The sequence below is a fragment of the Numenius arquata genome, chromosome 1 (genome assembly GCF_964106895.1).
Source record: "Numenius arquata chromosome 1, bNumArq3.hap1.1, whole genome shotgun sequence".
NCBI classification, from domain to species: domain Eukaryota; kingdom Metazoa; phylum Chordata; class Aves; order Charadriiformes; family Scolopacidae; genus Numenius; species Numenius arquata.
This window is the reverse complement of record NC_133576.1, coordinates 44473596-44591882: the sequence shown is the minus strand read 5'-3', so window position 1 is coordinate 44591882 and position 118287 is coordinate 44473596. Positions and strand designations below refer to the sequence as shown.

At 41.9% G+C, this 118287-nt stretch overlaps 3 protein-coding genes across 5 annotated transcripts; 1 reads left to right on the top strand and 2 right to left on the bottom strand.

Annotated features, from left to right (window-relative positions):
* Nucleotides 1-18482: 18482 nt before the first annotated feature.
* Nucleotides 18483-62373, bottom strand: PKNOX1 (PBX/knotted 1 homeobox 1). Of its 2 annotated transcripts, XM_074157577.1 has the most exons (12): nucleotides 62280-62357; nucleotides 50881-50961; nucleotides 47223-47324; nucleotides 44380-44507; nucleotides 43071-43242; nucleotides 29729-29899; nucleotides 28171-28270; nucleotides 27009-27106; nucleotides 23299-23427; nucleotides 22207-22283; nucleotides 20410-20582; nucleotides 18483-19427 (listed from the first exon to the last, which is right to left on the bottom strand). In XM_074157577.1, exons 3-12 carry the CDS (start codon nucleotides 47271-47273, stop codon nucleotides 19216-19218), a joined length of 1311 nt encoding a protein of 436 aa, XP_074013678.1. In that variant the 5' UTR covers nucleotides 47274-47324; nucleotides 50881-50961; nucleotides 62280-62357; the 3' UTR covers nucleotides 18483-19215. The 2 variants fall into 2 exon arrangements, with proteins under 2 accessions (XP_074013678.1, XP_074013751.1); XM_074157650.1 differs by lacking the exon at nucleotides 50881-50961 and having other exon boundaries at nucleotides 62280-62373.
* An 18107-nt stretch (nucleotides 62374-80480) lies between these two features.
* NDUFV3 (NADH:ubiquinone oxidoreductase subunit V3) lies at nucleotides 80481-89127 on the bottom strand. Of its 2 annotated transcripts, XM_074168370.1 has the most exons (5): nucleotides 89043-89127; nucleotides 88688-88787; nucleotides 87826-87828; nucleotides 83703-84662; nucleotides 80481-80785 (listed from the first exon to the last, which is right to left on the bottom strand). In XM_074168370.1, the coding sequence occupies exons 1-5, from the start codon at nucleotides 89088-89090 to the stop codon at nucleotides 80619-80621; spliced, it is 1278 nt and encodes a 425-aa protein (XP_074024471.1). In that variant the 5' UTR covers nucleotides 89091-89127; the 3' UTR covers nucleotides 80481-80618. The 2 variants fall into 2 exon arrangements, with proteins under 2 accessions (XP_074024471.1, XP_074024479.1); XM_074168378.1 differs by lacking the exon at nucleotides 87826-87828.
* Nucleotides 89128-89205: 78 nt separating this feature from the next.
* On the top strand, nucleotides 89206-117068 carry WDR4 (WDR4 tRNA N7-guanosine methyltransferase non-catalytic subunit). Its single transcript, XM_074168358.1, has 11 exons — nucleotides 89206-89364; nucleotides 90540-90599; nucleotides 91323-91469; nucleotides 96011-96167; nucleotides 96784-96896; nucleotides 100019-100079; nucleotides 101423-101521; nucleotides 107138-107202; nucleotides 108731-108914; nucleotides 109806-109875; nucleotides 112448-117068. Exons 1-11 carry the CDS (start codon nucleotides 89240-89242, stop codon nucleotides 112627-112629), a joined length of 1263 nt encoding a protein of 420 aa, XP_074024459.1. The 5' UTR covers nucleotides 89206-89239; the 3' UTR covers nucleotides 112630-117068.
* Nucleotides 117069-118287: the final 1219 nt, after the last annotated feature.

Genomic DNA, 118287 nt, shown 5'->3' with positions numbered 1-118287 from the left:
AGAGGCAGAGCCCTGGAGGAGCGATGAGGAGGGGAGCAGGTGGGACTTGGCACCCTGGTACGTGAAAGGTGGGGAGACATGGGCAAGGAGGGTTGGGATGGGACAGCTGAGGGCTGTGACAGGCAGGGGGAACAGGGTGCTGGGCAGAGGGGAAACAATCACTCCTGTAGCAGCAACTGGCCTTTGGAAAGCACCTTCCTCACCTCTGGGAGAGCTGGTGGCACCAGGTGTCTCACACCCAGTCCCGCTAGAGTGGGCAATGAACAGAACCTGTTCAAGAAGTAAAGACTCATTCTCATGATACAGTAACTGGGAGAGTGGATATGTCTTATCCCTGTGTCCTGTAACAGTCATCTCATGAATATGAATCCTGAGAGCTCGTTATCGAGGGGTAGAGGGGGAAGCGAGGTTGATCTTAATTTTGCTGTCAGAGCATTTTATTCAAGGAACTGATAATGAAGGTCAGAAGAGCCATTTGCCATGGCTACAAAAAACATAAATGAAAGCAGATGTGAAAGGAGGGCTGTGGGACCAAACTCAAGCACTGTTGAAACCCAGTTTGGGGGACTTGCTCTCAAAAAATGCCAAGAGCTTTGCAATCTTTCCACACGTCCCGGGAGCTACTTGAAGGGGATAACAATCAATTTTGATTTTGGCTTGCTGCAAAGTGGCTAGTCCATACCTTCAATCTAATCTAGTTTGTACAAGACTTTTATTAAATTATAGAATGCTGAAGTATTTATATTTAGGAAGAGTGTCTCCACTGTCTTTTGTTTCCTGAGTGACACAAGCCTTATCAGATCTTCTGCAAGGTTTTGCTCGAGTAATAACCATATTGGTCCAGAAAAAGTAAAAACTGATTAGCTCAACTCAATGTATCGTTTTTTTTTCAGCAATTCTGTTGCAAACTAAAGGGTGTTAGTCCATGCTTGTATTCCAAACTCAAATGTATAAGTCTTAAAGTGCTCCGTAACTCCATGAAGCCCAGAACAGAGTCTGAATCTGGATCACTTTGAAGCCTGGGACTTACCAGAGCCTTCCTGATGCCCCTAACTGCAGTATGTCCTCCTGTGCAGCGGACTTGGCTGCAAGAGAAGGAGTGGAGATTCGCTTCCGCGAGACAACCAGGGGCATGTCTCTCTGCAGGGAGCTCCCCTTCGTTGGGAGTTGGGACCCTCCCCTCCGGCCCCCAGCTCCCCCACCTCCTATGTGAGTGCCCCAATGGGACAGCTCTTGTCCCAAAGGCAGCTCATGAGTTTTAAAGGTCAAGTGTGAGATGACTCCTTGGGCTGCTCCAGAGACATGGGCACCTTCAAGGGGGTGACCTGCCAGGGCCTGGAGACGGCTGCCACCATGCCCCAGAGACAGTTCCCTGCACATGGAAATAATTCCCCGCATGTTGGGCAGGTCTCTCCCCGGGGGTTAGGGAAGCTTTAGGGTGCCTGGATCACCCTGACAGCTTTACATCAGGAACGAGCGCTCCAGGCTGCCGCTGCGTGTGCGTGTGTGTGCAAACAGGAGGTTAAGATAGCTCCCCTTCTGGTCCAACAGTACCAAGGCTTTTGGGGGACAGGCCATGCTGATGGACGTATATTTATGGAAAAGGTGTTCCGTTACTGTGATTTTTGAGCAGAAAGGAATACGGCATTTGACGCGTTTGAACTGGAAGTTTGCTTGTAGAGCCGGTGCGCCGAGCGTGCAGCATGCGGGGGCCGTGTGCCTTGCACCGGGGCCTGCAAAACCTGGGCAGCTCTCAAAAAACAGCCAGCTGAAACACCAGGTGATGGGGTAACAGCTTCTGCCACCCTGAACCTCTTTGCAGCCCACACCGCCCCCGCATCTCAGCCCGAACCCCAGTGCTCCCAGCAGCGGCAGCGCCGTGGGGCAGCGGCACGTCAATGGAGGTGAAGTAACTGCTGCACAGTAACCGTCAATATTTATGGCAGCCTCTGTGTGTTACCCACCAGTGCGGGAACTAGGAAAGTTGTGAACAACCCCGGGATTGTTTCAGGATTTCTCCACCTGCCCCCAGCAGGCACACCCGACGGTGACATTGCCTCGGCCGCGGGCGCTGCTGTTACATCTGATGTCATTTGCCACAGATGGTGTCCCTGAGGATGCAAACGGGCCCTGCAGCACGCACCCAGGGCAGAGCTCTGCCCTGCGGGCACCCCGGGGTGCTGGGTTGGGCGCACGGGGTGATGAGAGGGACCAGCGTGCCGCTATCCTGCCTGCCAGGTCTCCGGGGTGGAAAAGGCCTTGGCAAGCAGGGGAGGAGGTTTCGTTTGCCTTGTCTGCAGAAAACCACGCAGGACCTGGAAACACGTTCCCACACACAGTGTCAGCGGCAGCAGCGGGGCCGAGAGCCCAGCATTGCGTCCGCCACCCACCGTCCCTTCTCCCCGCGTCCCCAGGGCTGCCCTCCGGTAGTGACAACCCCTTCCAGATAACTGGTCTTTCGAGTTATTTCCCTTCCTTGGCCACCGGAGCCTTATCAGTGTTCTCGTATCCGGTGAGAAGCGGCAGCCCGAGGGTGCTCACCATGCTCAGCGCAGCTCGGTGCTTTTGGGCTCTATGGGGCGCTGGGGTCCCACATATCTGCCAGAGGAATGGGGATTTTCAGGCTTTAGGAGCGGTGAGAGGGTGGGTGGGAGGAGGCTGCGGGCTGGGCAGCCCTGCCCCAGCGCACGGAGCATAGCGCCCATCTCTGGTGCAGGAGATGGACCCTGGTCCTGCAGCACCAACCCAGGGTCTCCTGCTCTGGCGGGTTCGCATGTGTGTGTGCATGGTGGGGTCTGCACTCCTGGAACCTTTGCTGCTCTCCACAGTCCCATCTGCTGCAAGGTGTCTCGGTTCTTCATCCCATCGCTCTGCAAGGTTGGGGGACACATTTCCAACGAGCTCATTAGGATGCTGGGCTAAGACGTTCTCACACCAGGGAACGAACGGCCCCATGGCAGCTTTGGCTGCCCACACTGGTGAGGGCACCCGTGTGATGCCCACACATGAAACCCATGCAAGCCTTCTCCACTGGGACACATGGCCTTGGCTCCCTGCAGCTTAAGCCAGAGGAAAACAGCCATGCAGGGCCTAATGTGCTTTAAACGGTGTGTGTCAAGTGTGCAGCATGAGAGGACTATCCTGCCTTGGGAAGCTGCAGGAGACAGGGATAAAACAGACACCCCATGAAGGTCCGTGCCCACCTCCAGCTCCTGAAGGGGAATGTCACAGCTCCAGAGCTGGATACCCTCCACCTGTGCTGCCTCGCTAGAGCTTTTAAATCATTTTGTTTTCCCTCTGGACACCGGCGTCTGTGCCACCGGCAGCCCACGAAGCACAGGGGGATGCTGGCTCTCCAGAAACACTGGCTGAAGTCTGCAAAGAGGGGTGTGGGGAGAGATGAGAGACCTGCAGATGGCTGGGAGATGCCGGATTAGCCTGTGGTCAGACAGACTAAACCAACACCACTAGCAAGATAAGCATCTTGCTGGCCCTGCCCAGCCACCTTTTGTGTTATGGAGCCTTCCCCGCCTCCTCCATCTCCCCCCCCCCACTGTTTCATCATGGGGCCACCACTAGCAGCGGCACATAAATAGAGGGCCCGGGCGAGCTGCGGGGCGAAGAACAGAGACACCGCTCAGGGTCCATCACCGCACCCCAGCACCCGTCCCTCCATCCCACCATCTACCCTGCAGGTAACCAAAGCCCCATGGCTGTGGCTGGGACCCACGGGGACCTGGTGTGGGGCAGGAGGGGAGAGCCTCAGCCAGCCCGCAGCCTACTTTGCCAAAACTAAGGGGGAGGTCAGACATTATCACCAAGAAATTCTGTCCCAGAGCGAGCAGGGGGCTGTTCCCGCTGAATGACAAGCTCCATATTGTGATTTTGCTGGAAATGGGCTCTGTTGAAGAAACCCTGTTTCTTTGCTAGGTGGGGTCAGAGGTTTTGGCGGTGAATGGGGCTGCCGGGGTTGGATAGAGGTTTGGGTGTGCAAAGCCCGTGACTTAATGACGGCGGTGCCCTGCTCTGTCTGTGTGTGAAGCTCGGAGGAACCGGGCGGCTGAGGCTGGGGGCAGCCAGGAGGGAGGTCTCAGCACGGGGCTGCGGAAGGGAGAGCCTCACCGAGCGGCAGCCTTTCCACTGGGAGCGGGTCTGGGCTCCATGCTGCTCGGCACAGCCACCAGTCTGCTGGGAACCATGATAAAATAACCGACAGGTTAAAATGTGTGAGCGAAACGAAGGGGCAGAACAGTGACTTACAGCAAGGATGAAGCAGAGTTAACAGTTACTTCAACAAGCCAGAGTTTGTTTTAAAAACAGGAAGGCTTCAAAGTTAATTACTTGGTCTGGTCTCTCTTTTTTTTCAAATTGAAGTCCGATGGAGTTGATGCTTTCAAGTTCTTTTCCATACAGTTATGCAATTGGGAATTTTTGTTGTTGTTGTTGTTGTTTAAGAAGTCATTTCAAGTAGCTGCATGCCAGCAAAGGTAAGACATTGGGGTTATCAAATTCACAGCATGATGGTAATCATATAATTGTAATCAAAGTTGGCATTGGGAAAACCGGAGAGGAGACCCAGACTGGAAGGACCTGGTGCAGGAGGGAAGCAAGCGTATTCCATACGGCATGACCTAAGGTCACTCAGGCAGGGGGAAGGGATCTGAAAGGCTGCGCTTAAAGAAATGAAGCGTCTTGAAAAGCTGGCAGTCCAAAAAAAGAATCCTCAGCCTTAAAATAGAGGAGGGAGACAGGATGAGCTGCCAGGCCGTGCTGTGCCTCCTGGGCGGTGTAAGTGGAGGAAGAGGAGGGAGCAGACACAGGGAAAAGATTTCATGCCCATGAATGACTCTCGGGTTGAAAAGAGACTGGCCAAAAAAGCCCAAGGGAGGCAAAGAGCAGAGTCACGCAGGAGTGCCCAATAGCTGAAAAATCTTCCTTACGAAGTGAAGGCTTCACAAATTGGAACAAGGGCGAGGTGACTCTCCTGGCTTCCCGTGGGGGAGTGAGGTGGCTGGAAAAGGCAGGCAGCGAGCTGCCAGCTGGCAAGTGGCACAGCGTGAGGGGCTGGGAGCTGGCGCCCAGACCTAGTCTGTGGGGAAGCAGGGTCTCAATCACAGTAGTGGCAGCAGGATGAGCTACCAAAGCAGACAGTGCTTCTCTGAGCTCTTCATCTGTCTGTGGCCGAATGCCTCCCAGGAACAATTAGTCAGTGAAACGTAAATTATTTGCATCAATAAAGGGGTGAACAAGTGTTGTTTGCTGGCCAGGGCAACTGTGCCAAAGCTCAGTGTGTGCTGAGCTAATGTGGACTTTGCTAACCCACTGCCCACGTTGCAGCCCTCTGGACACCTTGTGGGTGGAGGACACCTCGGTGAAGCCAGGATGAGCTCTCAGGCACAAGGTTCTACGCTTTACAGTGAACCACCCTGGTCCCAGCAAGCTGAAGATGACAAAAACTACAGCTAATGGGGATGCCAGGGAGAGGCGGCTGTGTCCCGCTTCAAACCTCGGGGGGGTTCCAGACCAGGGGGGGTTGCTATGCCCATGCCCAGCGTGATGCCTGCTCTGATCTCCCTGTCTCTCCCCAGCAGCATGGCTCTCACCGGCCCCCTTCGCCTCTGGCTCGCCTGCCTCCTGCTCTCTGGTGCGACCCCAAAACCCACCTGCAACCCCAGCGCCTGCCCCCCGTGCCCTGAGAGGGACATGGAGGAGCCGACCACCCCCACGGCGGGGGGCTGCTGCCCCCCCTGCCCTCCACCCTGCGCCTGCCCCCCTTACCTGGAGAGCGACTGTGAGATGCAAGGCTTCGCCAGCGGCCACGTCCCCGCCGGCCGCTCCTTCTACATCGACTTTGCCCGCAAGCTGTGCACTTGCCAGCCTAGTGGGGACATCACCTGCGCCCCGCTGTGCCCCCGCCTGCCCCACACCTGCCAGGCCGTGGGCAGCCCGGTGGCCGATGGCTGCCCACGCTGCGTCTGCTATGATGAAGAGGAGATGGCAGTCCCTGCCGGCACTGTCATCAGCCGGGGGACCCGGATTTGCACCTGCCCTCCCCAGGGGGGACAGCTGCAGTGCAGTGGGGGCGAAGGCAAGGAGTGAACCTCTCTTCTCGGCCGTGCTGGGGCAGGAGGACGGGGGAGACCCTCTGGCAGCAGAAGGCTTTCTGCAGCTTGGGGCGTCCTCGCTGAAAAGTGTTAAATGCTTCAAACTGTCCTAGAGGACTCGGCGATGAATACGGCCGTGGTACAGAGCGCTAGAGAGATGCTGCATTGTATGTCACTTATAAATGAGGGCAAAGCATCTGTAGCTGGTGAGCTTGCTTTGGTGTAAAGTTTGTTCCATGGCGGTGGGCTAGGAGAGCTTAAATTGCTGATAGCATGTAACTGGAACAAACAGAGTTATTTATTTATTTGTAAGATGTGCTTTTGTATCTGTTTCTGTTTATATAGTGTGTAGATAGCACAGCCTTAAGTCAACTTGCTGGACAAACTTCCTCCCTGGATACAGGTTTTTGCTTCCTGTAATTCCATCAAATTCAAAGTGGTGGGACCAAAATCAGAAGATTGACTGACGTCCCCCTCTCCAGGACTTTTTTTAAAGTTAGGAGTGGGTTAGCACGTGGCTATGTTCTTAGGAGGAGGCAAATGCCTCTCATGCCTCTATCCTCTGAAGCAGAGCCTAAAGGATGCTGGCAGTCAAGGGTCAGCCCTTCACAGCTGCCTCGATGAAGCGGTTACCCAGGGCTGACCCTGCTGTCAGTCCCTGCTGTGTCCTGGTTCAGCAGAAATACCCCAATTTGCATGTCAGTGAGTGTGTCCTCCCCAGTCTTGCTCTCCCCTTACTGCTGCTGGAGGCATAGCGTATGGCAGAACTGCATTTCTGAACGCTTTGACACATATAAATACACACACATATATATGTACAGGGAGACTATTAAAAAACATAGCTGCATCAGTCTGAGAAGTTAATAAGTGTTAATTGTGTTCTTTCAAGGTGTTAAATAAAATCAATTTTACCAATAAACTTTTGGAAGCTTTACTGATAAGCACACATTTACTTTCCTCATCCATTAGCTGGTGTTACTTGGGCCAGGCAAACCTTTCTCCAGCCACCTTGGCCCCAGGTCTACCTGGAAACATTAAACGTGTCTCCTGGCTTCTTTTCATATTCCTCTCTAATGCTCTGTCTGATGCTGGTCAACTGCAAAAAAAACAGTGAGTAGATGAAATTCAGGTGAAGGGGTAGAAAAAAGGTGGAGGGACCGGGCAAATTTGCTTCTCAAGACGAAACAAGGGTCCCAGTCAACTGGAACTGTTGGAGGCTGACCCTGCCCTGGGCTCTAGTGAGCCTTGGCCAGAAACGTGAGAGCTCAGCATGTCCAAAAAAGCTGCTGCACCTCAAAGCTGGACCTAGGGAATAAAGGCATTTGAGTGGCTGCACTGGTCTCCTCTGCACGGCCACCCCACCAGTGGCCCTTAGGTGGAAGCAGGCTGGGACACCCCAACATGGATTTTTCCCAAGGCTGTAGGGCTCTCAAGGACTAACTGGGCTGTGCTGGTCTGGGGCTTTGCACCAGGAAGTCTGAGAACACGTGAAGGGGATGTCCTGGTGACATAAGGGGACGTGCTGGTGACATAAGGGGATGTGTTTTGTGTGGAGCCGGGGGAGCCGGGATACCTCTTTGCCCCGGTCCTGCACCAGCTCCTGCAGGGATGGGGAAGCAAGGGAGCAGGAGAGGAGGATGCCTTTAACAGGGAAAATGACACTCCCAGGTGCTGGACCCGCACCTGGCAAGCTCCCTGTCCTGTCCCTGCTGGTGGGATGGCCCTTGTGGCCATTACTTGCCCCATCGACCCGAAGTGCTTGGCAATTTTGCCTCCTGCCTGTGTGATTTGCAGAAAACCGCAGTGAAGCTGAGGGCTGGTCTGGGTGAGGAAGAGTGCTCGCTGCAAACCCAGAGGTGACACGGCCTCGCAAAAGCCACCATGCACTCCTTCCCGCTCCACGTAGAAAACCACAGGTGGCACCAAGTTGAGTCATCTTGGGGCAGTCAGCAACTTCTGCAGTGTTTGCATTGCAGTTCAGGGTTGAGAAACGTGTCACTTGCAACGACCTCTTCCTTGTCCCTGGTTTCCTGAGGTAGAGAAGGCAAAAGGCAACTCCGGATGTAAACCGATGTCTAGCCTGCCATAGTGAACACTCAGCTCTTCCACCAGGGATTTTCCTGCAGCTGAGCTGTGGGGAGGGCATCAGAAATCGCTCTCCCTGAGCAGCCGAGGTGCCCGCGCCTCCGTGTGCTCCGTGCTCCTGGTCCAGCCGGCTGCCAGGGCTCCCCAGCTCCAGCACAAGCTTGAGCTGTGCCAGCCCCTGGCCTCCCACACGTGCCCGCCCTGCTCCCAGGGGACATGGTTCTGTGCTGGGAAGAGGGTTTTACCCAACGTCCCTTCCCCCTCTGCTCTTCTCCATTTGATTGAAAAAATCTCCTTGTTTTTAATAAGGTTAAAGCTCATTGACACCTTACAGACCAGACGCCAGACAGCCTGTGCCGCTGATGAAGCCAGCACCGCAAGAAATTTCACCCGTTACAGGTTTTAATTACATGCTGTCCAAGTATTTACAAATAGCTGAACAAATCAGGAAGAAATATTGCACTCAGAGGCTGGTAAGACACTGGAACAGGTTGCCCAGAGAAGCTGTAGGTGCCTTATCCCTGGAGATGTTCAAGGCCAGGCTGGATGGGGCTTTGAGCAACCTGCTCTAGTGGAGGTGTCCCTGCCCATGGCAGGGGGGTTGGAACTTGATGATCTTTAAGATCCCTTCCAACCCAAACTATTCTGTGATTCTAGGAATTCACATCCTGTACATGCTTGCAAGGTGTGAGTGCTTTAGTCCAGGGGGTTACCTCTCATTCCTGTTTGCCAAGCATGTAAGGAAATCATGGTGGGTTTGCAAGCGTAGCAATGGGTTCTGCAAGCGGGTAGCAATTGTTCGGAGGGAGTCACAGGTGATTTGGGCAGACTCCTTGTCGCCTGGGGAGGGTGGTGGTCTGCTGGGGTTGTTTACCCTTTGTCACACATCTTATCTGTCCCACCACTTCCCCCCGCCTTGCGTGACTGATAACCTTTGAACAATGGAGAATGACCAATAGATGACAATCCCTGAATGATACTGGGTTTGTGTGACTGCTCTATATACAGGGTAAGCACGGGAACAAGGAGGAGTTATTCTTCAAACATCTGTGCAAAAAGTGTTCCCGCTGGCTCCTCTGCAAGCCGCCCGTTGGAGGTGGTGAACACCACCTTCTCACTGCCACCATCTCCGATTTGAGAATAGCCCGCACCCATAGCCTCTGCCTGGAAGCCTCACAGGACCTCTGCCTGCATTTTGCGACACTGAAATAAGCATCCCCACGGTGTCACTTTTCCCCTGAACAGCTGCACCAGCACAGGGAGAAAGGAAAAAACCTGGTCAAAAACAACGCACCTTTCAGTTGTCAGAATTTATTCATCAAAGTTTAACGTCTTGGCTCTTAGCATGCTTTATCTGAACGGGTGTTGTCCTGGATTCTCCCGTATTAATCACCCGTGTGCTTCTATACATTTTGGACACGGTATTGCTGGTATTATCGGTTGTTTTTCCGGGTCAGATTTTCTCCATGGTCTGGACGACGGCGTAGCGTTGTGGTGGCCCATTCGCATGGTCACTGGAATTTTGCCTCACAGGTAGGCACGTGTTTGCAGGTAAGGAGCTGTACACGTTTCTTGAGTGCAAAGCAGCATATGGACCCTTGTGCATCCCTAAATTAGCCCTGAAAATTGAGTCAAAAGCTGAAAAATTTGCCACTCCTAAAAAGAACTCATTTTACATATGGCACAAAAAGTCTAGGGGGGTTGTTTGTGTTCTTCAGCGTCCCATAACTTTGTAAAAGATCATTACTGCTGCTTCGGAACTGCCAGGGCCTTTCTTCATTGTATTAATGATTTAATAATTGATATAACCAGAACCACATTTTGGGCATCACTCCTTTTAACATGCCCTCTCAGTTCCTGCCTCATGAGGCTGTAAAATATCAGGGTAAAATATCCGTGAGTGAAAGCCCATTAGGAGGTGTCCTTTTGGCACAACTACACCCAGCGCCAAGAAGTTACAGTGTCCGCCCGAGCCCTCCTGCCTTTCCTGACACCCTGCCAGAAGGCAATTCCTTCTGGGTGGGTGAGCAAAGAGCTTTAGCATCCCTGCTGCTCCGCTCTCCCAGCCTGTGTCTGTAAAGCCCTGCTTTAAGGGGGTGGCTGCCCGTCATTCTGTCTAGGTGTTATGCTCTTAAATTATCAAAAACACTGATACTGTGGCAGGTTCTGTACTCGGGACTTCCGAGCACCAGGAGAATATGACAGAGGTTTCCTAGAGGATCTCCCAATTTAACTAAACCGTACCCACGGTGTTGGTAACGGACTGACTACATCCCCCCAGAAATACGTTTTCATTAAAATGTAGAGCCGGGAAAGAGGTAAAATTTGACACTATCTTTTGAACGTGTTCCTTATAGGAAATGTTAAGTGTATACAGCTGCCCCGACGTGCCTGCTGGTGGGGCAACGATGCGAGGTACTAACCAGCAAACGGCACAAGGATGAGGACTAAACCTGCGCACACAAATGTGATTGGGTCGACATGAAAATCAAAACATTATGAAGTAAATAAAAGCTGACCTACACCAGGACATTGAGCCGAAGCAGATTTTTGAAACAAGACTTCTTCCCACATCCAGTATCACGGTGAAAAACCACAAAGGTATTTCAGAAGAAACTGCAAACAAATATTGCTGGGTAATAAGCGAAATCCCGAGTGTCAGATGTTCTCTGCCTTACAAATAACGGCCTTCCCTTCTTCCGTGTGGGTGGGCAGGGGGGAGCAAACATGTAGATTTGCCATTTAAAACAGACGTCCTCCGGGAAGAGAAGCGGAGCCGACACTTGGGTTATCATCTTAGTCAGAATTACGGAACAGCAAGCAAGGGGCTGCATAAGAAGAGGGACTTGCTGGTCAGGAGTTTCAGGGTAAACTCAAAATATGCACACTTAATGCCGTATATATTTTGCTTCTGAAATTTGAAGCAGAAATGGATTTTTTTCTGACCATTTATTAAGTGTAATTTCTTTAAATTAAGGATCTGCATGATCTAATAGGGAAGGTTTTTGCATGTTTCCCTAAGGTGTGCATATTTCGTGAAGCAGACTATTAAAATATTCATATTTCTATGCCTGAGACCTTTCACTGGGGCAAACACAAACATAAAAAAAAAAGCACGTCCGTGACATAAAAGATACACATTCACCGGGGAAGATAATGTACAAATTGTTTTAAGTCTAAAGTGATTTGGCTTTAATGTTGTTCCTCTATGGTAAAGGGCAGCTTATTTTTAATTATCATTCTGATACTGCATTCATAGCAGCATCCACAATTCAGTTCTGTAAAGTTACTGGGCTTTTTCCAGCAAAGCTGGCTTGGAATCATGGGAGTGATTTGCGGAGTCATTATTCAAGGCTATTCACCCATCCAAAAGCTCAAGAGACACAGGAAAAAGTCTAGGGTACCTAATCAAGGATTAATTGTTGCCAGCTTTCAAAGAAAAGAACAGGAATACTAAAACAGCTGTTTTAGTAGAAACAGGGAGAATGGAAGGATTCTGCAGAAAGCAGAATGGAGGATTTCAGAGGAAAATTATTATTTCTGTAGCTGCTTCAAGTGTTTACAAGTGTAGTGTTTCCCCAGCATCTGAAAAGGCAGGGCAGGTATTAGCTAACAAATGCCAACCCGGTTCCCCAGTATCTCTCAGTTTCATTTGATGATGCAAATTTTTCAAGAGCTTTCAGGCCTCAATGCAGCTATAGTACTGAGTCGAGAAAAGTTAATCACAATCAGCTGTGCAAAACAGTCCTTTTGTGTATCCAGAAAAAAAAAAACAAAAACAAAAAAAACAACACCCTCTTGTTCCCATATAAAAATACAGGGAGACACCAGTAACAAATATTTTCTCTCTGGTTTGTAGCTCACAGTGAAAGGCTGCAGGGCAGGGGCCCAGCAACGGTGGCATTCAAGTCACTCATTTTTCACGACTATTAAATAATCTAAGTTTAAAAATGCTTGGATCTTAACAAAAAATGTCTCTAAATGAAATTTTATTACCACATTCACATTTAGTGTATGCATCAGTCTGTATTTAGGATTCAGTGACCAACTTAACAAAAAGCGTGCTGGGAATACCGGCCAGGAGTAGGTCCATGGGCCTCATCTTCTGACTTGTGCTAATAGTGACACCAAAGTCCAAAGACAAACAGAGATGATAAATACCCACAGGAGTTTTTCGGCCCCGATTACTTCATAAACTCTAGATCACATTTTAGTTGCATCAGGAAGAGAGACCAAACCCGACCTACAAAGGTCAGATCACTTTCAGATTTTAGTAGGGTATCTAAATGGTGGCTTGTAATTTCTTTTTTTTTTTTTTCTTAAATACACCACAGGCTTAATCCTACATACCTCGCACACGCTGAACTTGCATGGATTTAAATATGGATTTTGAATAAATAATAAAGTGCCTAGTCGGCATCCCAGCTGTATCTGTTACTTCTTGCAGAATCCTCATTTGACATGGTGTCTGGAGTTTATTTTCCCTCCTTTTAGCATTGAGGATATTGCTCTGGTTTTCCATGAAGAGGGGTATTTAGAAACAGCCCTAAATTGCATACTGAAGGATTACTGCTTTGTAAACAGGCGCTCCACAAAAGCAAAACAGTCTCATCAGTTGCTTATGACTATGCTTCTAATTTCTGTAACGCCTCCTTGAAGGGGATTCGTCGGGGAATTTGAAACCAAGGGACCAGGCACACACTGTACTGGACATAATTTAGGTGAAAAAAAAAAAAAAAAATCTGCTTTGCGGGGGCTTTTTGTTTGGTTGGTTGTTTTTTTTTATTCTCATCAGAGTAAGGAAACAATTGCTCCCTGGCAGCAGTGGAGTTAAAACTACTTCCAGGAATTATTCTCAGGCACTCAATGTCAGCAAAGAAATGATCAAATACTCCTGTGTCTAGAACACATACTATTCAGTTAATCACAGATTAACCCTTTAAAGACAAAGTATGATTCAAAATCCTTAGGGACATGTTCTGGAGTAAGTAAAAAGCTGTACAAGTTTGGCAGGGCATCATGAGGCTGTAGCAGCTGTAGCCAACACAGTCCCACGCAGGATCCCTTCAGCCAGGTGCGCTGGGCTCAGGGCTGTAGCTTTTGGGGGATCACAGCTGCATGTCACCACCCCAGATGCTGGGGAAGCAAGAGTAGGAATAAATAATGCTTCCGCGCTACGCCGAAGCACGTTTTATCTTCAGAGCACCGTGTCTTTGCTGAGTAAGACTCATACACACCGGACGAAACGAGCTTGAGTTTCTTCCTAGAGAAGAATCGCTGCCTTGTAATAAAAAGGCTGAAGATTTCTGATCTAGTAGAACATGGCAATTTTACAAATGCATTACAATCCGTCTGGCTGGACAAGTTAACATATGGGACTTGCACAGGTGGAAATCTCTTCAAATAAGTCGCTACCGTATATGCTTGGAACCGCTATTGGAAGTTTGATGTCCATGCCATTTTAATTAATGATCTTGAAAGAACAACCAAAAACCCCAAAGTCACACACATTATGGACTATTTACCTGCTAATTCTTTCTTTCATGGAAGGCGCTCCTGCATTACAAAAGTGTAATAAAAATCCCCATACTTGTAAGAACTAGTAAACATTTCACTTCATTTGCATAAACAAGAAAACCCAAGCAAATAAAAAGGCCGAGGATTGTCCCTGGCCAAGAACTGGTTAACTAGTTTGAAACTACGCTCAAGATTTCTTGAAAACATATTTGTCTTTCAGCCAAACAATACTGTTAAAGTAGTGTGAATGCTTTGCTTTCAAAATGTGCTTTTTCAGTTCACAAAGAACAGTCATGTAAAGAACCGCATTCTGATTTTTAATTTTATCCCTTGAGAGATCAGTTGCTTCAAAATCCCTTAACAACCAAGGGGAAAAAAATAAAGTTGCAGGGTTTCACATTTTAAAGATTGTCGATTGTATAGACCAAATGCTGCTAACCCCTGGAAAGATTTACGGACCTGAGAACACTGGATTCTATTAACATGAAGTCAGTTATCTTTATAGTAGTCTACAAGGTCAATAAAGGCGTTTCACTGCTTTCTCGCACCTTCCTTTTCTCTAGCAAAACCAGCTGTGAGCACTCAGCAGGTCCTAAAGAACTAAGTCATAGAAAAGGAACAGATCTTATGTTTCCAGGTGACAAGAATTAACAAATAACATGATTTGGGCAATCACTTAAAAGCACATTAGTGCCAATTTCACCACACTTTACACTGGATGATCAAGTTACTTTAGGACTTCAAAAATTAAACAACCCCAAACCTATCTGAAAGGAGGTTAGCAAGGCAAGGGCGGGAGTGGGGAGGGAAGGAACCCACACTGAGTTTGAGTTTGGCAAAACCAACCTGCTTTACCATTCAGCTACACTGAACAGTAAAGAGCAAAGTGTACTCAGCACAAGGCTGATGATTTGCACGCTACAATTAAACCTGCATTTTCATGGATATGCTCTGGTTTTAGGAGGTGGTGAGAGTTTGAATTTATTATTAGGAAACCAAAACATTTCACTTAATTGTTTAACATGCGAGATTTTCATGAGGGAATGAAGGTTAGTTACATTTCCAACAGATTTCAAAACTACATTTTGCCTATTCAACTCTAAAAACTAAGCTGAATATAAGGCTGAAAGGTTTAAAAGACTAATCAAAGTAACAGAAGTCAGAAAGACAATAACAATACAGCACCTGAAAATGGGTAATTCACACATTTTTGACATTTATGTCTTGCATAGACAAATACTTATTCATTTTTTTTTCCCTTCCAAGACGACTCAGCTTCAGAAAATAAACCTTCAATCAACTTTAATTAAAATTAAATGCATGTGTTCCAATTTATCAAGATACCAGGGTGTTCTGGGTTTTTGCTTAAGTGCTACAAATGTAATGGTTTTAGGAAACTACCATCCCTAGGAAAGGCTTTGTTTCATCCTCCGGGCTGTCAACTTCATGAAGTCAGGAAGCTGAACTGCCTTCTTATTCTTTTTCCATGTGATTAGAGAAAATGAATAGATATATTATTCATGCATTGTCTTTGTGGCCCTACACCACTAGAATATTCATAAACCTGAAGCTACTTTCCAAGCACAGGAATAGGGAACGAATTCCTCAGTGTAGGTTTGCCTTCTGGCCATATTTTGAACATCAAAACCGTATGTGGTGCACACCAGGTCAACATGAATTCCTGCCATTATAACCCTTTGTCCATACCCTGGTTTCCACTGGAAGAAAACCTAGGTATGCAGCAAGATAAAGTTGGAGGGCTCTCCAAAAGGTTCCTAATAGTGATCAGGGACCAGAACAAGGAACCGATTCTCTTGCAGGTAAATGCAGCCCCACATGCAGCCTCACGGAGTTTCCCTGAGGTCAGCAGGACTCTACTTTGACCCAATATCCAGACCTAGGAAATTCTCTGCAGAGCCAGAGCCATGCCTGTCAATTCTGAATGTTTTCCAACATGATTATTTCTTTGGAACAGTCATTTAAAAATATATGCTGATCAATTTGGAATTGATTTATAAAATCACAATGTTTCTAAAGTTAAATAACAACAGGAAATTGCCTTGCCTGTTACAGAAATCTTGGAAAAACTGGACTGAGAACCCTGTTTTGGGTTAATGATCTAGATTACATTGAAAATATTTTAAAAGTTTCAATAATCGTAACTGCAGAAGAATTGCACTCATTTAAAAACCAAGTTAGTGCTATTGCATATGACCATGACTTTAATTGGGGTCGGGGAGGGGAATTATACATGAATTTAAAGATAGGTCCCCTATAAAGACTTTTTAACTAATGTAAACATGTACCTTTCCTGAATAGTGATGCTTTACTTAAACCAGCAATCTTTCTTACACAGCAAAAAAAGGAAGGACACTGGTTTTTTTATCTTTTTTTTTTTTTTTTAAATCGTGAAAAGAGCAAGCACTTCTGTGCAGTTCATACCCACTACAGAATTCTCATTGAGTTAAAAGACAAGGTTTGAGTTCCACGTATTAAGCAATACCTTTGAGTACACTGGTAAAGTCTTTTCAGTTTTAGGAATTCACATCCCTATGTTTCTAATTTGACATTAAAACTATTCCACATCCTCCCTTTCACAGTACTTCTGCTGCATATAAGGTGGGGGGAATAAAAAAAAAGCTAACCAGACAGCTGTTTCTTTCCGAAAAATAAGCTTTCAGAAGTGTGCAAACCCTGATGCCTGGTTGTTTCCAACTGAGTTCCAAATGGCACACGAACTACACATTCCTGAACCCTCTTCCAGTCAGCTGTATAGATATTCAATTGTTTTAATACCCTCTCTAAGATCCCAATTTTCATAGTTTTGAAGTGTGGGCAAAGGCCCATTGCCACATTATCTCCAAACCAAAGTTTTTTTGGCCATTTTGGTTTACCCTTCCCTTCACTGCTGGCTACTTGCTGCCCCAACAGATCTGCTGTCTCAGCTGTCTCAAAGCAGGCTGGGAAAGATCTGCTAGTACATCTGAGGCAGCAGCAACTGGTCAGGGAAGGAAAGGAGATAGTGAGAAATGACCTGTTTCTCTACCACAGGCTGATTTGGAAAAGCACATATTTGTCCATAGGCCTGTACACACTGAGAAGTAGACTATTCATCTGCCTACGTTCTAAAAGTACAGGAATTAACACACTATTAAATATGAACAAGGGTAGCTGAATAAAACCCCCAAACAAACCAACAAATACAACCTACTATATAATGGAAACTGTGGGGGTGATGAAGCGCTTATGGAGTTAAATAAAAAACAACTAAAAAGAAAAATACAGAATCTATTTCTCAGTTCTAGTCAGCTCAGGTGTCCTTTATAGGAGCAGTAGGTTGAATGTTTCCAAATGAGCATGATTTGTATATGGTAGCTGTCTTTTAAAACGTTTTGGGGTCAAACTGGATTTGACAGTAGCTTTTGAGATAGTTATGCTATGTCAAAGCTCTCCTAATTAAATCTTTCATCATTCATTTACTACGCTCTTTAACAAACATGGCACATTAGTGGCAAAGCAGAGAAGTTAGAAGAAAACATTCTTTAGAAATTACCACTCCAGCTGGAGTAGATCATTACAGTATTTGAACTAAGAAGCAAGATCCTCAGCCAGGAATAAGCAAAAGCCATAGCAGAAACACCACTTGTGTTGAGTAGAACTCAACACCAATTTTTCAAAATAGCTACTAGTCATTGGAAACTAGTATTATTCTCCACACATACCAATGTTACTGACATTTTGTTCCAAAGTTTTTCTTCAAACCAACTTATACTTACTTGCCTTGGAAGACAATCTTTAAAGATCACCTTCCAATCATTTAAGCATGTCAACAAGTACATTCTTTAATCCTACTGAAATCAATGGGACCTAAGCACATGCCTGAGTGTTTTGTAAAGCAGAAATTAAGTATTCAATTAAATACTTGCATCTGTCAAAGGGCTTTGTTCAAATACAGTGTCTAAAAACTCTAAAAGCTAACATCTTTTTCCCTGTCACATTAGAAATGCAACTGGATTTGCTCTAAATCAGGATGTTCTGGCTTCGATCTAACCCAACACTGACAAATGGACAGGGGGAAAAGAGAACATTGATCTCACCATGAGACTCTTGGAGTCTGTTACTTGTATTTAACAAGGGGAAATACAAAGTTCCAACAGTAAGTGTTCATGGATAGATAGACATAGACTCCAAACTTTGGGGGAAAAAAAAGAAATGAACTGTTACCACAAAAAAAAAAAAAAGTTTTCATCATTAGCTCTTTGTTTTTAAATGACACGCAAGGATTTTCTACTCTAATAAAGCCTGCTGTATATTCTGGTAGTAACCTTCAGATTTGAAGAAATTTTATATAAATCCATAAGTTATATTTTGTTTTGTATTAGGGGAAAATATTTCAAATGCAATAAAATAGCAGAGTGATAGCAGAATCAGGACTGTATAGTAAGCAACTTTTCATTTTTCAGATTCAGTTGTACAAACTATAAACTGTTAAATTTCTCTAATAACTGGAAAAGTTATGGGTATTTGAATTTACTTACCTGAATACTCATTTAGCAAATATCTTCAGATACAAGTCTAGATACAGAATTAATGTAATTTGAATATTGGTTTACACATAATATAAATCAATGTTTGACAATATCAAAATCCCATCAAACAGTGGGCCCTTCTTATGCTATTATCAAATATAGTATATCACTGTGGGATAGCTGAGAATCATAGAATGCTAGCGTAGGCTTGTTTATTAAATTTGGTCAGTTTTCAGACCTTCCAAATAGGAATACTAAACATTTATTTTTCCCCTCTGGAAATTCTTTTTTTTTTTTTTTTTCCTCCTCCTGCTTAATACAGTCGTCATCCCAATTCCTAGTGAATTTATAAAAATATTTTTTATCCAATAACCCCGGCAAGGTAAAAATAGGAGTTTTTATAGCAAATGATAAACAGGCTCATGGACTATGAGAGAAACTAAACTTATTTCAATTGCCATACATTCGCTACTGAATCACACATCAACGTTTTCTTTTTATGTGTGTTGCTGTCCACCTCAGACTAGCAGTTTTTAAGGTGCAGAAGCATCTTTCAAATATATGCATCTAACTTAATGATCAAGTTCCACACACTAGTGTCACATGCTTTAAATTTACATCACCTGCCCATCAAGAGCTGTGTTAAATAACAGCACTAATTGAAACTGCATAATTCTTTAGAAATTGCAGCACTTCCAATTCATAGAACAAAGGGGTGCTTATGTGGTTCTTTATATTACTAGATATAATTTTCTGAAATAAGAAAAGGAAATGAAATGAAAAAAAACACATTTGAAAGAAGTTGCTGCACCTGCAAAAACACTCTTTAAGCTTACTATGAAATACAAAAAAGTGCACCCTTCTATATCTACATATAAAACATATTAGAAATAAAACTTGTGTAAAATGTTTGCTGTGCAAACTATAAAAACAGTCAGTCAGTCCATTGTTTTTCCTAAACATTTTGTCACACTTGCTTCCTACTGCAGAGAATCGCTGTTATCCAAGACCAGCCCACTGATATTTGTTGTTGAGAGATCTCCTCCATCATCTTCACCGCTGTCTACAGACTCATCCTCACTTTGCCCTGCCATCATAACTTGCTGAACAGCCAAAGTAGCACCATCAGATGACAAAGATTGGAGACTGTCTACATTCATGTTGACTGGAGCTGTAATTGTTACAACAGCACCTGGAGAAGCACAATCATAGTACTTTAGCATCTTTCTTGGTTTCTAATTTAATAATAAAGTAATATATATTTATATATAACAGAGTTTGTTTTTAATCAACAGGAAGAAAACCAAAGGAACTAAATTAAAAGAAAAACTATACAGGTTGTCAAACACTTGAGTATCAGGAAGTGCCAGAATAAAGTTGGCCAGGAATCCTAAACTTAGCTGTGTTACGGACACCCATAACAGCAATTCTCCCATCAAGTCATCACAAGACCATTTCTGCAAAGTATTCCAACTAAATTCATTGCAAAAAAATGGGAACGTTTATAGAGATTCAAGGTGACTTAAATGGATAAAGTTGTTGTCAGATCCAGGGGAGGCTGAGGGAAAGGTTGCTACAAACTGGAAAGGAATAAAGCAGCAGGACAGAAAGGATGGTCCTGAGATTAAAAGTTATTTATATTTCTTAAATTGCTCTTATTTGTTTGATTCAATGCTAAGGAAGTTACTTCAGTCAAAGCCTTTGGAGGCTCTCTTACATTTCTCTGCCTCTCAATGTTCTACTTGAAACACACGAGGCATATATAGAATTGCAGATGCTTGGTCCCTCTAGCAACAGTGAAAGGAATGTGAACACGATGGGGAGTCATGAAACTGAAACTGCAGTCCAATACTGCTAATCAAACAGAGTGCTACTGACATGCAGGCACATACTGAGAGAACTTAGTTGCACACCTAACCTTGTTCTGTTGTTTCATAACTTTTGAAACAGAAGCAACCATCTCTCAACATAAATTCCAACAGAATACCACCCCAAAACACTGGAATTTTTAAGGAGGGAAAATCTGGCACATTTATGTTATGTTTTTCCAGATTAAAAACACGTTTATATTGACATATCAAGAAGTTCCCCTCCCCCCAAAAGCATGAAACCCTTCATTTCCCTGTTACAGGGGAATTAGCTTTATTATCTGTGGTTTAGGCAGTTCTCCTTACCATCTGACATTGTGAGCTCGTTAGATTGCTGCTGAGCAACTCCTGAAGCAATGGAGTCAGGCCAGAACCTCTGAACTGGTCGGTTCTGAGCTGTTTTCTTCTTTGTTTTGGGAGTTTCAGAACAACTGGAATCCAGCATTGGCTGAAGAATTCGCCTTCTAGCATTGATAAACCTAAACACAATCAAAGGCAAGAAGTACTTATCACCAGTTGGCTGTAAATTGTCTCTTTCTCTCAGATTCACAAAGTATACAGCGAGGAAAAAAAATCAGGAATATAAAATCTTCTCCCTACCAGCTTGCCTTGACATCCTTTTTAATGTGTAAAACTGCTTCTAGAACACTGTCATCCTTTGATTTTGGCAAACTAGCTAAGAAAGTACTTCTATCATTTTGTTGCTAGCAGCATTTTTTCCCCCACCTCAGAAGGGGAAATTCTCCAGACAGCATGACAGATGTACATTTCAAGATCTTACTAAAAACTAAGCACCAAAAAACTTGCTGACAGCATAGCTCTCAGAAAGCTGATACTCCTCTCATTACAGTGCACCTAAAATCTAGCCCCTGCCTAACCTAGTTTGCTTGGTCTGGTTCATTTACTTCTTTAAGCTCCTGCATTACTTATTTTATAGGCTCCCTGGCTTTACAAGGTCTGGTTCCTGATCCAGGAGACAACAGCAAACACATTTTTCAGATCTTTCCCAATTCCGTTTTATTCCCTGTTTTTCACTTGTTTACTTTAGCATGCTAGTTGCTGCCCTTCCCCTTTCTGCTAGTGAACAAGAAAACGCTTACACCACATCGCACTTAGCTACCAGCACTTAACCGACTCAATTTCAATGTAGCTAGCTATGGCAAGGAGTTGTGACTGAGAATAGCATCCCTTGCTGTATCTGACAAAACACATCCAGGACCCATCTTTACCTGCAACGGAAGGAAGGAGGGTGCAGCTGGCAGGCCCACATGGTGTAATGCAATGCTTTGCAGAGCCATTAGTTGGATCCCAGTACCACAGAGCCCCGTTACTACCTGTCACGCAGGTATAGTTACACTGTTCCACTTCTGGAACCAGTGTAGTGCTGCTGTCTGGAGTATTTCCCCACTGGACCCCTCTGCAGCCATGGAACCAGCATCATCTTTGACATCTGAGGAAAGTCCCTGTTGGACTGCAATAATCTTAGGAACCAATACCACAAGCAGAATAGGATGCATGTTGGCACCCTCGCTCCTCTCTTCTGCAGGGAGAGGTGTATTACCATAAAACTCTGGTGAAGATAAAATATGCTAAAACATGTTGAACCACAAACTAGAGTAGTTGAGGTACCAACACTCTCCATTCGGATATCACTGCTTGGAGGATAGCATCCTTTGATACAAGAGCAGAATAAGTATCTGTTGACAGTAACTTCTTAAACATTTGCAACCATGATTACCAGAGAACACTTTTCAGAGCTTCAGGTCACTAAAAGGCTTTCAACTTCAATTTCTTTACTTGCAGAAGAGACACGAGAGTACTTCCACCTCTTTCAGCAATAGACCAAATTTTAATTCCTTAATGTTGCAAAGTTTTCTGGAGTTCTTATATAATTTAAATGGCACAAGTATGATTATACCTTACTATAAAAAAAGAATATGCTTGTGTATCAGTGCATAATTCCTGTATTTTTATACGTGTTTTGTAACATAGGTGGAACAGTAAGTTCAACTCCAATTGTCCAAGTTATACTCTTAATGATTTCTCTATGTTGTAAGCATGTGGAGACAACAACAGACATTAAGTAAGAGTTTTTGCTCTTACCAGTTGTTAACCTGGAGTAGTGTCAGATTTGTTTGTGCTGCAATCTGTTTCTTCTCATCCTCTGTTGGGTATGGATGCTAGACAGGATAAAAAAGCAAACAAGGCATCAGCTTCTTTCATCTCCTCATCAAAAATAAGGACTCCTTTATTACAACTGATTCAAGCTGCTAGTTTAAGACCATCTGACTCGTTAAAAAACAAACTTTAGAAACCTCACAAACTTTTATAGATAAAAATCATTTAACAAATACTGCTTTACTATACAAAACTGATTTTATCCTTTAAAGTGTATATGATACCATTAAACTGCTGATGTGTAATTCAGAAGAAAAAGCTTCTCATGGTTGGCTGTCTTTATTAAACAGCGTGATCCCTGGGCAACACAGCATGTGATAAGATCTGATTAGTTATGCTGTCTAAAGGCAATGTCATATGAGAGTACTGACAAGCACTTTCTAGTTAAATAAAGCTACTCTGAACTCAATGGTTGAAGAGACTGTACGTAACACAAGCAGCATACACACAGTTTCCCTGTATCGTTTGCCTGTTGTAAAACAGTTATAACAGTTGTAAGGTATCAACCAGCTAAACATTGTGATATAACTTGAGACACATTTATCCTTTCAGGATAAGCATTTATGCAAAGGAAAGACATTCTATTGAAAGCACAAGTAAATAGTAACACACTTGGTACACATTAGAAGGATGCTGGAAAGGAGATAAAGCCAGAAAATCTGAAATTCTCCTCTACAAAAAAAACCCCCAAAACACAGATGGAAGGAACTATTTTGCCTTGTGCCATGAACCAGGGTGTAGAGAGCATTAAGCTCTCAACACAATGAAATGAAGAAAGATCCCTTTTAACAATGTTTATTGAGATCATGAGTACAAATGTAACATACTTATTAAAATAATAATAAAATCAACCGACATTAGATTGTGGAACTAGTCCAAATGACTTCGGGGAAAACTGAACTGAGATTACACAATTAACAACAGAATAAATTCCCCTTCTTTATGAAGCAAAATCGTAAGAGACCACATAAAAGAGTTACATAAAAACCTGTGACTCTGATCATGTTCAGTCCTTACCCCTATGTGCTGAAAAAGCCAAGATCTCATCACATTTGTAGCGTGCTTGGGAAGAACTCCTCTTTTATTTTTTGATGAGCCGTCATCTTGATGCAAGATGCCTAGATCTTGGTTTAATTGCAACTGAAGCTGCACATACAATTTTAGAAGAAATACGGCAGTTAACACAGTAATAGCAATATTCTGTATCAATGTATGAATAACTCATTTATAGAAGGAATGAAAAGAAATTAGGCTTGAGGCATGCTGATTATAAAAAGCTACTTTATTTCCTAGGGAAAACTTAAAAAAGCAGCTCTCCTACAATAGCATTCCAAAACATCTTTATCCAGGGAAAATGCTGTATCAGATTTCTATAGTTTTCACGTCATATAACTTCTGTTTTAAGAATTACAGCTGTTAATCAGGCTGTGTATGTGATCTTGTGACAATAGCCAAATACCAATTTACTATAATTTAGAATAAAATCCACCCATATTGCACATGTCAGGTTAATGATACTCTCTACTTATCTACACTACCCCAAGGATCTGATTGCCTTGTCACCCTATGTAGTCATTTGCACATGTGAAGAGCAACTGAAAAACACAATGCTGAACATACTCACTGTGCAAACATAAAGAACTATGGAAGCTGGAAGACTTAAAAGAAGGCCTTAAAGTCAAATTCATTTTTATGCTAGAATTACAAACAAAGATGCTAAAGGTTCTGCTAAATAAATGCATCTAAATCTCAAAGAGCAAGAAGATATGTATGGTAGAACCCTTAAATCACTTTATAAGACCCTTACTGTTTTCCTAAAGGTTCGTATTTCCTTCTCACTTTTGCTTTCTTTTCCACTTCCTACAGATACATCAAATCATTTGCACATCGCTTATCTGAACATTAGGGAATATGTTCTTAAATGCTTACGCAGAGCTGAGAAGAAACAGCATATAAATTGCTTATGAGACTCTATTTCAGACAATTATAACTGAAATTATTCTAAATCAGGTTTTTCAGACAACCCAGAGCAATTTCTTCAAGCCAGTCATTATGTCTATGCCCTGTATGAAACAAGTTTTAAACGAGGTTTAAGCTATAAACTTACAACAAAAATGTATTTGGAGCATACTTTTATTTCCAAAATAATGTTTTACATTCTAAATAATCTGCTCGTATATGGAGGCTTTATAATGAACTTTCAATAGCTCTCCCCAAGTATTTTTTCCCTATCTCCACAGCATTCTTAAACACTGAAAAAGAAGAATCTGAAGAAGGATTTCCCATGGGTGACAAGGAATACAGGTCCAAACCTATGTATAGGTGGATCTGGGAGATTCCTGCTAACATCAAGAGTAGCCACAGATAGAGAAGGTCAAGTCCTTTTTTTTTTTTTTAATTTTTTTTCCATCAGAGCCATAAAAAGCATTTTTCTTCAAAAACATTTCAGTCTAGGAGAGTAATTTTACATATTTCTTTCAGAAAGGTATCTGAGGACAGAACTGCATGCACTCTAGGGAAGAATATGGGCAAATACATACATTTTACTACCAATAAAAAGAAGATAAGAATAAGCATACTTTTTCAGTTGGAAGGTCAGAAGAAGGAAAAAGAAAAGACAGCGAGTCAGTGATTACAAACAGATTTTATGCTGTGGAGATGGTAGCTCCTCATTCACATTTTTAATTGACTCCGTATTCCTGGAATATTTGACTTAACCACTTTCTGCTTCAAGAGAAAGCTAGCAAAGTTTTCCATAACTGAAGACGGTCTAGTTTTTATGTTTCCTTTTCCTTAGTTGTTTCTTTGAGCTCTCCAGATCCAACTCTTTAAGAACCCCTCCCAAAAAGAGTGCTAGTTCTTATCTTATCCCAGGGTGTTCAGCCTCCTGGGCTGGAATGGAGAGCAAAACAACCCCCCCATAATCCAGGAGGAAGTAGTTAATGATTTGCTTATGCACCTGGACACGCATAAGTCCATGGGGCCAGATGGGATTCACCCAAGGGTACTCAGGGAGCTGGCGGGTGAGCTCACCGAGCCTCTTTCCATTATCTATCAACAATCCTGGTCAACAAGAGAGGTACCAGATGACTGGAGGGTGGCCAACGTTATGCCCATCTACAAGAAGGGCCAGAAGGAGGATCCGGGAAACTATAGGCCTGTCAGCCTGACCTCGGTACCGGGAAAGATCATGGAGAGGATCATCTTGAGTGAGCTCTCACGGCAAGTACAGGGCAGCCAAGGGCTCAGGGCCAGCCAGCATGGGTTTATGAAAGGGAGGTCCTGCTTAACCAACTTGATCTCTTTCTATGACCATGTGACCTGCCTTCTTGATGCGGGGAAGGCTGTGGTCGTTGTCTACCTGGACTTTGGTAAGGCCTTTGACACCGCCCCCACAGTGTTCTCCTGGAGAAGATGGCGAATCATGCCATAGACAAGTGTACTCTTGACCGAGTAAAAAACTGCCTGGATGGCCGTGCCCAGAGAGTTGTGATTAATGGGGTGAAATCCAGTTGGCGGCCAGTCACCAGTGGTGTCCCTCAGGGCTCAGTTTTGGGGCCAGTCTTGTTTAATATCTCATTTAGATAGGGACCTCATTGCCCTCTACAACTACCTGAAAGGAGGGTGTAGAGAGGTGGGTGTTGGCCTCTTCTCCCAAGGGAATAATGGCAGGACCAGAGGAAATGGTATGAAGTTGCGGCAGGGGAGGTTTAGATTAGATATCAGGAAGAATTACTTTACTGAGAGAGTGATCAGGCACTGGAACAGCCTGCCCAGAGAGGTGGTGGAGTCGCCATCCCTGGAGGTATTTAAGAAACGTGTAGACATGGCACTTCAGGGCATGCTCCACTGCCCGAGATTGTTGGTTTGTGTCTGTTTGTGGGTGGGTGTGGTGTGGGGGGTTTTTTTGTTGTTTTTTTTTTTTGTTTGTTTGGTTTGTTTTTTTTTTTATTTGTTTGTTTTTTTGTGGTTGGACTCTATGATCTCAAAGGTCCCTTCCAACCAAGAAGATTCTGTGATTCTGTGATCTTTTAGGGTGTGATATAATGAGCCCAATGTGAGGGTCTCCCATAGTCTCAACTGAGTATTTTAAAGGTTTTATGGCAAAATGTTTCTCAACATATACAAATTCTGAAATACATAGTTTCACAGTACTAGTGGTTGCCATCATGATAAAAAGTCAAATTTCTGACAACAGCAGTGTGGCCACCATAATGCAATACAGTAAATCTATCCAGCCATAAACCGAGTTCAACAATTAGAAAAGTTTTAATCATTAAAAAAGTGTCTATTTAATTCAGAAGGGGTTTTTGGTTTGGTGGGTTTGTTTTTGTTTGCTGGGTTTCGGGGTGACTTTTTTGGGGCAGGGATGGTGTTGGGTTTTTGTGGGGTTTTTTTTGGTTGGTTTTTTGGGGGGGGGGGGGTGTTGGTTTTGTTCTTTTAAAAAAAAATTCGTGTACCTATTCTTTTCCGTCATCGCTAAGAAAAGACATTTTACAGGTAGGAACTATAATGACCTGTCAAGGCAGCGGAGATCTGTCTAGGACCTTATGCCATGTTATGCAACTTGTAATTCCTATAACAGTGCTTGCATTAATTTTACATTTGTTACTATGTGTGTGTACACAGAGCTCATTCTGACTCTGTCAAATTTAAACCAAAATTCTTAAAATGACTGAGATTTATTTGAACTCAGAATACTATCTTGTGAACCCCATGAAACAAACCTGAGAGTTCTGGATCCGAATAGTCCCAGGCGACAATGCTTGTGTCACCACTTGACCTTGTGGAGTGACCACAGTGACTGGCTGATACACTGTGCCCCCTTAAAACAAAACAGCAACACAGATTACAGGTAAGTAAAAGCACTTCAAATATTATTCTTTTTAAACACAAACACATCAGCACTGCAAATAATATATTTTGATAATATATCAACTATTTTTTTCTAGTAAGCGTGTAAGATATGCTCTTTGCTACACTAAAATTTTTTCCATCCACAAAAATCTGTACTAAATTCAATTATGTTTCCCTGCATTTTAGGCATTCTAAATCTATTTTCAAAGGAAAATGCCATGACTATCAGACTATAAAACAGTTCATTGTTTTGTTTTAACTGAGCTAATTTTTCAGCCAACAAGGGTCACCACACCAGAACCACACCCATGTATGTCAACTAGTTAGGGCAGTCAGCTGGGTGACACCTAGATGTTCGGGTCAACTAAGGTGGTAGAATCTTGGTGAATGCATAGGGGGTCCTGGGCACCAAAGCCACAAAGCACATACTGTGTCTCAGGATAATGTCTTTGTAAGTATACGCTATAGAGGCAGACCGCATTGCTTTGTTGCATTTGAGTCAAGGCATTTTTTTCTGTTTGTTTGTTTTAAAATCTTGCTTAGAAGCAAGATAAAACATTTCACTTCCACTGTCATCTCCATACAATAGCAGAACAACTTGGACATCAAGGATTTCACAGACTTGGAGGTGTGTTTCCAAACTCCATAGATCATGAGACAGCTAAAAAGTGGAATATTTTAGGTAATGCATCTTTTTGTCAAACAGAACTATTTTTTTGAAGGGAGAAAAAAAAAGAAGAAAGTGTAAAACACCCCAGTCTCTGAAATGTTTTTTAACAAAAGCAGCATTGCACAGAAAGATCTCTTAATGTTATATATAAGTAACCTCCACTCACATATGCATACTTGGTACATATATAAATTAAATAAACATTCAGAAACCAGTGAGGCACTCGACTGTATTATAACAGCTCTTCAGGTATTAGTGTTAAAACATATTTTTAAAAGTATTTGTGTATTTTTTGTAACAATTATAACATAAACCAGAATGAAGAATAAGTAAGGTGCCAGTTTTTCTTTAGTGTGTCATACCTGCTACTGTTGCCATAGTTACATTTCCCTGCTGCAATGCTGATGCTGGCACCATAATCCCTTGGGGACTGAGTGTGCCTGCAATGGCACTTGGAATTTGCTAGAAAAATAAAACAATTAGTTGCTTGCATTTTTAAAAAGTTTTTTTTTTTTTTAAAGGAGATAAAGCATGCTTGTGCAATTTTGGCTCTAAAAATACATTTGGAGTTTAATCACAAGATTAACTTCAAAGAGACTTCATTAGACATTCATCATTACCCACATTAACTTTCTCATTATCAGCAACTATTACCTTTGAAAACCCTCATGAAAGCCACTGTTAGAAGAGATATAAAAATCTTGAGAAATTTCAGGAGAGAAAAGATTCTAGGTACACAAATACTAAGAGAAATCGTTTCTAAAGGCACAGAAGAAAAAGGACAGATGAAATGGACCCTTGATGCTCTTATTACAAGCATCAAAGCTTTAGAGTTTTAGTTATAACCTTAATTCCTTCAATTTCAAATTAATGTATTAAGTATTCAAAATGCCCAGTATGTTTTATTCTGCTCAGGATAGTTCTTACTCAACCCTGACCACATGAACTCTTACACGCTCCTTAATACGCATGAATAATCTCTGTTGTTACCAAATGCAAAATTCAGTCCCCACTGTCTCTACAGAAGAGCTGTAACAGACATACAAAACCCCCATCTTTTAACAGTTCTTTTTGTCTGATTTTAGACTCTCCTTTCCACACGTCCAGACACCAAAACCTAAGTAAGGAGTCCAGACAGCAAAGTTCAAAAGTCATTGAGGCTTTTCAGAATACATAGCTTCAAACACATCACTAAGTCAGAGACGGGCCATCCTCTAAGGTTAGCTATCTACTATGTACTTGGATTGCAGGACTCACTCTCCAGTACTTAACAGCAGAAGCATCAACCATAACATACTAACTGTTGTTAATTAACTGTTGTCAGTTTATTACAAAAAATGCAATTGGTTATTGCATTTAGGTAATGTCAACAACATATAAACTGAGGTTCACTTGTATAGAAATGGGCACTGTTTATAACTACACAGTCACCCTTGGGGACATGCAATGATATACATCTCAAATGGTGCAACTATAATCCATCAGACATTTTCTATTTGTTCTGGAATACAAATTGTGTATAAAAAGTATTAGCCATCTCAGTATTTTAATGAAGTAGACTAGACTAAGGAGACCTCCTTAATAAGGGACTTTTTTCTTCTCCTTTTATTCAGTTTCCTAGCCTCCCTCCACAAAACAGCAAACCCTGGCTACTCTGAATATCTCCATTTGCTGAATTGAGGGAAGACAGACAAGAAAAGTGACTCTATGTTCTGGCACATTTCAAGACATTTGTCCATCAGGCAGTGTCACACCAATATGCAGAAAAAAAATACAGCTCTTTCTACTCTTAATAACTGATTTTGAGAAAGTCAAAGAAACTGCAGAAATTCTGTTTGCAAACTAATAGCAATAGAAGTGTAATTATAACTTCCTAAGGGAATATAAGCAAAACCACACTTAATTGTATTTGAAACATACCTGAGATTGCACAGGTGAGTAAGGACTTCCAGGCTCTCCACTTAATAGAGTTTCACTATTCATTTTTGTCTTCAGGCAGGCAATGTAACGACTACAGAAATCCTTGCAGAGTTCATTAACCTTTTCTAGCTCAAGCAGATGGATACGTAGAACTTGGATTGCTTTTACCATCTAGGGAGAGAATTGGAAAAAAAGAAAAAAGAAACAAAATAACAGTTAATTTAAAAAATATTTAATGTGCAATTTAAGTAAAGACTACTTTCCAGTAACAAACCCCATCCAATTAAAGCAGAGTTACTAATTGCTAAGAGCTGACTGAAGTTCTCTAGCTCTGACCATTATGCTCCTGAAATGTGAAAGGAACATGTTTACATACAAAACCTATACCCTTCTACTGAATAAGTAAACTACCATACAGGGGAAACAAAACACAACAACATAATCGTGGTCTGTCACATGTGACACATTCGGAAGACAGAGCACAGTTAAGGTGTACATGGAGCACAGAATGAGCCTGCATGTCCATGTGATCTTTATCCCCATCATACAACCCTGGGTCATACACCACACAAGATCTAAAGTGAAGTAATCCTATCCACATGTATTATTTGGAAGGCATGGTTGGACCATGCTTAGTAAGCAACAGTCCTCTTGAGCTACATATCAGAAATATCAGGTTCAGTTCCACTTTACACGCTGACCCAAGAAAACCAAAAGCATACAGATGAATTTGAGATACACTGAGAAGCCCCTTCTGTGACTTAGCATAAATTTGTCCCACAGATTGGTAGGGAAGGCAAAAGGAACAGGAAACAGCTTGCCATCTCGCCTATAACAAAAACACAATAGCTTTTATTTTTCTATAGAATTACAATAAAGAGGTCCCAAAGCTTGTCACATTGTTCAACAAGGCTTAAAGTAATCAAACAGCTCTTCAGTCCGAGAGCTTTGAAGTTCCTCTGCAATTGTAAGACAAAGATTAAAAACTCTCAAGCAAAATCTTGTAAGCCCTTTCAGGTGAGGAGACCATTTCTGAAATATAAACCATTAAATACAGAGCACTAAACCCAGTAACAAATCCATGTTTAAATAAAAATTGAAGTAGAGAAGATACATTTGTGATGTGAGAATACTTAAACTTACCGCAAGAAAAAGACCCATAAGCTTGGACAGCTAATGGTACTACATACTGCATAAAAATAGCTTGGGTGATTGTAAGGGTCACGGGCAGCAGATCAAAAGCTAAAACCAAATCCAGATGGCCTAAATTTTTATGAAGCAGTAGGAAATCCAGGACATTCAAGTATGTACATAACACATTGGCAAGCGTAATTACTTTATTTTTTATTTAGCATGCCATCCCCAACATTTACTTGCTATGCTAGATCTCCAAGAAAAATATCCTTCCATTTTACGAAACTGAATTGATTATAATTTTGAAACATAGTGCACAGCTTGATTTTAGCATTATTTGGAAAAATTTGTCCTATATGAAGGGTCATTTACTTGGCCAGAGCACTGAATCCAATGACCAGAAATGATAGCTTACTAAGTAATCCACTTATTACTTTTAACTAAAGAAGCCAACTGGAAGCGGAAGTTGCCTTTGTTCAAAGCACCTGAAGGAGATCAAGGCAGGCAAACTTCTTTGTGTACTCTCCTCTCCACCATGACAGCTTTAGCTTTCATTGTGACAGGTCTTTTCCCTATTTTTTCAGTAGAAGGTATTCCAGTTGTATGACACTCACCCAGTGTAGACAACTGTATGTTTAAATAAAGAAGAGGGGAAAAAAAAAAAAAAAAAAAGAAATTGTAACAAAAAAGGAAATCTTATACCCTCTCAGGGCTAAAAAGAATAAAACCCAAGCATGTATCTTTAAAAGCACAGCTGCAGAAAAATCTGAGCTGAGACTTGAGGCAGTTGATCCAAATTAAAATCTGGTAACTCTTATAACCTATGACACCAAAAGCTTTTGAAAGAGTAAGTGCAATGGCCCAGCGCTGAGGTATGTAAGCCAGCAATCTCCTAAAACCACCCTTAGCACTGGTGGTTGTTTAAACTGTCTTTAAGTACCTTTAAATACAACCAAGTTAAAAATCTAGTTAAATTTCCATAGTTTAACACAAAATAAAGGTCATCTATGTTTAAATATACTCTGCTCCTTTCAGAATTAGAATCTGTAATACTACAATAGCCAAAGAGTTTCAGAGACAAAAAAGCTTAAACTACAGAGTTCTTGATGTGTGGCAGACCAACACAGAACATATATATTAATGAATGCCTTAAGCATTCAGCTAAAATGAGGTAACAAAAATACGCCTTTGGGCACATAATATTTGACTGTATTAGTGATTAGTTTTGCTCAGTCAGGAGTGTTTTTTTTTCTTAAACCATTACCCATATTTATATTACTTATTTAATCAGCATTTGTTTGGAGGCAAAATAAAAGTCCTTTCTTCAGCTTAGATTTAGTTTCAAATTGATGGTTGATACTTAAAGTAAGTAAAAATTGAATTAAAAGCCAAAATCAACCATAAATCAAGAACTAGTAACACTATCCAGGTTTTTGCAGAGCCACACACAGTCACACTACTCTTCCAGGAAGTTGTGCTACTGTGGTTAGGAAGGCAAACAAAACTTTGTAAATATGCCATGCCTGTCACCAGGACTTATTTACTCATTTACAACTACACTAATTGTGGCCATATTGTTCCTGCTCTCTTGCAGACTGGGTGGACCAAGCTTAAATTTGCTCGCAGAAGTTCACTTCTTCCTTGAAACTAAAAAAAAAAAAATAAAAATCAAGAACTACTAATAAAAATCACCCACATTGAACAAAGGTAATACAAAGAAATGTTTCTAGACAGATACAAGCAGTAGTAATATTTCATTCCTACGTTCATAAAAGGCACACCTTAGAATCTTCAACTACCATGTTTTTGTTATTTAGTGCTACTGAGTAGAATATGCCACAGAACAATGAATTTTTATAACCCAATTGATTCAGCCTTTTCAGCTGTAGAAATAAACCTGGAGCATCATTACAGAGAAATGCACAAAGGCAGAAGTAACCATGAGATGTGTATATTATTGAAACTACTGTAAATAAAGATAACGGTAAACTATTAAACAAAGAAAGAAAGATTATTGAAAAACTTCCACTTCTTGCTATCCAGATCATATTCACATATAAATATATCATATATTAACTCTGGAGACATCTTTAGCCCTAAAAATGCTTTAGACTGTGCCTGCATCCTGTCTTTTCAGTGCCTCAAGCACACATTGCAAAGGGCATAGAATACACTATGCACTACTTTAGTCATAATCCCCAGCTCATACCCACCATTTTTTATGGATTTCAGGGCACACAACATAAACATATAGCAAATATATATGGATAACATATATGAAAGAATGTCCATATACTGACAAGTAATCTCACTCCAATGATCTCTCATTTGCAAAAAAACAATTAAAGTATGTATATTCAGAGCTCACCTACTTTCCTGATCAAACATTTCTGGGGCGATTTAGGTCTTCAGAGGAAGAACACAAACTCTGGGAGAGGGGGTATTTTGTTTTCATTTCCTCTATTTTGAGACCTCAGCTACAAGACATAGCTAGGAAAGGTATGACTAGAGTTTTTTGAGACAGTTTTGCACATTACAATAGCAAGAAAACTTTTCAGAAATGCAAAAGCATGGCTAGTTCAGTCAAGACTATGCAAATGACATCAGCTGGCTTCACCACCACTACAACTTTTCCTGACACAACTAAAAATTCAATAGGATAGTCTTTGAGAAGAGGGTACTGAACCAAAAATCCTTACCCCAAATGAAACAAAAAACTCGGGGGTCCTCAAAAAAGCCAGTGTCCTGTTCAAATACAAAAGTGAGAGTATATTTAACACCCCTTGTTTTGTATTGTTTCTAGACTTGATAAAGCCGTATGTAACCTGCTCTGACATCACAGCTGACCCTACTTCATGCAGGAGGTTGGACTACAGACCTCTTGAACTTGTAATCCTACTTTTATTATCCTATGGTTCTATGTATATGGGGAAATTAAAAAAGCCACCCACACATGGCAAGAGTTTACTCTGAACAGAAGCTATACAAGAGACAGGAACCATTCTGGGACAACATGACGTTTCTGCAGTGGCTAGCTTACTATTAAGCAACAAAGAAATGTTAATTACTGAATGTCTTGAGACATCTGAAAGCTCTAAAAATTATCTGCAAACCCTCAAGCTGAACAAGTTCTTAGACATGGACAAACCTGTCCATATAAGTTCTAACCACAAAAGAATACTTGTGGAGAACAAAGAGAATTTGCTTCACTCCAAGATCTGTTTTATCTGTGAAAATGAGACAGATGTCAAAGGCTAAGAGGCAAAGGGTAAGGACCTCCAACAGATGATACTCCATGCTATGGGGATACAGCTGAGCACGCTTCCAGAAAGAAGCATGTGCACCTGGGAACCTCTAGTTAGCAATACAGACCATCAAGATCTGGTTCTTAACAGCAAACCCACCTCTTCTGGTACTGTTGCTTGATAAAAGGACTATAGTGGATGCAAAGTAACAATCCAAAAAGATATGGAGGAAGTTAAAGCTCTAGGAAAGAAAGTACACTACCAATTTAGTAAGTAGAACATAAGCAGAACCTTCAGCTTCCACTTCCTTCCCACAGGAATTAGGATTTGAAGAGGGGAGGTCTGCAGCACTTCTTGCAGCTAATCAGCACTTGGATCAAGTTCAGGGAAGATCAATGGAAACATGGACAGCATAAGTGACCAAGAATCAGAAAAGAGAATAAAATTGTTGAAAGCCAGGAGAAGCCTGTAGAAGAAACCTTGGAATGTCTTATTCCAAGACAGAGGATAATTCTGGCTCCAATAATATGCCGTGTTAGGCATATAAGAGCTAAATATTTACTGCAAAAAATCATGAACTTGTACCTTTTGCTTTTACCCCCCTTAACAGTCTAACCTCTTTGGTCAGAGTCAGTGAATTTGAAGGGAAAAGTTTCAAAGTTCTGTTTGTGGCCAAGAGTTCTTGAAGAGCAAACACCTAACTACCACAGAAAAGCCACTTTCTTCGTGTATTTATTAGGGATGGACTAGAGCTCCTGGAAGAATTTCAGTCCAAAACCAACCACCTCTTCTGACTGGAAGATGATTCTGTCTTGAAACCAAAGACATACCTAGAATGTCAAAACTTCTTACATCTCAGAGCAAGCTGATAAAATCTGTACAGGAGCTAGCACTGAAACATCTCCGTTTTCGTTAAACAGATCTTTGCGTTTTCCTGTGACACACTCTTCCTTGGGAGAAAGAGAGACATCTTACACACCTCTGAAACAAAAAGACAATAACTGAAACTTCACGCTTCAGGGAAGCCATAACACAGTTTTGTGGGTTTTTTAGTGCTGAAGGTTTTGAACACAAACCATTGCTGACTATTACATGAATGCACATATGAAAAAAGAATAGGAACATACCAGTAAATCAAACTAAAAATATGCTTAATCCGGTCATTTCATGGAGTACCTCAAAAATTCTTTTAAGGGAAAAAAAACCTTCCACAAGAAAGTACCATTTTTTCCATCTCTTTCCAAATTCTTACAATCTCTTCTGAGAAATTCGCTCTTCTAAACATGCTGAAGCCTAATACCAAAGTTCTGGGCCGATCCAGAACCCATCAATATTTATAGAAATGTTCTCATCCATTTCACTGCAAATACCCTATTTTGACCATGTGTCTGATAAAGTCAGACTTGCGAAAGACACTGCAAAAGGCTATTAACACCACCTCTGTGTTGACCGTAACCCTTTGGTATGATGCTTCAAGATCACCAACTGACAATGCTGGAGTGGTTAACTACAAAAAACCAGAATCCTTCCATCTAGATAATAAAAAAGGACTGAAATTTGGTTTACAGGCCAGGCTTAGCAATACATGGATATCCTTAACATTAAGTATCAGGTGGATGCTACCTGCATTTCCCAATGCAGAAATCCCTTATACTACTAATGCAGGAAAAGACCAGCTGATTTAGAATGGGAACCATAATACCAAAGTAGCAAGGTAATCTAGATCATAGCTTATTAAGAGCTACTCAAGTTAGAACAATCTTACAGTGTTCTTAATGAACTTCCTTTCTAGTCAAACTGATCTAATGCCTGGTCCATCCAGATTAACATTCTGTGGTCCTCTGGATTAAAACCAAACCTTTCCTTTGGAATACTCAAGGCATTTCAAGTGAGTGTGTAATGTGAAACATTGTAGGGCCTCCTACAATTCTGGCAATCAGTATCTGTGACCCTTCACAACTTCTGTAATCTAGTCAATTAGCCTGAAATGATATTCTGCTGTTTTGGTGCCATTAGTTTAAGCATTGTCACAAAAACTGTGTAGTTGAGTTCTTCATGCCACTTCCAAAAGAAGTAAAAGGAAAAAACCTGAAACAGCTGAATTAGTGACCAATTTCCTTACTATAAGCAGGCCTGTGACTCTTTTCAGATAGGACCTGAATTTGGCTCTTTATAGTACTATAACATTCAATTCATCTCAGTTTAGCTCTGGCTCTGAGTTGAATGATTGCTACCATGCAAGCATTTTCACTGTATTTGTTTGATTCTGCTGGGGTCAGATAAGAGTACAGGTGGAAAGCAAGCCGTTGTCTGGCCTACTTGCTCCACCCTTCTGGCTCGTTCCAATTAGCAGTCTTTAACTAGCTTCTCCTTTTGAGTGAACAGTTGATTTAACATCGGAGTTAAAAAGGAAGGCAGCAAGAACAGAATACATAACAAAAGTGCACAATATCAGAATCCCTCTCTACTAAAAAGAGATTTTAAATCTAGATAAGAATGTATACATTTACGTGACACAAGGCAGAGAAAACTGAGAAGCTACAGCCTTCTCTCTGCAAGCACCAGTATTTCAAGCTGAAAATACAGAAACTCTCCTGCTCATTGCCCCTTACAAAATGAACAGCCTGTCAGAATGTCAGCTGTTCAGTGCTCGGCCTTCAGGACAGAGGACAAGTTGCACTCAGATTTCATTTGGTATCTAGTAATGGAAAGTCATAGCTAACAATATGACTGCAGAACAGGAGCTCAATGCCAAAGATTTTGGATTTTGCAATGTGGTTCCCATTTAAGATAGTACTGACCTCAGCAGCCACAGAATACAAGACAAATAAATACTTCCTCATCCACCTTAAGCAAAATCAGCCGGATTTGTGCAGCCCATCAACAAAGGTGAGCACCACATAAACCAAGAGACTTTGTCACCACTAAAATCACAAACAGGTCAATCAGCAGGACGGACTAATTGAACACAGCAGACCCATGTACAACCAAAGCAAGCTATATCTGACAGAATGTTTGTGTACAGCCAGAAGCACATGAAGCAGGCTAAGGCATGCAGGATCTCTGGGAAACCTATTTTTGAAGGCTCACAGAAACCACAGAATAGTTGAGGTTGGAAGGGACCTCTGGAGATTGTTTAATCCAACCCTCCTGCTCAAAGCAAGGTCAACTGGGGCAGGTTGCTTAGGGCCACATCCAGTTGGGTTTTGACTATCTGCAAGGGTGGAGACCCCACAATCTCTCTGGGCAACCTGCTCCAGTATTCAATCACCCTTACAGTAAAAATGTTTTTTCTTATGTTTTAATGGAAATTCCCGTGTTTCAATTTATGTCCATTTCTTCTTGCCCTTTCACTGGGCACCACTGAGTAAAGTCAGAGAGTCTTGTCTTCTTTATCTCCCATTAGGTATTTAGATACATTGACAATATCCCCCCAAACCTTCACTGCTATAGACTGAACAGTCCCAGCTCACTGAGCCTCTCTTCATACGAGAAATTCTCTAGTCTCCTAATTATCTTTTTGGTTGTTTGCTGGACTCACATCAGTATGCCTATGCCTAGTAGTGGGGAGCCCAGAACCGTACCCAGCATTCCAGATGTATCCTACCAGTACCAAGTAGAGGGAAAGGATCACATCCCTTGACCTGCTGACAACGATCCTCCTAATACAGCCCCAGTATGTTGAATTTCTTTGCTGCAAAGATGCACTGCTGTCTCATACTTGGTTTGGTGTCCACCAGGACTGTCAGGTCTTTTTCCACAAAGCTGCTTTCCAGTTGGTTGGCCACCAGAGTGTACTGATGCATGGGGTTATTCCTCTCCAGGTACAGGACTTGTCTGAACCTTTGTTGAACCCCTTGAGATTCCTGTCTGCCTATTTCTCCAAAAGCAACAAAATACCTCTGAACAATGGCACAGCCATCTGTTCATCAGCCACTCCTCCCAGTTTTGCAACAGCTGCAAGCTTGTGGAGGGTACACTCTGTCCTATCAGCCAGGTCATGAAAGATGTTAAACAGTATTGGTTTCAGCATCAATCCCTGGAGTACAACACTAATGACCAGCCTTCAACTGGACTTCATGCTGCTGACCGAAATCCTTCGAGCCCAGCAGTTCACCCAGTTTTCAGTCTATCGCACTGCTCATTTATCTAATCCATATTTTATCAGTTTGTCTATGAGAACATTATAGGAGACAATGTCAAAAGCCTTACTAAAGTCAAGATAAAACATATCCATTGCTCTTTCCTCATCCACTAAGCCAGAACTACTACATTCCAACTATGAGACTTCAGATGTGCTTCTGAAAAGAAACTGAAATAAGAGAAATAAGGGAAAACAGTATATTTGTGTTGAATTCAGAGAGTTACAAATGAAGAAAATAACCTGAGGCTTAGCAAGTCAGCAGACCTGCTTTATGCAGAACAGAACTCTCTCATTTTTGAGTAAAGTATTGGAGGCGAGTACATTCAAAAAAGTCTTTGGAGAGTGAGCCATGGAAAATTTTGTGTCTTCAAATTCACAGCTGATGTGCAAGAAGCACTCCAGAGGGGTCACTAGCACTAACGAAACCCCATATTACAGAGTGAAAGAGATAAAGAAGTAATTCCAAAATTATAAGTGTTCCTGATAGTCAACTTTCAAGATACGTGGGTCAAACCACAAGATCCTGAAACTGGTATGTTATTTGAAGAATTCTGTGTGCAATTAATTCTTTAACAACCACAGGTCCCAGGAGATTTTGTACATGTGCAAATTAGCCTATGTGGTAAACTGCACTTTTTAGCCTGAATTTAGTCTTCCTCAGAAACTAACAGCTCTAAAGTATTTATCTCCTTCTCCCTCAATAATGCACTCCCCCCTCCCCCACCCCCAAATTTGCACCACTGCTGCTCACACTAAGGCACTAGGGCAGTAACTAAAGGAGAAAAATTATCGTTTCTTTCCCCTTACCTTTATTTTTCCTTCTTTTGTATTTTTAATTCCTACAGTGACAACAGTCATTCTGCTACAGGGTTTATTCATGGCACTGTTTTAGTAGTTAAGTCAATGCTTTTATTTCCTTAGAAAACTGAGTCACTGTCTGTACAAATAAATATTCTCAGGTGAGCTGCATCAAAATTTGCTCACAAAGTTCTAAGGATTAAGATATTAAACTGAAATTTTGGGGGTTCAGTTCTGTTCTAGTTGTAACTGTAGTCAAAGTGGACAATACCAGTTCTTCATTTATAAACTGAGAATATTTACACTAAGAGTATCATTATGTATCATATTATGTGTCTTCCTCTAGCTGCTTTCCCATCATTCTGAAAGGCATTGTTTTTGGTCACCTTTTAAAACCAAAACCTCATCTGAGCCCCAAAATGTTTCCAAACAGAAAATTAAAGCTTTTGTAAGACAAAGAGCTCCTCAGCCAAAGCTATAAGAGAACCTCTTGAAGGGACTCTTGCAGGTGGATTAGCACAAAGTGAACTTGATCCAACCTTGAAGAAGATTTAATCTAAGGTGACTGTATACTTACATAGACCAAGATCAATGATGCAATATATTAAGGTATTTCAAACCTGGGCACTGTAACCTACAATTAAAAGGATAGAACTAGAAGCTAAGAAGGTAACTTTCTATGTCTCTTTAGCTAGAGATGTAAAATCTTTCCTCGCTCTAAAACGTACTGTCTTCTGCCTTCTTTACTCTCACACTGGTCTAATTATACATAGAGACTCTTGTAGCTTTATTTTCCATGACACTATTTAAATACTATCTTCCCAGAACTTAAGTACACTAAATATTAGTCATAAAGTGCTTGGAAAGAAATCAAGTTATGCGAAATGTCTATTTAGGCTGTTTGCAAAAGCAGCCAAAATTGACCCCTTTTTTGTAACAATGTGTGCCCCTCCTAACATGCTGTTCACTGCAACACTCCTGCCAATCCTGAACAGCATCTCAGATTTATTTCTTGCTGAAGTCTTCGTTTTATTGAAGAGTTTTCTCCAGGTACCTTACCTTAGCCTCCCACACAGAATATTATTTGCCCACATAAATCTTTCTACGTATCAATTTTAAACCATTGCTATTTCTGTTGTTTACAATCTCCCATCAATTTAATTTTGTTTGAGAACATCAATATTTTAGGTACCCTCTTCTCCTATGAGGTTGCGTCGAGGATGAAGACTTGTGTTATTACACAGTCACCTTAGAGGAACAGGTTTTCAAAAATGAAACAATTGACTCCTATAATTCTAACACTCTTGAATATGATAAAATCTAGTTTCAACATCACTCTAAAGAGACAAACAGACACAGACAATTTAGAAACTAGAATGCCAACAGAGGTGTTCTCCAGAGATATGATTTGAGAGGGAGATTAAGGGACTGGGGAAGTCACAGCTTCATCACGGGAAAGACTTTCAGAAAGCCTAAAGGAGACAATGACATGAAGGAAAATATTTGTATATGTTAGAGTTTCTAAGTTCATCTTATAACAGCTCTTCTCCCACATTAACTGGACAAACCCTGATTTTAAAAAAAAAATAGCACCTGGAAAAAACTTACATTGATTACATGTTTTTGATAAATATCATAGAATCATAGAATGGTTACAGTTGGAAGGGACCTTAACGATCATCTGGTTCCAACCCCCCTGCCATGGGCAGGGACACCTCCACTAGAGCAGGTTGCTCAAAGCCCCATCCAGCCTGGCCTTGAACACTTCCAGGGATGGGGCATCCACAACTTCCCTGGGCAACCTGTTCCAGTGCCTCACCACCCTCACAGGAAATATTTTCCTCCTAATATCTAATCTAAATCTCCCCTCTTCCAATTTAAAACCATTACCCCTTGTCCTGTCACTACATCTCCTGACAAAGAGTCCCTCTCTGGCTCTCCTGCAGGCTCCCTGCAGATATTGGAAGGCTGCTATGAGGTCTCCCTGGAGCCTTCTCTTCTCCAGGCTGAACAACCCTAGCTCTCTCAGCCTATCTTCATAGGGGAGGTGCTCCATCCCTCTGATCATCTTCGTGGCCCTCCGCTGGACCCGTTCCAACAGACCCAACTTCCTGTGTTGGACTCCAAAGCTGGACACAGTATTCCAGGTGGGGTCTCACGAGCGCAGAGTAGAGGGGTAGAATCACCTCCCGCGACCTGCTGGCCACACTTCTCTTGATGCAGCCCAGGATGTGGTTGGCTTTCTGGGCTGCCAGTGCACACTGCCGGTTCATGTTGACCTTCTCATCCACCAACAGCCCCAAGTCCTTCTCCTCAGGGCTGCTCTCCAGCCATTCTCCACCGAACCTGTATTTGTGCCTGGGATTGCCACATCCCAGGTGCAGGACCCTGCACTTGGCCTGGCTGAACTTCATGCGATTTGCACGAGCCCACCTCTCAAGCCTGTCCAGGTCCCTCTGGATGGCATCCCTTCCCTCCAGCGTGTTGACCGTGCCACGGAGCTTGGTGTCGTCGGCAAACTTGCAGAGGGTGCACTCTATCCCACTGTCCATGTCTCCGACAAAGATGTTGAACAGCACTAGTCCCAGTACCGACCCCTGAGGAACTCCCCTCGTCACTGGCCGCCAATTGGACATTGAACCATTGACCACAACCCTGTGAGTGCAGCCATTCAGCCAGTTCCTTATCCACCGAGCGGTCCATCCACCAAATCCATGTTTTTCCAATTTTGAGACCAGGATGTCATGCGGGACAGTGTCAAACGCTTTGCATAAGTCCAGGTAGATGACGTCTGTTGCTCTGCCCTTGTCCACCAAGCCTGTGGCAGTATTGTAAAAGGCCACCAAATTTGTCAGGCACGATTTGCCCTTGGTGAAGCCATGCTGGCTGTCACCAATCACCTCCTTATTTTCCATGTGCCTTAGCAGAGATTCCAGGAGGATCTGCTCCATGATCTTGCCAGGCACAGAGGTGAGGCTGACTGGCCTATAGTTCCCTGGGTCTTCTTTTTTTCCTTTTTTGAATATCGGGGTTATGTTCCCCTTTTTCCAGTCAGCGGGAACTTCGCCAGATTGCCACGATTTCTCAAATATGATGGAAAGTGTCTTAGCAACTTCGTCTGCCAGCTCCCTCAGAACCCATGGGTGGATTTCATCAGGTCCCATGGACTTATGCACCTTCAGGTTCCTTAAGAGGTCTCGAACCTGATCTTCTCCTACTGTGGGCAGTTCTTCATTCCCAGAGCCCTTGTTTTTGCCTTCCATGACTTGGGCAGTGTGGTTACAGCCCTTGCCGGTGAAGACTGAGGCAAAAAAGTTGTTCAGCAGCTCAGCCTTATCCATATACTGGGAGGCCAGGTCTCACGTTTCCTTCCGGAGAGGGCCCACAACTTCCCTAGTCTTGCCTTTATCCCTGACATATCTATAGAAGTTTTTCTTATTGTCTTTGATGTCCCTGGTTAGATTTAGTTCTGCCTGGGCTTTTGCTTGCCTGATCTGGTTCCTGGCCACTCAGACAGTTTCTTTATATTCTGCCCATTCTACCCGTCCCTGCTTCCACCCAGTAAGGCCTCCTTTTTGGTCCTGAGCTTGTGCAGCAGTTCCTTGTTCATCCACACAGGCCTGTTGGCTATTTTGTCTGACTTCTTTTTTGGGATGCACCTCTCCTGAGCTTGGAGGAGGAGATCCTTGAATGCCATGTCTTGAATATATGTCTTGACACTCCAAAATTGATTTGCTGAGTCAACCTGGCTATGGCAAACATATGTTTCCATTTGTCTCCAACACACTGATCTCAGCCAGTTTAGAATGGGAAACAACTGTGAAGGTCCAATGTAGGTTTACAAGATGGAAGAAAGGGGTCAGAAGTAGTTTAAAAAAAAGCGTTTCTCAGCATTAAAATAAAGAAGAATCACTTGTAGAAGAAAAATGTGAAGTGAAACTATAAGCACCACTTGAGAAATTAGGAAGAAGAGGCAAATGCGATGATTGTTTCAGAAATAAATGAAACAGCTGATACTTACCAAATTATCAGTTTCTGGATCTTCACAGAAAAAGGGTTTTCCTTCTTTCTCCTGCTTCCTTACAAAATTTTCAATATCTACATCAAAACTAGCAGAAGTTGTACCTTCTGAGCCTTGTGTAGATTGTTCACATTTTTCAAATAATAGTGCTAACAAGGGAAATAGTGGGTGCCTAGAATAGAAGTTAAAATACATGAGGAAGTATTTTATCTTATATGTACACCAGTGAAAAATAAGACATCTAGCTCATGTAACCATCACTCATGCAAGAAACAAAGACAAGTTTTGGAAGAGACTGCATATAACACCACTGGCTATAGAGAAACATGCTGGTAAATTTAGTATTTTTTTCTTTTTGATTTACCACACACGCTAGAGGCATGTAAAGCAGTAGAATATATATATTTAAATAAAGAGAACAATCACAACCTAAAAAAGCTATGACATACTATTTTATTCACTGTAATTGAGTGGCAAGAGATACATTAATACAGTGCATTAGAAATTAGGATTAGGATTTACAAATAGGATGAATGCAGATTTAAAGTCTGACAAAATTAATTTCTTCTTCAATGTGGGCCTTATTTATACATCACAAATAACTTTACAGAACTGAGAATAGTATCCAGGCTGTACTCAGAGGCCTCCTGTGAAATCATGCTCAGAGCAGACGACGATTTTATTAGTACAAGCCTGCTTCAGGTTTGTTGGTTTGTTTTTTTTTTTGGTAGTTTTTTTTTTTAACTGCAAACTGGTAATAATTCTGTCTTTATAAAGCACTTACAGTCAAAGAACACTTAACCTCATCAAAACCGGGCATACTGCTTAGCACAGCATTTAACACTTGAAAATCTCAAATTAGTGTGTCTATACATCAACCTTTAATCCTGTTTGAGCTAATTACTGGGCAGTAGATTGTTATTCCTAAAGAAAAGGGAGTAAAAATCGACTTAGCTAAAAAAAAAATAAATTTTTACATTAAAGATAAAAACTACAGTTTAACAAATAGTGACCATAGTTCAACAGTCTGAGTAGCTTACTAAATTTCACTTGTGCTTTAAAGGCAGCCACCTTTAGAATACGCTTTAAAATTATACTAAAATTGAAGAATCCCACATTAAAGGGAAGGTTTTTTTTCTTGGCTGACAACTGACAGTGAAGTAATTTGATCTCACTCTTTCCCTGCAAACTATTGAGACAGTTATCCAAGAGATCATTTGATTTTAAGCTACTTACTATTAAATAAATAAATAAAAAAAATTCCTCTATTCTTTACCCTTCAAAAGACAGAACACGAGTCCATTACTACCTGTAAATGGCCTGCTTGTCTGCATCCATTGGAGTTTGAGATTCTACAGGCGCAGGACTCACCCCTTCGGCATCAGTTTCAGAGCAGTTGGGATCTTGTTCAGTTTTTAACTCTGTTACTACTTGCATCTGTAGAAAAAGAGTAAGTTATAAGAAAATCTGTATGCTTGACGTAAAATAAGTGTACTCTTTTCTAAGGAAATAGCAATGCACAAGGCTACTAAATTGCCAGAAGGTTGGTATGACTTGGCAGTTACACAAAAAGCCATAGCAGTAACAAAACCCCTCTTTTAATCCTTAACACTTTTTGATGGGTAGCGTAAAGGCCACTTCAAGTTTCCCATTTTAAAGCCGTGTTCTGAATGACAGATACTAGTAAATTGTTAAAGCATTTTGTTTCTGAAGTGGCTATTTTTGGAATAGGCTAGCAAAAAATAGGAAATTTTTTGCTCAAAAAGATTTATGGGGATGTCTACATAAAAAGCCTTCAGGATGAAAACAACAAAAAGGAAAGTTTCTACTCTTAAGTTTTCTTTCTTATTTCTTACTGTACATTATATCAAGATACTGAAGAAAAGAGTTTTTCTTGTCCATTAAAACACACATTTTCTTACAAACAACGTAAATATTCTGTGTCCCTCCAATCTTTCAATAATCAGGAGCATAACCTCCCCTGCCTGACCTTTACCACTCAAATTCACTTACTGTAGTAACAAATTATTTTAGGAATATCAAGCTCCTGGAGAAAAGAACAGTTAACTGCTTCTACAAATCCATTTAACACATAGTTACACAATCTGCCACTGCTGGAAAAACAACATAGAACCACAGCTACCACCGAGCACCTAAATTGCACTAGGTGGCTGGTAATGCTTCTGAGTGCTTTGGAGGTGTTGAAAGTGTTTTTCCCATCACCTCCAGCTAAGTTTCTTTCAGAGTAAAATGTCTTAAAGGAACCTGACCTCTGAAAGTCATAGTTTCCACTGCTCAACCCAAACTCCTTGGTTTTCTCCCCTTTGAACACTAGGAACATCTGTACAAAACCAAGAAATCACTGCAATCTTTTTTTTCTACTTTAACCTTAACAAGTTTTATCTTGAGTAGAGGACAGACACTGTTCCAGATAGCATCAGGCAGCCAGAATTGACACCTGCAGAAAGGAAGTGTACAGAATGCAATCCCTTGCCCTCTTTTCCCATGAGATGTACATATCACATCACTCACAAGAACTCTCTGAGAGGAGAGCTGGCCTCCAGAGACTACTAGAGAACCTGACTGACAGAATTTAATCTATTTCCACACAACATAAGCACAAGGAATTTATACTATTCTCAACAAGAAGTCTGGGAGAACCAAAAGGTTTGTGCTTTTACTACCCGTCAGGGCCAAGCCATCTCCTAGCAAAGTCAGAACCTGAGAAAATGCCAGCATATCCTACCCAACAGAGCAGCCTGCATTGCAGAAAGCTTCATCAGCAAGCAAAGATGATTTTTAGCCAGAATGCTTGCAGGAAAAGGTGCAATTAATGGATTAATTTCTTGGCTAATGACAAGGAGGAGCAAAATAAAAGGGGATGACTCAAACAAGTGATTATAGATGTTGAGCCATACATCTGCAGAGTCTGAAGGGAGAGAGTATGTTCAGTTAGGGCTCTCTTACACTAGGAGGAGGAAACAGCTCTCTTAAAACTGCAAGCTATTTTCTATGGGCCATGTCCAAACTACAAAAGCAGCAGGCATCCAAATTACTCGCCTATCTTGGTCACTGAGAGCTTAAAATACAAAACAAATAGAAAGAAAATGCTCTCTCCAAATACATTCTTTACAAAAACATGTACTACTTTCACTGATGTGTCACAGGATGGCAAGTATTTCCTGGAGGAATAAAGTAAAAGTAGTAAGGTAGGTGACAGGAACAAGAGAAATTAGAATTGCAATAAAAGAAGCAATCATCACCAAAAAAAAAAAATTAATAACCCCAGGCTGCATTCAGATAAACATAAGAGATGGAAAAAGTTGCTGGTTTTCTTCTGACTGTTCACCACTATTGCCATCTGCTGACAGAAGAACTTACATTTACCGCTTAGGGCTGACACATAGTAATGTAAAAATAGGTCTTCAGAGCACAGGCCACTGGCATGATTTGTGTCCATTTAACAGTATTGTAATTTAGCAATTCAAATTGTTGCAATATATAGCCTGTTGTACAAAAAACTGCATCGTGACCAGACATATGTGAGTATGTTTCATTATTCTAGCTGCTTTTTAACAGAAAGAAGAAACTGGAAGCCTACTGACCAGCTTTCTTATTAGCAGTTCTAATCAATAACCTCATTAAAATGAATTCAAGTATTTTACCAGTTTGCAGCCTGCAACATAATTACATCAATTTAAACGTAGTCAGAGCAGTAGTAACTCTAGATAACTAAATTTATCCTTCACTTGAACAAGACCAACAAGTCTATGACTGCATTGCGTAAATGTCATCTATCTGCAGACACATAAGAACACTGAAGTATCATATACACAAAATATTACGGATGCCCATTTGACTTTCCTAAAAACAGGAATGTTAGAGCCCACAAATCATCTAGCACAGATTCAGAAGAAAACCCCTTATCGAACCATTCTTCCAGAAGTTAAGCAAAGTCATGAAAAGATTAACTAAGCCTTCAATAATTATTCAAGTATTAAAAAATAGCAGCTTATCACTTTAAAGATTTTGTTTTACAAACCAGAACAGACACTTAAACAATGCCAAAGCAGGCATTAAGGAAAAAGTCACTACCTTTTTTCTCTTGCTAGCGGTATTTAGTTCATAGAGAAAAAAAAACACCACACCTACCTGTTGTCCATCTTGATAGTTGTCTATACTTAATGTCTGTGTTGCCATCATGGTTAATAAAATGTTAATTATGTCAAATCATCATAAGTATGAACAAATATTCTTTAAAAAAAGAAAAAAGTCAGTTACAAAAGTGACCACTTAGAATCCAGTTCTAAAAGATGAAAAAAGATTTATGCACACCTCCACCCCCAAAATCAGTGAGTTTATTTACAATGATAGCTATGTGCATTTCTCAAACAAACAAAAAACATACAAGTTGGAAAATGCAACACATTTAATCACCGAAAAGTTCACTGTATCATTTCATATTTTAACATAGATTTTTATTAAGAGGCTGAGGTTCTTTTACATTCACAAACTTCAAGTGAACTTTTTATTTCTGCACTACTTAACTAACTTATTCTAAGGGAATACATAAAAATCTACAAACAGGCAAAGACGGACGTTCCTGTGTTTTGAAAAACCTAACACCACATTGAGCATTACTGTAACTGAAATAACAATAGTCTACAACCAATGAACCAAATATAAGAAGTGTTAAGGAATACCCTATTTACTTATGAGTACAAATCTCACATCCTCAAGTCAGGGCCTGAAATTACTTGTGCAAACTGAAGTCTCAAATCACTTCTGACATCAGCAATCTACCATCCAAATTATTTAAGGCTCAACAAAGAATGGAACAATATCTAACAACTTTTAAGCAACTGGGCCTATGTGATTATATAGTTTGAAAAGCAACCTATGAATTCAGAAGTCTCATTTTCACAGACATTTGATAACTTGGGAAATATTAATTTTAATAAGATTTACAACAGAAATAAATTTATGTATGTTATTCTCTCTAAGGATTAGCTGGAGTCCATGTCCAGATGAGTTAAACATTTTTTTAAAGTTGGACATTCAGTAATTTTAAAAAAAAAACAAACCATTTAGCATAGCATCACCACCAGATCATTTATCCATCAAATTACTAATTTACATTTCATTTTCTTGTCAGATTAGCAGCCATTACAACTGAAACCACATAATTCATTAAGGTATTACCATTAAATATTACCATAGAACTCAATTTTCCTTGACACATAGGAGTCCTAATGTTTAGCTACTATGAAAAAATACTCATATTAAAAAAAGAAGACAGAGCTCAGGTCTTGAGAAAGATTACATCCAGGTATTAATTCCAGGTTTTCTGCTCTCTTCCACTTATGTCAGTATCAAAGTATGAGAATTTTCACCAGTTTAAGATCTGAAACAATACCTTTTTTCTTTGTAATGTGTTCAATAACTACAAATTTTTCAACTATTTTTAAATCTTTCCTTCACCATTGCATTCCACTAGGATGTATGACCCTCAAAATAAAAGCAGGATAGTTGAACAGATCAACAAAGAAAGAGCAAACACTATTCAGTGATTGTTTTAGAAGCTGAAGAAGTGCCTCACAAAATGCTGTTAGAGAAATTGGCTGGCTGTAGGACAAAGATCAAGTTCTTAGTCAGAAAGGAGGAGATAAGAAAAGGTAAAACAGTCATAGAGGAGGAAGATTGTCTTAGAGCTAAGTAAGGATGTGAGATCATATTAGTGACACAAAGAACAACATGGAGAGGGAAGCAACAAAGATAACCCTTGTAAACTGGTGAAGAAAACAGGACATGGCAAGAATTTCTGGAGAATCAGACAAGCTGGACCAACCCTTCCTTCCAGATTTCCATAAGGAAGAGACATTCCACATCTGGAAATCCCTCAGGCCATACGAAGGAAAAAAAGAGGTGCACAGCTTTGAGCTAGATCCATAGATTATTTCATCAAGAAGGACTTTTGCCTTATTGTCTCCTAGGGGAATGGCTGGAAAGAATTCTACATGGGTATATTCTTTATTTCCCATAACAGCTTCCCCTCTGACTTATAATTACATTAGAAGAAGATTAAGCTATTAGGCAAGATAGCAACTGATGAGATTTAGTGAAGACAACTACTGCAAATCAAGAAGAACAAATTGAGCTAATCACATACTTAAATTGAGGCAATTACTGAGGAATTACTTTGGTTCACTAAAGAGAAACATCTTCTCATTACCCAGTAGTGGTTGAGACAAACTATGTTAAACTTTAAGAAAAATAACCAAAAAGGTATTTACACATTCAGCTTTTATAACCTAATTTAGGATACAGCATCCAGTTCTACTTAGCAGATACACAGCCTAAGCAGATGTTCATTCTGCAAACAATGATGCTAGACAGAGCTGGTGTCGCTCCCAGATGTTCATCACTGCCACCCTGCCAGAGCTAATTACTTCCACAGCTCTACCACTGAGCCCACAGAACACGTGAATGATTTCTGATCCTTTTTACATAAAGTCAGCTAGGCTCGTTCAACCCGCTGTTAAAGGTGGCTATGATGTAAACCAGCTGACTTTTTCTGAAGCACATTGCTGTGCACTCATACAACCCCTGCTCTTGGCTGACCTATTAGTGTGGTAATTTCTGGCTCATGTGTGGCGATTATCAACTCACAGCAGGACCATCTTTTACCAGCACAGCTACACCAAATACTATATGGCCTAAGGTATCTGAAGTGGGCCTAAGAACACATGACTTCTGGACAACTTAGCTCTAAAAAAAACAGTTATTCTTTGTTAAATCATAGAAGAAGGAAAACTGTACATTTGTGTTATATTCAAAGAGTTATAAATAAAAAAAAAAATAAACCCGAGGCTGAGAGAGTCAGCCAGTCTGCTTCATGCAGAACAGAATTAACCCTCATGCTATTTATTTTGAAAACAAAGCATGAGGAAAACCCAAGGAAATGTTTAAGGTCATGTAAACTGGAAGCTGATGCGTGAACTGCAATCAGAAACTCCATTGATATCTGTGGCAAAAGGGAATTCATAAAACAATCATTGTGTTCTGCAAAACAAAGCGAAAGAAAAAAAAATTCAAGCCTTTAATAAAAATAAGTATGAAGGTAAAACATAGAGTAGAAAGGAAACTAAATTAAGAAGAGCAATTGTAATTAGAAATGTGGAGACTTTGTGCAAATTAGGGAGTATCTAAGAGAAGAGATTAAAGATGAGCTGAAACATGTACACAAAATGATCACTTAACACACATCACTCTTCACTTGCTCTACTTACTCCTTCGTAATTAAAAGCAAAGGGACCACCCAGTAATGTTAACATAAGGTGCAAGTAAGCTGTTGGAGTTCAGTAATATCATATTTAACATATACAAGCTACAACAGATGTTTGTAAGAGATATAAATAGTTATGCTTCGGGGTATAAACTAACCACTAACTGTCTTAGGGTTGTGAAGAAACTACCCAACAGACTTGTTAACAAGTAGTCGCTCCTTCTAATTTTCCCCTACACACGTTCTTTTGAAGTCTTTCAGAGAGAAATGGACGATTGGCAGATTCAGAATGGCGAGTTGTTCATTCTTATTTAACTTTAGTCCTGGCACTTGCTCTGTAACATAGACCCTTATATTCACATACAAAATTAAAAAGAAACAAAAATCAAAACAGCAAGCCTGTTCGACACATGAAAAGCATCTACAACTGGCTTCACTTTTCACCAAAATACATAATGGTATTTGCTTCCAGGGCACACTGCTTTCTAAATAAGATAAAATATTGGCCATGAGAAAGGTGCTCACCCCTTTCCTTCAATGGGTTGAAGGAGACATTATTTTTTTCCAGCAGAGGGAATCCCACTGATGTACAAAGAGGACAGAAACCTAAAAACCAATAGAGAAATATTCAGAAGGAGACAACAACATAGAACATACTTTGAGACAATGATTAAAGGAAATATTTACATTTATTATGTGGTTCCCTCCACAAGTTTAATTAAAGTGGATTTTTTTTTGCAGGTTTTGCAAAATTTTTGGGGCATTTTTAATAATCTGTAATCACACCCACTGTCCCATACTATTATTTGAACTTTCCCTCATCTTATTCCATTCATTCTCCATATTTATCTTTGTCTTTGCTGATACCTCTAACAGAAAGCTACATTTGGACTGCCAACTCGCTTGCTGTTCAGCCTTTATATTTTACACTCTGGCTCCATGCCTGTCTGCTTAGACTAGGCAAGACACATCCCCAAAATAAAACTACAAAATGCAAATAGGAATAACTCATCAGTGTTGTAAAAATTAAGCATGAAACTAAGAAAGGTGAAAGACTTTTTAAAAATTTAAATCTCCTTCATAATCATGCTTTCATTTTAACATGGAATTCTAACAATGGCTATGATCAAGTAATCTACTACATGATAAAAAATAACAGACTATAGGAAGAGGTGCAAACCATTATTAGGATCACGTGTTCTGTGAAGACAGCTTCTGCTACAGGATTATTCTGCAATTTTAAGAAGCTTTACAAAAATTAAATATAATTACAGTAATTTTAAGTGGTAATTTAATAGCACCTGTTTGATATATTAAAGCTACTTTTTAAAAAGTAGTAATAATTGTGAAGCAAAGTAGCAAAGGTTGTGAAAATGTATTTAGAAAACACAACTGCTGAAAAGCATTAAAAAAACCCTGCAAAACTATCCTGGGAGAAGTTCCAGACACTGATGTTGGACAAAGTCCATCTGAAATCATCTGATGGCTAAAACACACAGCTGAGATCTTGAATCAGATTATCTCACTTTCTCACATAAAGTTCCTGGGTTCCCAGTTTTGCCAATTGCATAAGAACTGGAATGAAAGCAACTCCAACATTTTTGAAAGTGAAATGAAGTCGGTATTTGGATTTGAAAACCAAAATTTATCCATGCGTAGTGTAAAAGTAATGTTTTTCAGACAAGTGCACAATAAAACAAAATGCTAGGAGACACTCAATATAGATGCCACCTCTGGTTCATGAAACCTAGCTCTAAACGAGCAAGGAAGACACTTTGAAGAGCTATAAGGCAGTATAAGTTTCAGTCATTGGTTAGAGATTAAATACTGAGTTAGAAGGAATTTCAGTCCAAATTGATACACCTAGTCCTGATGCCTCAAGGGGCAAACAACACATTAAAAGTTCTTACCACTTTCTCTTAAATTGTCAAAGAGCTATGTCCCCAAAGAATGGGCTTCTCTCATTTTTGCATCTTCTTAATTCTGCTCTGAGAAGACAGTGTACCCTCCTATTCCTTTCTTCACATGCTTTCTACCATCTATAATTTTGGTACACATTTTCACCCACCTCAACTTGCTGGGCTATTTTCAAATAGAGAACTTGTCACTATTCATAGCATCTTCTGAATGTAGGTCACTGCCAGATAAATTGGGATTATCTATTCCTTGTCTCTGCTCAGACATAAAGAACTGCTTCACCATTGCAAATCTGAAAAACCTGTTCCCTTCATTCAGAAACAACTGCAGCAAAGAAACAATAGTGCTACTGCTGTCAGATCTGGTCAGTCAAAAATATTTCATGTATGAAGAAGTAGCCCTTGCCTGCAAAGCCTTCAGCTGAAACTCTCAAAATAGTCAAGTTTCTAGACAGCATATCCAGATATTGAGAGCAGAAAGAAGTACTGAAGAAATGCAGGCTAAGGTGAACGACGCTGCAGATGAAAAGGTTTGGTGGAGAAGGAGCCAGAGGACATTGCAGTCATATTGCCTTCTTCCAAGAGACACCTGACAGCAATTAAGATTAGAGTCTAGCCTAAAACATATCAGACAAGAAAACAAGAGATCTGAACTTGCATGTTATGTCCTCTTGCATATCCCAGTGGGGGCAAGAACAGGGAGCAGATACACCTGTTAAAGGATGGAGACAATACCAAGGCACTGTGGAGCCTAAACTTGGAATTACTATTGCCAATTCCTTTTTTCCTTTATTACTCTTGGAGACAAGCTTTAAAGTCATGTTATCATAATAAAGAAGATATTTAACTATGAAACCAAACCCAAGACCAACTTGGTTTGTCACTTAAAAAGCGTATCATGATTGAACTTTTAACTACAACGCAAAATATGACTTTGTTCATTCAAGCGTAGAAGAACCCTCTGTTCGGTCATTCTCTCATTTTGTATGTCAGCTAGAAAGAAACAAAGACCTGTACATGCATTCACATATAAAAATATTAGCAGACATTAAGATCACAACACATTTATATTTTTATAGATCCAAATAATAATAATGAAGCAATATGTAGAGTATATATGTCAACATGCCATCAGGGATTCATTCTACCTTTGCTGCAGTGGTTGCCTACCTCCATCAACCTGCCTACAAAGAGACATTCAGTAAAATTAAGACAAACAAATCACTATGAAGTTGATGCATACAACTTTATTAAAACTGTGCTCAATGAGAATGTACTCCTCATTCAGCAGCAAGGTGGCTTCCATTTCCTTTACCTCATGTACTTACAAAGCATAGTCATTATTTAGAATATTATGCTTTTAGAAAGATGATGTTCCTGTTCAGGAACACAATACCAGCCTCAGGGAGTTGCACTACGCAGATACAGCTAAACAGTTATTACACAACAGTTATGCTGTCAATTTCCCTGGGAGAGAAGCCCTAAAAAGCCACAAAACCAATTTTTGGCTGCAGTAAAATAAGATTTACTTTGTGTCACATTTTTCCCTCTATTGTTTGGTGGTGCAATAATGTTATTTATATATTAATCTTGATGAATATGAGATTACATTTAAAAACTGAATGCATATTATACTTTAAGAAACTGAAAATTAAAAATAAATTACAAGCCATCACTAAGGTTAAATTTCTTCAGAAATACAGGCTACAATACAAGCTATCATCAACCTTTCTTTGTCTGTAGGACTTTGAACATATATACCATGTAACATTTTATTTAGCAAGACCTCTCCAACACTATATACACTGCTTTGTTGTCCCATTAATCTTTCACAGCATCCTCTTTTCATATATCCCATTTCAGAACTTAACAAGCCATACCAAGTATTTATATCACAGACTATCTTCCAAGCATCACCACACAATGTCACACAACATGACAAACAACACACCATCTCATGAAAAGATCTGTGTCCCTTTAGCAATTAACTCTTTGTGTAAACCCTGCTTTCAGTATTTTAAATGAATTCTGGAAATTCTCCTATTTGCAGGTACCAAATATGAATAAAAATATTGTAAAAAATGTGCCATTTTACAAGCTACAATTGCATATGCAGTAACCAATAAAATGGATATTAAGGATGCATAAGATAATATAAATTTCTCAAGGCACAACAACAAAAACAGAATTAAGGGCATCTAGGTCTTTTGGAGAACCTCAGCTCCTTAATTCTGCATACATCCCTTGTGTTTACACCAGCGTATTTCTTGGAAAACATGCATAATCATGTTCATGCAATGACCAATTTACCACGGTGCTTCTTAACAACAAGGAAGATGAGAAATCCTATCCAACCTAGTCATAAAATAATGTCATCTCAGTATGCTAGGTATCCTACCTACAAGTAGCTCTTAGCATTGCAGAAGGAAATCCTCAGGTTGCTCTCCTACTTCCTGCAAAATTAAAACCTCATTCTTCTAACTATTAAAAGATTGTCAAATTCAAGAAACTTACTGCAGCATCTCAGTTTCTCCTACCCATTTCACACCGTAATTTGATCCTGCTTTATTAGTTCCATAAAGTAATAGTAAGGAATTGGGGGGACTAAACAGAAATTTTGGTATAAAGAAAACAAAACTCGGTGGAAAGGAAACCCTTCCTTCTTTAATTGCTCCAAGACTTCTGAGGGATTAGGGTATGAGAGAGCACAAAAATATTTCCCATCACTCCCTCATTCATTCCCAATATTCACATAGTAAATAAAGATTCCTTTACGTTTTTTTATTCCTGTATTAACACCGCAAACTGAAGAAATTTTATGGTTCTTGCTTGTGAATCCTAGCATATACATCACGATTCCTCACACATGTCTACTTGCCACAGGACAGAGAAGTATTTTTTTTTGCTCTCAGTATTTACCCAGTGTGCTGTCATCGTAACATTTTAGACCCAAAATCAAGAAGATAGTGTAGTATCTGCCTTGCTGCTATCATGGTAAGAGGACTACATTAGAGAGACTACCAAAAACCTCTTATGTACCAGAGGGCACGTAGCAGCAATTCCACAGCTGGAAGTGACTCTGGTACAACTTTCCTACTTAAATGATATTTAATTACTTTTTGAAACATAATTTCATTATTTAAAAAAAACCACAAAACAAACAAACAACAACAAAAAAACAGGTTTGCGTATGTGCTAGGCACAATTCCGTTCCTCTGCCATTGAAGCCTTTGGAATACCCACACAACTGTATAGCAAATCTCTTTATTTCAGGAGATAATAATTTTATCATACCCTTCCAGGCAAACTAAACCAAAGCAATGGGAAATCCTATTTGAATCATGATTTGTATCAGCACCCAATAAACTACAACTAAAATTAATCTTGTTTTGTGTTTATACTTTGCGGTTTCATAAAGATGACACAGAATAACCACCAATCTCACTATGCCTTTATTGCTTTACATGCATTACTTTACAATGTAAGCATATGTAAGTTTTCCACCATTTTTATTATAAAACCATAAAAGTTTCTAATTATTCTTTCCATGAAAGATTTAATTCCTAATGCTACTGAAGAAAACTTAAAGGATGAAGAGTTTTATTTAATAACTGCATTTAAAATGGACTTAAGATGTTGAATGCATAAGAAAATCCTCTCTACACATTTTTCACATTTAAACACTTGATCAAAACTAAGATGTTCCATTGTCGATTATCTCATTTTTATGTCCTTTATGATTTCAGAAATAATGAGCCTGTCAATGAACCAAGCATTAACTGGGAATAGCTGTATAAACTGAAGGGACACAACATCCTGGTCCTGCAACTTGCTGTCAAATCCAGTTCCAATTGGTCAGTAACTTTTGCAGACCTTTCCCTCTTTTGACTCTAACATTTGGTCGAACATGAACAACTTTGTCTTGCTGCTAAGCATAGGCCCTAAAATGAACTGCTACTTTCTTTTCAAAATGGGGATTAAATAAAAATTCATTTCCTGCTCCACTTTGTCTACAACTCTTTAGTAATGGTGAACGAGAAACAATCAGTTCAAATAGTTTTTTCAAGGAAGACATGCTGTGTTCCAGCCTCTACTGTTCCTGCTGCCAACGCTCTTCATGCTCCCTTACTTTCCTATCCATGTTTTTTCTGCTCTTCAGCCTCACACTACCCTTCCACACCAACGTACAGCTTGTCATCTTTCTCACCTCTTGCTCTCTCTCATTTCCCCGATCTCTGACCATTTGTGATTTTGCTAGTACCATTCTTTTCCGGTTCCTGGGCCTACTCCATTTCCACCAAGCTTCAATCTCTGTTCCCCACCTCTCCCTGAGCACCAGCCTTCATCGCTCCATGAGTAAAACTGCTGCCTAAGTGTTCTGGGGTTGGGGGAGAAGCACAGATAAAGAAAGACTATTTAGGATTAAACTTACCCAGCACCTACTGCTGTGGGATGCATCATGCTTAACTACTTGGTCCAGATGATGACTGCACAGTCAGGTGACATGCAAGGACCAACAGACAGGAAGATACTCATGTTACATGGAATATTCAGATAGTTTAGTTAACAAATATTTGCTGAATAACATGCATGAACCAGGTTTTCTAGCGCTTATGATTTGTTGAAGTTTCTCGAGGAACACCCATACACTCCATGTGAATGTTTATGCTCTCTTCCCCTCTCTCCTCTGCAACACTCAATTCCAGAACTAAGTGTTGATACGCTCTTACATAAGCCAAAACAAGCATTCCTCCCCCCCCCCGCTTTAAATTAACAAATTTACTTTCTCTTAAAGTCATTTTCAGAATGCTCAGTCATTTTAGCTTAACGTTTCCCGAATAACCCTGCTCAAACATACTCATCATGGCAAATTTCAGTATGACTAAGAAATAAGCTACTGAAAACAACATCTCAAAAAAACCCCAACCCAAACCAGGTAACTTACTCTTGGCATTGCTACTATGGCCTAGAACACGCATAAATCATCTAGAACACATGTAAATTAAGCAATCATAGACTGATCTGTAAATTCAAATTCTTTAGTTATAAAATTAACAACATAGCACACATTTTCATTCCCATATTCTCTAGGTATGTTAAACATGTATAATGCTCCAATTTCTGTTTCATAATTGCCTCTGTTTCCTTTGAATATAAAAGACTTGGACTTTATTTTTCAGTAGTGAGCATTATAATATCCTTTTCCCTTTCTTTTGTTTGCTATGTAATTTGAAAAAACTAAGCAGGATGTGAAGTATAGCTACATTTCCTAGTTTCCTCTGTCCTCAAGAAAAAGCACAAGCCATTTGAAAACCTCACATATAAAATATAAACTGGAATTGGTGATTTAAAAAAAACCAGATCCCTCTTTTAGTAGACCAGCAGTAAGCTACCATATTCTGCTTTTTTACCTGAATGTACTGTCAGCTGTAGAAGACGACAGTTACAGACCATAGGTATAGCAGGCTAAGGGATAGTACATGATTATCACAACCACATAGCTCCCATTTTCAAAAATCACCTTTTGACTAAGTACTTAAATGGACTTCCTGTTTAATAGCAAATAGCTCTTTTATACACATATGTAGAAAAAAAATTAGAACAACATGGCCTGGAGTAGTTGCTATATTAAAAACAAACAAGCATGTTCATACGAAGGATGATAAGCAAGCATGTGATGAGAAGCAGACCTAAGTTTTATTTCCACTTCTAACAACAACTTCCTTTTTGTCCTTCAGTAACAGACAAGACTTGGTATCCCCATGCTGCTGGCAGGGGAACCAGTTACTGCCCTTTACCAACTTCATGAAAGTATGCCAGTGCTCCATTAACAACGAAGACTGGTATTTCAGACTCTTGGTGTTGTCATTTTATTTTCTACCCCACTCCTAGTTCCATTTGATGATACCCGTGTTCTACAGTTACAACATGAAACAATCTTAAAGTGAAGAACCTGCTAACAAAGGCGAATACTTCAGCATACAATTATCTTAGGAAGACCTATAGTGGTCTGGGTAAAATACTTTGGTAACACCTGGTAGGAAGTAAGCAAAGGAAAGAACTCTATCAGCAGCTTTTTTTCTTGGTCTTGGAATCCTCTTGCTTAGGAGAGCAGTAAGTTGTTTTACATTTTGTACAGCATTGAGCTGTGGTAAAATAACCTCCCCCCAGAGACTTATCATTTGTAAACCTACAGACTTTAACAAGTGACAGTGAAGCAACCAGCTGCTACAAGAGGGAAGTAATTTGTGGAATTTTACATTTCACACACACAAAAAATTAATTCAGTCTTACTTACACCAAAATAAAGATATTAATCTGCTTTATTGTAAGCTTTCACATGTGTGCCAGTTTCGCAGAGGTAACATTTGGCTCCCAGACCACTACATAATAGTCTGCAATACCATTTGGACTACATCCTTCTTCATTCAGGACATTAACAGAGCCATCAGAACAAGCAGTTCCACTACCACGGTAGTGGGTTTGTGGATCATTCACCCTTGGCTGTTAGTACAGTGCTTAATAACAGCAAAAGAATTATTCTTTTCCAGGAAATTGAATTACTCCTAAACACTTCTAAACTTGCTGTGGTAGCAATCAGAATTATTACGACTTTATTACAGCACTGCATTTACAACACAGGGAAAGGTATGAGAAAAATACAGTTGGAAACCAAAATTCTGAAAAAGGAAGTACAGCTTCTGGAAGACACATCCATTTCATAAGACTGAAGTATTTAGAATAAATACATATATTTAATTCTAATTAAATCTAATTCTAAACTCCTTTCAGTTGCACTAATGGAAGACTGCAAGGACTTAGTTTTAAAATGTTATTTTTATGTTCAATAAACAATCTGAATCTTTAAAATTGTGTCTAGATTAAGAAAGACTACAAATCAAGGCTGTAAGTTACTTTAATATTAGACTAACTTGTTACATGCCAAAGTGAAATTTCCAAATACAAAATAAAACCCCATACACAAAATATGAAGAATTCTCAGTTTTCCTATTAGCCCATAGGAAACAGTAACAAGATAAATTCCAGTCCAGTAAAGCACTTTAACTACATGATAAGACCCACTTCAGATAGGAGACAGGTATTAGTGTTCAATTTATGTAGTCAAGGATACACAGGCACAGATAAAAAAAAAAAAATACATGCCTCAGAATTACTCAGGAGATCAATGAGAATAAGCAGTACCAGTCTTCAAAGTCTCAGTGCAGTACAATAGCCTCTACACTACCTGTCTCTACCCTGTGAATGAAGTAAATGGAGCTATGCCTTTCAGCATTTAACTGAAGCTCACATTAAGAAAACGGTGAAACCTACACTGAAGTTTTCCTGTAGATACTTTAATCATGACAAAAAAAATATGTAAAGCAGTAACAATCAACAGTAAAAACATGTTGAAAAAAAAAATAATCAAAATTATTTATTTTGGATAGATTAAAAACAATGACATACCAAGAAGCGTGAAACTGTTTCTTCAGACTAAATAAATGTGAAACGTTTTGGGCTTTTTTACTCAAAAGTTTTTGAAAACTTAAATGTAATAATTATCTATGGCGCTACACACAAACTCAGAAAATGATAATTCTGAAGTTTTATTTTACAGAGCTATTTAGAAAATGCACTCATTACTGCTTGATACTCTACCTATTACAAGGTTTGGAAATGCATAGGAAGATTTCTGATACAATCACAACAATTTGTTTCCCGATTCAGTATAATTCATAAAGTTTGTACGTACAGCTGACAGGGACTAACCAGGACTCATTCTTAAACAAGACTTCAGTGCTTACCCAGCTGCAGAAGCTGTATCACTTTAACTACACATATATAACTAAAGAGATATAACCCCATAGCACAGGCAGACCATAAACAGTTATATCCCATAGAGGAAATGGAACAACCTGTAAGTGTATTCACAGTACGGAGAACAGAAAGGCACATAAATTTCTTAAGCTATAGTTGTTATAATTCCCTTAATCAAACAATCTACACTGGTAAAACCTTGTGCAGAGCATGCTCTAGAACAAAATTATTAACAGTATTATGAACTGACTGTATGTGCATGTTTTTGTAAAGACTAAGAAAGAATTCTTTAGTGTTTTTATAAAACAGTTAGATGAGACATTTAGCATACATTGAAAGTTATCTACACCCTCCTATTAGCCTCCATAGGATGCTGGCTCAAGTGTTTTCCAACATCCACAGACCAGAACACATTGTCCATGCTCCCTATTCCGGTGATCTTTTTAATGGAATACACACATCATATTCCAAATAGGAGCAAGGACAAAAATTAATCTTGCCTCGACAGCTTTTAACTGCATGAGACCAAAGAAAAAAAAAAAAAAGGTTAAAAAAAAAAGGTAGTAATTCACTGCACAGCATAAAAATTCACTTGTAATGGTATCATACCAGACCTAGAATCTCATTCTCCCTCCCAAAACCTCGCTAGTCATTTACTTAGGTGAAACTGACAAAAAGGGGTCACAAACTGCACCAGCAGATTGACAAAAAGGGGTCACAAACTGCACCAGCAGATTGACAAAATAAAAAAATACTGTGACTGTGTCTCTAAAATTACATCGTATGTTCCCATTTAGGACAATAGAAAATATTTAATAAAAAAGATAGCGATAAGCTACACATAGAAGTATCAGACATGTTAACTACTTAAATTTTTATCTGGTGAGCTCTGGGCCATACAGCTGGCGTTGTGGGAATGAGGGAAAGCTATCGACTGCTCCACGGAGACCCGGGACATGTGTCTAATTGAGGCAATATTTCAGGATAAAACCAGCACTTGATTTATTATTGTTTACACACATCATAAGCAGGGCCTCTGGGCAACGTCAAGTTTCAGCTCCTAATTGCGGCTGTGTAAACACTCAGGAAGCCTCGGTCTAGGTGTCAAGAAGTCTCTACTCGTAACCGAGCCAAGAGACAATGAGGTCACATCAAAAACTTAAAAAAAAAAAAAAAAAAAAAGGAAGAAACCACTTCACGCCAGAACTGCGCACACTGCCCCAAGTGCCAGCCGCTAACAGAATCTGCTTTCTATGAATAAGAGGGGAGACGGCGGCGAGGAAGCCAGCCCCCGCTCTCCCGGGGGCCGGGCCGCCACCGAAGCGGCACCAGGCAGGTGTTGGTCTTGGGGGGGTGGGGTGGGGGGGTGTCAACGCTCCACGCCGGCCGGCACCCCACGGGCGTCCGCAGCGGCCAACTGCAGTCGGCAACCCCTTTCCTCCCCCTTTCTGGGGGCCGCGCCCGGCCGGGCCAGGGCAGGTGCGGAGAGGGGGCGGCAGCTGCCGCGGCGGCTTGATCCCTGCCACAGGCAAGGGCTCCGCGGGCTTGCTTGGGCCGGGTCTGGCAGGTTGGCGTGGGCGAGGAGGACCCCAGAGAGCCCGAGCCCCTGCCCCCCCCCCAACCCCCCACCCCAAGGAACGCCTGCCAACGCGGCGCTGGCCCTTTAAGCCATCACGTCGCCTCCCCCCTCCCTCCCGTCGCCCCCTCCTCCTCCTCCTCCTCCTCCTCCTCCCCCTCCTCCCTCCGCGCGGCGCCGAGCCGCGGCCCGCGCTCCCTTCTCTCTCTCGCCCCATCTCCCCTCTCCGCCCGCGCCCCCGCGTGCGCGCGACCGGCGCCGGCGCGCGCCCCCACAAGAGACAACGGTTACACGGCGGCCGTTCCAGAAATTTCCTTGCTCCCCCTCCCCCCCCCCTCCCGCCTCCTTTCCCTTCCCCTCCCCGCGCCACCGCCCCTAACCCCCCCTCACCCCCCCCCTCTCTGGGCCAGTTGCGGAGTAGCGGGTGCCCCCTCCCCGCTGTTCCGCCTGCCGGGTTTCCCCCCCCCCCTCCGCCCCGGGCTCCTTCCCCAGCCGCCCCCCTCCCCGCGCCGGTGTGGTGGTAGGCCTGAGCCCGGCCGGCGGTGGCGGCGGGCGCGCCGTGATGGATGGCTGGCTTGGCTTGGCTGGGAGCGGGTTTGAGTGACAGCGCTTACCTGGGTGCCAATCTTCGTCACACTGACAAGCGGCTGCAGCAATCGGGACCCGCACCGCCGCGACACGCGTCAGCGCGCACACACGCATCCGGCCAATCGCCGGCCGCGCCGCCCGAGACGACACCACGCCGCGCATCACGCCTCATCAATATTCACCGCGGGGGGCGGGGCGCGCGCCGGCGTAGGGAGGTGGCGCGCGGTCGCCCCGCCCCGCCGCCACAGCGGCGGGGCGGGGCGACCGCGCGCCACCTCCCTACGCCGGCGCCTGCCTGCTCGCGCTCATTAATATGGAGAAAGGGGGCGGGACAAACCACGCCTCTCCCTCGGGTAGGGTGTGTGTGAAACCACCTCCTCGGGGGAGGGGGGGGGGAGGGGGGGAAGAAGGGAGATACCAAGTGGCTCCGCCACAGGGGGCGAGGGCGGCAGCCGTTGAGACAGTAGCGGCCGCCTCCCTTCAGTCAAGGGCCCGCCCGTTAAATATGCCTCGTTTCACTTCAGCTGTTCTTAAATAAGGAGTTCTTAAGGTAAGGGGTAGGAGAACCGGACCCGTTTTGCTGCTGGGATGTTTTAAAAGTTTCTCTCCTGTACCTTCTGTGCAAAAGGGGCCCCGAACCAACACCTTTCGGTCAGATCGCTGAGGTGATCTGACAGCTCGGCCTTGCTGCCGCGTTCCTTGTACCACCTGAAAGGCCGCCTTAGCAACCTCTCCCTCGCTCTTTTGAGGGCAGAAGTTACCAAGGAGGGTGAAGGAGCTGATACATGCAGGGCAAATCTCATCTTGGGGAGCTCAGCTCAGAAGCAAAGCGGGTTTTATAGTCCCTCTGGGGACTGGGAATCTACTCGATTATCCTGTACTCATGTAAACTGGGAATGCCCTACATTTTTTGCAAGGTCCGTGACACTGCTCCTATTTAACAGTAGCGAGCCACCTAGTTTCTTTTATATAACACTTTCCTGGGCCGGGGCATTGAAAGAAGATCTGGCTAATAGGCTGGCAATAGAAACGGCTGCTTAAATGCTCTTGCAAGCCAGGTCTGCCTGCAGTCCTCTTTAAGTGTAACCGCTGTGTCCTGACCCTGCTCGGCCAACACAGTTGCTCTCCGTCTTCTAGTCACTCTGTGCACACTGCCACCGTTTGTCCACTAACAAAACCGCCGTTTCGTCCTCTGGCTAGACCACCTGGAGCCTTCACAGGAGTTCGTTTTTTCAAGCCATTTTTTCCCCACACAGTCAAAACCACGTGGACGTTGGGCTTGTGAACAGAGAAAGAACTTGTACACCCAGCAGAGAGAGTGGGAAAGAAAACAAACTATGCTAATCCAGGGTGCTCAGATGTGTGAATTGGGTCTCAAAGTTCATGTGAATGACTTATATAAACAAGATCTTTTTAAAAATACAACTCTTCGTTTGTCTTACTGGCAAGAGCCTCTGTTTCTGCTCTTGTGCTGTGTAACACCACCTCTAACAGAGTTCCTGTGGGCCAGTCTGTCTTCTTCTACCACAAGTTTCATCTCTCATCCCTGACACATTCGTTAGTGACACATTCACTAAACAGTGCTTAAAATTAACTGGTTCCCATGCCCAGACCTGCCTCTTCTTCAAATTTGATTCTCCTTGCAAACCCTTTGTTCTCCTTCTGCCTTGCCTGCACTTCTATGGATAGGAGTTCACTGATTTCTTATGAGAAAGTACAGATTAAGTTCAAACTAATTTAGTTTCTGTTTAATCTATTCTCCCAGTGATCTTCAAAGTCTTTCCTGATGCCTTTCCCAACTTGAATTTTCCTTTCTCCTGCTGCTTCTCCTTGCTTTTTCTTCCCTCCCTGCTTGCCACTTTCTCTTCCCTAGCTCCCCACTCACACACAACAGGTTTAGAAATTCCTCATCTGCTGTCTTCCTCTCACCCCAGTAATTCCATCTCTTGGTCTCCTTTGTAATTAAGGTTACTGCATCCTTTACTCTCCTCAGCCTCTTTTAGGCTTTTCATATCAATAAATGTTCTAGCTCCCTCAATCTTAAAGCACGTGACTCCCCAAGCGTCAGAATTAAGAAAGCCTGGCCTGGTTCTGCACATATTTGTGCCTCATGTTTTGTTAACTTTAGGGTTTAAGTTGCAAGGTTTGACTGTAATCTTTTCCAAATTTGTGGTGTACAAAATGTTTCTCTTTAGTCAGTGGATGCCATTGCCTAAAAGCTCCTGCTGCAGACTTTCCATCTTTCAGGGAGTATATGATACATCTTCCCAGCTCTACAACTTATTTTCATGAATGTTACAGGAACTAAATTATTCTGCGAGCTTTAATCCTACCTAGACTAAGTTGCTAGGTTCAAATGTTACTAAACAACATGGATACACCCCCAAATATACCTGTACCTACATGACATGACCATATAAACCTAAAGAAGAAAGTAACCTGAAAATCACCCTTGTGCCTTCCAGCTGCCCATCTCTAAACTCACTGAACGCACAGTTCCCAACCACTGTCGAGAGGTCCCTGTTTTTCATTTTTCCTTCAGTTCTCTCTGATATAGCCTCTGCAAAGCTCAAAAAGCTATGCTTAATTTTTAAAAAATCACAGCTGAAATGACTCCAGGGGATAAGATTTAAGAAAAGCACTGTTGTGGTTTCAGTTGGGATAGAGTTAACTTTTTTAATAGCAGCTGGTATAATGCAGTGGTTTGGATTTGAGATGAGAAATACTTTTGATAGTGCACTGGTGTTTTGGGTTGTTGCTAAGCAGTCAAGGCCTTTTCTGCTCCTCACACTGCCTGCCAGCGAGCACTCTGAGAGCGCCCAAGAAGCTGGGAGGAGACACAGCTGGGACAGCTGACCCTAACTAACCAAAGGGATATTCCATAACATGTGACACCATGGTCAGTACATAAAGTTGGGGGAAGAAGAAGGAAGGGGGGGATGTTCGGAGTGATGGCGTTTGTCTTCCCAAGTAACCATTACGTGTGATGGAGCCCTGCTTTCCTGGCGATGGCTGAACACCTGCCTGCCCATGGGAAGCAGTGAATGAATTTCTTGTTTTGCTTTGCTTGTGTGCACAGCTTTTGCTCTAAACTGTTTTCATCTCATCCCGTGAGTTTTTTCTCACTTTTACTCTTCTGATTCTGTCACCCATTGCAACTTGGGGAGAGAGAGCGAGTGGCTGTGGTGTTCTAGCTGTGGGCTGGGGTTAAGCCATGACAAGCACTAAAAATTACAAGGCTTTTTGAGAGAAGTCCACAACATTTGGAAAATAGAAGGAGCTGGGAGAAGAGGAGCAGCAGGGGAAAAGAATGAAAAAGTAACCAAGAGGAGTGATTCAAAGACAAACAAACAAACAGAAAAGCAAACAAAAAGGGAAAGGATAGGTACCCTTTTCTTTCTTTGTTTCTAATTGTCCAAACAAACTGTGTTGTCCCTCAGCAGTTCTGCAAAAGGACAAAGGTCCAATACATAGGATGGAAGACAGAAATGGCAAGGAAATGCTCCATACTACGCATTTGATAAGGATTATTACACAACTGATGTAGTTTTATGCTATGAACTTCCATTGGTATGGATGTACTCACTTAAATGCAATGGAGCGCTGCTTTTTTTTTCTAAAAAAGCAACAGCTAAATGCCACAGTGAATAAAATGATATTTTAATATTTTGTAATTGAAAATACAAGTATGTAAAAATAAGGTTCTGTAATATTTAGGCTTACAACTGCAAATAACAGAATACTCAGATTCTTAAACTTCTGTTACTTTCTTCACATTGTACATATTAAATGTGCTCATTGAGTACAGCTCATTACTTAAAGCGTGCACAGCTATGTCTGTAGGGTCAGGACCTTACTTGGTTACTGAGAACGGTCCCAGGTATATAAGAGCATTCCTCACAGTTGGACCAAATTTTTGCGAACACCAAGCTATGAAGGTCCTGTCTCAGCAAATGAGAAAAGCACACTCCCAAATCTATTCTCTGAAGTGCACTTTCAGTTGCCATTTAGTGATAGTAGGATTGTGTAAGTGCACTGGAGAGCAAAACTGGATCCTACATACAGTTGCTAGATGAATTAGGCTTACTCTGACATCCTTTAGTGATTTCCAAGTTATAAATATTAAAACTGTGTGCATAATGTAGCATTCATAGGCATTTAACCTGTTCAGAAGAAGGAGATGTCTCACGGCTCTCAATTGTGTACTTTGCAACTCTTTCATAATTAGGCTTTCAAAGGAAACATTTACATAGAGGTGAAGGGATGGGCTTCCATGCAGGTGGCAGTAATCTGTACTCATAACTTACTGAATAAACACTGTAATTGCAGTGATAAGACCGGAATAATCTAAACAGAGCAGTGTTTTCCCCAGATACCCATAAAAATCAGGTGAGTTTTGAAGTGCTGATCTCTCAACAATGGGAGGCCTCTGCAGCAAACCAGTTTCTTCTTTCATCACTCCAAGGGAAAAAGTATGTAATAAGACATGTCAACGACTTGGATGTCCCCTGGCTGTTTGGAGAGCATTCCAAAAAGCAACTCTGTGCGCCCTGTTTGCAGGCACAGCACATTCATTTCTGCAGCCGCAACTTTATGTGGTATAGGAGGAGCCTGGGAAAAATGTGTGACTTATTTTATAATGGATATGGCTTTTAAGATTTTAAAGCTGAAATTAATGAGTTAACTCAGTCTAAATAAATAGCAAGCTTTGCTTGAAGTAGATTATGGAGATCTGTGTAACTCAGCTGGGAACACTCCCTCTGGAGAAATTAAGAGCTCATGTCCCACAGCAGGACTTGGGCTTGGACCAAGAGCTGGCACTGCAGTGCGGTACTACTGCAAGGAGTTTCTGTGTGGGGATCAAGATGCCATCCTTTTGATGAGCTGTTACTGTCCTATGTTTTTCCACCCTCTTTTTTCAGCAGAAAAAACAATACTTAAAGCCTCCTTCAGAAAAGGAAAAATTATAAATGTCTTATTCAACATTTCTCCTCTTGTTAAATCAAATTTGAATTTCCAGAGCTGTACATTAGCTGAATCACTGGCTGCATACTACTCAGTCCATCTGTTTATATGGTTGAGTCACTGCATTACCAGTATCTTAACACGTTACTTGGAAAGAATTTTAGGCGATCTGGAGGATAAAACCCCAAAGCTCTATAAAATAATGTTCCTTTTTGTATGTTCTTTAGTACCACACTCTACATTGCTCGCTTTCTGCTATCAGAGATCTTAATTTGAACAAAACTGCTATTTTCAGAAAAACAGCTTATCATAAAAGCACGGCTTTCACTTAGAAGCTGAGGACTGAGCTGTGATGTAGAAATCCACTGTCACCTCCCCATGTGCTATGCCTTGCCCTGGGAACCGCGTGAGAACTTCCATGGTGATGGAACAAACATCTTTCACAACCCAACGTATCTGTTTTCCACTTGAGATACTACAAACAGATTACCTTCCGAGGGCAAACTTTCTGCTTTTAATGATGCCAAAAGTTGAGAGTATCTTGTTGTTTGACTCCAAACTTTCTAGAAAATGTTAGACTTAAAAAGGCATTTTCATTTACTTCACTGTGGAAGAGGCGGGGGGTGGGGAGGGGCAAAAAACAGAGCAGAAGGGCAGAGAAAAAGAGTCAGAAGAACAGAGGTGGAACTGCTAATACACGTCTTGATTTTTATTTTACCAAAAACATAAAAAGGGAATATATTGTGTGAATCTCACCACGGAGGACTATGAATGCATTCACGGTATTCTGGGAGTTGAGAAGCAGAAAGTGAAACCAACTGAAATAAACCAGTGAGAGTAGTTTTACCTTCCAGACCAGGGGCTAGATCCAGCTCTCATAGAAGTCAGTGGAACAGTTCTCACTGGCTTGAGTGGGATTTGGATTCCGCAGAGCGAAATGCAGAAAAAATAACCAGGAAGCATAAATGAGAGTTTCTCAAACGCTGGTCTACAGGGCACTTCCTTCAGTCCATAGAGACCTCTCTTTCCTCTCCCTTACTCATTTACTTCCAGTGGCTTTTATGGGTTTCTGCATTTTGGAGCCTAGAAGAACCAAGAGGTGTTGATAATGGGGAATGAGAATGGCCGGCCAGCCAGCCAGTTCCTAACACTGTTTTGCAAATGGAACAGAAAAGAATTCAATTGCTGAGCAAATAGAGAAAAAATAAAGAAGGGAGTATCTGAAGCAGTAGAAGGCCATTAAGCTGAGAGGATTAGGTGGCCTTCAGTGAGGATTAGGGCTTTGCTGCCTAATGCAACTGTCTAGCCAGGCACCTGAGCTCCTAGCACAAAGCAAAAGAAAAGCTGAGCTCCACACAAATGTCTGCAACTGAGCTAAAAGCAAAGAGGAAATGCCAAGAGCAGAAGTGTTCCACAAACATTCCCCTTCTTGTCTCTGCCAAGTTGGGATTTGTAGAAACTACCATGCACAGCTGCCTCTGGGCTGCATGGAGACATGCCCGTCTCTGATAGTCCACACTGCAGTACTTACACCATATCCTCCAGGCCCACATCCGCACTGTCACTCCAGAGGTGACACACATTCCTGCCACCACATCTAGATGAAGCCCTTCCTCTTTGGAGCAGCCAGACATCTGGACCAGGCCCTGGATCAGCTGATGGTTGATGTTGGGGGCAGCATTCCCACTAACGCTTCCTCAGGTGCTTCCTCAACATGGAGGACTGTTGTCACCTGAGTACAAGGCTAATACGTGCACGCATGACAAACTGGATGGACCTAGCTGGCACCCAGTTCTTAATTTCAGGGCAATCCCTCCTTCCACATGCACATGTGGGTCAAACTACCATGAGTCCAACACTGGCCAGTAGTAAGTGCTTAGTGAAAGAGTGCAAGAAACTTGAGAACAACTGGGGCCAGCATTCCTCTGGTGTATCTTAGGAGTTCCTAGGGTCAATAGTTTAGCACTTTTCTGAATCAGAAGTTGCAAGCAGACCATCATACCCAATGGCCATTGGCAGACTTCTCCTCCATTAATTCCTCTATTCCCTTATTTGAATCCATTTACAGATTGCAATTCTATAATGTCCTTTTGCCAGCCAGTGAGTGTCTCCTGGAATTAGAGTACCTAAGTCAGCCTTTCCCCATAAGAGGAGATACAGGAGACTTTCTGGACATTTTTTCTAAGATTTATTGATGAGAAAACATTCTAGGAAATAAAGGATATGTCAACAGCTTGCAGAGCAATATGGTACAGAGATTGCTGTACTGCCTCGGCATGAAATAGCTTTGGATCTGGAAGGAGTAGAAGTAACATCAACCTCATGCTGTGCCCAAGTTAGCTGGTGGGCTGAGAGGCAAGGCAAATTAGCTTGAGACGGAGTGCTATGCTAGCAAGGCAATACTGCTTCTGGGATCCAAGCTTGTATCCCTGCCAAGGTCTGCTCCTTCCTCCGAGAAAGACTGGCCCATTCAGACCTGGCTTGGGGATCTGCAGCACAGAGCTGCATTGTGCCACACTGGCGCATCCCGAGAGGCGTGCTCCCAGATCTTTGCAATGCCTGAGGATGCAGACTCACCTCCCCCATAGACCATCTAACCTGGAAACTTGCAGGGCAGTGACTGCTGAGCTCTTTTCTCTTTGCAACATCCTGTTTATTTCCCAGAACAGGTACAGATTCCCAGGGAGAGACTTAAGCCTCCTCCCATAGAAAGGGTGCATGAAATCCCACAGATCTGCAGACCACACGCCTCATACCATTGCTATAGGGCCTCCTAGGAGAGGAGCTGCACTCATCCGTTACTAAGATTCTTCCTCATCACATACAGTATTTATTGACCAGTGCAGACAACTATGGAACGATGCTCTGTAGGATTATTTAAGCACATTTAATACAGAACCAGACCAGAAATAAAATTTGCCCTGCACCATGCCCTGTTTGCTCTCATGCTCTATGTCCAAGCCCAGTCACATCCTGCATCCGTCAAAAGGCCCCACACTTCACATTGTGCTCTTAGGAAGGAGCTGAAATGCATCCCCTGAGGCAGGGTGAATTGCTTGGTGTGCCCAACAGTGCACTGCTGTCACACACCGCTTCCCACTGATACGACCTTGGTAAACTTCTCCAGCAGACCTTGGTCTGCTGACCAAGACTCGTCCAATCTAAATGGGTAAGCCCTGTCTAGTGAGCAGCACACTTACCAGGGAGAGGGGAGACCTAAGTCCCAGCTCACAGCCCCAGCCAACAGCTAACGCAGTCATGCTGACTGGCTTTTTTTTTCTCTTATTCAAGGAATTTTGAGCCCCAGAGAAGAGAGCTATTAGCAACTCATTCTCTCATACTCATGTAAGGCAAAATCACATCAGTAAGGGTTGGAATTTATGTTTTTTAAAACTAATAAGTTCGTGTTGACTGCATCTCTTTCCTAATAGTCTGTATATTTTGGTAGCTTTACTTTCATAGATACGGCATTGAACGGGGTCAGAAAGAACACACTGGAATTGGCAGGCACCTTTCAAAAAGTGCCAGAAACAATACTGCTTATGGCTTGGTAACTGTTCATAGAAAGCAAGAAGCAGCATTGCAGTCCATTTCATAACTAACTCATACACCCCATAAGTAGTTTAAAGCATCAGAAAAGGCAGTGACGAAATCTGCTCTTCATTGAGAGGTGACTATTGTTATGCTCCCTCACCATTTCAGAGATTTACAGTTCAGCTGTCTCTAGGGTTTGCTTCCCTCAATCCTACTTTCTGAGTATTATCGCCGAACCCTGTCAAAATTGCGCTTTTCTTTTGCACTGCCTTCTCCAATTCTCATCTAAAAATGATCATGATTTTGCTTTCCCTGTCACACAGAAATCAAAAGGCTGTATCAAACCTAGCATGTTTATCTCAGTATGACGTCCCACATATAAAATGTGTGCCTATTTCAGATGTCAATCTTCATTATTTTCGTTACTTCAATCACACGTAGGAAAACAATCACAAAACATGCAGGGGGTTTATTTTTTCTTCCTCAGTACTATTTTGGAGTACTGTATGCATCCATAGGATGATGGCATTCCTTTGACTGCAAAGTACGCATATTCCCTGACATGTACAGTCTCCAAAGGCAGAGAATAGCCGAGCTCCCATACTGCGCAGTCTGCGCGACAGACTGCGTTTGTGCAGTGCGATTCAATTCTATCTACGTGTAGGGACCATAGCTTGCTTTTTCTTTTTAAAATTTGGGAGTGAAGTTTTACATTATCAAAGCTTTGCTGGTTTGTGTTTTTTTCCGCAATTAGTATAACATAAGCTGCAAGTAGCCAGAATCTGTGGTAACTATAAATTCCAGCTGCTCCCCTAGTAGACCACGTAGTCGTAGGATGCTATAGATATAATTAAACATCAAACAAATGAAAGCTTTCAGAACCCCCATTTTCCTGTCGTACCTAGACCCAGCCTTGCCCCTTTCTCATACTCCAGTTCACTTTTGTATCACCACCTCCACTGCTGACAATACTTTTTTCAATGGGAATATCACATCCATAGCCACTGCCAGAATCTCTTGGCAAACGAGCTCCTTTCTGAGTCAGAGCCTAATGCCATTACAAGGTCTGTAACAGCTGCAGCAGTCATACATCTGCAAGTCATTTGAACATTTTATGATGAATAAAACCTATCCATTACACAGACCTATACATTATATATTAACCCCAATACTTATTCAGTTACACTAACAATAACCTTTTCCCTCTGCATGCTGTAAACTTCTTTGGCTACAGCATGTGTTAACAGAGATACTTAGAGCTCCGGTCCATGGTGGAGCAGTCCCTGTGTACGTATTACCTAACTTATTCTACCTATTTAAATACAAAATGGGATGGTGGAAAGAAAGAAAGAAAGTGAATGTAAAGCTATAAAAATTCATGCCATGCATAAGGAAACCATTTTTATATAATTGCATGAGACTGCATACGCTCATACAAATAGAGAAACAATGAGAAATGCAATGAGAGAATGAAAGCATGGACTTGAAATAGACAGTTAGGAGATTTGATTATGATATGCACAAATCTCAAACCCATCCAGATGTCCCCAGCCAGCAACCTGATCCTCAACACCATCGCCAAGATTTGAAATCTAAAAAGTCAGAATACTGAAGACGGAGTAGCAGGACTTATGGAAAAAGAAACGGGAGTTGTGAGTAGTTAAAAACCTTTAAAAGAATAATGATAATAAAGAAACATAAATGTGGTTTCATGAAGGAAATATATACGCAGCCGCAAATTATGAAGTCAGCCCTTCAGGACATTACATTCCTCATGCAAGTTGCTGAGCCTGCTCAACATAAATAGGTGTAAAATACACTCACCGGCTTAGTGACTTCAGGGTAGAGTCCCATATGTGATTCCCTACCAGTGAGTCTTCTACATATGTATACTTTTACAACAGTAACTGAGAACTGGGCAAGACATACCTCCCTATGAGTTTCACCATAAGAGTTTTAAAGAGACAAGGCGAAAGTCTGACATGACAGAAATCTATCATAATTTTTCCATGAGATTCATCCAGAGCCAGAATTTTACTAGCAATGCATCCCATATACATGTAAATACTATTTCATGTTCGTTCATTACCTATCATTTGCAAACTCTTTTTGGATTCTCAGAAATACATCTCTACTGGTATCCATTCACTTTTACTCTGTATTTCATGTATCGGTTTAGTGCCCTTCATAATATCAATATCGCTTTGGAAGCAGAATGTCAATTAACTTATACTTCCACACTGAGTTAAATGTGTGGATTAGTAAGCTGCAAAATAGTGCAGGTTTTAAATAAGAAGCAGCTATTAGAATGGTCTTAGAGTTAGAGAAGTGACTTTTAGGAAACGTTTTCTTCACTTCGTCTGCTTCCTCTGTGCAGTCAGAGGCCAAACTGTTTATTTTACTGGTAATCCATCTTTATTGCTTGTGCTGGCTTTAATATTTCCATTCAAACAATCCACATATTAAAAATGAAAAAGAAAAGCCTAATAAGGTTACAAACAGTTCATTTAAGGGGGATTCAAAAGATGTCTAGCAGAGATCTTTTTTTTAAGGGTCCGAAAAGCATTACATTTCAGGGCTAAAAAACCACCTTGCCACTGACGAATGGGACGCTTTACTCGACACGGCCAAATCCCCGTGGTCAGTTTGTGCAGCACCTACCTCCCGCTTAAAAAAAAAAAAGGGGGGGGGGGGGCGGAAATTCCTGGCCCTTGTGATTGCAAAGATAACTTACCAAGCGTGGCGTGACGCAATGATGTCTTTCTAAGTCAGCAGCCAGCCAGCTGTCTCTTTGCCGCTGCTCCTACTTTTCCCATGCTCTGGCAGAGCGGAGCTGAGCAGCCAGGCCAGTTGCACAGCCGCTATCGAGTCAAAGGGCAAGAGCGAAGCTTAGAATAAACACGTTGTTTTCACTCGGTTGCTTGAAGTGCTGCCAAATCTCTTAACATTAGCGCCCATAAATCGGTGAGTATCATGAAGCCCGAGGCCCGAGCAGCTGGAGTCTTGTAGTTGTTACCTGAAATCTTAACGTCCAAAAAAATAGCTTCCCCATTCCTCAAGGCTATGTGGAAAATCTCAAAAAACACAATCATAAAAGTACTACTAACATCAAGGAAAAGAACTCCCAATTATTTTTTGCTTTAGTTCTTCTTTTTTATAGTCATCTCAAATTTGTGGAGGCGGGAGGGGAATGGGGTGTCTTTCTCAAGATTTTCAAACATGCTGGTTTCCCAACACCATGCCAGAGAAAGCACTCATTGATGCTAGAGGTAAATCCCGAAGTTATTCGGAGGGGAGGAAGACTATGAAGATAAGCAGCTTGGGGCCCAGCAGTAAACAACCATACAGCAGGAGCTAAGCAGCTGGAGGAGGAAGGGTAGACTGGTCGATTTTTCTCTGCCCAACGGCGACCTTCAGGAGGCAGGAGTGGGGTAGAGCAGTGATGTTCCTCTTCCAGACAACAGCTTTGAAACGATTCTTCAGCAAGGACTTGAGAGAAAAAGCTCCTTCTCCTTATCCAGCTGCTAAGAGAAAAGGAATTGAAAAACACCGAATCCTTATGGCTAATGGGAGCGTGATATAAAAGATGGAGGCCATTGACTGGTGTCCAGAGACAACAACCTGGTATGAATTCCAGCACCATTCCACTTCCCAGCAGCTGGATTTCTCACCAGGGTGGATTGCTGGTTTTGGACACCTCCCCATTTTTTCCCGTCTGTTAACAGTCTTCCACTAGTAAGTATTTGGAACAGTTGTAAAGCTTTTTTTGTATCTAAAGGGCCCTGCCATTGCCTGAATGCAATTTCAAAATTGCTGGCATTTAAGCGCAGACTATCTGAAGTGTATTTTTGTCATGCTGTTAATAAGCGTTGCGTCTCCTGGGAGAACCTCAGCTAGCTCAGAGTTTCTAAACGATGTGCACGCTTGACAAAGAAGATGTAAGAAAAAAAATCTTTCTCATTTTTAACTAGTTTTTATTCTGTATTGCTCAGTAAATAGACGTGATGTACAAAGAGAAAGTTGGGACCATTAACTCCTCATCTATAAAGCGAGGATGAGAACCCAAGAAATTGTGCAACTTGCCGACGGTTATGCAGGCAGCCAAGGGTCTCACAAATGAATCCAGACCCAGTCCAATACCTGAGTCATAAGGACCATCTTTGCTCTCAGTTCCTATATTATCCTTCTGTTTTCTATACTCTGAATTTCTTTCCAGCTCCCCTCACATTTCTCCCAGCCCTCAACCAATAGAATATAGCTCACTTTTAGAGATATCCCAGGAGAGTTTGGGAAACATCAATACAGTTTAGAATGGCCTAGTCTGGCACGATTTTAAACTCTATTAAGCGTAGAAGAGACTTTTTGGAAAAGGAGTGCGTGAAGATGAGAAATGAAAGCGTGAAGGGGTGGTTCTTTCAAGTCCCTTTCCAAGCCTCCAGGGAAAAGTAACTATTGCCCCCTTCTTTGATATAAGACATTAGCATTTGCCTAGTACCAGGTGTGTCGTGGCTTGCATGTTCCCTCTCCAGTGCCAGACAGATGCTGTCACAGATTTTAGAAACTAGGTGTATCTCCACTGTACAAAAAGCAAAAGGGAATACCAAGAGCGCCTCATAACCATGGGGACAGGTAAGACAGAAATGGAAAATGAACCAAAAACTCAACCAACAAAAAAAGAAAGCATAAATAATCTTAATTAACTCATTATTTACGTTACTGGGTATTAGCTGCTTTAGGAACTATCTATCCAGATTTGATAAAACACTCAGATGTGGAAAGGGGTACTGCCATTTGAATCGCATGTCAGACTGGAGAAACAAAGATGACACAACTGCTGCTAAGAGTATTAGGCATTAATTTTAACTAAGATACATGGCATGTGCTCTGTGAGTATTAGCAGTTAACATGCATATAGGCTGTATTCTGTGATACTACAGATTTACAGAACCATGTTCCTGTTAATCTATTTTGCAGTTAAAAGTTTGTTGAGAGTGCAGGGGAGACCAAAACAAATTTTGAGAGCTGACACGCTAACTCCATACACTGACCCAAAGCTTGTGGTAAACTTTGGTACCATAGACACACATGCTTAACCTTATGTCCTTAACTGTGCATTACCACTGTCTCCTCGATCCCAGAGTTGCCACATATCCTAAGACTTTCAGAGGTGGGTATGAATTTCCAAATGTAAAAATATGTGCAGATTGTATTGGGAGTGGTATCATCCCGAGATGAACACTAAGGATAATATGTAAGTACCAAACCCATAGAATCATAGAAAAAGATAAATAAGTATTTATAATTTCATGTAAAAGAACCACATGAGAGTAAAAGGATGATCTGGAAACTTGACAGGATATTTTGTTTAGACTCCTAAGAGTTTAATTAAAATCATCCAGAGTTTCGAGTAGTTTCTCTCAAGGGATAAAATTAAAACAAATAAACAAACAAAGCCACAATACAAGAACACCATAGTTGCAAAGTCAATCACTCAAATGTTCAAAGGACCTGCACTAAAGTGCTTATATTACCCTTATTGTGTTAGCTCCTTTTGTCTAACTCTGTATGCAAACAGCAGCACACAATACAGAATAGCATAGGATGGTTGTAAATCACAGGCAGATAGCAAATGCTCGGGCCAAGAATGATTCCAAGATTTTTTTGTTTGTTTTTACAGCAGGACACAGTGGGGACCTGAACCTGCGCCACACTACTGTCGCTGCACAGCATCTTCAGAACCAGGAGTCTCCCAGGTCCCTCCCCATTCACTGCAGAAGATTCCACACTAAAAATCAGGAAGATTAACATAAGCCCCCTTCTAGCACGTTATACCTTGAAGCATAAGCTATGGGGAGGAGGACAGTCAGGGACCACTTAGGCAACGTGGGATGCACTGAGGGTGCACTGTGACCACACAAAGGTGCAAATTGACCTGGAATATGTCACACAAGGTGAGCCTGAAAGAACAGAGATTATCTGGTCTGAAGAAGAGAGCAAGGGGCACTTCAACTACCTCCTCGGAGGGTACAGAAAAGACAAAGCCAGGCTCGTCAGAGGCGTGTAGTAAGGATCTGTGTCAGAAAACCAAAAATCCCAAATAGAGAACAGGTAAAGGTTCTGCTTGCTAGGTTTTTTGTTCGTTTGTTTTTTTAAATCATGAGGGTGTTCAAGTGCTGGAGGTCACCAGAGACATTGTAGGATCTCAGACCTTGGAGATATTCAAAACTCAACTGGACAAGGTCCAGGCCAACCTGACCTAATTGCACCTGCTACAGGACTGGTCATCTCAAGACTTCCCTTCCAACCTCATTTTTCATGATTCTAATGTTACCATGCTACAGGATACTGTGAGCATGCTTTCTACTCAGTCACTCACTGCACAATAGTCATGATTGGACCCACCAGGATTTAAAACTGTTTGGGACAGACAAGCAGCTGCTCTCACCAGCTTCCAACTTCTCCTACTCTTCCTCCCAAATGCCACAAGATCACAAAATCTCACCAAAGCATTTTATGAGCGGTGGGATTCTGATCAGCATAAAGCCAAGAAGTCCTGCCCTTCTACAGATCTTCAGCAGACTTGGACAGTCTGGTGACCGTTCTCAGCTCGCATTCTTATTACGATGAGTAGCTGAAAGAAAAACTTCACATCATCCTGAGACAACCTTAAAACTTCTCACAGTTTTTTCGTCACGTTAAGAGCAAATTCAACATAATTGTACAAGCAGCTTAGATGATGGCATCTCTTGTGGTGGGAGAAAGACTACAGGCAGGTTTTTATGGCTTTTGAATTTACAGGAAACCAGACAGTGAGCAGCACTGAATGGTTTTGTTTAAAGTTGGGGACGTACTGTGGAAGATCTGTAAGTGCACCCAGTTAAAAGTCTCATTTCCCAAATTTAAAATACATCTTGAAGATGGCCTTATAAGATTGCAGTGCTTACCATGACTGGATCCAAAGGAGGCACCAGGAGGACCAAAAACGATCCTGACCTTGTAATAACTAAAGCGATTGCCATAAATGCTGCTTCTGGACCTGGGATTAGTGGGTTTTCAACTGCTGTCCAGAACCATCTGGGCTCATAAGTTACTTTTGAAGGATCTAAGTGGAAGGAAATTATGAAAAGCAATTTTATTAGCAGTTTGCTATGCTAAAAAAAATAATTCAAAAGACCTAAAATTTGAAACCCATTCCCTTCGACAAGGAAAGTAGTTGTTTCATCTTTTTAATGAGAATTTAGTGAATTCCACTTTTCAGATTTTCATGTAGCCCCACAGTAACACATTATTTACATTGAAAACCCCATTTCTGAAGAACTGGTTTTCAGAAAACACTAAGCTCAGACTTAGTTTCTTTCACATTTGAAGTTTTCCAGGGATTATGTTAATATCCAGGACTGTACATTAAAACAAGGTCCCTGACTGTATCTGATGAGTGCTTAGCACAGCAAGACAAAGTTACTAATGTTACTGAATTTGAGCATAGTGTCACATCCTGCTTGAAATTTAAATGCTAGCATGACTCAAACACAGTAACATCTGATAATAGCTAAGTACAAAAAAATGAAGCCTTTTTCATTGAAGTCCAGGAAAACACAACAGTGGGAAAAAGTCTTGGTGCCCTTCCTCGCATTATCTGCCTTTCCCAGAGCAGACTGGTTCACTGAACAGAACAAACAAATGTAGGACACGCACCATATGTACCAGAAAAGTTATGAAGTTACTTGATTTCCAGCTTGATTTTCAGAGCTGAAGAAAAGATCACCGGAAGGCACTGAGACGGGATTACACAGAGAGGAAGGGTATTCACCATTAATTTTTGCTGTAATCGTAAAACAAGGGTGGCAAAATGCCTAGCCCAAATACAGATTAGAATTTCCTTTGCTAGAAATGCAGCTAAGTAGAGCGTAGGAACTGAGTGAAAGCAAGACAGGCTTCTGTTTCCACCCCCTTCTCCTTAGCTGATTAACTCAGTGTTTATAACACCAAACTTCCTTAGAAATAAAAAGGGCAGTAGGTGAACAAGCCTGACTCCAAACAGCTAACAATCACAGCTACTGTGGGTAGATTTGGTAAATACATAAGCGTGCTAACAGACTACATTTAACTTTTACTGTTTAGATTCTGTCTGACAATTTGCAGCTTCCTTCCCAAATGACGAAACAAGTAGTTCTGAGCGCAGCTCAGCACCAACACAGATTTAAGCTACAGGGTTCAGGTTACTACACAGGCTCTCAGTTAATAACAAAACACAGCAGCTTTACTGGGGCCCTCCGGTGGGCCCTTAATAAAGGAAGAGCCTTTCCCTTATTCTTTCATGTTTTTAATGTTAGCAGCAAATTTCTTTCCCTTTTACAAGTACAGCGTATGTGGTACCACTGGTGTCTCAAAGTGACTTTCTGCTCTTTATTCCTAAGCACATGGATTTATACATTTGCTGATTTTTAAATTTCATAGTTAGAGTCAGTAATATGCTTTTTAGTTTTTACAGGACAATAAAATTGCTTGCCAGAAGTTTCTGACTTAAAATTCTACACAGCAGATTGATGTAGGCCTTGATCCTTCTTACCACATTTTTGCCAAGTTAAGAGTATAAAATAGCTGTTCTACTAATTGCACCCAGGGATTTTGAGTCCAATATCCAGATAGACTACTAAAGCTGACTCCGTTTTCCCTTTGATCTTGTGTATTCTGTTGCTTGAAAGAATACAGACAGGTGATGGAAAATGCTGGAGCTATTGCAAGTACAACTGCTCAAAGACCAATTAACACTAAAAAAAAAACAAAACAAAATGAACAAGAAGCCAAAATGGAACTAAACCCACAACAGCTGGTGGTCATCAAGGCAATTTTCCCAGAGGGCAGAAGACTGTTACTAATAGGATGGAAATACAAAATTTACTGAGACCAACTGTAACCGCTGATACCATACATTGAGAAGTGCCTCATTTCTCACATTTTCTGCAGAGCAAGAGTGAAGCTGGACAGCAATCTTTTATTGTGAGGCCAAAAAAAAAAGTGGGAACTGAAACATAGTCCCACTGAACAATTAGTACCAAGAGCTGGTTTTACCGTAATGCTATTTTCATCACATTTAAAAATAACGTTCAAGTGATTCTACCCACAGAAATAAGTTATTTCTCAGAGTTTAATCAATGTAGTATAGTTCATTAGGAACTGCCCACTGAGATTAAATTATTTCAGTTACTGCAGAACCTGGATGCTAGAACCCCCAACAGAGGATTAAACAAAGTTGTATGTTCTCCCTTTACAACAGCAGAGGTTTTGAGATGTTTCAGTCACATTATATAAACTTACATTCCTCTACTAACACAAAACATACACTCTTGCCACAGGAGACAAATACTTCTTATGCTGTTTCCAGCCAATGATTTTAACTTCAAATCCAGAGTAAACATAATCTCTTCAGAGCTGGGAACGTGTTTGTGTGCAAGGAGAACAATCCGCTGCATTATGGTGATAACAACACCTACTAAAATCACGGCACACACTGAACAGACATACGCACAAGGGTCATTATGTTCTTTGACACGGTACTAAAAGAATGGTCAGTATCAAAAGTTTGATGAGGCTGAAAAGTCAGGATTTTTTTTCCCTGCTATCTCCAAATAATACATACTGAGGGGAAGAAAAGCTATCTATATTCAATGATGATTTGCAGCTCATTCACAAAGGTCAAGAAATGAGGGACTCCAAGACCCAAGAAGAACTGTTCAAAAGTGCAATCATAATTTATTATGCATTTATTTATTATATATTATCTGATTTATAATACAGATGAAGCAACAGTGCTAAATAGAACAATTTATCATTCTGCCTGTGCATTTGTTTTAAATGTGGTTCCTTCAGTGCCTTGGTGATGGTCTTCCAGAAGATGGCTGAGGCTGCCTGAATTTTGAGAGAACAGCAACAGAATCAACAAAGGTATAAATGTTATATTCATGATGCTGAAGGTTCTTGTAGGTAGAATTATCAAATTCTTCTGGAGCAGGCTCAGCAGCTTTTGTGGTCTCTGTGAAAACAAACAAATACTGGTGACTATAAGGATGCCACACCAGAGGGCAATATTCTTAATTACTGAGCCAGTCTTCATATACTGTCAGATCCCTCATCCAGTCCACATTAAAGAAAAAAGTCAACAACTATAACAAAAAGGTAAGTTTACGAAGTTCTGCTGCTACCTTGGCTGGTCTTAAAGCAGCACATTAGCATGCAATAGGGGAACAGGAATCAGTACAAGTCATCTAGTACAGTACAGGTTTTCAAATCCAAACTACCACTTAATGCTGGGGGAGGACAGGACAGAACATTTCGTTTATATTTTGAAGACATATGTCTGCATTTCCTGGCTTTTTCATAGTTGCTTTGGTTTTCGCTCCAGACAACAGTGGGTGACATTCTTCGCAAGCCAGAAGAGGCAAAGAAGCAGTACAAATGATATATCATCACGTCAGACCACGAGATACAGCTATTAGAACTGCTTTACAGATTGAATTTTTAGCATGGGGAGAAGCGATGGAATTGTTGAGATCTCCATAGTTTAATTTCAAATGTGGTTACACTGAACAGTAATCTATCAAGAGCCTTTGATGTAAGTTCCCTTTCTTCTAAATGTAACCGTCTGAACTTTGGACCAGCTTTTCTTCCTAAAAGAATAACCTAATAGAGTTATTCAGAACTCCTTACTTCACATTAAAGCCAACATTAACTCTTACACTTTTAGAATATTATGCAAATTTAGGCAGTACCATTTACATAAAATGTTCCTGTTATGGGCTGATTTTACAACCAAGGAAATTGCAAGAAATAAAACTTTACTCCCAATATTAATTTATTCTCATATATCCAGAGTTTTAAAAATAGGAAAGACATAAGTATGATCTAGTGAAAAGCTTTGTCATACAAATTTTTATGTAATGGTTTAGGTTAGATCATATTAAGCTTCTTTTTGTAATACAACCTTCTAAAATAAAAATACAAAAACTCAATCAACTGAATACCAGAATTTCCCTTTAATTATGACATAATTATTGCAATGTAACTCTATCAGTTTAAGAGCACGTATCTGTAACATTTAGCAAGACTTGCTTATAAAATGCAGTGTAGTAAGCCATGGTTTCAGCAAAACAACACACACAACCTATGAAAGGAAATATCCCTGTGCTCAGCTCCTACTGAGACAGCTCATAGGAGACAACACTACAGATATAAAAGCCAGATGATGTCTTTGCTGCAAATAGTCCCAAGAACAGGCAAAGCGTGGGCAAGTGTACCTTCAACCTGCATGAGCCAGTTGTTCCAAATTAGGAGACAGATGCTCAGGAAGAAAAGCAGATGGGAGTCTCATTTTTCCTGCTCAAACACACTGTACTTGGCTTCTTGAAGGAAAAATTTATCCCCGAGTTCATCCTCCCCATACTTCAGACTTCGGCTATGCTTTCTCTCTTAAAGAGCAAGCATTTCACAGAATGTTCTTCCAAAATGAATCAGAGGTGCATTTCTGAGTTACCATGCTACTATTTTGCTACTTACTTAGCAATTCAAGTCAGCAGTTTTTGCGGACTCCTGAGTGTGCCTGCTCTACAAAGTGGATGACATCACCTTAACATCCAGGTTTGTAATGGGAAAAATTGCTTTTACCCCTTCAGTGTGCCTGCTGCAGAGTTTGCAGATTAACAAAACAACACAGAAACAGGACAGAAGTACAGATTACAGAAGGCATTACCATTAACTGTGAACATTAAACACAGAAAAGCAGTAACTGCTCTCAAAGAAGGTCTCAAAAGGAAGAGAGAACAAGATACACCTGGAGATACCAGTGACGCTGTTGAACACGGTGTAGCTGGGATTGACTCTGCTAACCCATAGCACCCAAAAACATTACACCAACAGTAAAGAGGTATGAACTTGCTGGTACTATCCCCCACCTCTCCTACAGCCACTGCAGCAGAGTCCTCTAGCTGGGGTGCAGCATGTACCCAACAGAAACTTTCCTGCTGTCACAGCCCGACCACCTCCAGCTTCACAATTATGCTGCTTTTACTTCCAAGTAGGCAAATTATTTAATTCAAAGCTGCAACCAGAAGGGGGAGTGGGGTGGGTGGGTGTCTTAAGAATGGTATGCTGCCTAAGCTGAAAGGCAAGAATGGTAAGCCCCCACAGATCAGGATAGGGGGGCATTTGCTCTTGAAATACACAGAATGAGATCAGTAGGTAAGTTAACAGACTGGTACTAAACAAGAAGGGTAAGTGAGATACAGCAGTATAGCTAGGGAGATGATTATATGGTGCACAATGCTCTTTCCTGAAACATATCACCATCTCCTCCCCAATTCACTACAAAAACTGGGTTATAAGGTCAACTGTGTGCTACTTCAACACGACTCACAACCTACCAATCTCAGAATCAATACCCGTTTCTTGCATTACACTGTTCTTCCTTGAAGCCTACTGAAGTGTGAAACACAGCAAGATTTTTTTAAAAAAAAAAAAAAAAAGAAAAAAAGACAGCAGGATTTAAGAAAAAAAAAAAAAAAGATGGCATCAAATTTGGCTCAAGAGAAAGGCAGCTACCAAATCCTTCCAAGAAAAGAGAAGATGGAAAACAAGTTTTGTCATATAAAACCCATGATTTTGCTCACAGTGGAAACAATTTTGTTTTCATTTTACAAGTGACTGGTTTATGAAACTGTAAATACAGTGAAATGAAGACCGCTGCTTTTCACAGCATAACTTGAAACTGAGTATTACTGAGCGCTTATAACGATTAGCAATGAACAAGAGTTTATCTTCCAGAAAGTCACTGCTACATGGTTAGCTTCAGTATAAAGATCAGAGCATCACGAACAGAGAAGATTTGAAAACCCTTTAAAAATAGTTAAAACCTAGCCCAGATGAATCAACACAGTTCAAAAAATTTAAAGTTGTACCCTCTATTGTGCTTTCTTCTCCAGCCTGGACTCCTGCTTCCTGAATGGCCTCCTCCTTTGCTGTAGTGCTCATCACCAACATTGCGCTTTCAGAAGTTTCTTCTAATTTAGGAACAGTTACTTCTGCTTCTGACTCCTGCGCTTCCTTCACCTTTTTTTCTTTTCCTCTGGATACCAGTTTTTGCTTTTTGTCTTCCCGAGCCACTGATGAAGCTTTGAGCTGAATAGCTGCTACTTGGGTTCCTATGGATTTTTCCTCCAAATAATCAGATTTTTGAGTGACGTCAGTCAGGTCTTGGCTTTCAATCATGTATGGTTCTAAAACCAGCTTCTTCCGATTTGCTTCTTTTGGGGTTGATTTTACTTTGGGCTCTCTTGCTTTGGATTTTGAGGTTTCATGGCTGACTGATGTTTTAGAAGATGCGACCTGCTTGACAGGAGACACATCATGTTCTGTTTTGCGTGGCTTCTTCTTAGCTCCATGTTCTTCGTGGGATTTCTGGGAAAAGTTCTCTTTGACTAGCATTGATGCTTTTACTGCGACGTTGTCAGAAAAGATGGAATCTCGTCTAGGAAACTCAACTTTAGTTTTAATGGCAACTTCTGAAGCATCAGCAGCATCATTTTCTTCCTCAGAATCTGAATCTGAGCTGGATGAAGATGACGTTTCTTCCTCAACTAACTCCTTCCTCAAGCCTCTTTCCGTTGCAGGTGTAGTCAGGTTTTCCTCCTTGAGGGAAGAACCAACTACTCGCTGAGGAAATCCAACCACAGTTTTCCTTGACATGAACATCCCCATGTCTTCAGCAGAAGGTTTTGAAGCTTCCTCGAGGTTAGTACTAGATATGCTCTCACCTTTGTTTGCAGATGCTAGGAGAGAGCTAGAAGACAACATTTTAGGGAATTCAACTGGTGCCTTGATAGCTAGCATCTTGGTGCTTCCCTGTGGTGCCACTACATCTAGGAAACGGCATAAAGAGGATTATCATAATTATATCCAACACCACTGTTAATTAGTGATCTTAGTCACACAATTTTAACTTCCTGAGATAATCTAGTCTAAAAAGCACACTGAAAGAAGTTATTACACTAAATACAGGCCTTATGAAGCAGAAAGTTTTAAGACATTTTAAGTTAAAGCACTTAACAGTTTTTGCTGCTGTGATGCTGAAACTCATGAGACAATGCCTTTCCCTGCTTGCTTTGCCAGACTCCTCGCAATAGCTGTTTCTCTCTGTGCTTCAATTCTGCACGGCTGAAAATGGTTTACAGATACCTTCCTATCTCAGATGGACGCTAAGATAGCTTGTTAGCCGAGCTCTTCAAATATACTGCTACAGAGATAAGATTCGTCTACGAACAAGCCAGCGAAGCAGAAGACACAATAAACAGACATAGCAATAGCCAGCCTCTTGCAATAGTTTTCTCTAAAGCAGTAGGGAGGGATGACTCCCAAGACACAAAGTAGCAGAATAAGAGATATCCAAGGCCATACATGACAGTATTACCTGTTCAAGCGTCCATGTGACCTACCAACTGAATTGTGTCTAACGCAGTTTAACATGACTTCCTCAAGATCTTGTCTCCTCCAGTCTTCACTATCTCCACTTCCTATTTTTGCTCTGAGACGTCTTTGTAAAAAAAAAAGTCTTAAGAGGATCTCCTAATGCTTCATGTTAGCCTGCCTTTATTTCTTCTCATAGATAACTTTCATTAAGCTAAATTCTCCAGACAAAGAGCCAGCAGTTGAAGAGAAAGCAGCAATTTTCAGGCCCTTTTAAAGAGTACCAAATACCTCTTGGAAGCTTGTGCCAATGATATCCTCGAGAGCCGGTCCAACAGCTGATACTGTTGTGGTTACAGAAAACAGGAGGACAAAGAGGACTGGGAGCACATTAAGAAGATACACCACCACTGAAATTTGCTATAGCAAAGCCAACTCCATTATGAGTTGCACCACTTCCAACAAGCAGTGTAATTCAACAGATTTCCAGTCTATTGCGCAGATTTATCTGCACAGTTTGGAACTCCAAATCTACTTTACAAGACCATAGACTAGATGTAGCTTTTCTCCTTACTAGTATTTTACAGTTATACTTTCTTTGTATGATCCAAGGAGTTACTCTAATTAGTTCTGAATAGAAGCAAGTATTTAGCAATGTCCAAATGAAAACATCACAGAGGAGACAGACACATGAAATTAAAAGCTAGGTATTTAAGAAAGAGAGAGAGAGTTCTTAACATACGTACAAAAGAAAAAATACCAGTTTACTACACAGGTAATACTTTTGAATAATTTCAGACACAAACTTCTCTCTGCCAGACGGAAGGTGCGGGGCAGGGTGGGAGGGCAGGGGGAAGTAGGAGGACGGGCAGCCACCTTTGAAAGAAGCCTGACTGCTTCCACAGACTGACACAGCCAAACAGCAGCCTGCAGTAAATAACATGTGAGGAAGCATCGCTCAAGGTTGAAGAGTTCTTCAAAGCAGCATACAGGAAGGTCAAACTAACACAGGAATGCCCAAAGGGATGACAGAGAAGTGAAAGCCGAGCAAAAGTTGAAGAAATATTAACGTTAAAGACATCGTAAGAAACCAAGAAGGCGGGTAACATTCAACTTGACCGTTAACAGTAGGCATTACTGGAAAAATACTTTAAAGAGTTTTATTTGGATATGTGAAAAAAATATCCTTTGGCTTTTAATCATAAAGTCTAACACAACTGGTACAGGCACTTTAATTAGGGTACTTCAAAATTCATACCACCTGACCTGTATTTGCATCACTGTGCCAAAAGAACAATACATCCAAATCAGTAACAGGAATATTATTCCCAGATGCATTCTTACTGATGTTTGTAACATCAGTACCATTAACAGAACGTGTTTAAAACATGTTTGCACTCAGAAAGCTGGCACACAGGAATTATAGGTCTACTTACGAAGTCAACGATGGGGAATAAACACGACCATTCTATCAAAGCAAAGCAAATTTTAACACGCTCTTCCAGCTAGAATCTGAAAAAGGCAGTTGCACCCTATATACCTTAACTAACCTTAACCATTTGCAGGGAAAGCAGCTGGCTGAAAGAGGTGGCCTAAGAGGTCTCCTGACATCTTCTGAAATCAGAACTGCAGGTCAATGAATCTAGAAACTGATGCTAAAGTACATCTCAAATATGCTTAAAACAATGCAAAAAAAATTATAATAAAAAATGAGTAGTTGTTCAATCAAGCTTATATCCACCTATGCAGCGAAGGCTTTCTTAATGAACAACCAAGCTTTTATTGGCCTCGGCATTTAAGAAGCTAACATCAGAAGCCAGAAGCCTGCATTCAACTACTCTTTCAGTGATTTTTTCAACAGCTGTCAACAGGTCTGATCACTCCTACATATGCTCCCATGGAGCTTTGCTGCTTAAGCACCTGGATCTCTAATTTAGGATGGGAACCCTACTCACTGAATCACTGAGCCTCTATTTACAAACAGCATTTATGCACAAGATATCTCTCTTTGAAATTTGTATTCATGTTTTGACTTTGGTCTGGGACAGAAGGGTTTCAAATACTTCTGAATGTCGAATGATGCAGCATCCAAACCCAAGCCCATGTATTGCCTTGCTTGCAAACCTATGGGGCGAGATGCATTATTACTAAATTTAACACAACAGTGGTAGTTTTCTGCAGCTTCTCAACACTGTTTCCTGGAGCAGATATTTGGATCTTGCAAGTCTCTTTCTCTGTAAAACGGAATGCTTTTTGATCCTCATAATCTAAACATTTCAAAAGCCAAGGGGGAACATTTGAAGTTCAAAACCAGATTTTGCACCTCATTAAAAAAAAGTAACTTGCTACATTTGTTTCCATCAAATTTCAGGCAACTTGCAAAGCTTCTTTATATTAAGACAAATGCAATGGTAACTCTCTTTCAGCCTGGCCAAGCATCACAGCAGCTAACATATTAAGGTGAAGTTAAACAGGAAAGAAGTGTCAAGCTCATAGCTATTTATTTATATATAAATATATCCCACGCAGATTCACTCCTACCAGACCTTTAGTTTTAGTTTTTTTACTACGCAGTACATTTGAACAGAAATCCCTGTTTACAAGGTGATGACCTCTCACTTTCTTGGCATATGTAGCAGCTGTTTAGAAATGTGGCCATGAGCATTTTTAAGCTTTTCTTGCCAAGTGCAGGGTCCTGCACCTGGGTTGGGGCAATCCCAAGCACAAATACAGGCTGGGTGGAGAATGGCTGGAGAGCAGCCCTGAGGAGAAGGACTTGGGGATGGTGGTTAATCAGAAGTGCAACATGAACTGTCAGTGTGCGCTGACAGCCCAGAAAGCCAAACACATCCTGGGCTGCATCAAAAGCAGCGTGGCCAGCAGGCTGAGGGAGGTGGTTCTGCCCCTCTACTCTGCTTTTGTGAGACCCCGCATGGAGTACTGTATTCAGCTCTGGGGCCCCCAACGTAACAAGGATATGGACCTGTTGGAATGGGTCCAGTGGAAGGCCACGAAGATGATCAAAGGAATGGAGCACCTCTCCTATGAAAACAGGCTGAGAGAGCTGGGGCTGCTCAGCCTGGAGAACAGAAGGCTCCGAGGAGACCTTACAGCCACCTTCCAGTCCCTAAAAGGGGCCTACAAGAGACGTGGAGAGGGACTCTTTATCAGGGAGTGGAGCAATAAGACAAGGGGTAACAGTTTTTAAACTGAAAGAGGGTAGATTTCGATTAGATATTAAGAAGAAATTTTTTACTCTCAGGGTAGTGAGACACTGGAACAGGTTGCCCAAGGAAGTTATAGATGCCCCATCCCTGGAAGTGTTCAAGGCCAGGCTGCATGGGGCTTTGAGCAACCTGGTCTAGTGGGAGGTGTCCCTGCCCATGGCAGGGGGGCTGGAACTGGATGATCTTTAAAGTCCCTTCCAACTCAAACAATTCTGTGATTTAATGACAACCAAAGGGACAAACAAACATCTTACTCGGTGGCGGCGCCGAGGGCGTCCCGGAGCCTACTGGCCTGGTGCAGAGCGCCGCCGAGGGGGCCACCTCTCGCAGGCCCCGGGCCTCCAGCCCCAACACCTGCAAGGCACCGTAGAAAACAAATGAACGAAGCAGGACAACTACGATCCCCCCAGTCCAAGAAGCCCCAAAGACGCCACCCCCCCTTCCCCGTCCCGGCGGGGCGGCGCATGCGCACCTCCCCTCCCCCGGGCCTGTTGCGTCGGTACCGCTGCCGGCGCAACGGGCCCCGAGGAGCGGAGGCTCCTGGCCCGGTACGAGCCACCGAGATGAGCCGAGCTCTTCCTTGCCCCCGCCGCCCAGCCCGCCCCTTACCTTGCGGGTAACCGCCCGGCCGCAGCCCAGTAGCGAGGGAGCCGCCATCTTAGCCTAGGCCCGGACGCTGCTGCTGGTCCCTCCCGGTAGGCGAGGCCTAAGCCATGAGGTTCCGCCCCCTCGATTAACGTCATTTCTTCCTGTGGTGATGTCTATACTCTGCGCCCGTGGTGGCGCGCACGTGGCGGTGTTGACGCATGGAGGGTGGCGGCGGCGGCGGGGGGCGCAGCCCCGGTGCCAGTCCGGCGCTGGCGGTCCGCGGGGCCCTCATGGCCGCCACCGGTGGAGGCCGACTCCTGGCGGCGCGGTACAGGGAGGCCGGGTCAGTGCCGGGGCGGCGGCGGAGGCGGCGGGATGGGCCGCGGGGCCGAGCGGCGGAGGAGGCCGCGGCCGCGGGGCTTTAGGTGTTCCGTGTGTGTGTGTCCGTGTGTGTTGTTACTGAAATATCGCTTTAAAGCTGTAAAGTCTTAACGGTTTTCTGGCACGATTGCGCACGTCACTGGCGCGTGAACAGCAGGGTAAACGGTAGTGACAAATACGTTAAGCCTTTATAAGTACGTATTATCTTATGTTGAGCTGCATCCCGATGTAGAAAGACCCGGGAAAGAGTGTACTCGTGCAATTTATTACTCTGCTGTCTCCTGTTTTAATTGCGCTTTCTCACGTCTATCCCATAAATCACATGTATTTTAATTTAGTGTAACTTAGGACAAGGACTAAGACCCTGCCTTAACCACTGTGCAGCGTCAACAACTTGTGTTAAATGTTGGCAGATCTCTTCCGTGTGTCAGACACATGGAAGTGTCTGACAAAACATACGCAGACCTGAAACCTTTACCTTTGCTGGGGCAGGCAGTGGTGATCTGTTTTATAACCGCAGAGCTTCTGCTTACACATTCTTCGTAACTTTCCGATGGCGCCAGAGAAGAGGGTAGGAAGTCACCCTGTGGAACAGGTTGCCTGTCCCTGTGGAACAGGGATGCCCCATCCCTGGAGGTGTTCAAGGCCAGGCTGGATGGGGCTTTGAGCAACCTGGTCAAGTGGGAGGTGTCCCTGCCTATGGCAGGGGGGTTGGAACTCGATGATCTTCAAGGTCTCTTCTGACCCAAACCGTTCTATGATACCCCTGACAATAAAATCACAAATACATGTTAATCTAGATGAGTATGGGGACACTGTTAGCACTATTGAATGACTCCACCAGAGAAAAGAGTTAACGTTACAAATATGTTAACCATTAAATACGACAGCTACTTCACCAACAGGTGACGATTTCTTTTTTTGGTGTATGTGTACAATCCAAGGTTTTAAACTTCTACTGCGTTTGTAGTACTTTGGGAGCCCATTTCGCGGGGGGGTGGTGTTTCTCAAGATGGGGGTCAGTTGCACAAATAACCACAAAATAATATTGTGTTACAAAAGAGTTGACACTCTCTGTGGTTAAGCTCATGGCTGTTCTAGTTCCAGTGTTTTTAATCCGTTGTTTTTCATTTGCAGTGATGATAGTCTCTTCGTGTACGATTGCAGCAATGCGGAGAAGACTTTAGGAAATAAAGGGTAAGAAAATCTGCTTAGGAAATCTGCTGTTTTCCTAGGGGGTGCGTCTCCTTTTGAGGTTATGTGGCAGTGAAGATAATAAAAGAAAGTAGTGAGATGACGCCTTGATCAGGTGATGGCTAAGTTGTTTTTGCTAACCCTGATGGATATGTATGTATGTATGCATTTTTTTGTTTGTTTCTGTTTCATCCAGAATGGAAACTGTACATCATTTTGGTTTTTAGAGAAACACCAGTAGTATAATCAATTCTTCTGTATGACTCTTCTCAGTCAAGACATTTATGGGAAAATGCTATATTTTTTATTAGACCATCTAAGACAGCTGGAAGGAGTTGTATACTGGTTTGAATATTTTACTTTGGGTTCTAGTCTCCAAGTCATGAGATTTCAAAAACTGAAAAAGTCTTAGTCTAAATTCAACTTGTGGTCATGGTTTTTACCTATAGCCAAATTTACTGTTTTCCCCTAAATTTGTATCAAGATCTGATAGCACAAACCCTAGCATGTTTTTTTAAGCAAGCAATGATACAGGCTTATATCAATTTCCTTTTTCTTGGCTTTTTTCTTTGCATTAATATTCAAGTTGGCACAACATTTTTAAGCACAAATACAATTTTTAGCTTTGTGCTTTGCTTTCATGCTTCTTTGTGGTGTGAGAACAACCTTCTCTTCTTACGGATTAATTCTTAGGTTGTAAACTGTTGTTCCCCTTCTCTCTATTAGACAGGATGGAAACCCAACAGATAAAGGAAGTGACGACATCCTAGCTTTTGCCTTCTCCCCATCAGGAGATTATTTTGCCTTGACAGATGACAGCAAACATCTGATTCTGTTCCATACAAAGCCTTCCTGGGAATGCATTAGTGTCAGGTAAGGAAGCAGGATGTTACATGTCACTTTGTTATGGAGTTAACGGCTGATTAAATTGAAGTTAGAATCATAGAATGGTTAGAGTTGGAAGGGACCTTAAAGATCATCGAGTTCCAACCCCCCTGCCATGGGCAGGGACACCTCCACTAGAGCAGGTTGCTCAAAGCCCCATCCAGCCTGGCCTTAAACACTTCCAGGGATGGGGCATCCACAACCTCCCTGGGCAACCTGTTCCAGTGCTTCAGCACCCTCACAGTAAAGAATTTCTTCCTAATATCTAATCTAAATCTCCCCTCTTCCAATTTAAAACCATTACCCCTTGTCCTGTCACTACATCTCCTGACAAAGAGTTCCTCTCCAGCTTTCCTGTAGGCTCCCTGCAGATATTGGAAGGCTGCTATGAGGTATCCCCAGAGCCTTCTCTTCTCCAGGCTGAACAACCCCAGCTCTCTCAGCCTGTCTTCATAGGGGAAGTGCTCTATTTCTCTGATCATCTTCATGGCCCTCCGCTGGACCCGTTCCAACAGATCCATGTCCTTCCTGTGTTGAGGACTCCAAAGCTGGACACAGTATTCCAGGTGGGGTCTCACGAGCGCAGAGTAGAGGGGTAGAATCACCTCCCGTGACCTGCTGGCCACATTTCTCTTGATGCAGCCCAGGATGCAGTTGGCTTTCTGGGCTGCCAGTGCACATTGACGGCTCATGTTGAGATTCTCATCCACGAGCATTCCCAAGTCCTTCTCCTCAGGGCTGCTCTCCAGCCATTCTCCACCGAACCTGTATTTGTGCCTGGGATTGCCATGTCCCAGGTGCAGGACCCTGCACTTGGCTTGGTTGAACTTCATGCGATTTGCACGAGCTCACCTCTCAAGCCTGTCCAGGTCCCTCTGGATGGCATCCCTTCCCTCCAGCGTGTCGACTGTGCCACTGAGCTTGGTGTTGTCGGCAAACTTGCTGAGGGTGCACTCTATCCCACTGTCCATGTCTCCGACAAAGATGTTAAATAGCACTAGTCCCAGTACCGACCCCTGAGGAACTCCCCTCGTCACTGGCCGCCAATTGGACATTGAGCCATTGACCACAACCCTGTGAGTGCAGCCATTCAGCCAGTTCCTTATCCACCGAGCGGTCCATCCATCGAATCCATGTCTTTCCAATTTTGAGACCAGGATGTCGTGCGGGACAGTGTCAAACGCTTTGCATAAGTCCAGGTAGGTGACGTCTGTTGCTCTGCCCTTGTCCACCAAGCCTATGGCAGTATTGTAAAAGACCACCAAATTTGTCAGGCACGATTTGCCCTTGGTGAAGCCATGCTGGCTGTCACCAATCACCTCCTTATTTTCCATATGTCTTAGCAGAGATTCCAGGAGGATCTGCTCCATGATCTTGCCAGGCACAGAGGTGAGGCTGACTGGCCTGTAGTTCCCTGGGTCTTCTTTTTTTCCTTTTTTGAATATCAGGGTTATGTTCCCCTTTTTCCAGTCAGCGGGAACTTCACCAGATTGCCACGATTTCTCAAATATGATGGAAAGTGGCTTAGCAACTTCGTCTGCCAGCTCCCTCTTGACCCGTGGGTGGGTTTCATCAGGTCCCATGGACTTATGCACCTTCAGGTTCCTTAAGAGGTCTCGAACCTGATCTTCTCCTACTGTGGGCAGTTCTTCATTCGCAGAGCCCTTGTTTTTGCCTTCCGTGACTTGGGCAGTGTGGTTACAGCCCTTGCCGGTGAAGACTGAGGCAAAAAAGTTGTTCAGTAGCTCAGCCTTATCCATATCCTGGGAGGCCAGGTCTCACGTTTCCTTCTGGAGAGGGCCCGCAACTTCCCTAGTCTTGCCTTATATAACATAGACGTTATAAAACAGTTAAATAAGTTATAAAACTTATAAGTTATTAAACAGTAGTACTTAGGATGTTGCCATTTGTTATCACTAAGCTTCCTCTTTTTTTTTTTTTCCTCTACTTGCTCAAACAAATTTAATATTCTTGGGAATTCAAAGATACTTGTCAAGAAGTGATGCGTGGTATTCCCCACCCCAGGAATGGGAGTGTAGATGTTTATATCATTGGCCAAGGAAAGGATAATCTATCTTCTTATTCCGGAAGATGGTATTTGCATCTTTAAGAACTGAAACTTTACCCACTCCTGGTGAACACTAAGGTTGGGCCTGTAAGAGCAATACTGAGGAATTTAGTGAGTGCACTGTCCGATTCTGTTGATTTGGAGAAGATGTTTTGAAGAGTTTGTGAACTCTCCAAAAATCATATCTTTAGACTTGCTGCCAAGTGTTTCCCTTATGTAGTATGATCCTCTTGAGAAAAGAGTCTGTAACTGTCCACCAGAGGTCCTCCAGTTACAAGGTTTCTGTTGCTGCTGCATGTGACAATTGTAAAAAGAGGACCACGAAGGACTTCCTAAGGAGGTACCTCAGTGTGTGATGTCTCTGCTTCTGGTGGTCTCTGACATGTGTGAGGCCCTGGTTACAAACCAAAATGGAGTCTCTGTCAGCTTGGCTGTGTGCAAAGGGTGCATGATGGACCTTTGGTGGGTTAACCAATGTTGTAACAAGTAAGTAATCACAAAAAAAACCTTCCCAGAAATGGCAAATTCTGTTCAGTCTGTGTTCTGTCTTCCTTGCTGCCCTGCGTGTATGGCTTGCCTGTAATACACCATTAGATAATTGTTTGACATTTCAGTTTTCACAAAAGGATCAACCAGGACCACAACTGGATATTTTGGGAATGTTGCTACTTCCTATTAGGAAATTGGGAATACAGGCAAAAGAATGCCAAAGTTGAGCTATGTAACTTGTGTCAGTGTTTTGTGGCAAGGCGTATAAAAGGTTTCAGGCAATGCTAGCTTTTGTAGTCAGCTGATTTCAGACAAGGGGAACTTTTGAATCTTTGTGTTTAAGGTCAAAGACAGTACAATGAACTTGGAGCAAGGCTTTTCCTTGTTGGCAAGGTAACCTATTATGAAACTGTGCTGCCTGAGCCTGCAATGTTCTAGTGGGCATCCTTATCTTACTTCTTTTGCTGTTGTTACAGTGTTCCTTTAAAGAGTCACTAAAAAGTATTAGAATTTCTGTCTTCCTACCTGAAGTACAGTGTATTGTTCTTTTGTCTCCAGATGGTTACTGAATTTCAGAGTAGGTGAATAGAAATGTCCATTCCCTATCATCGTCACCTCAGACCCCACCTGGAGTACTGCGTCCAGCTCTGGAGTCAACACAGGAAGGACATGGACCTGTTGAAACAGGTCCAGTGGAAGGCCACGAAGATGATCAGAGGGCTGGAGCACCTCTCCTATGAAGACAGGCTGAGAGAGCTGGGGATGTTCAGCCTGGAGAAGAGAAGGGTCCAGAGAGATGTTATAGTGGCCTTCCAGTACCTGAAGGGGGCCTACAGGAGAGATGGGGAGGGACTCTTTGTCAGGGAGTGGAGTGATAGGACAAGGGGTAATGGTTTTAAACTGAAAGAGGGAAGATTTAGATTAGGTATTGAGAAGAAATTCTTTACTGTGAGGGTGGTGAGACACTGGAACAGGTTGCCCAGGGAGGTTGTGGATGCCCCATCTCTGGAAGTGTTCAAGGCCAGGCTGGATGGGGCTTTGAGCAACCTGGTCTAGTGGGAGGTGTCCCTGCCCATGGCAGAGGGGTTGGAACTGGATGATCTTTAAGGTCCTTTCCAACTCTTAACTATTCTATGATTATATGATCCCTGCTGTCCACAGTCCTATGTTAACACAGAGGACATAGAGGGGTTTGGAAAACAGGCATTATGAAAAGAAAAGAATAACAGTAATAACAATAGCTGTTAAGTTGCAAAAGCATACTCCAGACTATGTAAGTGATTAAACCTTTTTAAAAACTTGTTTTCTGACATCCGTGGTCCTTAAATTTATCTGAAAATTGTAAGAAATTCATTACCTGCTATACTGGCAACTGGAACTGTAAGATACTGGCAGATGCTGAGGGCAAATCAGAGTTCAAGTTCAGGTCTTTGCCTGGACAAGGTACCCTGAGACTCTGTGTCTCTGATGTTGGCTGTGAGGAGGAGGAGTCCTTGAGGCTCCTTTTATAGTATGAAGTGGCAACTGGAGAAACAGTTTCAACATAGTGTTTAGATGTGTTGCTGCAAAGGACTTTTACTAGGAGAATTCCCACTTTGTCTTCTCTTTCCTACATGTTTAACTTGTATTTTTATTACAGAGAGTGCAGGAAAGTCTATCATCTTTCTGTTGGGCTGCCTAAGCAAAATGCTCAGTCGAGAAAGTACATAAGCGAAATGCAGGCATGCAGCTTTAATGATGTCTCCTTTTTTTCTCCCACCTCCCCAGGTGTTTGCTATTACATAGTTTAGTCATTTAATAGGTCTCAAAAGTGCTATTTTGGCCCCTTAACATTATTGTTGCTGCTGCCATTTCAAGAATGTTACATCTGGGAGCTTTTCATCTAGTCCCTTAGTTTGTTTAACTGGGTCTGAATCCAGACTTGCTGGAGCTGCCATCCAGCTCTGTTCAAACTATGCTTTTTTTCTTTCAGATTGGTGAAAAGGAGATGCACTTCCCTGATAATTACAGCTGCAGATGATAAGATTCTGGTTGCAGACAAGTCTGGTGATGTCTATTCTTACTCAATAACAGAACCCCAAGCAGAAGGAAAACTTGAGCTGGGTCACTTGTCTCTGCTGTTGGATGTGGTAAGCACGTGCCTCTGTGTAGTTAGTGTACAAACCTGCATTCCTACTTGTGTTTGGATCTTTCACTGTTTCTCTTGTCTGAAATTTTGGTGTTCTCTTTTATATAACTGAAGTATGTGCTGTGGATTTCTTCCTACTGAGTTTGCATTTGCAGAGTTTGGTAAGGAAACAAGCTTACCAAAGGGTTATATATTCTGGGAGTGCGAGTATTCAAAAAGTCTTCATTTTACAGTCACAGAAGACTTGATGATGGAATGTATATGGGAATTCACCCAGTCTGTCATGTCAGTTGAGCTCTTCAATGTGATAAGTTTCTTTCTTTGTAAGATGCAGTGAGACTTCTGCCTGTAGCTTTGGAGCTCAGTGGCTTTTGCTGGACCTGGTGGTCAGTGTTGCTTGTCTTAATAATTGAGAAAGTTACTGTCATAAAGATTTATGCTTCCATTGTCAGTGGAAAAGCATGGCTTAATGCTTGCATCTGCCGTTCAGGGTCAGGACAAACAGATAGTATACTGCTTATATGTGTTTTTTGGTTTTTTTGTCCTCATGGCTAGGAAGAATTATATTAAAACAAACATCAAACTGCTGGGCACTAAAACTCTCCCTTTACCAACAGGCACTGAGTCCTGATGACCAATATGTCCTCACTGCAGACAGAGATGAGAAGATCAGAGTCAGCTTGGCAAAGGCTCCTTATTACATTGTGTCCTACTGTCTGGGACACAGAGAGTAAGTTTGTTGTGTGCAAACGTTATTGTATGCAGCTCTTCGCTGTGCCTCAATGAATGAAATGATTGTCTTCTCAAATCACGTTAAACAACAGCTAGGTCTATGTTAGAATCATAAAAGGGTTTGGGTTAGAATGGACCTTTAAAGGTCATCTAGTCCAACCCCCCTGCAATAAGCAGGACCATCACCGACTGGATCAGGTTGCTCAGAGCCTCGGCCAACCTGACCTTGAATGTTTCCAGGGATGGGGCATCTACCACCTCTCTAGGCAACCTGTTCCAGTGTTTCATCATCCTTCTGTTAAAAAAATGACGACTTATATCTGATCTGAATCTACCCTTTTAGTTTAAAACTATTACCCCTTGTCCTGTCACAACAGGCCTTACTAAAAAGTCTGTCTCCATCTTTCTTATAAGCCCCCTTTCAGTACTGAAAGACCACAATAAGGTCTCTCCTGAGCCTTCTCTTCTCTAGGCTGAACAACCCCAAATCTCTCAGCCTGTCCTCACAGGAGAGGTGCTCCAAGCCCTCTGATCATTTTTGTGGTCTTCGGGAGCCACTGCAGCAGATCCACGTCTTCACTGTGCTGAGGGCTGCAGAGCTGGGGCCCAGATAGGGTCTCACTGGAGTGGAGAAGAGGCGCAGAATCGCCTCCCTCAACCTGCTGCCCACAAGAGACTACAGAGCCTGGAGATTGTTAATCTTAAGGAGGGAAGTCTTAGGAAGTCTTCACGGTTTGAACAGATGCTAATCTACCAGCATCTCTGTACTGAGCTCAGACTTGGAGGTTCTGTGGTAATACAAAAAAACCCAGCTGTATCAATAGGAAGAATAGAGCACTCTTTCTGCCTGGATATTAGACTGCAGTGAGCTAGAGGCAGCAACATGGTCCTATAAAATAGATTAAAGAAATCACGCTTCTTAATGTAGTTACCCGGCCTTTCTAGTAGTTGGTGTTTTTCTTGAGATTGGTTCATTGCGATGGGCAAGAACACTTACGCAAGTAAAAGGATCTGTGGAAAGTGGATCATAGGGGATATCCCTATAGAAAGATGATGTTCTGCTGTGTTACTAAGTCTAGTAAAATGCAGGGTTCACTCTGCATAAAAACAGGAAAGATGACCCTCCTCTCCCCTCCCCTCCCCTCCTCTCCCCTCCCCTCCATCCTAAAGTGGAAATCCTTCTAATTACAATGATCTGAAGAGTGGAAGACAGCAAAGCAATGTGCTAGCTATACTGATGTGATTCAGATGTGCTCTGATTTGCTAGGAGATGGGTTGTCCTTTTGGTATAGGAATAGGGGTTGTCTTCTAGCCAGTTTATCAGGACTTCCTTTTCAGCCTACAGGAGGGATTGTACTTTCCCTTTTCTTTTCAGTAGTCCTTTCCCATGAAGAAGACATAAATGGCAAGCAGACTTTTAAAACACTTTTCCCTCTACGTTTTGCTGCTTAAAATGTCTGTCAGTTGTGGTATTAACAAAGTCTCTTGACTTTTGCCTTCTACCTCTGTGTGGTTTTGTGGGCTTCTGGAGGTTTTTGTTGTTGGTTGTTAGGGTTTTTGAGTAGGGTAGGGGGGTTGTGCAGATTTTTTTTTTGAGTGGCCACTGCTACATTTTTGAAGTCCACAGTGACAAGGTAGCAGAGAAGACCTGACCCTGCATGGGGCAGAGAACGCACCTAATTCTGCTTGTCTGGCCACTGAGTTACTTGGAGATAACACCACCATTCCAGGTCCGAATGGACCATAAGATGATGCAACATGGCGCAGTCAGCTCCCTATATCAGAAACAAGAGTAAAGAAAGACGGTGTGGGACTTGAGATATGGATAGCAACCTATCTAAACTTAGCCACCAAGATGTTTTAATAGAGCATTTGGACACAGATTAATTTGGAGTGCCAGTCTGATTTTAATAACATCATTTGGTAGTCTAACCTGTGTAGAATTGGCATAGTATAAAAGTAAGATACTACTCATGTTAAAGATCTAAGTAGTCTTTGATCAGGTCAGTTGCTATAGCATATTTACAGAGCCGTGTCTGATGTTTCCACCTACTGTGTACACAGTTGTACTTTATAATTAATAGAACTTTATGGTCAGAAAGACACTTTTAAATGGAGGCTATTGTGTCCACTCAAAGAGTTCATTAGTGGCCACAGAGTGGAAAGGCACTTAGTGTAAATTGATTGGAATATATTTTAAAAACTCAATACTTGAATTAGGAATGAATAAGCAAAGGATTACATAGAGTAGCTATAATTGTCTTGTTTCACACTCATGAAGTTTCTTCTTTCAGTGGGGTGCGTGGTGATTCTTGCCTGGATCTATTACGCCTGCATGCACTCGCCATTACTGCTTTGTCATGAAAGTTTGTATTACAGTGACCAGATCTCTTCCTTCTATTTTTTTTTCTCTTTCTTTTTCAAACGGCCTTAAAACTATGTCCGTTTTCAAAAGCAATACTGTCTCTCTCAGGTAGTGTTCTGCTCTGGTCACTACATTTTAAGTTGCTGAGCTCTCGGATAATAAAAAACTCCAGAAGGTCAGGTCCTCGTCACTAGGGAAGTCATGGTAGACATAGCAATATGACATACTTCTGAAAAACAAGGTTTCTGGCTGAATGCAGACACTGGTGGTAAATTGCCACATGCTTGTTTTAAAATTTAGTAAAGATTGCTTTTGAGTAATCTCCAACTGGGATGGGAGAGATGTAATACTCTGAAAGCCGAATCATCACTGTTGTGTTTTAAAAGCATCTGGTGATTTATGTTTTTAATGTGCATAATGAATAGTGAAAGGACAACATGGTACCCAAGTAAATCTATCTCCATTGGCATTTTTTGGTCTAAATAACAGTGCTCTCAGTTGGGAGGAAGTCAATAGAATTCCTTGAGTGCAGGTGGGGAAATAATTTTGCTATTAAGTAGAAGGTCAGTAGTTTGTGTAGTATATATACTATACTAAGTACTGCAGACATACTTTTTCTTTGTTGGCTTGATGTGGAGTATCTGTTTGGTTGTCTATTATAATATTCTCTTTAAAATTGGTATGTTCTCTTATTGTATGTGTTTAAAGACCAGTGTCATGCAAGAGAGTTCAACTTTTGACTGCTTTCCCTTTAGGTTTGTAAGCAAAATACTTGTAATACCCAACTACCCTGATCTGCTGTTGTCAGCTTCTGGGGTATGTATTCCAATTTCTTCAAAAAAGTATTTTTCTTGAAAGTTTAGACTTTAAAACCATTGTTTGCTTGTGTTTCCCCCAAGTTCCTTGGGATACTTGGAATAATCTGTTGTGGTTTCCAGCATGCCCTCTCTCTCCCTCCCTCCTTTTCTCAACTTTCTGTTCAGTCTTCAGCCATTCTATTCCTAGATCATATAATTGCCTTTTATTGTGGTTACAGCAAGGCTAGCTTTTTGTTAAGGTCTCTGGGATGGAGAAATTGCAAAGTCCTCAGTGTGTCTTCATCATTAACTCTTGCTTTGCAGCACAGACAAACTTTAATCATCGTACTATTTAAACAACGTTGAAGCAAATGGATATTATGCCAGCCTGCCGTGATATGGAGTGTCCTGAGAATTAATGGCCTTAGATTAACAGATTTTTTTTTTTTTTTTTTTTTTTTTTAGAGCTCTTAAGATAAGAAAACTGGTTCCTCTTCACCCTCCCACTTGTTTTCCTTTGTGAGACTTGTTCTGAAGTATGTCCTTGTCTCTGTGTCCTCACAGTATGTTGAGTGCGTGTTGTGTAGAGTTTGCAGTGCATTGCTACACAGTGCTTGGATGAGGAATGAAGAACCGAGTGTTCCCTCCTTTCCCTCCCCTCAGCCCTTTTCTTAAATTGATGGGATCCTGCTGTCATGCCAGACCTGTACAGAGTGGGTAGATGGAGTTGGCCTAAAGGAAGGGAAACAATATTCCTTGTTTCCCAGACTAACAGAACCGCACAGGAAACAAATAATGCTTTCTGTGAAGATCACAGTAATTCTTAGTATTTGGTTTCAGCTGCTGCTCTTGCTTCCCTAAGGCACTTATCTCTTGTTCCTCTAATTCTTTAAGCAACTCTGGTGTTAGTGCTGTGTGCAGCTATATTTCATTCTTAGCAAACACTCTTTGATGACTCTCTTTTTCCAGGGAAGTGTTTAGCTTCTCTCCAGGAGGTTACTAAATCAAATGAGAATTTGGGTGATAACGAGTGGGGCCAGAGAAGGGCAACCTGAAAGAATTGCTATTAAAGTGCTGAGCACATGTATTACTGGGCTATTTGAGACAGACTTGAAAAGCACTCCTCCAGCTACCCAATTTCCACTTCAAAAGGAGAATTAAAGTTAGCATGATTGAGTAATTTAGAATTGAGGTGAAAAATTATGTTAATTAAAATGCTTTATCTGCAATTTGAGGTCTTAACTAAGTGACTATTTAGCAGCTTCTGTGGGAAGCTCTTCAGGGAAATGGGATTTAGCTGAAGGCCTCTCTTTGCCTGAGGTGCTGTTAGTAATCGTCTTGTGTCCACTTCTGTCTGTCCAGGACTCGACTCTGAGACTTTGGGAGTACAAAAGCGGGGAAGAAGTGTACTGCTGTCATCTAAGTAGCATCTGTGGGTCAGAGACAACAAAACCTGACCAGGTACGCCCATGTGTGTTAGTGCTTTTGCTCTCCTCATGATCCTTGTGGCTCCCAAACATGTTTGTTACATTTTGTTAGGAGTGCCTCCCTTCTTTCGGTGGGTTTGGAAGTTATGCAAGACCTAGAAACTGTTATAAAAGCCTGGTATTTTGGGAAAGAAAGTCTGTTAGTCAGAAAATAGCCTGTAACACTGGAAAGATCTAAAAATTCATCCATTTTGGAACTACTTAAATTGCACCTTTAACACTTTGAAATTTTATCTGAGCAAAAAGAAGCTTTGTAATGTTTGTAACCAGTCACTGCCCCTGGAGTCAAAATGCTGGGCTTGTTCCTTTGGGCTCTGAAGCTGCGCAATGTCCAAAATGAAAATGTACAAGTCCCATATGAAAATTGAATACTCCAGGAGGTCTCCTTGTCCTGCAGCCTCTACCTGAGTGTGCGATATGTACATGTTTGGGGTGCTGCTGTGATTTGGGTGCTTATCTCATCTGAGCAGTGGTTTTGCTTGATCTCTGATTCTGTTCTTTCTTGTCGTGTGAATTGCAGTGAAACAGCACTTGTTCTGTGTACCCTGCTGTGTACATCATATTAAGCCAGTTGCTAATCTGTTGAGTCATTTAAGAGTTATTCATTTTACCACCCATGCTGCTGGGTGTGTTTTTTCATGTGAATCTCTAAAAATATTTCTTTCTCTGAAGACCACAGCTGTCTCCCAGTTGTTAGGTGGGCGAGAAGCCTGTAGCCATACATGACTCTTAGGCAAAACCACTGTGGAATTCATATCCAGGCTGAAATTGAATTGAAAAGTTCTGTTTCTCCTGCCTTGTCTTTTGTTGTGGTTTTGGTTAGTCAAAGTGTGTTGTGCCCAGCCTCTCCCATCAGTCAGGAGCTATTCCTGGAGATCTCTCAGGGATTCTTTACTGTTTATGTAGGTCTGGCCTGATCTTGTTTGTGGGATTCCCAGGTACTGAACTGGGAGCACAACCCGTGGAAGGACCAAGCTCCTAGGGACAGACCTGACAGAGGTTGTTTCTGCGCAGAAGACATCAGCAAGTTGTTCTTTGTGTTGGAGTAATAACATGCAGCTTTCTGTCTGTACATAAGCCCAGGAGAGCAGCCGTTTGCATCACAGGATTCAAAGCTTAGATACTGGAAATTTTGTTTTCTGCCTACAATTCCCGTTAGCAGGAATTCAGGGTAGAATCTGTTATGGACAGTTTAACCTGCTCCTGAACTTAAAAATTAAAGCACAACGGAGCCAGAGACCTCTCCTAGACATTCATGAGGTCTTTGGCTTGTTTCAGGTTGAGTCTACTGCTTGATATTTTTGAAGTAGTTACTGCTGGGTTTTTTCACAAGCAAGAACATGTGTACCAATTTTGGGAACAAGTCCACATATCCAGTATCCTCTTGTAGTCTGGGTGCAGCAGGATCTGAGCGAGGAAGGGAGAATTAAGATGGAGGCAAATGTACAAAATTACTTTGTCATGTATAGCCTTCTGGAAGTAAGCAGCTCAAGGACTTCCAAAACCAAAGTTTTCTAGTGTTGTGCTCTTTTGAAACAGCATAGCTTGATAGCTGTCAAATCCACGTCTGCAGTAATGTTGCAAGGCATTTCTTTTGGGGGGAAGAATGGTTTTATATTAAAATACTTTGCCTTCTAGCTTTATTGGATCATTGAGGACTAGTAAGCAACTAGCTGTGAAGTGGGGAATCCTAATATTAATTTAAAAAATGCTACTTTTTGCTTAGACTGGCTTACCATTTTGTAAGATAACTTGCATGTAAATTAACAGTGCTTGATCTCACACTGAATCCTAACTCCATTGCTTACAAACAAGTTATGAAAAATAATACTAAACTGTATAATAAGCCTTGAACATAGCACTGCATAAGCTAACAAATGTTGGAGGAAAAAAACTTGTTGCTGCAAGCCGGAACTAATTTAAAAATGAACTTTAAAAAAAAAAAAAGGCAAAAAGCTCCAACTGTCTTAGAATGCTTTTGAATGTAGTTTAGTAATAACTTCCCTTGCCTCCTAACACACCTGACAAAGTCCCTTCCATAGGATATGCTGTGTACTGATGGAGTCTCTCAGTGGAAAGTTGGGGTTCCCTTTGACTGTTTGAGAAGTCTCTGTTTAGCTGCTTTACCTTGGTGTGAGTAAACAATGAGAGAAAGGGAAAACCCACAAACTTGAGTTAATAGATATAACATGTCAGTTAGTAAACTGTATTCCTGCAGTGTTTTGCAGTTCTTCTACTCATTGGCATGTTTTAGTGTCTCCTAATGGTGTTTGTGGAAGCCTTGGGGTTCCTTGAATCTGCAAAATTCTGCTTACTGCCAGCTCTTCATACAGGCTTTTTAAACTCTGTCTCCAATGACACAAAATTTGCACGATGCTTGAGGGGTGCGGAAGACTCAGTTGACTTCCAGAGTTCCTGCGTACTTGGAAGAGTGATTTGGCAGTGTTCCACTGATTACAGACAGATAAATGACAGATTTAAACCTTACTGTGGTGCATTGCCACCTCTGTGCTGTATTGCTACACAGCTGTACATACGTACTTCTGTCAGAACAATTACTGTCTCGCTGGCCAGCAGGACCAAAGGGGAAAGGAGACTTGTGTTTTGCTGGCATCAATAGTGCTAGAAGTGCCAGAGATGACGTCTGGTGGTAGTATTTAGTTGTGTTGTGCATCCAGGTGTATCAAAGATCATCTTCACAACCTGGTGTGACATTTATAGTCTGAATTTAAGGGAACAGTTTCTCGTCAGCACTTTTTAGATTGTAACTAGCATGTTGTCTGCAAATGACCCTGGCAACCAAAGATCAGATGGGTGTATAAGTGGTTTGTTTCATTTTGTTTTCTTTTGTATTGCATTTCATTTTTACCATTGATAACCCCTGTGAACGCACTGAAGCTTCAAACACAGCTTGAAGCACAATGGTAACGGAATCTTCAGCAATGGTGGGTCATGAGGGCACATAAATGTGGGCTTATTTTGCTTGGCAGATGATGAATATATGTCTGTTTTGGGAATATAGGAGTGGTTTTGAGCAGTGTAGCATTGGTTTCAGTTGATGGGTTGCAGATCCCCAGTTCATTTTCCTACTAGAATGGGAGTAATTCTCTAATTTCGTAGCTATATGTAAATTTTTTCCTGCTTTGGAGCTTTCACCTCATCTGATCCTCTTGACAGCAGAAGCTTGTTTAAAGTCCAGAACGTGAATTGCACAACTCTACCCCAGTGTTTCAGTACATTAATTTTTCATAGGGTCACCTCTTCTCACGGATGACATTAAAAGTTAATTTTTAGGTGTTGGCAGGCTGATAACAGTCTCATATAAATGCTGAATAAGTTCAGAGAGTATCAAGCAAACATCTGTTTATTGCAGACTTCACTTGTAGCTGTTCTTTAAGTTAACTGATTTTGTAGGCTTGTCCTTGAACTGGATACTATTCTGGGGCTTGCATTCACTTTGCTAATTGTTAACTTACTCACACATGGAAAGGAAAGAGCTCGCAAAGAAGATGCGTTTTCTTGTCTCTGTCCAGCTGTGAGTAACACTTGGTTCAAATCAAAAAAAGCCTCCTCCTCCCTCCCCCAGTGAGGGAGGGGAGAGCTGCTGCATACTTCAAGTTCACAGAACCCTTTGTCTCTCTGACAAAGCACTCAGCTGCGTAGGTGGGCAATTCCCATCGCTGCACTTGCCCTGCATGTTTGTCATGAGAGAGACAGAGAGGCAGAGCTTTATTAGAAATAAATATCACAGGTTTGGTGTTTTGTTAATATATATCTTGGCTTGTTCCCTTAAATGTCTAAAGAACCCACTGGTGGTTTACAATAGGACCTGTCAGTTCTGCTCCAAAGCTGCAGTGTAAATGGCTCCATGCTGCAATAACTACATTTAGATGTATTAGCCACAGAGAACCTTTCTGATTCGGCCCACTCATCCTACCCTGTATTTGGAACCATAAGCATTTTTTATGTTCGTCTTAAACAGGGGCTCTGGGTCCCAATGCTAAATGTAAACTAACAGCTTAGTATTTCTGCAGAGTAGGAAGAGATTAGTCCCATCTGTTCCCAAGAGCCCTGAAACATATCATTCTTTTGATAATGTTTTTTATAAAGATCTCTTCTTCTGTCGAAACAGGCAGTTGAGAATGTGAGTGAAAAATGTGTGCGTGCTGTTGTTCTTGCTTCTCCCCCATGAGATTGTATCACACAATGGATTTTATTTTTGTTTCCTTCATGTGCTGGAGTTGTACTGTGTAACCCTGGGTTTCAGCTATATTTATACCATTAATTAACTTTCTTTCCTGCAGTTGGTTTATCTTTTATTAGTTGCATCATGTACTGTTGACAAAATAGTTAGCTTCTGGTATTAAACTTGCTCACTTGGATGTTTGGAAGCTGTACAGCTTGCTTTGCTGTCCGACAGTGATTGCAAAATTCTGAAACAAGCAGCCTGAGAATGCCTATACATCAGCTGGTAGCTCAAAGGGTAAAATCCCGTGGTTACTCCCAAATTCCGCTTCACCTGGTGAACCAGAGGTTCTGTCTAGTGACCAATGTGGTGTTAGGGAAAGAGGTGAAGGCTGGAAAGGGTGTAAAAGGAAAGAGGAGTTGAGGATGCACCTGAATTCTGCCAGCAGAGTGTCAAGAAGATGTATTTTCCCTGCCCTAAAGTGAATAACTCACTACTTCTCTAGTAGGAAGGTTTTATTAATCGGAAGTGCTGGTGTTATCACTCCTTATAAAATCTACTTGAGAACCAGCCTTTTGCCTTTGCAGTTTTGTCTTTCACATTATATAACAGATACTTTTGAAAAAGCACCCTAGGGCATCTTCTTGCAGTTTCCCTGCTCCTCCCAAGTTCTTACTTCCCTCTCAACAGCCTTCAGTTGTTACATATTTCAAGTAGTATGGTTTGTGCAGCAAAAGTATTTCTCTGATTCTCTCCCAGAAAAGGCTATAAATCTTCTAAATTAGGAGTGTGGTGTGTGGTTTTTTTGGTGGTGTTGGGTGTGGGGTTTTTTTTCTGGTTTGAGCTTTTTTTTTTTTTTTAATGAGGAAAATGACCTCAGGCAATCTTGCTTTGTTCTTCAGAACACATTTTTGGTTAAGCATTATGGATTCACCCAGGCACAGGTTGAAACCAGAGACGATGCAGCAAGGATATTAGCTATGCATCACTATCTATTTTTTTATTTATTTTTTTTTAACAAACATAACAGCGGCTAATGGCTTGTGTTTATAATCTCTAAGTTGCCAGTTGGTATTGTGGCTGGGCAGGCCTAATGTTGATGTTTTTGCCATTAGTATTGCAGGAGAAAATGTTTGAGGTGTACTTTCCTATATCTGTTAGTTTGTCTGTTAAGAGTAGTTCACTAAAACCTTTCCATTTGATCTCTGTTTGGGTGGCTGTGGAGGGAGAGGTGTGGAAAACTTCATAAAACAACAAACGCTGCTACAATTCAGTAGACGGTACAATTACTGTGAATTTAGACATCTGCTAAATTTCATAGGCTAAGACAAGAAATGGAGCATGAATTTTCTGCCCGTAAATGGTCTTAACCTACAATGATGTTTCTTTTCCTTTTCCTAATAGAAATACCCTGTGTCAAGAATAACCTACTGCTGTGAAGGTAGTTATGTCGCCATTCTGTGTGACCGGTAAGAATAAATGGAATAATGGCTGAAATCATCACAGCTCCTGCACAGGCAAGGGCAGTTTTCCCTGTTGGCTGTCTGAACTTTCCCCTAGCCTGAAGTACTTGGTACTGTGGATCTCCGAGCATCCCAGGCATGCCTCTGGCCTCTCAGGGAGCCTCTGAATCCTTATTGTACTTGGTCTGAGTGCAGAGGTGAGTGTTAGGGTTACCCAGCTTAGTTAAATTTTGCAGACTTTGTGATGCTGGCTAGGCTAGGATGAATGAGAGCCCTGCTCAGTGCTAGGCTTTCTCTCTAAATTACTGTGCCTGACCCGTGTGTTTTGGGTCTCATTTTGTTCAGGGTTGCTGTGGCACCAAACTTCTGTTACCATCTCCTGCTCCTGTAAATGCGTTTGGCCATTCTGTTTAAAACCACAGTTGCTTCAGTTTAAAAGTGTGGAGAGGCTATGTTGACTTTTGGGTTCAAATGTATGTGTTTGCCTAAGGAGAGAACACTCAGAAGCTGAAGGGCCCGTGCATGGAGGAACCTTACAAATCCAACTGGCGGGAAAATGTCCTGTGGGAATGAATGAGCCCTCTTCCCCTCTCTTTCCACAGCACCTTAAGCCTGCCAAGGAAGCTGTTCTTCCTGACAAAAGCTTGCCAGCAGGAAGGGGAGAGATTGCCAGAGCTACTTGTACAGTGAAATCGGCTCTCTGTCCACTCAGTGAACTCACTCTTTGCCAGAGCAAGGAGCCTTAGCTGCTTCCCGTCATGCCTTCTCCGTGGGCAACCAAACTGGCCCTGGAAGTGGAAGCCATATCAGCCGAGGGCTGTGCCTGTGTCACTTAGCCCAGAGGCCACGCTCTGCTCTGCATTAGGTTTTTTTTTTCCAGTTCCACAGCCCAGCGTTTCTGAACAGTGCTGTCATGTGGAACTGGTAGGCAACTCAGGAGGGAGCTGAAGTGTCCTGGCTGCCACAGTGGGGACCTGTCTGAGGGAGGTTAGGAAGCTCTACCTGTAGATGCTGTGGCTGTTAGAGGAGTGAGTGCTGATGGGAGAGATGGAGATGAGTGCAGTGCCAGAATCCTGTTCTTCAGCTGTCTTGAGGTTTCCTGCCCCTCTCATTCCTTCCTCCCCTCCCTGGCATGTAGTTCCTTTCCTGTTTTATTTTGATTGGTGCTCAGCTAGATGTTCCTTCAAGTGAAGCCCCAGAAGCCAGAGTGCTATGATGCAACACTCCTTATATAAACCCTTAGTAATCCTTATGAAATTCCCTTTACTACCTTTTCTTTTAAAGAAAAGTCAGCATTGACTGCTTTTTCTTTCATATAACACTTAAAAAGCCATTTGACATGTTAGGTATTCACAGCTTCTGCCTCAGATCATGTAAGTGAATTGCACTTGAAGTACTAGGGTATTTTTTGTAATTCCTAATGACTTTGGTTTGGCTCTGCTTGGAATTAGAGTGGGTGGTTGTAGTTTGCTGTACAAGTGATGGCTGTGGGTGGATTTGGTAATAATGGTAATTAAGTTTTTTCTCTCCAAAGTATTCCTGCAGTCTACGTCTTTCAGCTTGATGCTGTTGCCCAGCAGCTAGTTTACAGAGAGAAAATCTCTTTGAAACATAAAATTTGGGACATCGCGTTTGAGGAAACGGGAGATCTGTGGATCTTGGAGGAAGACAGGGAAGCTCCTCTTCAATTGTACAGACCATGTGATGGACAGTGGAAGGTAGATACTTCCGTTATGCTAACATTCTGAATGTTTTGCATTGTCTTGAGGCCATAATAAAAATGGAGTAAACTATGTTCCATGAAAGCTAAATGGCACACTTCTCTATGTCTTGAGACTGAGCAAAAGTCATAAATACACATCTTATTCTACTTCTCTCACCTGTGTATAACGCAAAGACGCTGAGAGCTTGTTATGAGTACTGTTACCTTTTCTCTGGTAAAGCTAACATCTGGCATAGTGGGAGAGTGGTTGTCAGCAGTGGTGCTCAGTACTTTAAATCATTGCCTGTGCTTTCTGTGTGCTACACTTGATTATTTAAAAAAAAACTACAAAACAATTAAATCACTTTGTGGTTTGCTCAGGAATGCTTTCCGTACAAGCCTTCCCTGAGCCTGCCCCTGAGGGATCCTTTCGGGGGAGCAAAGCTTTCTGGAAGCATTAGGGAATTTTTATTTTCATTGCGAACAGGGAGTCAAATTTGAGAGATGTGATATCAAGTTCTCTATAATAGTCTATTAAACAACTGGAAACTCGCTTGTTATCCTTCTAAGTCCCCAGCTAATTATGATATAGTAGTGAAGTGGTTTTAAATGAAACTTTTTTGATGCTTACATGTTCTTGTGATAATCCTTTTCCTCACAGATCAGTAATTGGAAATGCATTTTCTTTTCCTTCAAGCTGCAAAGCTTCCCCAGCAGAACACATTATCTCAGGCCAGGTTTCTATAGCAGTCCTGGAAAAAAGGAGCCTAAAAGACATCATGGAGGGCTTACACTCACTCTCCTTACACTGTACTCATCTGAGAGCTGTTGAGTTTTCCAGTGTGCTGTGAAACATGACATTGTTTATTATTCCTAAAATATCATGTGATGTTCCTTCTTTTCCCAGCCTGTAAGTGATGACAAAGGATTACAGAAGATGTCAAAATATCTGCAAGACAACTGGACAGTGTTTGAAGGTGAGAAATTTGTCAGAAAGGCCCAGGAAATGCAGTTGTTCCAGTTAAAGCATAAGATCTAAGAGCAAAAATCAGAGTTCAGGTCAGTTCAGCTGGCTGTTGGAAGCTGCTTAAATAATTCAGCTTTCTCAGTTTCATCACCCCATCTGGTATGGAAGTTAGTGTAGATCATGAAGTGCGTTCAGGTTACTGTTACCACAAAATGCTGTAGGTATTTAGAGGTGAATTGCAGCTTTATAACTGTTTTACATAGACACCTTATCACAGGGATATATCTAAACACCCTGTGACAGAGCTGCTGGAGTCTGTCATACTGCTGTGATACTTAATACTGTTGTTTGTTGTCTTGTCTCTTACCTGGGCGTGACACTTTATCAGAAGTACAGTGGAGATAGTAAGAATTGAAATAGCCGTGGGAGGAGCAGCTTTACTGTAAAGATGGGCGATTTGGGTCCACCTTGGCAAGGCAGGTTATGTGGAGTTTGCTGTGGCTGGAGGTGTGACTCTGGATGGTGTCATCAGGGATGAAATTGATTGGTATCAGGGTTGTTTCATTTTGTTCTTGATTCCTACCCCGGCTCTGGTAGAAAAATAGTACGATTGACTAGTTCAGAAGCACCCTATGTTTTCAGGATTTTTTTGTATTTAAAAACAACGCAACTTTATTTAAAAGCTGAAATTATGGGAGTGATGGCTGCAGGATAGGGAAGGGTTGTGTTGTGGTATGTGCTAGTGGATTTCTCATTATGTACTGAGAGTTGAATAATTGAAATCTCTCTCCTGTACTTTTGCTGGGAGACTGGGAGCCTCCTTTCTTGAAAAAGGTGTTACAGTCCCCACTGGTCTCTTGGTCTGTTCTTGGTAGTCATACGGAAAGGTGATTAACCCACATAGATGTAAGAGTTGCAGGAATGTGCAGTCTAATGTAAAGTCTCCTTAATACTTAGTATTGAATGGTTTAGGGTGTAGCTGTTACTAAGCTGTCATTAAGTTGGTGCAGTCTTTCAAATCTAAAAGGAATTCAGTTACTCCTTCAGCAGGGAGAGTGTTTGCATGTAGGTGTTGCAGACTTGATAGTTACAGCCAGGCAGATAATTAGAAGTGTGAGATCTGAGTGAAAATGAGCAACAGAGAAGCAAAAAGAGCAGGCAGGGGAAGAGGTTCTGAGCATAATTAGCCAGCGTAGCAAATTGCTGTGATACACGGTAGCCGGCTGCTTCTGCAGCTGGGAAAGGAGGACTGCTCAGATGACAAGGTCTATTATTGTTAATTAGTAAGGGGAGACTCACTTGATGAGCACTTATTCCAATGCGTAATTAGTGCTTGAAAAGGTAGTTACTTCTTTTAAAAAAGGTGATCGTTATGTTGTTTAAACCCAATCTTAATGCCTGCATATCTTTTTATAAGCTTGTTTCACCTGAATGATTCTGTAGGATTTATGGTCAGTCTTGAAGTACATTTTCAACAGTTTGACATCTGTTCTAGTTGATCTTAGAAAAAGATGGAGCAAGATTTAGTGCAGGCTGATCAAGTATAGAGTAGCATGGATATTCAAACTGACAGGACGCAATTTCTCCCAGGGCCAACGGCCAATAAATTGGTTACTATGCGAGTGCAAGACCCTCAAAATTAAAGGCAGGAGCTTTGCTGAATACCAGCGAGGGAAAGTTGGTTTCTTTGTGTACCAAGAAACAAGGGAACGCTGTATATACATTACCGTGGAGCAGCACGCTAGGACCAAACCCTAGCAAATACTGGATTCCTTACATTTGCCCTTTAAGATCAAGAATTTTTGAAAGTGGGAAAAGGTAGGAATACAAGGAGAACTAGAGGTAACTGGCTTTGTCAGGTACCACTGTAACATTTTTTAGAAATGTGGACCTAGCCCAGCTAGTCTCGTTGTGTATTCTCTACAGAAACAATCTGGGATTTTTTGGATGGTAGTTAGTTCCCTGTTAAACTCATCTAAACGTAGTCTCAGAGATAGTGTGATGAATATTATACTGAATTGACAGAAGGTGCGATAGAACTAACAGGGTAAATATTTGGAAATGTGTATGCCTTGTAAGACTTCACTGTTTGAAGTCTACTTCTTTGGGCTTCTTTTAACTTAATACTCTAGGAGGCAAGTCAGCTAAGCACAGTTAGGTAGCATATGGCCTTTGCAGTGTGTAGGTCTTGGGGTACAACCCCAGTGGGATGTCGTAACAGTAAGGCGCAACAGCATTCGCTTTAAAAACAGAAGCCTTGAAGTCTGCCTCCAGGAGCCTTGAAGTGTCCAACGTCTGAAGAGAGCTGTGTGCCTTCTTTGCTTCAGCATCAGGTGCTTGCCTCTGTGCAAATTTTTTAGCCTAAAAACGGAGGCTATGTTTGGCTGTGTGAATGCAGGACAGATGCTTACCAACACAAATCAGGCTTCCGCAGTGTAAATGCTGATATTAAATAAAGTGGATAGGGCCACAGCAAATGAGTTGAAATGCCACTATCCAGAATTACAGTACAAGAAGTAATTGCTGAGACCACTAAGGGGAATTTAACACTTGTCTTGTGTTCTTGCTTTGCCCAATTGCAGGTTTTGTTGGCACAGAGAGACACTACAGCAGCCTCTACAAGGCCTCGTTTGATAACATGGCCGACTACCTACAGAGGAAAGAGGAAAGGTTACAGCAGCAGAAAAAGAAAAGGCAGGAGGAACTGCAACGTGGTTCGAATGGAGAAACAAAAAAGATGAAGACTGAAGAATCATCACTATGACACTCCTGTTAGCTTATAACTTTTGGCTCGTTGAAAGGAACTAATCCAATGTGAACTGTTTTTAAATGTAAAATGAATTATGGAAGAAGACTGGTTTAAACTTCTATTCAGATTCAGGTTTTCAGGTAGCCTGATACAAAAATATCCTGCTTGCAGCAGATAATGTATTTACAACATGCTTAAGCTTCTAGCAGCATACAAGTGTTAGCGGTTCAGTCCTAGGAATCTCTAATGCATGATATATGAATATTGGAGATGGTATTTTCCTTGAAACAGGATTTTCTTTTTGCCTACTGTGTTCAGGCTTTCTTCTTCAGGTGGAAGAGCACAGACTAAAGTTGATGTGAGATTTTTTTTTTATGTTTCCTTTTGTTTGGGGTTTGGCTTTTAACTTTTTAAAAGGCCTGTTAGTTAACATAACATAGTGTACCTGGCTGTTGGAAAGGGATTGTAGTAAAATTCTTGCTATATATGAAAGGTTTTAGCTGAAACTTCTCCGTCTCTGTTTTTACCCTTTACCTGCAGTTTATATGGTAGGGATTCTGCCTAGGTTCTAATCCATTGCTTCTTACGTGTGGCATATTTCTATAAGAAGAAGTGCAAAAATAGATTTTTATACACTGGAAAGTAAAAGTAAAATGTGTCAGTCAATTTTGTGTTATTGGAAGATCCTTCTATTGCAATATGATCCTGGTGTGTCTGTGAAAAATATTTGAGCACCCTATGTGCAAAACTTGGAGGCCGTTCTGCTTCTTTCAACAAGAACTCTTTCATGTTGCAGTTAGCCAAGAAATAAATTTTTTGGAGAAATTATCAGTAAGAGCCTTATGGGATCACTTGTTGCTTCACAGGCAGAAGATAGGCATTTATCTACCAGATGGCATCATGTCTATTTGGAATATAATGTACTTCATAAAACCAGATGTAGAAATCTGTACAATCCATTAAAAGTATTCAGAATTAGCCCATGAATCATGAATAGTTCTCTAGGTCTCTTTATATAGCTCTTCTCTTTGGAGCATCTAGACACTTAAAAAATTTTGCAGTCAAATTTTAGTTACACTGACGTGTAAGACATTGAGATGTAGCCTGTTTTGAGAATAGCAGGTATTCAACAGCGAAGTAAGAACTTGCTGGTTATGTCTGCTCAGAATTGCAGTCTTGTCCTTATTGTGTGTCCCGGAGGCTATGACCTTTTCTTGTGCTGTAGGATATCACATGGATTTTCACATTCCTTCTGTTTGGAAGTGTCTTCTTAAGCACAGAGGCAGTCCTTCACCTCCAGGGTCTGATTTCTTTTGGTGATTACTTCTAAGTAAAGAACACTCTGCCTTGGCAAAGGTCTCTTTGGACAAAAAATGTGAGGTGTCAAGAGTGTTATTGTCTGTTCTGGTTAAAAGTCTCAATTTTGGCAGGAGCTGCCTTGGCGCGGGTAAAATGTGAAGTTGTTTCTACTCTGTGTGCAGTAAGAATGTAGTGTTGCATCCAGAGAGATTATGGTCTCATGTAGCAATTCAGGCCCCTCTGTCCAATATCCACATACCAGTGACTGGAAGTGATTCTTTGGGTATCACCAAATCAGTCGGATGCTCCTGGATTACACTGGGTCTTGGACAGAGGAGAAGGTGGTAGGTGGGTATATTTGGGCTTGATGAGGAGGTTTGCCCCCTCGGGTACAATAACCGTTTTATTAGTGAGTATGCTGAGATAAATGAACCTGACTTGACATGATCTGGAGCAAACAATTTTGAGCTGATGTGTTTTTCTGTCTTTTAAGAGAGTGCCTGAAGCACCAGGCTGACCTGGTGGAGCGGCTCACTGGCTGTCACAGCAAAGATCTGGCCTGGCGTGGAGGCTCACCCCTAGGACAAGGTTACTGTCTGAGCACCCCGAGTACCTGAAGGCTCTTGTGCTACCTGGAGTCCTTGCCACTTCCTAGAAGTTGGCTTGGGCAGTTTCTTGGTTTGTACTGTTGACTGGTGAGGATCACTTTCTCATACACCCGGTGTCTGTCTTTAGCCATGCTGTATTAGAAGTAATTATTTCTGCAGTACATCATTGTATATGTGTACATACGTGATATCATATAAACGAAGCAAACGCTTTCCTATATTTAGGTTGGAATGTGGTAGGAGGCTTAAATTTAGAACTCAAATGCAGATGTGAGGCCCAGCTGCTTGGTTTGCTGACAATTTGTAGCCTCCCCTTCTCCAGTGGAAGATGTTGAATGACAGGAATGGAGCTCAATAACAGGAAGGCAAATTTCCTGGTGGTTTGCCTACATCCCATGCTGACAAGAAGCTACGATTAAGAAACCCTGTAATTTCAGTCTTCTGAAGGACAGTTGCATGTGTGAGGTGAAAACCTCTGACGCTATCTGGAGCAGTAAATACATTGGTGCAATGCTGGTAATGCATATTTTTCATGGAAAAGATGAGAAATTGCCATCTTAAGTGCTTGATATTGGTAACTTGGAGACTGAGATACCTGCTGTTTGGTGGTGGCTGTTAAAACTTTGTAGTTCTTGTATTCATCTAATTTAAGAGGGGGCAGTTGGGGAAGCAATTAAGGACACTCCAGCCCCAGGGTGTAGCTTTGTCATTGTTCAGGTGAGGGGTTCAGTCGTGCACAGATTCAGTAGTATGATCTTACCAGAAATGGGCCAGTGCTCACACTGCTTGTGACCTAGGCAGGACAGGAGGAAAAAGATCAGAGTAGGGGCTTTTTTGGGGTTTGGGGTTTGTGTTTTGTTTTGTTTTGTTTTTTTGCTCGTTGTTGATAAAGAAATTATTCCTGCTGATACAAAGCAAATTGGAACATTTTTGAACAAATCTGAATCTGCAGCAGGAGTGTGTATTGGATTACTTGTGCGTGTCGTGAGGTAACACTGGTGTTGAGGTGGTGGTTGTGAGCTAAAGGCGGGTCTCTTTTGTGTCATCAGACCATTATTGTAGCCGTATCTTGAGAGATTGGGAGGGCTGGTCCCGAGGATTGCTCTGCCGCTCTTACCTGAGCACGGGAGAGGGATGCAGGGATTCTGGAGGCTGTGAGCATGCAGCGGCTCTCCTGCAGGGGCTGACAGGGCAGGTCACCTGTTCTCTGACACTCCTGCTCTCCACAGAGGTTTCTGCCCAACCCTACCTTCTCTTGAGTGGCTTTGATGTTGAGTGTTACGAGTCCATGTGCATAAACAAAACCATTTACTCCTAGAGGAGGAAAATCTTTTGAGGAGGACGCTGGTAACTGCTTTCAGGGGGTTGGTTGCAGATCCTGTATGGGGTTTCAGCACAAACATCAGTATTGTTACACTTCTAAAGGATGAAAGACTGCTGTGTTGGCAATTCCTATCCCCAAGGAATATTTGTTCCCAGCTGTTTTCTCAGCGCGGGATAGACCTTGGCAGCGATCTTCACTGGCTCTGGGGTGCTCTTGTGATCCTCACCCTGCCTGCCGTCCTGGAAGAAACCCAAAATTTCTTCCAATGCTTGAACTCATGACAGATCGTGGTGTGTGGGTGTGACATGAGATGTGATATGTGGCAGACGAGACGATTCAGGCATTTTTGTTCTTTTTCCTGCAAGTTTTCCTTTCCTATTCCATTTCATCTTTCCTTTTCTGCGTGCAACAGTTCCTGAGCTGAAGGGGTCTGTGAAAAGTGATCAGAGGAAGGAGACTTGCTGGAAGGTCTAAATCCACTGTAGTGTGCCTACACCTTCAATGGGAAACAGTTAGACACCTGCAAATCATTAAAAAGGAGTGAATGCCACCACTAAGGAGAGTGAGATAACACTCCTCTCCCTGGTATTCGAACTATTTATTTCTAGTGGTTAAACCTGATGTCGGTTGCTTGTGTTTATTTTCTGAACTTGAACCGAGGCGTGTATGTGTGCCTAGCAAAAAGGGGGACAGGTCAGCTAGGGTGTAGTTTTATTGCAGAACTGGGAACCCTCAAGCCATTGTGAGGGGTATTTGTGGGCCACGTAAGTTCACCCCACGCTGCGCTAGACTCTTACGGTGATTGCGTGACCCCCCTGCTTCTCTCCTGAGCACTGGCATTCTGAGGGAGCCTTAAAAAATGCAGGTAAGGAAATTGTTGAAGCAATACTGAGTTTCTTTTCCTCAGCATTTTAAACTGAAACGTGCTTCCTACCTACATCACTGGGATTTCACTGAAACTCCTTCAGGAACACGTTGGAGTGATCTTTTATTTGTCGTAGCAGGAAGGAATCCTAATCAAACGCAGCCCAGTAGCATGCTTTAGAACAATCCTCACGTTTTTAGCAAACCCTCGAAAGCAAATTTACTCTGTAAACAAAAATGTCTGTAAATAAAAATGTTCCTTTCTTTTTTTAAAAAAAAAACAATAAATAAATCCTGATGCGATACAGTTGCTTTATCCTCAGGCTAATAAAAAGTTGCTGCCAATTTCGATCCACTCCAAAGTCTGCTTCAGCTTTCTTTGCTTTTTGCTGAAATATTTTTGTATGAAGTGCTTTGATCTGAAACAGAAACGCCCTCCAGGCTTAACTCTTACTGGTTGTCCCTGCTGCCATCAGTCCGGGTGATGTGGTGTGAAGGAGGCCAGGATGACGCAGCTGAGTGTGGTAGTTTGAAAGTGAGAAGAAATAGGCTGGATGTGATTTGTCAGTAGTTGTAGATGCAGAGGCTGGAAAGAAAAAAGGCTAGAGAATTGAATGGCATTAGAGGCCAACAGATCTCGATTTCCAACGTGTTTGCACAAGTTACCATGCACCTCTGAACACCGGTGTTCTGGAAAGTCTTTCAAGAACTAGAAGTAAAGGCTCTTCCACTCCTGAAGTGGGTCATTGCTTGATACCCCACATCGGCACTTTTTAACCCAGCGACCTTCTGCACATCCCTTTCCCTCACTCAGGTCAGAGTAGAAATTCTATAGGGGAAAAAGCCCCCTGGGGGACTGACGTGACTCTGGAAGGCAAAGGAGCAGCTGAGGGATAAACCAAGGGCTGCAAGGAGATGTCCCTGCAGGAGGCAGGGACCTGTGTGTGAGGGCCGCAGCTGAGGGCACACCTGTATGCATGAGTGGGCAGCGAGCTCTCGCAGGTCGGTGCCCACTGACGTTGCTGCTTTGAGCAGAAGAGCCGGGCACAGAGCACAGCCCAGCAGCAGCCCGTGGTTGCATTGATCTCCACCCCTGCTCCTCAAAATGAGAATGCTCCGGCTTTTCACTCTGCACTGTGATTGAGTTTGTCTTTGCTTTTCTCTCCAGTGTCATCCTTCACTTCAGGCAGAGTCACCCACCCCGTCGGGGGCTGCAGCAGTGGTGGTTCTTCTGGGCACCAGTGAGCACAAGCCCCACTTCAGTGCCGAGGTCCCCAAGCAGCTTGTGGCCAGTGCTGGGGACACCGTGCGCAAGTCTCGGGTAGCGAGTGACACTCGGCAAACCTATGGCGCGAGCCCACCGCATTCTACAGGGATTAGCAGCTAAAATCATCAGAGCTCACCTCCAAATTGAGCTGCCCTGGCTATGGGTGCCTTGGAGTCTGGACCACAGCTGTGAGTAGCCATTACACAGGTGAACAATGCGTTGTGTGACCTGATGCTTTGTGTTCAAGACGGCTCACAGCACCAGCAACATATTTCTTTTAATGTTGCATTTCCCCTCCCACTCCCTTCTCT

What these genes read in the sequence shown, in the direction of transcription:
- PKNOX1 (XM_074157650.1), bottom strand. Translation starts at nt 47,273, where the DNA reads ATGATGGCAACACAGACATTAAGTATAGACAACTATCAAGATGGACAA. An exon ending in GACAAGCAGGCCATTTACAG is followed by an intron (nt 43,243 to 44,379) that starts GTAGTAATGGAC and finishes CTTCTATTCTAG; the next exon opens with GCACCCACTATTTCCCTTGT. An exon ending in ATCCAGAAACTGATAATTTG is followed by an intron (nt 29,900 to 43,070) that starts GTAAGTATCAGC and finishes TTCTCTCCCTAG; the next exon opens with ATGGTAAAAGCAATCCAAGT.
- NDUFV3 (XM_074168370.1), bottom strand. Translation starts at nt 89,090, where the DNA reads ATGGCGGCTCCCTCGCTACTGGGCTGCGGCCGGGCGGTTACCCGCAAG. An exon ending in GCCGGGCGGTTACCCGCAAG is followed by an intron (nt 88,788 to 89,042) that starts GTAAGGGGCGGG and finishes GGTGCCTTGCAG; the next exon opens with GTGTTGGGGCTGGAGGCCCG. An exon ending in AGAAGAAAGCACAATAGAGG is followed by an intron (nt 80,786 to 83,702) that starts GTACAACTTTAA and finishes TTGTTTTCACAG; the next exon opens with AGACCACAAAAGCTGCTGAG.
- WDR4 (XM_074168358.1), top strand. Translation starts at nt 89,240, where the DNA reads ATGGAGGGTGGCGGCGGCGGCGGGGGGCGCAGCCCCGGTGCCAGTCCG. An exon ending in CATGTGATGGACAGTGGAAG is followed by an intron (nt 108,915 to 109,805) that starts GTAGATACTTCC and finishes TTCTTTTCCCAG; the next exon opens with CCTGTAAGTGATGACAAAGG. An exon ending in CAACTGGACAGTGTTTGAAG is followed by an intron (nt 109,876 to 112,447) that starts GTGAGAAATTTG and finishes GCCCAATTGCAG; the next exon opens with GTTTTGTTGGCACAGAGAGA.